Below are 144,179 nucleotides of genomic sequence, written 5' to 3'. Positions count from 1 at the left end.
TAACTTGAGATGATTGTAAAGCAGTACATGTTGTGTTGATGCCTTTTACTTTACATGCATATTTGTTTCGTAGGAATTAAACTTGCAACTAAAAAAACGACGTGGTACCTAAGAACCAATGAAGTCAAACTTTGCTTCCTATGTATGGATATGCATGCCATAAGAAACATTCATTTGTAGATTGTATTGTGTCATCAATAATATAGTTTCAATTAATTAGTCTACTACATGAAGGAAAAACACAGAAAAGATAGAGTAGAAAAGTAGAAGGCATAATACCTCAGCACTTGGCAGGAATAGTAAGTTTCTGAAAAAATTGCTAAATAGTCTTACAAATTTAGTCGTTAAACGTTGTACTACAACCCAAGACAAAGATATAGTTTGTTTACAATTCAAAACAAAGTGCTGCTATAATTTGCAACAGCCATGAATCATTTTCGCATAAAGATATTCAAATTTGACGGCACATCGAATAACTAGAAAGCAAAGCAAAATATGCCATGTGCTAACACGGAACTAAATCAAAAGAAGGATTAAATATCGAAAATTTTCCGTAAGGCATCAATTGACAAAATGCTTCTTCTTAATGTGGTCTTCCAAGAAATGAATGCAGATCCAAAACAACTCAAAAAACATCTTAGAATTAATAAATAGAAGCATAAATGGACATGATAGCTCCCTAATTTTGTAAACAAACTATATCTTTGTCTTGGGTTATAGTATAATGTTTAACGACTAAATTTGTAAGACGGTTTAGCAATTTTTTCAAAAACTTACTATTCCTACTAGATGCTCAGGTATTATGCCTTCTACTTTTCTACTTATTATGCCTTCTACTTTTCTACTTTCTCTTTTCTGTGTTTTTCCTCTATGTAGTAGGCTAATTAATTGAAACTATGTTATTGATGACACAATACGATCTACAAATAAATGTTTCTTATGTCATGCATATCCATATATAGGAAGCAAAGTTTGACTTTATTGGTTCTTATGTACCATGTTTTTTTTAGTTGCTTTGTGTGAAAACTATTTATGCCTGTTGCAACTAATACATTTGCGTGGGCACATTTTCTATTATATGGTATAAAAACAAGGATGCTTTTAGACATTTTTCATTCTAGCCCTGTCGTTCGTGTCTTTCGATTTTAGCAACCATAGTTTGAAAAAATTTCTATCCGTAGTTTGAAAATTTTTCCATCCGTAGTTTCAAAAATTTTCTATCGTAGTCAATTTTTTTTTTTATAAACAGTATCTATTGTTATTTTTTCATTTCAACAACCAAATAATTTTAGGTAGATGTCAACTTCAGCGACTAACTCCATCATGATTCATGTTGATTATTCATCGCTCGGGACGTATGTCCATCACACTTTCTCGATAGCAAATAATAAGAAGAAGATATACATCCAATATGAGTGGCAGGAAAAAGAATGGAAACTGCTCTAGTGATGCATCAACGCAAGTCCCTTTCATTTCTTTGTTAACTTTTGTTTTTTTCCACGACGACTTTGAACAGACAAATCGAAATACTTCACGATTTGCATGCAACAAAACAATCACAATTATTGTACTCATGCAACAAAACAAAGCCAATTGTATTTGCCAAACCCTCTCTAGCCACAGTTGCCTCCACGAACAAAGGAGAAAAAGCGTTCACCACCCCAGAAATAGAAGCAGCCACAAATTCTCCGTTTCCGTCTCAAATTATTATTCCATTACCTCTAAAAAAATTGCTTACATGGACATAATACATGTCACTAATGTACATTTTTCTTTTTGAGGACACTAATGTACATTTGGCAAATAAATTGAACCTATATTCACTTCTATCCTACCTTATCTAACTTGAGTTGAAATCTTCTGCAACCAAAAGCCTCTGTGACATCCCTGTCAACTACTAACTCTAGTTTAACACTGTTAACTCAGAAAAAGATTAAAAATAAATAAATAAATGGATCCATCTCTCAGCTCACTCGGATCTGATTTGGTAGTGAGGTAATTCTAGAAAAAACTGGTATTAAAAAAAAAAACTAAGAAGCTGCAAAACCCAACTTTAAAAAATCAATTTTTTTCATATCTGTTTTACATAAAAGTTTACCAAACACTATAATACTATTTTTTTTTTCTTCAAAAACATTTTTACAAAAAATTTATCAAACACTCTGCAACTTTATTTCACGGTCATTTATTCTCGCAACAAACATTTTTTTTTCAAAGAGCACGGTAATACCACACACCAGCCCTCAATCTCACCCTCTTCTACCTCTCAACCCACAGAAACCATAGCGCCTCATCCTTCCTCCCTTCCCTGACATCTTCACCCCTACAACCTATCTACCACAGCTTTCCTTTCAAATTCCAAATTTATAGCACATGGCTTCCAAGCATCGGACGGTCATCGCCACCGTCCTCATTATCCTCCCAACACCAAAAGTCTTCTTCTTCGAAGTGGTGGTTTTGTAATTGTACAAAGATTAAAGCGCGAAAGGCTATACTGGGAAAAGCCCCATCAATGGCGGCGGAGGGCTTCGATTTCTCGTAACGCCGACTGGTAGCCGCGGCCGTCACGGATATGGCGGGTCTCTGTGAAGTAGGTTTGTAGTATAGGGGATCTGGAAACATACAGCGAGATTCTTAATCAAGAGGCCGAGAGGGATGGTTGTGGGATGCTTTGGTGGTGGTCGGCGTTCGGTGGGAGAGATCCTGAGAGAGGCCACAGGGGAGCCACAGAGGCTTTTGGGTGCAGAAGATTTCAACCCATCCAACTCAAGGTAATTAATATTATATTAAATTACAGCAGTGGTCCTAGTATCGTATCGCAAGTTTTGTTTCGGTTCCCGAACGCTAATTATAATTTCTCATGTCTTTGAATTAAGTTTAATGTTTTGTTTCACTAAAAGTTCGTTTCATTATCTCTGTCAACTTTTCCATTAACTTAGTGTAAAACAGAAATTTCATTTAAAAATAATCAATAATTGGAAATAATACTATGTTTGTCAAAAATCTTGACTTATCGGTACTGGCCCGCGTCGTTATCAGAGGAAGAAAAATGTTAAATAAAAGATAAGAAAATTATTTAGATTAATTTCCAGGAAGTTTCTTCAAACCTTTTTATTTTTTTTTTAGTTTCTTCAAATTTAATTATGACAAAAGAGAAACAAGTATATTTCTCATGTTCACACACAGTTCATAACGAAAAACAGGACAAGAACCCAACCAGCTTACGTATTATAACCAATTTTCGAGCTTCATCCTCCATCGCCATTAGTTCAACCCCTCACCCTCACCCTCATCCATTTCATCTCTCTCTCTCTCTCTCTCTCTATATATATATATATATATATCATGAAGAACGTTATTACAAGCAGCAAACACGTTTATACAACCTTAAAACAGTGTTCGCCTCGTCTTCACCTCTCACCACTGTTTCTACTCATGATCCCTACCTTGCTCGTGGCCCAAGACGACTTGCCGCCTGTATACACTCCAGTCGACTTTATCACTGTTGCATGCGGCTATACGGGCCCCCTAATGCAAGATAAGCAATATTGGACTGGAGATATGTACTCGATATACTCCCCCTTAGAAGACCACCAAGCTGCTAGCAAATCCACTGTTAGAGAAGCCCCTCCATCGTCCACCTCCTCCTTCATCAAAGTACCTTATACCTGGGCACGGCTTTCTCACTCTGAATTTACTTACAGATTTTCCTTCAAAACTGCCGGCCAAAAGTTCGTCCGGTTGTATTTCCGCTCGGTTTCTTATGGCCCTAACTTCGAACGCTCCAAAGCACTATTCTCTGTCAAAGCCGGTGGCTTTACCCTTCTCCACGACTTCAATGCTTCAGTCACAGATGCTAATGGGGTTGACACTTTGTACAGAGAGTTCTGTTTGAACGTTGAAGACACAAAGAGCCTGAACATCACATTTGCTCCAAGCATGGCAGCAAGTCCAGATGCGTATGCCTTTATCAACGGAATCGAAATTGTATCCATGCCGACCAATCTTTACTACACTCCTGCCCCAAGCTCCAATAGGCACAACAAGAAAGTATGCACCGAAGAAAACAAGTTTCGCATAGAGAACAACACTGCCCTAGAGATGCTCTACCGAATAAACATCGGTGGACCACAAATCTTATTCACTCAAGACACTGGCATGTACCGCCGCTGGGATGGTTTGGAAGTGGAGATAAATTACTTACAGCCGCTAAGAAGTGTAAGCAGTCACCTACAAGAATTCGGTAGTCAACCTGACTTTGCCGTAATACCAGCATATGCGGCGCCAGAACAAGTTTACCAAACAGGCCTGTCGATTAGCGCGGAATCGGCACCAACCTGGAACATTGGGTACAACCTCACCTGGGACTTCCCTGTAGATTCCAAGTTTTCTTACCTTATTAGATTGCATTTTTGTAGTTGGCAAGAACCCGGAGAAGAGTTTCAAATTTACATAGACAAGCAAACAGTTGAAGAAAGAGCAGACATCTTCTTCTGGACCTGTGATCGAGGCCATGGCCGTGGGATTCCTGTGTACAAAGATTACGTTGTGTCAATGGTTGGCCCTGAAAGCATGGGGAAGAAAACAAATCTTTCTATCGCACTGAAGGACAAGTACAACAAAGGAATATTATTGAATGGGCTCGAAATCTTCAAACTGAATGATTCAAATGGTAATCTCGGCGGACCGAACCATGTCCCAGCTCCATCCAAACCAGTGGAGTCGCAAAGCCCCCCAAATAATTCGTCAAAGAAGACGGTGTTTGAAATCGTTGCTGGTGAAGTTGCCGGCATACTTGTCCTGATCTTTATCCTCGGATTCTTGATTTTCCGACTACTATGGAAAGCCAAGTCCTCGGGCGCCAATTGCAGGACGACCAGGTCAACTATGGCCTGCAGGTCAACTTTACCATCTGATTTATGTCTGTATCTGTCTCTGAAAGAGATCAAATCCGCCACCAAAAACTTCAACGATATGTGTATTATCGGAGTTGGAGGATTTGGAAACGTATACAAAGGATGCATCAGTGATGGCGAGACCACAACCGTTGCAATCAAACGGTTGAAACCCGAATCATCACAAGGGGCACACGAGTTCAAGACAGAAATCGAGCTGCTCTCCCAACTCCGCCACCGCCATTTGGTGTCTCTGATTGGATATTGTACGGATGAAGATGAGATGATCTTAGTATACGATTACATGGCACGTGGGACCCTCGCCAGCCATCTCTACCACACTAACAACCCACCTCTTTCCTGGGCGCAACGACTTCTGATTTGTATTGGAACGGCTCGTGGTCTGCACTACCTTCACTGTGGAACCAAGAGCACTATCATCCACCGTGACGTGAAGAGCACCAACATCTTGTTGGATGAGAAATGGGTGGCAAAGGTTTCGGATTTCGGCTTGTCAAAAATGGGAATGACTACCGCATCTAAGACCCACATGAGTACGATGGTCAAAGGCAGTTTCGGGTATCTGGACCCGGAATATTTCCGACTTCAGCAGCTAACTGTGAAGTCAGATGTGTACTCATTCGGTGTTGTGTTGTTTGAGGTTTTGTGTGGGAGACCCGCTCTAATGCATACGGTGGAGACAAGGCAAATGAGCTTAGCTGAGTGGGCTAGGACTTGTCATGGAGACGGAACACTTGACCAAATCATTGATCCAAATTTGAAGGGTGAGATTGAAGTCAAGTGCTTGAATGTGTTCGTTGATATTGCTATGAGTTGCATACATGATAAAGGAATTGAACGGCCGTCAATGAACGACGTTGTGAATACCCTTGAGTTTGTGTTGCAGCTTCATCAGAGTTGCCTTGAAAGGAATAGTCACAAATGACAATCAGGTGGCCTTCTTCAATGACACTACCGCCTAAACTAGTAGTAGTGAGCAAAGTTCTTCGGAAAGGGAGCCCATCCAATGCATATCTGAGACATCTTTTGCGTCAAATCTCAAGCATTGTGCTGTCATAAATTGAATATCTTACGGTTGTATATGGGGGCATCATTGAGCTCACTATGGTTCATACTTAATAGAATCTTTGTTTATATTTTTGTATTGACACTATTTGTGGCGAGAGATTTTTCAGTGTGACCGTCATACGAAGTGGTACATCACGTGTCGTTATATAAATGATGGGATATGTGCGTTAAAAAGTTAATAACTTAAAAAATAAAATTTCTCACCACTTACATAAAAACATATGGTGTACTATCCGTGTTCCCGTCACAACTAAAAATTTCTCCATTGTGGCAATAAAATCACAATAAAATCAAAGTGCATCCAACACTTGTCCTCTAACAAGTGGCGTCACCATCTTAGTTTTAAGTTTCTATGCGAGTAACAAACTGTAAACAAACGCATCCCTCCCATCGAAATCCACAACAACTTGTCGTCAATTTTCAATGTGAGAGATTTGGTTAGATGAAGAATCATTCTCTTTTCATCATCTCGACATATGGGTAACGACGTTGATGAACTTCCATAAGTTCGTCTCAAGATCACCTATTGCAAGTCATAAAATTTGACTCCACGAGAATCCCACCATACAGTAAGATCTGATAATAACTGATGCAGATCTGATAGTAACTGATGCAAATTCGGAAGCACTCATGAAACTATGCTATCTTTCAAACTTAATTCCCCACACGGTGGCGCGGGGCTAAGGATAGCTAATAGTAGCGGCCAAATTTCCGACCACCCACAACCGCCCTTCTCAGGCCAACATCCAAAACCCACCATTCAATTTTCAAAGTAATCTTTTACCCTCACCATGTGCATATCTGTAAAAATAACTCAACGAAACACTCATAAAAAACTCCATCCCTCCAAACTCCTCTAAACCAAACATAAAAACCAAACACTCATAAAGATATTACTAAAAAAGATCAGTATAATACATCTTCTCAATTGGGTGTATTATTATTTATTTAATAAATATATTAAATAAATTTTATAGGAGTAATTGACGAGATCAAATCTTTTGTACTCAAAATGAAAAGAATACTTAGCTACTCAAAGATGAGTAGGAACCCCTATTCAAAACTTTCAGTGTTTTAATCATAGAGCTTTGTGCTTATGATAAGAACCATTCATATCATGAATTACACTGTAAAGATCTTCTCTGAAAAAAAAAAATTAAAACTAAGATCGTCGGTTTAGTCAATCTATTGTAGCAAATATATAAACAATTCGGAATACTTTTACCAATACAGTTCATTTGTTTTTAAACAGTTTGATGAGGTGACCTTAGTAACAGTTTGATGAGGTGACCTTAGTTTTAATTGATTTTCGGCAAAGTCGATCTTTATAGGGTGATTTATAATATGAACGGTTTTTATTATAAACACGAGTTCTATAAATTGATAACAAATAATTTTGAGAAATTTTGAGTAGAAGTTTATGTTCATCTTTGAATAGTCAAATATTGTTCCAAAATGAATGTGGCCTCTTTATAGCCCCAATTATTATTTGACACATATTAAATTTATGATAACAAAATTTAAAAATGTTAAATTTATAAATACTAGCATATGGGAACACACAAAGTGTGAATTTTTTTTTTATTTTTGTTTTTGAAATAGAAGGAGAGAGGAAGAGAGTGATAGAGAATGCCAGGGTAGGAAATTTTATTTTTTTATATTTTTTTATTTTTTATAATTAAAGATATATTAGGATTACGTGTAAGTGACGTTTTGAAAGAAAAAAAAAGCAAAATTTGATTATAATTAATGATTGGAGCCACGTACAAGCCACATTTATTTTGAGTACTCACGTAATTGACCGGTGTCTTGCAAGAAGGCAAGTCAATGAGTTCAAATATCCCGCAAGTCCACACTGCCGACTCAAAAGCGATCGAATATAATTATTACAACCATCATATTTGTCAAAAATCTTGACGTATATCAATAGGAAATTTGACACGTAATATCAGAAAAAAAAATGAAGATAAAATATTTATATTTTTAAACTCAAAATCTCATGTTCACACAGGTTGTTCACACAGTTTCATTTCATACAAAGAAAAACAAGAACCTCAGCAGCTTCAATATTCTAAGCAATTTTTGAGCTTCATCCTCTCTCTCTCTCTCTCTCTCTCTCTCTCTCTCTCTCTCATGAAGAACATCCCTTACTTGTCATCCATGTTTCTACACATGATCCTCACGGTACTTGTGGCCACGGTACTTGTGGCCGGAGACGACTCGCCGCCTGCCTACCCTCCTGGCGATGTGATCACCATTGCATGTGGGTCTATGATCGCCATTGCATGTGGGCATACCGGCCCCCAAATTCTTGACGATCGATCTTGGACTGGAGATAGGCACTCAATATATTCAGAAGAACGTCAAGCTGGTAACACATCCATCACCAGAGAAGCCCCTTTGTCGTCCTCCTCCTCCGCCAGTCAAGTTCCTTACACCAGGGCACGTCTTTCTCGCTTTGAATTTACTTACAGATTTTCCTTTAATACCACAGGCCAAAAGTTCATCCGCTTGTATTTCTATCCAGCTTCGTATCCCGACTTCAACCGCTCCCAAGCGCTCTTTTCTGTCAAAGCTGGTGGCTTTACCCTTCTCCACAATTTCAATGCTTCGGCCATCGCAGATGTGTATGGGGAAGAGACGTTGTACAGAGAGTTCTGTTTGAACATTGACGATCAAGAGCAAAGCTTGAACATCACATTTACTCCAACCAGAGCGGCAAGCCCAGATGCATACGCATTTATCAACGGAATTGAGATTGTAGACATGCCAAGCAATCTCTACTACACCGAATCCCAGAGCCCCAGTGGGGTTTCTTATGTTGGTACTCGAGGAAAGAAGTTTCTTCGAATAGAAAACAACACTGCTCTAGAGATGGTCTACCGCTTGAACATCGGTGGAGACCCAATTTCGGACACTGGATTGTTCTTCAGATTGTACCGCAACTGGGATGGTGTGGCAGAGGAGGAAAATTATTTAGATGCATTAAGTTTACGTTTAAGCGGTCGACTACAAAGCCCTTCTGTTAGTCTCCACTTTTCCATAATACCAGAGTACACTGCACCATTGGAAGTTTACCAAACAGGCCGGTCAGGGAGCAGACCGGAAGCAAGTGCACGGCCGTACAACCTCACCTGGGAATTCCCTGTAGATTCCAAGTTTTCTTACCTGGTTAGGATGCATTTTTGTGAGTTCCAATCTGACAGAGGCAACCGGAACGGATCTGGAGACTTTCAAATTTACATAGCCAACCAAACAGCTGAAGAAAGAGTCAACATCTTCTTATGGAGTGGTGGATATGGGATTCCAGTGTACAGAGACTACGTTGTGTCAATGGTTGGCCCTGAAAGCATGCATGGCAAAACAAATCTTTCTATCGCACTATATGACTTACACAGTTATGCAACCTTAAATGGGCTTGAAGTCTTCAAACTGAATGACTCAAATGGCAATCTCGGCGGACTGAACCCCTCCCCACCTCCATCAGAACCAGTGGAGCCACAAAGCCCCTCAACTGCTCGTGTGCTAGGCATCGCTGCTGGTCTAGTTTCCGGCATACTTGTCACGATCTCTGTCCTCGGATTCTTCATTTTCATGCAACGACGGAAGGCCAAGTCCTCGAGCGCCAATAACGGGACGACCAAATTAACAAAGATCCAGGGGCCCCCTGTACCGCTTTATTTGTGTCCATACTTTTCACTTGCAGATATAAAAGAAGCCACTGAAAACTTCAATGTCACGTTCATTATAGGAGTGGGAGGCTTTGGAACCGTGTACAGAGGATGCATCGGTGACGGTGTGGCGACCTCCGATGTCGCCATCAAACGCCTGAAACCTAACTCATCACAGGGAGGGAGTCCACGAGTTCAAGACAGAAATCGAGCTGCTCTCCCAACTCCGCCACCGCCATCTGGTGTCTCTGATCGGATATTGTACGGATGAATACGAGATGATCTTGGTATACGATTACATGCCACGTGGGACCCTCGCCAGCCATCTCTACCACACTAACAAGCCACCTCTTTCCTGGGAGCAGCGGCTTCTGATCTGTATTGGCACGGCTCGTGGGTTGCAGTACCTTCACAGTGAGGCCAAGAGCACCATCATCCACCGTGACGTAAAGAGCACCAACATCTTGTTGGATGAGAAATGGGTGGCCAAGGTTTCGGATTTTGGATTGTCGAAAATGGGCATGACAACCATGTCCAAGACCCACATCAGCACGGCTGTGAAAGGCAGTTTCGGTTATTTGGACCCTGAATACTACAGACGACGGCAGCTGACTGAGAAGTCCGATGTGTACTCATTCGGTGTTGTGTTGTGGGAGGTATTGTGTGGGAGGCCCTCTCTGATGCATACGGTGGAGACGAGGCGAAAGAACTTAGCTGAGTGGGCAAAGAGTTGTCATGGAGATGGGACGCTTGATCAAATCATTGACCGCAATTTGAAGGGTAAGATTGAACCCGAGTGCTTAAATAAGTTCATTGAGATTGCTATGAGTTGCATTCATGATAAAGGAATCGAACGACCCTCGATGAATGAGGTTGTGAGGGGGCTTGAGCTTGCATTGCAGCTTCATCGAAAAAGCATTGGAAGTAATGCTGACAATGAGGTTACCTTCTTAAATGACGGTGGCGTTAGTACCGAGCAAGGTTTTGCTAGCAATGAATCCGTCCAATGTATATCCGCGACAATCTTCTCTGAGATTAACGATCCGATTGGAAGATGACGCAAGCAACATCTTCAATGAAATGGGAGCAGTGCAGCCAGAAAGCAATAGAATTTGAATTGGATATTAGTAAATATGTTGCGTCAAATTTCATATCAGTTGTAGTTGAATCCAAATGAACACCAACTAATTCAAGAGAAAATAATGTTCCAATTGCATTCTTAATCACTGTACTCATTACTAAATAGTCCGCATCCGATATGATTAGTTCGGACTTTGTACAAAAATTCCTAGTTAAGTAAAATTTTCACCAAGCAGCATGTGAAAAATGAAGAAGCTGCAGACATGTAAATGTGAAGAAGATGAAGCAAAATATCTAAAGGGGCCACCTGCCTGCTCAAACAACTCAAGTCTATCTCTTCATCAAGAACAAAAGTAGTCAAGTCTTCGATCGGTATAATCCTCCAACCTCTGAATTGACGGGGTGCCTTACGAGAAGCACTATATATCGTATTTTATTTTTCCACTTATTATATGTTGTATTTGATTCACTAAGTTTCGACGTGAAACTTGACGTCCTTTAAACACATCCCATTACATAAGGACGCCAACACTTATAAAAGGAGAACTCGCTCAATTTGTTATCTTATATTGAAGTCAGTGTTCACAATATCTACATTTTAAAATATTTACGAAATTGTTGATATTTCCATCGAAATATTTGAAAAATCCAGGATCAATATGGAAAGGGGTGAAATGTAAAATTCACCCTGTATCAACTAGATATAGGAAAAAATCAATGAATAACGACAATATTTACTAATTCACTACCTATTGCAGATTTAGAGCTTTTGAATTTATTTTTTATTTTTTATTTTTGAGAATTTGTTTTCTAATTTTGATGAATGAGTTGATTTACCCACCCATTGCAAATTTCCATTGAAGACTACCGATATTGATATATTCATCGATATTTCCTAAAATTGCATATTCATATTTTCATTTATATCGTTATTTTAAACACTGGTTAAAGTACACGCATAAAGATTTGAGGAAATGACTTATGCACACCTTTTTTTCTTTCTTACACAATTATTTTTTTTCTAATCATTCATTTAAACAAATAAAAAAATCAATGGCAATAAGTCAGAGAAAGTGTGCAAAAATAAAAAAGAATGTACAAAAATCATTTTTCGAATCCCAATTGAATTGCATGCATGTCAATGACTTAATCAGTGGTTATCCGAGAAAAGTCTGATAAACTTAATTCTCGAGAACTTGCAATGAGAGACACACACACACAACCACACATGACATATCTACTCATAAAAAAGAGCTAAGTGTATTCATGCATACAACCAAATCAACAAATAAACACCTTCATAAAATTTACCATGACGAAACCAATTTTCTTCATCTTGTTGGATTTGTTGCCAAATTCTATTGGGCCTTTAGTTGATCTCACCTGCCCACCAATGGGCCTTTTATCTAGCCCTTTTGAAAAGCCACGGGGTGGCTAGGGTTCTTTAATAAGGCAGGCAGCTGCTGCCCTTTGGTTTAAGCAGCAGCAAAGAAGATTAAAAAGAGTGCCGCAGCCCCATTTTGAAAGCAAAGTGCTCATTTCTTTGGTTAGCAATCACTCTATCAAAGTTGTAGTTGATGTATTAGGTTTGAGCTTTGTATAGAGAGGAAATTATTCTCTATATTTCTTCTCTATTTGTTTATGTGGTGTGTGAGAGCTATTGGGTGTGTTGAGTTTTGGATTGTGAGATTGTCAACACTTTGTAAACACTCCTATTTGATTGATAGTGGATTACTGGTGGGCTCCTATTGTTCTGAGGACATACTCCAGTTACACTAACTGTCAAGAAACCTCGTTAAATCTTAGCGTTTTTTCTTTTTTTGTTCTTGCATTTCATTTGATATATTCCTTATAGGTTAGCTTGAGTTGGTTTTCAATTGGTTTGGTGTTATCCTAGCACAACAATTGGTATCAGAGCACTAGTTGCTCTTGGGTACCGTCTAGTAGCTAAAGATGACAGGCGGGCAAGATGAGAATAGTTTTGGAAGCAGCTCAGGATTTGCAAAAACTACGGTGCAAAATGCAAAGTTTGAAGTCGAACAACTTCGAGATGTGGCAATGTGAGGTCAAGGATGTGTTGGCTCAACAAAATCTACTTGCAGCTTTGGGAGATAAGCTGGAAACTATGTCGAAATTAGATTGGGAGAAATTGAATTTGTGGGCTTGCTCCACAATTTGGTTGTGCCTTACAAAAACTCAGAAGTATTTTGTGATGCGGGAGACGTTGGCAAAGTCGTTGTGGCAAAAATTAGAAGACAAGTATATAGCGAAGAGTTCTGAGAACTGACTATACTTGAAGAAAAAACTCTACCTCTTCCAATATAAAGAAGGTACAAAAACGATTAGACACATTGATGCTTTTAATAAGTTGATTGTCGATTTGATGAATTTAGATAAGGATATTAAGGATGAAGATAAGGCCTTAATATTGTTGAATTCTTTGTCGGATTTTTATGAGCATTTTGTTACTACTACTGTACATGGTAAAGAAACTGTGAAATTTGAAGATATGTCCAATGCCTTGATGAATTATGAAATGAGGCATAGAGATAAAAATCATGATAGTATCTTTGAGGCTTTATTTGGTAAAGGTAGATCGTTGGAGAGGAAATTTTTCTCTAGTAAGAAAAATCAGAGTCTCGACCTAGAGGAAATTCTAAAAGTAGAAAAAGTATGGAAATGGATGAATGTGCTTTTTGTCATACTAAGGGGCACTGGAAGAAAGATTGCCCTAGGTTGAAGACCAAAGATAAAGGCAAAGTGAGTTCTGAAGCTAATGTTACTAAGCTTGAGAATGATTTTTCTGATTTTGCTTTAACCGCTTCATCATCTTTTGATTGTTCTACCAAGTGGGTGTTGGATAAGGGTTATTCATCATTTGACTCCTCACAAGGATTGGTTTTTAAGCTTTAAAGAGTTTGACGGTGGTGTCGTTTTTATGGGATATGATAATCCTTGTACAACGAAAGGGATTGGTACAGTTCGTTTGAAGTTGCATGATGGTATGGCTAAAGAGTCGACAGGTGTTCGTTATGTACGAATTTGAAGAAAAAAAATCTTATTTTTTTGGGTACTTTAGAATCAAATGGCTTCAGGTTTTATTTAGATAGGCAGACATTGAAAGTTACTTATGGCGCACTTGTTGTGATGAAAGCTCCTCGATGTGGTCATTTGTATCTATTGCAAGGAAGCACTATGACAGGTGAAGCAACGGTAGTCTTAGAAAATATGGTCACATTTGATTCAGATACTACTAGACTATGGCATATGAGATTAGGCCATGCCGATGAGAAAGCTCTATAAAGTCTAGTGAAACAAGGTCTTCTAAAAGGTGCCATGACTTGTAAGCTTGATTTCTGCGAGCATTGTGTCTTAGGGAAGCAAACTAGAATGAAGTTTGGTACTGCAGTACATCAAACGAAGGGCATATGAGTGAGGTGTTGAGTATTTTCTTAGGTTGGTGACATTTGTTGATGATTATTCTAAAAGGTTTTAGGTCTACGCTATAAAGCATATGAGTGAGGTGTTGAGTATTTTCTTAGGTTGGAAGAAAATAGTTGAGAACCAGATTAGGAGGAAGATTATGATTTTGGGATCGGATAATGGTGGTGAATACACATTTGACCATTTCTTTAAAGTTTGCAAGAGGAATGAATTGTGAGGCATTTCAATGTCAAGGGAACTCCCCAGCAAAATGGAATTGCAGAAAGATTGAATCGAATATTGCTTGAGAAAGTTAGATGTATGTTGTCTCAGTCGGGTTTGAGCAAGTCATATTGGACAAAGGCAATTACTTATGCATGTCACATCATCAACCAATTACCTTCGGCTGTTGTTCTGGGTAAGATACCAATGGAGGTTTGGATTGGAAAAACTTCTTTTGATTATGACTATATCCGTATTTTTGGTTCACCTGCTTATTTTCATATAACTGAAAATAAACTTAATCTTAGAGCAAAAAAAAAAGGCTATCTTTCTTGGTTTTAAAGTGGTGCCAAACGTTAGAGGTTGTGGTGCCCAGAGATGTGACATTCGATGAAGAAAGTATGTGAATAGACTCTGAGAAGAATGTGAAAGATGTCCAAAGGTAGAGCTTGAGAAAGTTGCATCTAGTACTTCAAATCCTATTTCAGCTGATGTCGAAGCCAATACAAGTGAAGAAGTGGGAGATCATGAGGATGTTGAAGATGTTGAAGTTGAAGACTCTTTTCAAGACGAAGGGCAAGTTTCACCTCAAAAGTCTATTGCCAAGAACAGAGGAAAGAGACATATTACTTAGCCAACTCGGTATAGTGACTACGTTGTTTTTGCTCTTCCTATTATCACCGATGAGATTCCATCCAATTTTGAGGAAGCCATTGAGAGTGAAGAAAATGAGAAGTGGTGCAATGCCATGGATGATGATGAGATGAATTCTCTCTTGAAGAATAAGACTTGAGAGTCAGCTAAATTGCCTAAGGGCAAGAAAGCTATCAGATACAAATGGGTGTATGCCAAGAAAGAAGGTGTTAATGAGAAAAGCAATGTGAGATTTAATGCTAGATTAGTTGCTAAAAGGTATGCACCAAAAAAAAGGCATTGACTACAACGAACGACCATCAATGAATGACGTTGTGAATTCCCTTGAGTTTGTGTTGCGGCTTCATCAGAGTTGCATTGAAAGGAATAGTCACAATTGACAATCAGGTTGCCTTCTTCAATGACACTACCACCTAAACTAGTAGCAGTGAGCAAAGTCCTTAGGAAAAGGAACTCATCCAATGCATATCTGAGACATCTTTAGCGTCAAATCTCAAGCATTATGCTTTCATAAATTGAATATCTTATGGTTGTATGGGGGAGCTCACTATGGTTCATAGAATCTTTGTTTATATTTTTGTATTGACACCATTTAGCCCATTGTGGCAATAAAATCAAAATGCATCCATCACTTGTCCTCTAACGAGTGGCGTCACCATCTTAGTTTAGAGTTTTTATGCGAGTAACACGCTATAAACAAACGCCTCCCTTCCATCGAAATCCCAACAACTTGTCGTAGATTTTCAAAGTGAGAGATTTGGTTAGATGAAGAATCATTCTCTTTTCATCATGTCGTCATATGGGCAAAGCCGTTGATGAACTTCTATTTGTTCGTCTCGAGATCACCGATTATAAGTCATAAAATTTGACTCCACGAATCCCACATACAGATCTGGTACTAACTGATGCAGATTCGGACGCACTCCCACCAACAACAACCGTAATAGACGAAAACATGAAAAATTGAATACAACACAAGAAACCCTTGCGTTCCAAAAGTCTTCCCTACCCCCTAAATTACCTAGCTTATATTCAGAAAATAAACCAGAGCCTTAACAAAAAAATGTTGGATAATAGCAGCTATTGGGTTTAACGGCTATGTAGAAAAAGATGGAATGAAGGATGCTTCAAGGCACATATGAAACTATGCTATCTTTCAAACTTAATTCTCCAGAGAGTGGCGGAGCTAAGAAGAATAGCTAATATTAGCGGCCAAATTTCCGACCACCCACTCCAGCGGCCACTCAAATTCCAACCGCCCTTCTCCAGCCAACATCGAAAACCCACCATTTAATTTTCGAAGTAATCTTGTACCCTCACCATATGCACATCTCTTAAAAAAGCTCAACCAAACACTCATAAAAAACTCCATCCCTGCAAACTCCTCTAAACTAAACACACATAAAGATATTACTAAAAAGATTAGCATAATACATCTTCTCAATTGGGTGGATTATTATTTATTTAATAAAACATTGAATAAATCTAACAGGAATAATTGATTAGATCAAATCTTCTGCATCTAATATGGGTGTGTAGGGCTGGGCAAACGGGTCCTAGATCCGCGGGTCGGGGCGGGTAATGCAGGTACGGGCCGGTTCTTAATTTTGTAAAAACAGATCGGGGCGGGGCGGGGCGGGTAATTGAAGTTTTCGATTAGGGCCGGTTCCAAAAGTATAGGAACCGCGGGTACCCGGACCGGCCCGTTTGTGTTACAATGGACGGACGAGATTTAAGATATCATCCCTAGCCAATCTCAACCGTCGGTTTCAACCCTAGCCAATTCCACCTCCCGAGTTCCAGAAGCTCCTTCAGACTTTCAGTCTCTCGGATTCTCAGACTCTCATTCGACTCGCAGTGCTCACCGCCGTCGGGACCAACACAACAGCACCACCAACTCCGCTGTCGCGACCACCATCACTCACCCCATCACCACCGTCGAGCTCCAACTCTCAGACTTTCACAGCGCTGTCGCGACCAACACAACGACACCACATCCGCCATTGCAACCACCATCATCACCCAAACAGACTGGTTTTTGCCACAAAAAACACCAACAAAATGGGACCTTCTTCCACAACTCAATCCCTCACTCTCTTCACCTCCATCCCCAAAACCCTAATCCTCTCCCCAGAGTCCTACTCTTCATCCCTGCAACTCTCAAATCCCAAGAGACTAAAATCCACCATTACAATGAAAGACAGAAGCAACAACCCACGGCCGTTGCAGAAGGGGAGGTTCCTCAGCATCGAAGCCATCCAGACCGTGCAGGCGTTGAAGAGGGCGCAGAAAGATCAGAGCATTTTGGGCCAAGTTTTCGATTCCAAGTTCCGGCGGTTGTTGAAGCTCGATATGATGGCTGTCCTCCACGACCTCCTCCGCCAGAACGAGTGCATCTTGGCCCTCAAGGTTTGCTCTTGCAGTCTTACTTTCAGTTCATGTTTGTTTTCGATTCGTTTTTCCATGAATTTACCTTGAATGTCGAATTGGGTAGTCTTCAATTTCAACCAGTTGCATAATTTTGATGCAAAAAAGCTATCTTTCTGTTTTTGTTTTCTTTAATTTTGATCATATTTACATAGAATCCCAATAAACCAGTCCGACTTTGTGTTCCAAAACTCATTTTCTCCCTACTTTCCAGCTTTGTGATCGGTATAATGGATTGCATTAACACTTCTTGGTAAATGGTTTGCATGCTAGAAATGGAGTGATTGCTTTAGTTCCCTATGTCGGGGTATTCCCAAATTAAAGTACTTTCCCGAGCAAGAACATAAGATTTATGCTGCATAGTTTGGTTAGCTGGACGGATTTGATAACAGTAGCAGAGCAAGTGCTAGACAAACTAAAAGTAAGGGTGCAACAGTCGGATGCTCGAACTGAGAATTAGAGAACTGGAAGATCGTTCAAGCGTATTGAAGACCATGGCTAAGGCAAAGGAAGTGCCTGCTATTACTAATGTCTGTAAGTGTTTGCATTGTGTAGATCAGTCTACGAAAAATATTCCTCTTTTGATTTTTTTTCAGATGGAGTGTTTTCTTTAAGAAATTATATAAGATGGCACATAAAAGCTTAACTGCTAAGAACCCTCTTACGATTTTTAGATGGAGTGTTTTCTTTAAGAAATTATTTCAGATGGAGTGTTTTTTTTCAGATGGATTTTTAGGCCTTTTTTTTTTTTGAAGTATCTATGTGTTTTTAAGTTTATTTGGTTTTGTGTGTAAGAATGTTTACGACTCTCTTACGATTACAGAGCTAAGATGAAATAAGTCTATACTGAAATTGAATAAGAAGAGAAGAATAGGAAGCCTTGCAATTGTTGCTGTAATTTGAGTTTGAGATGATTCATTTTTGTGTAGAATTTTGAATAACATGGTTAGAAATTGGAATTATGTAAATTTCATTGTTTATGAATTACGACTTAGTTTTTTAATAACACGGGTGGTTTTTGAGTTTGAGATGATTTCTTTATGTAATTTGAGATGATTTTTCTTACGATTTCATTGTTGCTGTAATTTGAGTTTGAGATGATTCATTTCTGTATTACGACTTAGTTTTTTAATAACACGGGTGGTTTTTGAATAACAGTTTTACAACTTGGTTTTCTGAAATGCCAATTACAGCTCTAGGTTTTACAACTTGGTTTTCTGAAATGGCAATTTCAATCTGTGATTTTTTCCATACTGGAATCTGTGTAAACTGGAATCTGTGCAGCAAACATTTTTAAACAGCAAAAAAAAAAAAAAAAAAGGCCCGTGTACCCGGACCGAACCGACCCGTTTCAACAGGGCCGGGTAAGGTCCGGTTCCTATTTTCAGAATTGTAATGCCCGGCCAGGGCCGTCCCGTCTCCTTTAATTTCGGGTCCGGTCCGGTCCCTTCAAAAATGGGCCCGGCCCGGCCCATGCCCAGCCCTAGATGTGGTCTCTTTATGGTTCTAATTATTTTGTAACACGTATTAAATTTATAAAAATAAAGTTAAATTTATAAACATATGTCATTTAATGACTGGGGCCATAGAAATGCCGCATTAATTTTGGGCGGTGATCTCATAATTGACGGGTGTCTTGCAAGAACGCAAGTCAATGAGTTCAAATATCCCGCAAGTCCACAGTGCCGACTCAAATGCATCGATCAAATTATTACTACCAATAGGAAATTTGACGCGTATTATCAGAAAAAAAAAAAAAGAATATAAATATTTTTTTTTTCAAACTCAAGATCTCATGTTCACACAGGTTGTTCACACAGGTTCATACAAAGAAAAACAAGAACCCAAGCAGCTTGCATATTCAAAAGCAATTTTTGAGCTTGCATTGCAGCTTCATCGAAAGAGCATTGGAAGTAATGGTGACAACGAGGTTACCTTCTTAAATGACGGTGGCATTAGTACTGAGAATGTATATCTGCGACAATCTTCTCTGAGATCAATGATCCAATTGGAAGATGACGCAAGCAACATCTTCAATGAAATGGGAGCAGTGTGGCCAGAAAGCAATAGAATTTGAATAGGATATTAGTAAATATTATTTTGCTTCAAATTTCATATCAATTGTATTTAAATCCAATTGAACACAAACTAAATCAAGAGAATCGTGTTCCAATTGCATTCTTAATCACTGTACTCGGTACTAAATAGTCCGCATCCGATGTGATTAGTTCGGACTTTGTACAAAAATTCCTAGTTAAGTAAATTTTCACCAGGCAGCATGTGAAAAATGAAGAAGCTGCAGACATGTAAATGTGAAGAAGATGAAGCAAAATATCTAAAGGGGCCACCTGCCTGCTCAAATAACTTAAGTCTGTCTATTCATCAAGAACAAAAGTAGTCAAGTCTTCGTTCGGTATTATTTCTCCAATCACATCCTCTGAATTGATGGGGTGCCTCAGGAGAACCACTATATATGCGAAGAAGATACATCGAGTGAGTGATGCAGGAAAAAGTATGGAAACTACTCTGCTCCAAGTGATTCTTTAGCACAAGTCTTCTATCATTTCTACACAAGACTTTGAACAAACGATGCAATAGGCAGTTGAAACAGGCAACTTTTGTTACCGCGTTATCTCCCGTGATCAATCCAAAAGACCGTGATGTCAAATTATGGGCCAAAAACTAAATGACTTTGAAGTCTTTGATGATCATAAGGTACTCACAAGGCACAACCATACATATATCTATCACTATAAACAGTGTAAGTGTATCAGACCATAAATCAAAAATAAACCCAATCAACAAACAGTATTACCATGCAGACGAAACCAATTATCATCACTCGGCTTTACCTTTCCTTGTTTCTCCACATGATCATCGTCCCCATATTTGTGGCCGGCGATTCACCGCCTGCCTACGCAGTGGTGGAGCCAGAAAACCAGATCAGGAGAGGTCTTTAAGCCATAGAAAGATTAGCCTTTGAACTATAATTAGTGGGAGAAAAATTAAAGGTTTTGTTTTTCGTATTGACATGAAATTTTTTAATCAAACAAGAATGGCGGAGCTTTAAATTTTGTATGAAAAACCTAGTATTGAAATGAATATATCATAAAAACAAAACTTGTTTACCAGCTTTGATTAAAACAAAATTAACACATTAGAGTTGTACAAAAATTTAAAATTACGACTTAAAATTAGATTTTGCCCTAGATTGTATATGCCTTTTTTTTATATCGACTAGCCAAAAAAGAGAGTATGATTTTTATATGTTAAAAAACAAATTCTCATTGTTATATAATATTCCTTTCATAGTATCCTTGATTAGTTGTATGCTCTGAACAGATTCTCGCATTCGCATATTTCATTATATTTAAATTTACTTATTTTATTTACGTTCATCCATTCTTCATAACTTGCATTCATGTTAAAATGGCTTCGTCACCCTCGAATGTTGGCCAGCATATGCCCATCCTTGTGTTTGAAGGATATCGGAATTGAAACGTGTCAATACCAGACTGAGATGAGAAAAACTTGATGTATGAAAAGTTAAGAGCCAAAAAACTTCAAAATATTAAACTGAGAATTACCAATAAATTAACATTGAGTTGTTGTAATGTTTTACTTTTGACTTTGTGTAAAGCTATGCGAAAGCCACTTTGGTTTTGTGGTAGAAGTTGGATGTAGACAAACCTTTTGCCTTGGAAGTCAATATCGCTTAGACAAATAGGTGGTGGGGTGTAGGGAGCTTTATGCTTTCTCCAATGTGTGAAACCTCTTTTGGGAAGGGATAGGCAACGGTTACGACGGACGGGTAATCGTGGTTATTTACTCATAACCACTTAAGCTTTTATCCGTATAACTGTTTACCTATTGGGTAATTGCATAAACAGTTATATCCATACTTATAACCGTTTATAAACAGTTAACCAAACTCTTAACCGCATACTCATTTAATCGTAACCGTTTACTCATTTTTAACCCGTTTACCCATTTTTTACCCATTTACCCATTTTTTACCTATTTACCCCTTGTTTTACCCATCAACATATTTTTTTAACAACTTGAAACGTAAAATAAATTTTTTTTAACATGTTTTACCCATCAACATGTTTTTTTAACAACTTGAAAAATATTACAATTGTTGTATGCTTATGTCATGCAAGTAGTTCTCGTTACGAAACTTATGTGGTAGGTGTTAGAATAAACATATACCAAAAACATGTAATTATGAATCACAGTGATCAAAATACAAACCCTATTCATAAACCTGTAGCACAGAGAAGAAACTTACCTGTATACGAACTTGAAGAAGCAACCATTCCAGGTTCTGCAGCAAACAAGCACTGCACCTTCTCCTCTCTCCAGTAATCAGTTTGCTCTAACTAATAATTGGTCTTAGTTCGATGATAGAGAATATAAACTGTGAGAGCAGAGGCCACTATATATACACAACATAATCCTCGCCAAATCCCATAAGGATTCCCCTATTAGAAGACAACCAACATAGTGTTTCAGCATAACATGGATTACAAATCCATTCTCAATAAGACTTCCTATCCAAACTTGAAACAAATAACTTAATCCACGAATACTCATGCTCATATTCTAACAGTAGGCAATTGATTAATATCATGATAAGAAAAAGAGAAAATAAAACAAATATTGAGCATCAAAATAGGAACTCAGTGCGTCCATGAAATAAATTAAGAAGCAGTATGGAACTCTGGCCTGGAGATTAGTCCACAGCAAAAAACAATTGCTTCCCTTCCTCAATTATTTACCACATGACAGACCAATCCAAACCTCCATTCTAATAAATCCTGTTTGGATTAAAACTTGAACTTTGGGCTCAAGAAGGAGTTGGCCCAAAGGGAGGCCTAGAAGGAGAGATGGCCGAAGCCTAGCCGAAGCCCAGAAAACAGAAAAGGCCATTTCCGACTTGGTGCAGCTCATTTGAACCACTTACTCACCTACTTAGAGACCAAGTGGTGTAGACCAGCCAGCTAATCAGCCCAAAAGCACTTTACAGTGGCAGTACAAGTAAATAATTGCTGAGTCATTGCCCTTCAAGCTGCATTCGGGCAAGGTTATTGCTACAGGAGGCCAAGCCGAAGTGTCTATAAAAGAAGAAAGATAGATCAGAGATAAGGACACTCAATCAAACAAACAAATACAAGCCCAAACTCTACTCAAAGCCAGATTTGCCTTCAAACGAAGCTGTAGTCAGCCCAAGCCTTCATCCCTCTCGGGATAAACCCTCACCAAAAACCTTTGTAATAGCTCTACTACCTTGTCAAAAACCTGCTGTAGTATCGATTTCTTTCTATAAACTCATCTCCCTACCCCTCTTTCTCAGCTATCAAACCCCTTTGATAAAACCACAAAGATAGGAAGTTGCAAGACGATCGGCCTTGCCCGACAAGGTGAAACCTTGCCCGACCCTCTTTGTTTTTGTCTTTTCATTCATTAATCTAGCAGTATGTTGTACACTTCCAGTTCTATCCAAGTTATTTCTAGTAAGTTGATGATTAAAAAGACTTCTCAGCTCTTGAATCCGATTTGAATATGTCTTCACTGTTTTAATCAGATCTAAGTTCTAAGCCCTTGGGCATGTAAGATTGATCATTCAAAAGTCCTTGGTCTCAAGGCATAAAAAAGAACCTTATGTGGACTTAACTCATCCACGACAGTCTTTGATAAACAAGAAGTCCGAAGTTACTTAGGGTGCAAGTAATCGACCTATCTTTTAGTTTTATTTCTATTATATTATGATTATCGTAGAACGTTTGAGTATAGAAGGAATTCTGATGGGAAGCCTCAAGGCCTATACCTAAGGCCCTATAAAGACACATATTTGGATTCATTCTGCTCTTCGGGCTCAGGTAATCAGAAGTATAATGGTTATAAGACTCTTGCAATCAGTGGATTAAACATTATATGTTCGAGTACTGGGTTAGTTATTGACTGGAAGCCTCAAGGCCTACACCTAAGGCCCCACAAAGGCACCTGTCATAACTAACACGGTCTCTCGGGCATATATACAACTAAAACTCAACATTCGTTTTACATCTGCCATGCTGAAGATGGCAGTGGCACGCCTGAGCACTTAAAAGTTAATCTTGATTGTGAGCCTCAAGGCCTACACATAAGGCCCCATAAAGGCACCTTTCAAAGTTAACTTTGTCCTTCTCTTTCAGCCTTGCCCGAAAAGCCTGCCAGTGAAGCAGAAGCCCGACAAAGCATCAACCGGCGTCAACCTCTCGGGGAGCTGTGTGCTCGTCGGCTAGGAAACATCCCCAGCGGAAATTCTAGCCACGAACATAGTTTTGGCACGCCCGGTGGGATTACATTTTTTTAATCACGCATGTCCAAAAAGAAAAGCCATAAACCTTGCAGAAAGAATACAAAGGACGATTCCTCTCAACCTTTGCTACAAATGGCAGATCAATCAGGAAATCCTTCTTCCCCATCAGGACAGGTGGTCCTGGAAAGCCCAACTTCATCCGGAAAGTCTGAAGTTAAAGGAACTAATGAAGAATTACAGGCTACTATGATACAAGTATTAAAGAGCATGGAAAAAAACTCTTTGGAAACTAAGGTGGAAGTAAGTAGACTGTGTACCTTAACAGGGAATCTACAGAGAAGATTGGATCTGGAGTTTTCCACTCCAAAAGGTGCTCAGGGAAGTGGGATGAATCAGGTTACCATCAGAAGTGAACCAGTCATTCCCTTATTTCCCTTATTAGAAGAAGAAAAGGATAGGGGAAAGAAAAAGGTAGTTCTTGAAGGAAGTCAACCTGTGATAGAACCAGTTCTGGAGAAAGAGTTTCCTAGCTTCCCATTATTATCATTTAATAATAGGAGGCAGAGCGAGCAAGAAAGAACGAAGTATGAGATGCCTATAACAACAGGAGAGTCCAGCGGAAAAGAAAGCTCCACAACTTCAGATAAACCTCTTCCTTATAGGCCACCCATGTTGGCCAATAAGGGAGGAGGAGCCAACTGGAGGAAGCCCAAGTCAAAGAAAGAAGCAGGCGCGAGCAATGACGGAAGCCTGAAGAACGAGTCTGCATTTCTCTTCCAAAATAATAATACAGCTACTTAACAACTGAGGGAGGAGTTGGCTGAATTAAGAAGGACGGTGGCTCAAAATGCTCAACCACTGGCTCGCCCAGTGTTCAGGGTTACTTATCAAAAGCTTTATGCCGAGTACGTTGATGAGCAAAATCCATTTCCCCTCAACTTCAAGATGCCTGCATTTCTAAAGTTCACAGGTGAATATAGCAGCGTGTCCTCCAGAGACCACATTTTCAAAATCTCCAATCATTGTGTGGCATATGAGGACAACCCAAACTACAAGTTGAGGTTGTTTGGGAATTCATTGGCAGGGTTAGCATCTCAGTGGTACTCTCTATTACCCCCTAACTCTATTGCCAACTAGGGGTAGATGGAGATGGCCTTCCATGAACAATTTTACAGAATAGAGCCAGAATTGACTATCAATGATCTTGTTGAAGTCAAAGAATACGATCATGAGTCCACAGAGGATTTCATGATGAGGTTCAGAAAAACAAGGATGAGATGCCAATTCCCTGTTAACCAAGCTCAGCTCATATCAATTGCTCAAAGGGCTCTGAGATTACCTTTGAGGAAAAAAATTTATGATACACAATTCAACGAGCTGCAGGAATTGGTAATTGCTGCTACAAAGTAGGAAAGGCTGTTGCTAGAAGAGCAACAAGTGAAGCATACTTCCAAAGCTCCTTCTTTCTACAAAAACAAAGCTGCGATTCATCGTGTGGAAGTAGGAGAAACCGGGCCAAAGCATGAAGATGGCCATGATAGAGAGGAAGTTGATGTGTGTGCTGCTGAGATGACCACGCCTTTCAAACCACTGATGGTGAAAGGGTTAGTTCAACCCATCAAAGACCAGAAAATTGTGATGAACGATGGAGGCTTCGTTCCTATGAAACCTCCCAAGTACCAGAGTTATTCATTCGATCTGGCCAAGGCACCTGAGATCTATGAAGAACTGGTGCGGGCAAGAGTAATTTTGCCCGACAGTACTAAAAAGATGCCCAAGCTAGAAGAGCTGAGGGGAAAGAAGTATTGTAAGTTACACTATACCTTCAACCATTCTATAGCCAATTGTGTCCAGTTCAGAGATTGGATACAAGACTTTATAGTGAAGGGAAAGCTATTGCTTGACAAGCCCCAAGCTAGTATGATGGTTGATACAAACCCTTTCCCGGAGGCTCCTATCAATATGATCAACCTGATTTGGGTAGAGAAGCCAGGGTCATCAGTTGTTACAGTAGAGGAGGGGGATATATCCCAGGTTATCCCAACACCCCCGCTTAAATAAAAATACCATAAAGGGGACCAAGAGATCATGATCAGGTCCCAAAATTGGTATTAGTAAGGGAAGCAGAAGAAAGAAGAAAATAAACAAGGGGGCAAAGAGTTGCCCGAAATAAGTCCAGACAAGAACCAGAAGTAAAGTAAGCAGAGGCAAAATACATGTTCATTCTACCAAAAGGAGGGTTACAAATGATTCTAGTATAACAGATTTAGATCTTCACTCATCGCAATTATTCGAGAGTGATAAGTTTGCATAATCGCAAAAATCCTACCAGGTTCGGTCAGAACAGTGTGACTATTAACAAGTTGGGACCTAGTGTATTCTAGTTCTGAGTTTGACTTCTTTACTTCTTCAAATTGATGTTCAAGGGTGCCAAGGAGAGTTATTTGCTCAACTTTAAGAGCAACAAGTTATTCTTCCAGCTTCTGGATTTCAGAAGTGACCACTCCGATTCTTTCATTTGTCAGCAAGCCCGCATCCATCAACTGTTCAACCCGTGTAGAAGTACTTAATTCTTTCTCATGGAAACATCTTACACGATTAGCTTGTCTCTCAGCTCTCTGATGTTGATCCCGGAGAGCCCTCAGGTTCTCAAAGAAAGAAAGAAAAGAATCATGTTGAGCTTTGGATAGCTGTCTGGCTTTGAAAAGCTCTATTGTAACCTTCTCTATATCATGGAGAGCCTTAAGGCTGAACGAAGCTGAGAAATCCTTCTTCACCCATTCTTGGAAAGCTCGACATAGCTCTTGAAAGCCGGAAGGCTCAGAAGAACGCTTTGAAGATTTCAGCCTTGTTTCAAGTTGCCCGAATGCTTAAAAAAATGCGGGCAAATTAGCAGTTTTTGGAAATGAAGAAGAAGGAGGAGGATTTCGTACTCTAGTTTCCTCCAATGGGGTAGTACCCACTGATGGGGCAATTTCTGTCTTCCCGGTCTTCTCAATTCCAGGACGGGGGAGCTCTGTCTTACGAACCAAGCGAGGAGGAGAAACTTCTTTAGAACTTGCTGCAAAAACCAAAGAAGACCAGATTAAGACAAGAATACAGTTTGAAGTAAAGGGAAGCTTTGGGAAGAAGAAATATACCTGACTGAGCCCTGGGGCTTTACTAGGAAGAGTACCAACTCCTAGTTGAGGGGAAGACTCCTTATCACCGATAGGGGAAGAAAAGGTTGCGCCTGAACCTTCGCCAATCCCCTAGAAGTATCCAGGGAAATCAGCAATTGTTAGTAAGCAGATTATAAGAGGAAAACAGGGAGAAAATACTCCCATACCTGAGTTTGACCCTGAGGAGAAGGAGGAGGAGGTTCATAGATGGTAACTGTCGGGCAAGCCAACACCTGCAAAACCGCTGCCCTAAAGGTCATAGGAATTTCAGGAGCTATGGGTTCATTACATGTTACCACTGACGAACGGGGTGGCTCATATATTGGAGAAAGCTGCAGAAAATATGAATATAAGTTAATATGAAAGCAATGTACAGGAACTCAATGCAAGAACAGTTGCTCACCAAGTTACTGCCTTCATCCACAAAGTGCAACATAACTCCTGTGGATGGATCAAACTGAGAAGATGGAGTTGCCTCTAGGGCAGAAGGAGAAATCAGAGACTTCAAAGGAGAACCTTGACTAGGCAAGGAGGCAGATACCCCGACCTGGATGAAGATAGAAAAAGAGAAAGGTTCAGGCATTAGTTCTAGAAACTATAGAGTTACCCAATGTTCGAGAAGGAAGAAGATGCACCTCTAAAGGATTAACTCGGGGAGGAGAGAGACTTGTTTCTCGGGCAAGTGGCGAAGAGGCATCGGGCGGAAGGAGCTTTTCCTCTCTTGCGGCCTGACTCAAGTAATCATGCTTAGAGTTTTGTGAAAGTAGGAAAGATTATGCAGACAAAAACATAAACCATACCTCAAGTTCTTTGAGGGTGATATTTCGTAATTCTTCAGCCTTTTTGTGCATTTCAGCTCCTAATGGTTCCTCCTTAGAAGCAATGGTCGGTTTCTTAGATGCTTGAGGTCCTGTTTTCAAGGAAAACAAGGGCAATTAGATAACGAAGAAGGATGGCAATCTGGTGAAGAAGAACAGGAACTCATTTAAAGATTTTTGCTTCTTTCTGCCTGCCTCAGAGGCTGGAGCAGATGAGGCTGAAGACTTGGGAGTTGGGACAGTTCTTGCTCCCTTACTCTTTCTAGTAAGAATTGGTTGTTTAGTCTTGGGTAGAGATGCAGGATCAGAATCTGAGGTCTTGATCACAACTACCTTCTTTCGTTTAGGTGCTTTGACAATCGCCTCAGGTACTTTTTCAGCTTCTGAATCTCCAAAAGATTCCGAAACATCTTCTCCTTCTCCAGCTTCTCGTCTTTCAGCCTCTGCTGCAGCTCCATGAAGAACTATTGCATCAGCTGAGTCATCCTCGGACTCAATGAGTCAATGAGTGCCGATTCAACATCCACTTGGGCTGCAGGATCAAGCAAAGTAAGATTTAAAGGACTTCAGAAGGGAGACATAGTCAAGTTAAGAAGAAGAGATACCTATCAAAAGTAACCGATTCTTTTCTTGGATCATCTCCTTCCAATTTTCAAGTTTGCCCAAACTGGGGTATGATTTGAGAGAAAGTTGACTGAAGAGGCGATCATGAGTCTCTCTCAAGTCTCCTCCATATTTCTTGGTCCATTTATCTTCCCACCAAGAAGAGAAGAGTGAAGTGCATTCAAAATTAAGAATGATGGACTTTCGGGCAGCCTGACTCATGACTTCAAGACTACGTCGGGCAGCTCGAAAGGTCACCTCGGAAGGAGATGGTAATCGAAAGGAAGTGCCACAATGGACAGAGTCAAAGAACGGGATGGGAATGGCTTGCCTAAAACCTAACTGCCTGTTGCAAAAGTTAGGGTGATACACCTCCAACCCTCGATCATATCGATTGCCCCGAACTCCCCAGGCCATGTCTCTCGATTGAATACAACTAATAAATTTCTCCCTGCAAAAGGAGGTGGCATCTTCCCCAGGAGCATCTTGAAAGGCTTGGTCAGAAAACCAAGGATATCTTCTCAAGACCGACGCGCCCCATTCCAAGTCTGATCGAGTCTTACAAACTTTGAAGAAGTAAAAGCAGGCGAAGGTGGAGTGATCTGTAGGAGCAGCTTCAGCTAGGATTCGGGCAGAGGTCACACCCTCTGGGAATTCTAAGTTGGCAGCCCGAAACTCTGGAAAGTACCATTGAAGCCATGTTTGTATCATCCATATGGGCCCATTCAGGTTAGTCTCAAATGGTTCGCCTTGAGTCATTTCAAAAAGAAGATGGTAAAGATGAGAAAGAAGGAATGGACCCGTAGCTACATCATCAAAGTTATGAAGAGCCTCCACTAGGGGGATCCATTCAACCTTCACTCCTTTAGACTTATTGGGGAAGACATGTTTGTTGAGCCAGTATAAGAGGAAATACATGTGCTCTTGATCTTTATCAACATGAGAAGAACCTGCTCCAAAATTTTCCTTTACGAAAGGGATGAATCCCTTGAAGGAGATCCCATAACTCTTGAAGGTTGCAGAATTATATTCCAAGGAAAGGAAAGAGGCGGATGAACCTGAGCTTTCAGCAATAGAAGGGGGAGCCCAATCTTGAGTAATGTCCACTATCCTGCCTGATGGCCTTAGCCCGAACACCTGGGCCATGTCAAGAACAGTTGGAGACATGGGACCCATACGGAAGTCAAAAGTGTTTGTGCCCGAATTCCAGAAAAGAAGAGAAGAAGCAAGCAGTTCGGGCTTGGGAATAATGGAAGTTTTTTAGAGCATGATCAATTCATAAATACCATTATTCATCCATTTCTTCTTAAAAGTTGGCTCTAGTTCATCGATCCACTGAGCCCAAGCCGGACGATATGACGACCACTTGGATGAAGAAATGCCCGACTTAGCCAAAAAGGGATTTGGGGAAAACCAGTTATCCCTGGGCATATTGGTCTCTATCACTGAAGGGACCCGGGAAATCCATGTGGGACCCAACGATTGTGCCCCATGCACTTCAAAGAAAAGCTCAGAATACAAACCTGCCCGAGGGCGATGCAGCCCGTTGAGTAGACGGCGCAAAGTGGCGATGCCTTCGCCAGATTCATAGGATAGTTGGATTTGGCTGGATCCTGAAGCCATTTGATGAAGTTTGGAAAGGGAATGGCAAAGAAGACGACAAAGGTAAAAGATATCGGGCAAAGAGCAATAGAGAATCTGAAAGATTTAGAAAAGTAAAACGTCTGGGAAGTTACGAAATTTTCAATTGCAGAGGGATTTCATGCTAAGAACGCAGAGGATTCGTGGGTTAGTGAAATGATCGCAGGAAAATGATGATTATCTTTAGAAAGTGTGCAAATCCGGAGAAAGAGATGTGGGTTTTAATGGGGAGCTTTTCAATCAATATTGGCGCCTGGAGTTCCAGCCTGAATATCAATTGAAGGGGGCACTGTTTGGATTAAAACTTGAACTTTGGGCTCAAGAAAGAGCTGGCCCAAAGGGAGGCCTAGAATGAGAGATGGCCGAAGCCCAGCCGAAGCCCAGAAAGCAGAAAAGGCCCTTTCCGACTTGGTGCAGCTCATTTGAACCACTTGCTTACCTACTTAGAGACCAAGTGGTGTAGACCAGCCAGCTAATCAGCCCAAAAACACTTTACAGTGGCAGTACAAGTAAATAATTACTGAGTCATTGCCCTTCAAGCTGCATTCGGGCAAGGTTACTGCTACAGGAGGCCAAGCCGAAGTGTCTATAAAAGAAGAAAGAGAGATCAGAGATAAGGACACTCAATCAAACAAACAAATACAAGCCCAAACTCTGCTCAAAGCCAGATTTTCCTTCAAACGAAGCTGTAGTCAGCCCAAGCCTTCATCCCTCTCAGGATAAACCCTCACAAAAAACCTTTGTAATAGCTCTGCTACCTTGTCAAAAACCTGCTGTAGTATCGATTTCTTTCTGTAAACTCATCTCCCTACCCCTCTTTCTCAGCTATCAAACCTCTTTGATAAAATCACAAAGATAGGAAGTTGCAAGACGATCGGCCTTGCCCGACAAGGTGAAACCTTGCCCGACCCTCTTTGTTTTTATCTTTTCATTCATTAATCTAGCAGTATGTTGTATACTTCCAGTTGTATCCAAGTTATTTCTAGTAAGTTGATGATTAAAAAGACTTCTCAGCTCTTGAATCCGATTTGAATATGTCTTCACTATTTTAATCAGATCTAAGTTCTAAGCCCTTGGGCATGTAAGATTGATCATTCAAAAGTCCTTGGTCTCAAGGCATAAAAAAGAACCTTATGTGGACTTAACTCATCCACGACAGTCTTTGATAAACAAGAAGTCCGAAGTTACTTAGGGTGCAAGTAATCGACCTATCTTTTAGTTTTATTTTTATTATATTATGATTATCGTAGAACGTTTGAGTATAGAAGGAATTCTGATGGGAAGCCTCAAGGCCTATACCTAAGGCCCTATAAAGGCACATATTTGGATTCATTCTGCTCTTCGGGCTCAGGTAATCAGAAGTATAATGGTTATAAGACTCTTGCAATCAGTGGAACAAACATTATATGTTCGAGTACTGGGTTAGTTATTGACTGGAAGCCTCAAGGCCTACACCTAAGGCCCCACAAAGGCACCTGTCATAACTAACACGGTCTCTCGGGCATATATACAACTAAAACTCAACATTCGTTTTACATCTGCCATGCTGAAGATGGCAGTGGCACGCTTGAGCACTTAAAAGTTAATCTTGATTGTGAGCCTCAGGGCCTACACCTAAGGCCCCACAAAGGCACCTTTCAAAGTTAACTCTGTCTTTCTCTTTTAGCCTTGCCCGACAAGCCTTGCCCGATAAGCCCGCCAGTGAAGCAGAAGCCCGACAGAAAGCATCAACCGGCGCCAACCTCTCGAGGAGCCGTGTGCTCGTCGGCTAGGAAACATCCCAAGCGGAAATTCTAGCCACGAACAAATCCAAAATATAAACACTGAGTTAATTTGCAGTTGATGGAAGTTAGAACAAGGTGCCGTCATCATCGACGACTAAAAATGGCAACGAATCCACTGTTTTGCCGGAGATGAGAGAGAGACGGCGGCGAGGAGAGAGATGAGCAGCGGGAGTGAAGAGGTCGAACAATTTTAGAGTTTTTAGTTTTTTTATTTTAATATACGGATAACCGCAATTACCCATACCCGTAGATATTTTACCCATTCATACTCTTGGGTGGAACTCTCAGTCTTGTAATCAAACTTTCGGTTCTTGCGAAAAAAACTCATTTTCACAGAAAGTAAACTTGGTCTTTCCCTTCATCTTTCATCCAAAATCTAGCATATATTCTTTCGGTGGGCTCCTCCTACAAACTCTGATCCGCACGACACGAGAGAGGTTTGGTTTCATCGGATAAGAAACCAAACTGTTAAACGGTTATGCAGATAAAAAATGGTAAATGGGACAAAAACGAGTAAACGGTACGCGGTTATAGTTAAATGAAGAAAGAAAGAAAAAAGGAAGTCGACTTCCAAACTAAAATAAAATGTGTATAAATATAGAAAATTATTATTAGCACTTCAAAAATCTCATTTGGCATTCCAAACTTTTTATAATTAGAAAGAAAAATACACTTGTGCGAAGTGTAGAATGAGATTTTTGAAGTGATAATAACAGTTCCCTAAATATGTCTTAACAAATATTGTACGTGCCATTGACTTGGACTTTCGCGATAAGATTTTTGAAGTGCTAATAACAGTTCCCTAAATATGTCTTAACAAATATTGTACGTGACATTGACTTAGACTTTCGCGAATAGGCTTATAATTTCTAGTATCTAATAAATATCCAGATTGAAAATATTCATCGATCTACAAAATTTTCTCATGAAGGTACCCATTTTTTGCCACAGATACCAATATAGAGGCTAAAAGACAATACGATATTCAATACCAGACTGAGATGAGAAAAACTTGATGTATAAAAAGTTAAGAGCCAAAAGACTTCAAAATATTAAACTGAGAATTACCAATAAATTAACATTGAGTTGTTGTAATGTTTCACTTTTGACTTTGTGTAATGCTTTGCGAAAGCCACATTGGTTTTGCGAAAGCTAATTTTTTACCCATTTACCCCTTGTTTTACCTGCACATGTTTTTTTAACAACTTGAAACGTAAAATAAAAAAAAATTCATAATTTTTTTTTATGACAACTAAACATCATTATAGGTATATTTAACATGCATTTCCGTATTTTAATCTTTAAGTTCTTAAAAAAAATTCCTTATTATTGTATTATGATGATAAATGTTACGATTGTTGCATGCTCATGTCATGCAAGTCGTTCTCGTTATGAAACTTATGTGGTAGGCAATTGATTACTATCATCATAAAAAAAAAGGAAGAGAAAATAAAACAAATGCTAAGCATCAAAATAGGAACTCAGTGTGTCCATGAAATAAATTAAGAAGCAGTCTAGGACTCTGGCCTGGAGATTAGTCAGCAGCCAAAAACAATTGCTTCCCTTCCTCAATTATTTACCACATGTCAGACCAATCCAAACCTCCATTCTAATTAATCCGAAATATAAACACTAAATTAATTTGTGGTTGATGGAAGTTGGAATGAGGTGCCGTCATCATCGACGACTAAAAATGGGCAACGAATCCACTGTTTTGCCGGAGATGAGAGAGACGGCGGCGAGGAGAGAGATGAGCAGCGGGAGTGAAGAGGTCGAACAATTTTAGGGTTTTTAGTTTTTTTTTTTTTTTACATTTTACATATATTAATATAAATGTTTAAATGAGTATCCGTGATCCCCGCGAATAATAACCATAACCATTTATTTGTTGTGGTCTATTTTTATCTGACAGAAAGACTAGGGCCGGCGGCAGAGAGAGAGAGAAGAGAGATGTGTGTTTGTAGAATTGTAGGGGAATGTATGTGTTGTTATCCCTCCTACATTGTGCCTTTATTTATAGTAGTAAAGGTAGATAAGATATTTCTTCTCCTCCAAGTAATACAAGTTGTAATAGGAAAGGATAACTAGAATCAATTCTTATCTAGGATTTACACAATCATACTTAAACTAGGAATGTTTACAACACTCCCCCTTGAGTGGGCAATTCTCAAGGTAGATTCAGCATCATGCAGAAGTTGAGGAAGTCGACTCGTCAGCATTGATTCCAAGGAACAACGCTTATTCTCAATAAGGTAGGAACTTGCATAAGTAGTAAGTCTCACTAAAAAACCCTAAGGCTATGGCAAAAACCCGAGTAGGGACAAAATCCATAGTTTAAGGAAAAATGCGTGAGAAATGCAAAGTCAAAAGAAACGTCTACAGGACGTCATAAGGGATATGACCAGCCCAAGATGGGTGCCTCGTTAAAACCTAGTTAGGTAGCAAAAACCCAGTGGGAAAAATGCTCCTAATCGTAGGGAAAAAGAGTACATTAAGATCAAGCAAGTATCCAGAAGATACTCCCCCTAAGTTTGACATAATTCCAAAGAGAAATAGCAAAGTTACAACTCAGAAAGTTTACGCATACCAATTCCATGAACAAGCTTCTGAAACGTCGCCTTCGGTAGTGATTTGGTGAAGAGGTCGGCCAGATTGTCTTGTGATCGGATTTGCGTGACTTCAATCTTCTGATGCTCTTGTTGTTGATGTGTAAAGAATAACTTCGGCGCAATATGCTTGGTGTTGTCTCCTTTGATGTAACCCTTCTTGAGCTGTTCGATGCAAGCTGCGTTGTCTTCAAAAATCGTTGTCGGGGCATTGATGGCGGGATAAAGATCACAGGAGCTTCGAATATGGCCCATTACTGCTCTCAACCAAAAGCATTCCCGAGTTGCTTCATGTAAGGCGAGAATTTTAGCATGGTTAGACGAAGTGGCAACTAAGGTCTGTTTAGTTGACCTCCAAGATATTGCGGTGCCTTCAACGGTAAAGACATAACCCGTTTGAGAACGCGCCTTGTGCGGATCAGATAAGTATCCAGCGTCGGCATAACCAACAAGGTGAGAATCAACCCGATGAGCATAGGGTGCGGCATCACTCGAGGATTCGTAGGGATAGAATAAGCCCAAATCCGTAGTACCCTTAAGGTAACGGAAGATGTCTTTCACGCCAGTCCAATGTCTGCGTGTTGGCGCATTGTTGTATCTTGCCAAAAGATTAACAGCGAAGGAGATGTCGGGTCTAGTGCATTGAGCTAAGTACAATAAAGCGCCTATCGCACTTAGATAAGGAACTTCAGGCTCCAAAATCTCTTCATCATCCTCCTTCGGACGGAAGGGATCTCGCTTTGCATCTAGCGTACGAACGACCATAGGAGTACTCGAAGACTTCGCTTTATCCTCATTAAAACGGCGCAACACCTTCTGGGTGTAGTTCGATTGATGTACTAAGATTCCATCCGAACAATGCTCTATCTCGAGACCGAGACAGTATCGAGTCTTACCTAGATCTTTCATCTCAAATTCCGACTTCAGGTGCGAAGCAGTTCTCGCGAGCTCTTCAGGAGTTCCGATGAGATTCATGTCATCGACATATACTGTAACAATCGCAAATCCGGAATGTGACTTCTTAATGAACACACAAGGGCATAGTTCGTTATTCACATATCCCTGACTAGTCAAATACTCACTCAAACGGTTATACCACATTCTTCCGGATTGTTTCAAACCGTATAGTGAACGCCTCAGCCGAATTGAGAGCGTGTTCCGGGGTTTGGAAATATTTGAACCAGTCAATGTAAGTCCTTCGGGAACTTTCATATAAATTTCCGTATCAAGATCCCCATAGAGATACGCGGTTACTACGTCCATCAGCTGCATATCCAGTTTTTCGGAAACTACCAAACTGATAATGTATCGAAAAGTAATCACATCCATAACGGGTGAGTAAGTTTCGTCATAGTCAATCCCAGGGCGTTGTGAGAAACCTTGTGCTATAAGACGAGCTTTGTAACGCACAATTTCGTTCTTCTCATTACGCTTCCGAACGAAAACCCACTTGTAGCCAACGGGCTTTACATGTGGAGGGGTAGGGACTACAGGTCCAAACACCTTACGTTTCGCAAGTGAATCAAGTTCGACTTGGATTGCTTGTTTCCAGTTTGACCAATCAGCTCTACGTCGACATTCATCAACGGAACGCGGTTCAATGCACTGTTCTAAAAATCCCCGCCTAGCGCCGCCTAGGCCCCGCCTAGGCGCTAGGCCCCAACCCACCGCCCCGATTAATGCCTAGGCCCCAGCCCACCGCCTAGACCACCTAGGCACCCGCCTAGCCCGCCTAGCCCGCCTAGGTTGCAACTCACTTAGACAGAAAATACATAACTTTCATTTTGCATTTTGTTTTTTTCCAATAAATTGTAAAAGACTTGTTGCATACTTGAATGAACAAACATTATATCCTTATTTCACATGTTTTCATTATGTTCCAATACTTCATGATATATATGCATTCTATTTTGTAGTTTATGATGAAATTATATATATTTCAAGTAGAAGCAGACACTTATTTACCTGAAATATGATAGATTTACTTAAATCCGCCTAGTCCGCCTAGGCTCCCGCCTAGGCCCCGCCTAGCCGCCTAGGCGCTAGGCCCCAGCCCGCCGCCCGACTAGCGCCTAGCGATTTTTAGAACCTTGGTTCAATGTCATCGCTCAACATGATCTCAGTAGTTACTCCAAATGCTAATGCATCGTCGACAATCATCTCATTTCTACGCCACACATCATCTAAGCTAGCATAATAGACCGAAATCTCACGATTCTCGGGATGAGGATTCGTCTCTTCAAGGACGCTTCCATAATCTAGAATTTCCTCATGAGTTGGGTAAAATGAGTAAGCGATAGTCGGATTCACGGTAGGCTCTTCAGGACCTTGTGCCGTGGTTTTCCTCTTCCGGGGGTGTGAATCCTTTGAACCAAGGGGTCTGCCATGCTTTTGTGTAGGGGCAGATGATTGGCTAGCCGCTAATGTACGTGGATCACCAGAATTGGCGTCCCGGGCTTCCAAGAGGGTAGTCCGTCGTACATTTGGTACATCTATCTTTGCAGGCGTATTCGCAGCTAGAATATGTGATCTTGTCATGCGCGCTAGATCGGTGAAAGCATCTGGCATGCTCTGAGCTATGCTCTGGAGATCTAATATGCGCTGCACTTCAGCTTCAGACTGAGCGGTGCGGGGATCTAAATGAGACAAAGTGGGAGTCGTCCACGATGATTCACGTCGTTCATTAGGAACGTTGACGTTCTTATCTCCCCCTAACGACGGGAAGACTGTCTCATAGAAGTGACAATCCGCGAAACGAGCGGTAAACAGATCGCCTGTCAAAGGGTCTAAGTAACGAATAATCGAAGGAGAATCATATCCGACATAGATTCCCATCCTTCGCTGAGGCCCCATTTTTGTACGTAAGGGCGGCGAGATCGGCACATAGACCGCACAACCAAAAACGCGCAGATGTGATATGTCGGGTTCGCATCCGGTGACCAACTGAAGGGCACTAAATGGTTGTGTCGCAACAGGCCTCAGGTGGACCAACTTTGCTGCGTGCAATATTGCATGGCCCCAAACAGCGATCGGGAACTTGGTACGTATGACCAACGATCAAGCAATCATTTGTAAACGCTTAATGAAAGCCTCTGCCAGGCCGTTCTGGGTGTGAACATGGGGTACAGGATGTTCAACTTCAACCCCAACCGACATGCAATAGTCATCAAAAAGTTTTAGATTTGAATTCTCCAGCATTATCCAATCGAATAGATTTGATCGGATAATCAGGGTGGTGAGCCCTGAGCTTGATAACCTGAGCCAACAGTTTGGAGAATGCAGCGTTCCTTGTGGACAACAAGCACACGTGTGACCAACGTGTAGAAGCGTCAACCAAAACCATAAAATATCTAAATGGTCCGCAGGGAGGTTGAATCGGTCCACAAATGTCCCCCTGAATCCGTTGTAGAAAAATAGGAGGATTCGAACGAATCTTGTCATAAGAAGGCTTAGTAATAAGCTTTCCCATAGAACATGTTTGACATGCAATTTCATGGATCGAACCTAAGCTTCGGGTTAATGGATGCCCGTGTGAAGTTTTGAGGATACGGCGCATCGCTATTCGTCGAGGATGTCCCAAACGATCATGCCAAAGTGTAATTTCATGCGCGGTCCCTGTGGTAGGGCCAGCCACATAGTGGCATTCTATGGGGCGTATGGTCGTAGTATACAGATCACTCGGGTTGCGCTTCATCTTCTCTAGAATACGCTTCTGGCCATATTCGTAGGAAGTTACGCACAGAAATTCAACTCCGTTTTCTACGTGGGTTTCAGCGTGGTAATTGTTATCTCTAATGTCCTTGAAACTTAGTAACGTTCTTCCGGAACATGGAGAATAGAGTGCCTCAGCAATGGTCAAGATTATACCATTGGACAACATTATACGTGCCTTACCGTATCCTTCGATCAGGTTGGATGGGCCTGAGAGGGTTGTCAGAGGTGCATTCTTAGGTACGAAGTTAATGAAATAGATGCGTTCACGCAAAACAGTATGCGTGGTTGCACTATCTGCCAGACAACTAACTTTCCCACTAGTCATACCTAGAATGAAAAATTAATTTGAATCGGTCACATGCATAAAAGTTTATAAAAACAAGTATCAATTCAAAATAATTTCATTTATTCAAGGATTAAAAACTTAATATCCAAAATAAATCGCCAACTAATAATCCAAAACTAGAAGGAAAATTGTTCAAAATTAACCAAAAAATAAGGTGGGGTTCGGCCACTAGGTGGAATTCGGCCCCAATTGTCTTATTTTAACTGAAAAATAAGTCTATGTCTAATATTCTAATCTTCCATAGGAGAGGTATCCTCCTGAAAGTCAGAAACCTTCATCTTTGTAGTCTCCGGTTCGTCCACTTGCAGGAAGTTTGATTCAAACTTCGTACGACGAAAATGATATGCATCCGCAACCTTCTTGGGAGCACGGCAAATACGGGACCAATGGTCCTTGGAACCACAACGATAGCACATATCGTCATTCATTGTGGCAGGTGCTTTGCCCTTATTCTTGAAGTTCGGGGCCTTGGGAGCGAGGTTTGGGCGCTTCTGGGCTTTGTTTCCTCCTTTGGATGGGCCTTGGCTCTGTTGACCTTGGTGGGATGGCTTCTGGCCGCCCTTACCACGCCTCTTTTGGCGTTTTGGGTGCTGATTAGTGCTATAATGTGCTTCAGGCACAGCAGTAGCCCCAGTAGGTCGAGCTTAATGATTCTTCATCAACAGCTGGTTCTGCTTTTCAGCAAGAAGTAAAACAGAGATCAAATCCGAGAACTTAGTGAACTTCTAAGCTCTATATTGTTGCTGCAGGACAATATTAGAAGCAGAGAAGGTCGAGTAGGTCTTCTCCAGGAGATCCTCTTCAGTCAAAGTTTCATTGTAAAACTTGAGAAGTGATCGGATTCGACAAACTTCAGAATTATATTCATTCACAGACTTAAAGTCTTGGAAGCATAAGTGCTGCCAGTCGTGTCTTGCTTCAGGCAAGAATATGTCCTTTTGGTGATCGAAACGATCAGCCAAAGCGACCCATAATGCACGTGGATCCTCCTCAGCAAGGTACTCAGTTTGCAGAGCGTCATGGATATGTCTTCGGATGAAGATCATAGCAGTGGCTTTTTCAGCTTCGCCAACAGGTGCATCCGTTGCTTCTTCAATAGCAAGACGCAAGTTCTTTGCAATGAGGTGGAGCTTCACATCTTGAACCCACTTGAGGTAGTTCCTTCCAGAAACCTCCAAAGCGGTGAAGTCGAGTTTGTTCAAATTCGACATGTTCCTATCACAAAATGGATGAACAAGATGTGGTTAGTGTAATGGAGAAAAATCAATCCATTCACATAGGAGTAGAACATACAGGTTCTAATAGACATGTATTGGTTTAATTTCGCATGAAAAACTTCGGGTTTCATGGGTGATATGTTTAAGTGAAAACTTCAGGTTTTCAAACAAGGCATGTTTAGAAGAAACTTCGGGTTTCAAAGTAATTATGAACTTCAGGTTCATATATTCCTGCAGGCAAACACAAATATATATGCAAACAAATATGCAAATAATATATGCAAAAATATTGTATAATGATAATTGAATTTATTTATTTATTTTTTTTCGCGGGCGGGCCACTTCAGGTTGGCCCAAAGAAACAAAATTTTTTTTTTTTCGGTATGGGCCGCTGCAGGCGAGCCCAGGAAATAAACAAAAAAAATTTGTTTTCTTTGCGGGCTGGGCCGCTGCAAGCGAGCCCAGCAAAAAAAGTTGTTTTTTTTTGTTACACGGGCCGAGAGACAGAGCCCGAGTAGGGCTCGGGAAAGAGGTCCAAAGAAACCCCAGCCGTGCTGGGTGTGCGATGCCGAAGAAGAAAGCCAAAAAATTTTGACTGCGTCGGGGTTGTTGGGACTTGGGGTGAGTCACGGTTGTCGTGGACAACCACGAAGATAAGAAAATCTCAACGTTTCAACAACTATAAAACCCTAAAAAAAAAATTGAAATCGAATTTTTTTTGAAAAATTCCGACGAGATTCCGGTGAATCTCGGTTCAATTACCGACATGGGACGACTTTAGGTCGTTTATAGCAAGAACCAATAGGTTCGTGGTTGTGGCTGTAGGCCACTCCATGATCGGGGGACACCATGAAGGGTGTCGGGATTTTGGGTTTTTGGGGCTTGGCTCCGTGGGTTTCTAGGAACAAGGAGAGCTGAATGCTCTCTGATTTGCGTGTGATACCCCATTTGCAGGATGGTGGTCACGGGTTCGAAAGAACTCATATCCCAATCGCAAAAAAAAAAATGTTTTTTGTTTTTGTTTTTTTTTCAATTCAATTATATTATTGTTTGGACCCAATTTTACATCATCGGCCCAAGCGATTCAGGCCGTTGAGTGGGCATGATTCTCAACCACCGGATGAGAAAGTGGAGATAATTTGATAATATTATAATTATCTTTTAATCCGAATTATCTGCATCTTCTTAAACCAGATAAACAAGACAAAATTATATCCCAACGGAGAGACAGGTGGAACAGTCCAATGTAATTTGGATTTGTTAGCAGTGTACCGTGTGTGTTAGAACAATTCGGTTTGGATGCCTATTATATAATTATATATATATATATATATGATTATATATATGTATATGCCGTAACCTGCATATGACAAGAAAAGAAAGCCTAGCTAGGCTAGGCTTTTAAATATGATGGGATTATATTTTATTATGCATGCATGGGATAAAGGCTATGTTGAAGTTATCAAGACAAGAAGCCTAGGTGGGCTAGACTTCTAGTGTGATGTGATAAGACTAGATGGGTTTTTATCCTATTTGAAAAGTCACAAACAACAATCTGAAGGATAAGCCTCTGACACGGATCAAATTTTGCTCTGCAAGTTTGAGTTACAGCTGGACTCTACAATATTATCAGGTTGTGCCAAGCAGATATCCAAGTCCTATAAATACAAGAGGTCGTGCAACATTTTAAAGGACCCTGCAAATCAATACAAAATTGCCCTGCGCAAACTCTCAACAATTTGAGATCTTTTTCCTTTTTCTTTTTCGCTGACACATCTTCCGTTGGCATCAACAGCACTGTGGAAGCAACCGGTGATATCTTAAGTCGGCATAGATAGCTCTGTCACCGTAGAGTCAGTCGGTCTCGCAGTATCTTCCGTTGGCATCAACAGCACTGCGGCGAGAACGGTTGATTACCTATCCCAGTCTCGGTCGAAAAGGGTTTCTAAATCCTTATTGGTCGAGGTCACCTCATCAGCCTTCTCGGCAAAGTGAGGTGTTACAGTTATTACATTCGGCACATTGAGAGCCGAATTTGATATTGAACTTCGTAAGATTAGCAACCTTGTCTTCAGGTTCGAGAGCCCAAGAGGCCGAGACGTGTTCCTTTCTCGGCCGCAATCGCAAGACGCAGAAGTCAGTAGCGCGACCTAACGCAACATCAACAAATTTACTCCTCGGCCGACGAGTTGGCACGCCCCGCACACAACCGAAGGACGTAGTTAGCTCAGTAATTACTCGGCCTGCGCGCCACGTAGGCTTGGTAGTTTCTAGGGTCAACAATTATATGCATGTATAATTTTAATGAATCACATATTTACTTTGATGCATATGCAAATAATAGTTTCAATGCATGTACATATGTAAGATTCAATTCATGGCAAATATCAAATTCACATAATTGTAGCAATTTTGGTTATGAAGCATACACAATTTATGTAGAATCTAAAATACGTTAAACGTAAAGTTGGGTCATGCATCATGGTGAATGTTCATGCTATCAGGGCTTGCAAAATATCGAGTTAAAAGCCGTTGTTTGGAAAGAACCTGATTGCGTGATGATATGGATGAACTGGTTTGATGCAGAAAAAATCTCCAACGTCAGATTACTAAGCGCAGCGGTAGGAGCGTGCTGATAATGTGTTGTGGTCTATTTTTATCTGACAGAAAGACTAGGGCCGGCGGCAGAGAGAGAGGAGAGAGATGTGTGTTTGTAGAATTGTAGGGGAATGTATGTGTTGTTATCCCTCCTACATTGTGCCTTTATTTATAGTAGTAAAGGTAGAGAAGATATTTCTTCTCCTCCAAGTAATACAAGTTGTAATAGGAAAGGATAACTAGAATCAATTCTTATCTAGGATTTACACAATCATACTTAAACTAGGAATGTTTACAACATTATTTAAATTTTACAGATAAATAGTTATATCTATAACCGTTTATTTGTTTAAACGGTTATTCATAATCGTAATCGTTAATTTTAAATAGACCGGTAACCGTAACTATACCTGTAGATATTTTGTTCATTCCTACTCTTGGGTGGAACTCTCAGTCTTGTAATCAAACTTTTGGTTCTTGTGGAAAAAACTCATTTTCACAGAAAGTAAACTTGGTCTTTCCCTTCTCGATCTTTCATCCAAAATCTAGCATATCTTCTTTCGGTGGGCCCCTTCTACAAACTGTGCTCCGCACGACACGAGAGAGGTTTGGTTTCATTGGATAAGCAACCAAACTGCTAAACGGTTATGCGAATAAAAAATGGTAAATAGGACAAAAACGAGTCAACGGTACGCAGTTATAGTTAAATGAGTATCTTGTTATGAGTATGGTTAACGGTTTATAGACGGTTATAGATATTGGTATAACTGTTTATGCAATTACTTAACTAGTAAACGATTATGGGGGTATGAGATTAAACGGTTATGATAAAAATTGCAGTTACTCGCCCACCATAACCGTTGTCTATCCCTAATTGTGGTTTATAAAAAAATTTAAAATTATTTAATTGTTAATTTATTAATATTTAATTAATTTTTTAATCCAATTAAGCGGTGGACTCTGCGCACGACATGTAAAACAAATTGATGAAAAATTTAATAGAAGTTTGACATTGCAGCGAATTGATAACTTGATATATAACACTTTTTTTAAAAGGACAACGAGTGGCAAGTCACAGTTATCTATTCATTCTGGGAGTTGGAAAGTGATATATAACATTTCAATGATTAAAAAAAATTAGATATGCAGCACAGTGATTTAAATTTGAGATAGTAAAATATAATGGGGTTTTTGAACATTAGTCCTTGCAAAAGATTAAAATTTTAAAAAAAAAATATGGTGCTAAATTACATATTCAATTTAATCCCTTAAAGTGTACTTTTATCAAAATTTATATTCAATTTTTGTTATTTAATGTGTATTTTTATTTAATCTCTCCACATTGAATTTTAATTTTATTAATATGCACATATTTAGTTCTTTAATTATAAATGAACATAAATGAGAAAATATTAAAAGAAATTTGTGATACAAAAATATATAAATATATAAGTGTACAGAAATGACTGTGCGGAAATATATAAAATTGACTTTTTAGTACCGAAATATTTGTACCTACATGATTGTACCGAAATATATTATAATGAACCTAAATATATGTACTGAAATGTATTATATTGAATTAATGTACCTAAATGTTAATACCAAAATGTATGTACCAAAATGTACGTACTGAAATGCATTATATTAAATTAATGTACCTAAATGTTAATACCAAAATGTATGTACCAAAATGTACGTACTGAAATGCATTATATTAAATTAATGTACCTATATGTTTGTATCAATGGATATACAGAAATATTCAAATGTATTAATGTACCTAAATGAAGAACATACAAAATTGTTATCGGAATATATATTATAAAAAAAAATAAGTTACCTAAATGTAGACATTAAAATATATTATGCTGAATGAAATAAAAATGAAATTTAAATGTAATTAATACATTAAAATAAAAATAAAAGATAAATAAAACATCAAAATATAACTAATAAATGAGATGATTAAATGTACTAGGGACTAAAATTGGATTTTAATCTTACACAAGATTATAATCTAAAACCCATCTTTTTTAAGAATTAAAATGAAGTTCTCTAAAATATAATTTATTCATAATATAATGTAGCTAGAACTTTCTAGCTCATTTACTCCACCAACATAATGTGCTATAATTCGCAGCGTATGCATAAATCTTTCTTTGTGCTTTCATCATGGGCTGGACCTATAACAACAATACGTCGGGTGCGTGGAGGAAAAATTATGGAAACGGCTCCCAGTCATTCTTCAGGGCACGGATTTTTTTTTTTTTTTTTCACACAAAGACTTTGTATAGACTTGTAGCTAAGCAAGATATTTAAATTGATCATTCACAGACATACAATGCGAATAGCAGTGCAAACGGCCTCGTCAAGAGCCTCCAAATTCCAGTGAGAAAATTAGTTAAATAGGCAGCACCTCACCCTTTCTATGTTTTTCTTACAATCATGAACAACCACATCAGCAAACACCCTATTAAAACTCTCACTCCTCTTCTCCTTCCCCTTTTTCTCCGCATGATAGCCATACACATGGCCGGGGCCTTACCGCCCTACGTTCCGTCTGAACAAATCAGCCTTCAATGTGGCTCTGCCGGTCCCAAATTCGACCTAGACTCCCGATATTGGGGTGGAGATATCCGCTCAATTTTTTTTCCATTCGAGCACCAAGCAGCTCGTAACAATTCCGTAGTCAAAGATTCACCTCTCTCTGCTTATTCCGGACAACCGCCTTACAGCTCAGCGAGGCTTTCCCGCTTTAAATTTACCTACACATTTCCACTCTCTGCCGGCCCAGTGTTCATCCGCTTGTATTTCTACCCAGCTACTTACGCCCCCAACTTCAACCGATCCCAAGCCCTCTTCTCAGTCCAAGCCGGTGGCTTTACCCTTCTCCACGACTTCAACACTTCAGCCACGGCTGATGCTTCTGGCTCGGGTACTATATACAGAGAGTTCTGCCTCCACACCGAGTCAGGACATAATTTGAATATCACGTTCACTCCAAGCAACGCAAGCCCAGATGCCTACGCGTTTATCAATGGGATTGAAATTCTCTCCATGCCCCCATATCTTTACTACACTTCACCCCAGAGCCCGGATGGGGTTGCTCATGTAGGCAGTGAAAACACTACTCACATCGACAACAACACTGCTCTGGAGATGGTGTACCGAATCAATATCGGTGGCCAAGTGTAGATCTATTCTAATCACGACACTGGTATGTACCGCAATTGGGAAGGTATGGGAGACGAGTCCAAGTACCTAGACGATTTAAGTAGGAAGTATAGTATTTTACAGCAAAACAGTAGCATTCAGCTTAACTTTTCTAAAATACCAGAGTACTCTGCTCCGAAAGAAGTTTACCAAACCGGCCGCTCAAGGGACAGGAGCGCCGGCCTCTCAATGGACACGAACGGGACCATACGCAACAGCTACAATCTCACCTGGAAATTCCCTGCGGATTCAATGTTTGCTTACTTGGTTAGGCTTCATTTTTGTGAGTTTCTAAGTTACGTTACAATGCCCGGAGACCGGGTATTTCACATCTACATCGACAATCAATCCGCTGAGAAAATGGCGGATATAATCGAGTGGAGTGGTGGAAATGGAAGACCAGTGTACAGAGACTACGTTGTGTTCATGTCGGGGAACCCTGCAATCCCGAAGAAAGTTAATCTCTTTCTTGAACTGGAAGCGGATTCCTGGGATGGGGAAATCTTGAACGGACTCGAAATGTTCAAACTCAGTGAAAATCGGAGTCTCGCCATACCAAGCCCGAACCCACCTCCTATAGCCCCAGCAAAGGGGACACCATCAAAACCTACCAGATCAAGAACTCCTTTGCTTGCCCCGGTTGTCGGTGTAGCTTGCGGAATACTTGGACTCTCTGTCCTTGGGTTCTTGGTTTTTAGGCGGCGGAGGAAAGTCAAGGGCACTGCCTCAGATGGGTCATCATCTTTACCAACACATTTGTGTCATTACTTTTCACTGGCGGAGATCAAAGCCGCCACCCAAAACTTCAGCGAGAGTTTCATTGTTGGTGTAGGCGGCTTCGGTCACGTGTACAAAGGGCATATCGACGGCGGGGCCACTCCCGTTGCTATCAAACGGCTGAAACCCGAGTCATCGCAAGGAGCCCGCGAGTTCAAGACGGAAATCGAGCTGCTTTCACAACTTAGACACCGTTATTTGGTGTCTCTTATTGGGTATTGTACTGATAAAAATGAGATGATTTTGGTGTACGATTACATGGCACGTGGGACCCTCGCTGATCACCTCTACCACACTGACAACCCACCTCTCTCCTGGGGACAACGGCTCCAAATTTGCATTGGCGCTGCGCGAGGCTTGAGCTACCTTCACAGCGATGCGCAGGGCACTATCATCCACCGTGATGTGAAGAGCACAAACATTTTATTGGATGAGAAATGGATGGCCAAGGTTTCGGATTTCGGATTGTCGAAAGTGGGCACGGCCACCATGTCCAAGACCCACATCAGCACGACCGTGAAAGGTAGCTTCGGGTATCTAGACCCAGAATATTACCGACGTCAACAACTGACGGTGAAGTCCGATGTGTACTCATTCGGTGTAGTGTTGTGTGAAGTGTTGTGCGCAAGACCAGCTGTGGTGCATGCAACGGAGACGAGGCAAATGAACTTGGCTGAGTGGACCAAGAGCTGTCATCGCGACGGGGAACTTGATCAAATCATCGATCCGAACATGAAGGGTAAGATTGAAACCGAGTGTTTGAACAAGTATGTGGAAATTGCTATGAGTTGCATCAATGACAGTGGGATGGAAAGGCCGTCAATGAACGACGTTGTGAGGGGGCTTGAGTTTGCATTGCAACTACATCAGAACTGCGGTGAAAGGAACAACGAGGATGCCTTTGCTAGCGTTCCAGGTTGCGCTACTAATGAATCCGTTCAACACATATCTGAGACGATTTTCTCAGAGATCAACGATCCGAATGGAAGCTGATGAGCAACATTAGGAGTAATCTAGCTAGACCTAAGACTTAAGGGCTATGGGTAAGCCTGACCATGATATGAGTATGTTTTTTTCTTATCTATTGTGTTTGAACCCAATTGAATGCTGAATCACTTGCAGTGCCTGCCATTGCTTTATATTGCAGAACTATTTCTACAAACAAACTGCACTTACGCCTACACAATTGCGGGAGAAACTTAAAAGTGCTTCTAGATAGAAGCGTTTTCTAAACAAGCACATGCCCAGTGCTTCTCCAAAAAGCACTCCCAAGCCTTTTCCAAGAAACACACTGATTTTAGTAAAACCTTGTGTATTTTTAATAAAAGCACCTGTCAACAAAAGTGCTTACAAAAACAGTTTCATACGATCCCCAATTTGGCTGGAATATGCTCCATTACAATTTCCGGACAAGAGAATTTTCCTGTTATACGCAACAGAAGTTACTACTGATATAAGCAGTAGATCAGCATTTCGCAAGAGTACAATGTTATACCATTTGTAACCAACACGAGACTATTTTCCTGTCAAAGTTTTCAAAACATTTGATCCAATTCCAAAATAACGGGGAATCAATAACACTTGTTCGTTCAAACTCTCGTAAGTCAATCAAGCACCTACATGAAGATCCGTAAGTTTCTAACGAATAACTAAGCCTTGCACTGCCTGTGATCCATCGTCAGCTATCCTGTTAGCTCGAATGGTGCTGATAACGTTTGCAATATTACCCTGACAATGAGAAACTCTGTCAATATATGATTACATAATGAATGGATAATGCAATACAAAGTGTTTGGGATAAAATCTGAACTTTGGGCCAGAGAGAAAGTCGGCCCAAACCCAAGGCCCAGAGGAAAACTTAGGAGGCAGGAAAGAGGCTTTCGGCTGGGCACAAGTTACAAAGGCCACCTGCTTACCTGCTCAAAGACCACAGGGGGTAGGCTATTCAGTCACTACACAGCCCAATAAAGTACTTTATTGGTGGCATTTATGTAAAAAAGCTAGTGAGTCATCACCAAACCGCATTCGGGCACCGCTATTGCTACAGGAACCCAAGCTGAAGTCGTCTATAAAAGGAGGAAGAGAAGACAGAATTAAGGACACTCAAACAAACAAACAAAAGCCAAAACTCTGCTCAAGCCAGATTTGCCTTCAACGAAGCTGTAGTCAGCACAAGCCTTCATCCCATTCGGGATAAACCTTCCCAAACCCCTGTAATAGCTCTGCTACCTTGTTCATGGTGGTATCGATTCATTTTGTATCCTCTTCTCCCCCGTCAACCCCTCTAAAAGCTTTCAGACCTCTGACAGAGCCACAAAGATAGATTTTGTAAGAAGTTCAGCCTTGGCCGATAAGGTTCAAACTTACCCGACTATCTTTGCTCTGTCTTTGTCTTTTCTTTCTTTTAAAAGCACAATAACATGTTATATATTCCTAGTTATATACAAGTTATTTCTAGCAAAGTCATAATGAAAATGAGTCTTCAGCACTTGAATCCGATCTGAATCGCGTCAGAGTTCAAATCAGATCTAAGTCTTAAGCCCGCGGGCATGTAATTTAAAGATCAGTTTAAAAGTCCTTGGCCTCAAGGCATAAAAAAGAACTCTATGTGGACTCAACCCATCCACGACAATCCTTGATAAGCGAGAAGTCCGAAGTTACTTGGGGCGCAAGTAATCAATCTATTTCTCCGTTTTGTTGTTATTATATCTTGATTCGTAGAAAAGGCTTAAGCATGGAGTGAATTCTGATAGAAAGCCTCAAGGCCTACACCTAAGGCCCCACGAAGGCATCTATTTAGCTTCATTTCATGTTGCGGTCTAGTTGGTCCGAGTATAAGGATTAACTCTGATGGGAAGCCTCAAGGCCTATACCTAAGGCCCTACAAAGGCACTCATTTGGGTTCGTCCTACCTCTTGGATTCAGATAATCAAAGGTATAATAGTGATAAGACTCTGGCAACCATAAAAGACCAAATATGATACATCCAAGCGCTGGTTTAGTTTGACAGGAAGCCTCAAGGCCTATACCTAAGGCCCCACAAAGGCACCTGTTATATCTAACTTGGTTTCTCGGGCGTATACATATTCAATCAAAGCTTAAACACCCATTCAACATCTGCCATACTGAAGATGGCAGCGGCACGCCTGAGCACGACAAAGTTAATCTTGATTGTGAGCCTTAAGGCCTACACCTAAGGCCCCACAAAGGCACCCTTTCAAATTAACTCTGTCCTTCTCTTTCAGAACTGCCCGACGAGCCTTGCCCGAAGTGTGTCTTGCCCGACCAAGATCTGCCCGACAAAGGCTTGCCCGAGCGAGCCCGAGAAGAAAGCAGAAGTACGACAGATACCCTCAACCGACGCCATTCTCCCAAGGGAGCTGTGTGCTCGTCCGCCAGGAGATTCCTGCGACGAACATAGTTTTGGCACGCTCGGTGGGACCCTCTGATCTGAAGATAAAGATAAACATGCCAGAAGATTTACAGAATACATTGTTTCAAATGCTACAGAGACTGAATGAAGCCTCCCTAGGCTCTAGAGATGAGACAGGTTTGGCTCCTCCCAAAGGAGAAAGACACAGGACTACCCAACCAGATGAGGTAGTCATAGTCAACCCTATGTTGCCCTTTTCTGAAGCCCCAGTAAACATGCTCAACATGACCTGGGCAGAGAAAGGAAAAGGGAAAATTATAAGGGAAGAAGAAGAAGGGAAACTAGCCAAACGACCTACGGAAGGAATAGGCAAACCATCCGAGTACCCAAAGGCTGCCATAATCAAAGGGCTGGTTATGTGTAGTAAATGCCAGTGTGAATGTGAACTCGAGATTCCCCCAGCTGGAGTCCTTATTGATCACGAGTTAATTAAAAGAGAAGCCCGCGAAAGGCTTAAGCAGGCAACAAGAAAAAATACTTCCCAAAGCGTTTTTCAACGTTTAGGAGGTGATTCCCAACCCAAGGCGTTGTCAGAAGTATTTCAAAACTATGAAGTTTCTGACGAGTTTCGAAACTATGAAGTTTCTGACGAGGCAGAGGACATGGAAGCCAAACTCCCAAGAAGTACAGAGCAGCTTCAAAATGGCCAAAAGGGGAAGGAAGTCAGAAGAACTGATGGGATAGCTAATCCTGTTAAGAAAGCAACTCCTGCATATCGTGGGCGGAAATGGTATGTAGTTGGAAAAGATGGACAGCCCACCAGACCAATGGGAGCATCCATGGTCAGAAGGGTTCAAAGGCAGCACATAGCCTACATGAATTCCCTGATGACCCCCATCACCTCTGAAGCCTCAAAAAATCAAAAGCCAGAGAGGGCAACATCTGGAAGTAGTAGTCAGCTTCGTTGGCGAAGTAAGAAGGAAGTAGAAAGGGCCAACGGCAAGACGGAGGGTATGGGGAATCATGTGCCACAAAGCCAACATCCTGGCAAATATAGGATCTTAAGAAGGGCTCAGGAAGATCTGACTATGATGCCAACACCTGGTTGGAGGCCAGGGCCCACCCATGAGGAAACTGTTGCATCTGAGAGGAGACCAACCTTTCTGCCTTTGGATCCATTTGGTGAAGTTCCAAAGCAAGCGCTGTACGGAGACATGAATCAACCACAACAGGAAGGGATACCAGAGCCCTTACTACCAGCCGATGCAATGGCCTGGTTAGACGAGTTCATGGATCACATTGGGAGCAAGAAGGAGGACTTGCTCGAACCCAGCAACTTCCACATCAACATGACGTATGTATTATCCGCCATGTTTGGCGCCAGGCCTGACCAGCCCGCTACCATGGAAGGTGATTATTTAACAACTGAGCCGATGATGGCTCACGTCAATGTGGAGGTAGTTACAGAGGAAGACTCAGGCAAGGTTGAATCCTCAAAAGTACCTAAAGGTGGTCCCCTACGGATTTACACAGATAAAATGGTGTTCAGCCGCCCAAGTATTTCGTTGGCCAACCACCTGAAGCCTATATACGTTTCAGCTCATCTGGAAGGTGTACCTTTCAAAAGAATTTTGATTGATGGATGAGCGGCTGTTAACATATTGCCAGCCAAGCAGATGAAGAGGATGGGGAGAAGCACTGAAGATCTTATTCCCACAAACCTTACAGTCTCGAGCTTTTCAGGTGCCATCACCAGGACTCATGGGATATTACCTTTGGAGGTAGATCTGGGGTCCAAGAAAATAATGTTGGCGTTCTTTGTAGTAGACTGCACTTCCACTTACGGGGCCCTACTTGGAAGAGATTGGATTCATCAAAGTTTAGCCATACCTTCTACTCTTCATCAACAAGTGGCTGTATACCACGAGGCAAGTACTGAAGGATCAAGCTTTTGGGAGTTGGTAGAGGCCGAATCACGGCCGTTCCTCCCCTCAGCTAATGTTGCATAAGCAAATTTCTACAATCCCAACGTGGGAATTTTGAAATGTTTAGGAGCTGATGAGAACGGCCGCCCTACCAAGGTGACGGCCCGAAAGCTTCTAGAACAAGGGATGATCCTTACCAAGGAGGAGTGGGAGAGACCCTGTCTTATACCAAACTCCCTATACCATCAATGATCGAACAAAAGAAGAAAGATCAGGTCATGGCAGTCAGATCCCTGATTAAAAGACTGTTGGTGTATGGAAAGGGAAGAAGACAGGAAGAAAAGCTCTTGAACAAAGAAGAGCAGGAGTGGCAGGGGAAAGTTTCTACCAGCCAGCAGGAAAATGAGGAAGAATCTTGCACAGAGGAGTTAGATAAGGCCATTCAAATGGCCGAATGCGTCTACGATATAGACGAGCCAGACGGTCTGCCCGAGAACCCGGAGTTAGTTGAATTTTTGTGTGCAGAACCTGATAAGCCACCTCCAGAAGTCCAGGATCCATTGGAAGTTATTGATCTAGGCACAGAAGAGGATCCGAGACCAATTCAAATCAGCGGTTTATTAAGGATTGAGGATCGGGCCAAGATTATCTCTCTTTTGCAAGAATTCAAAGATTGTTTTGCTTGGCATTACACCGAGATGCCAGGATTAGACCCAGCCTTGGTGGAACATAGAATGCCCATCAAGGAAGGATATAAACCTGTCAAGCAGGCACCACGAAGGATGTCAAATGAGATAGAAGAAAAAGTCAAAGAAGAAATTGAAAGTCTGGTGAAAGCTGGCTTTATTAGACCAGCCAAATATGTAGAGTGGCTAGCCAACATTGTACCCGTTTTAAAAGCTATAACAAAAGCAGTACGGTGTTGTGTTGATTATAGGAATATTAATAGCGCCACACCAAAGGATGAATATCCCATGCCCATGGCTGACTTATCCATAGATGCTGTAGCAAAGCATAAAGTTTTATCGTTTATGGATGGAAATGCCGGTTACAATCAAATAAAGATGGCGCCAGAGGATATTCATAAGACAGCTTTTAGATGTCCTGGTCATGTGGGGGCATATGAATATCTGGTCATGCCATTCGGGCTCAAAAATGCAGGCGCCACGTATCAAAGGGCAATGAATGCCATTTTTCATGATTTAATTGGCCAAAGCATGGAGGTGTATATCGATGACATTGTGGTGAAATCTAAGACAGAAGAGCAGCATCTCGTGGACCTCAAGCAAGCATTGATGAGGATGCAGATCCACAAGTTGAAGATGAATCCAAAGAAATGCGCTTTTGGAGTAAGAGCGGGCAATTTTTTGGGATTCTTGGTGCATCAGAGAGGTGTGGAGGTGGACAAAAATAAGTCTCGGGCAATAGTAGAGTCACTTCCACCTACCAACAAAGTACAGCTTCAGAGATTGCTAGGTAAAATCAACTTCTTAAGGAGATTCATTGCCAATTTGGCGGGCAAAATCCAGCTGCTAACTCGCTACTGAGATTGAAGGATAGGGAGAATTTTGAGTGGGGGCCAACCCACCAGCAGGCATTTGATAGCATCAAGGCTTACTTAACTTCCCCACCAGTGCTGGTGCCACCTCAAAGGGGAAAGCCATTGAAACTATATATTTCTGCATCGGAAAGATCAATTGGGAGTCTACTAGCCCAGAATAATGAAGGAGGAAAAGAGCAGGCTGTGTATTACCTCAGCAGAATTCTGACCGAGGTAGAAACAAGATATTCTCCGGTGGAAAAACTGTGTTTGGCTCTATATTTTACTGCCAGCAAGCTAAGGCATTACATGCTACCTTGTCATGTGCACATTATCGCCAAAACAGATGTGATAAAGTATATGTTGTCAAGACCTATGCTAGCAGGGAGGATTGGGAAGTGGATTCTAGCATTATCAGAATTCAGTTTTCAATACATACCCCAGAGGGCAGTCAAAGGCCAGGCAATTGCTGATTTCCTGACCGAACATCAGGAGTCTCAAAGCGAGGAAATCAATATCCCGGGAAGTTTAGAAGTTGCTAATGTATGGATCCCACCAAGAAGTGATGTTTCAGGCAAAGAAGATTGGATCCAGCAAGAGATAAGGAGAGTAGCAGGTCTTTGGATTACACATTGGAAGCTATATTTCGATGGATCCTACACTCAGAAGGCAGCAGGAGCTGGAATTATGATTATAAACCCTCAAGGGGTTTATCATTACTATTCCTTCCTACTTGATTATCAAGAAAATACCAATAATCGGGCGGAGTATGAGGCATTGATTATCGGCCTGGAAATCCTGATGGACTTGGGGGCAACTGAAGTAGAGATCTTTGGTGATTCAGAGTTAGTGATAAATCAACTAAATGGCGAGTTCAAATGTAGACATATCACTATGGCAGGGTACTATATGGCAGCAACACAACTGCTGAGTTTGTGGGAGTCTGAGATATCAGTCAATCACATTCCTAGGGGATCTAACTTGGCAGCCAATGAAATGGCGCAACTAGCTTCAGGAGTGCCAATGCAAGAAAGGAAGTATGGTGTTGATGTTGAGATCCAAACAAGAAACCTTCCCTCTATCTTGGATCGGAGGTTCAGTCTGGATGTAATGGTTCTAGAGACCGAGGTGGAGGATTGGAGGACACCTATTACTCAGTATCTGAAAGATCCTTCTTCACCCACAAGTAAGAAGAACAGGCAGCAAGCAACCAAGTATGTCTTGTGGACAAAAAATCTGTTGAGAAAGACCCCAGATGGGTTGCTATTAAAATGCTTAGGCCTAGAGGAATCCATGAGAGTAATGGCCGAAGTACATGAGGGAATATGTGGAGCACATCAAGCGGGAACAAAGATGAGATGGCTACTCAGAAGGTATGGTTATTTCTGGCCCGACATGGAAAAAGATTGTAAGTCCTATGCCCGCGGATGTGAAGAATGTCAGAGACATGGACCTCTCCAGCACGTACCATCAGTACCTCTCAATCCAGTGGTCAAGCCTTGGCCGTTCCGAGGATGGGCAATGGACTTCATCGGGCAGATTTATCCGGCCTCTAGTAAGGGACATACTTTCATAATTGTGGCAACGGATTACTTCACCAAATGGGTAGAAGCATCGGCAGTAAAATCCATAACTTCAGCCGTGGTCAAGAATTTTATTGAGACCAAGATCCTGCACAGGTATGGGGTGCCTGAAACTATAGTAACGGATCGTGGGCCATCTTTTATTTCAAATGAGGTTGAAGAGTTTGCAAGCAAGTACAAAATAAAGATGATCCAATCCAGTCCATACTACCCTCAGTCAAATGGGCAAGCAGAAGCTAGCAACAAGATCTTGGTCAACATTATTAAAAGGATGGTGATTGATAGTCCAGAAAGGTGGCATGAGATGCTAGGGAACACGTTGTGGGCATACCGGACTTCTAAAAGAGCGGGGACATGCACGACTCCTTATGCCTTGACTTTTAGGTAAGATGCAGTGCTTCCTATGGAAATCAACGTCAGTTCCGTAAGAATTCAAAACCAATTTGGGTTGCATAGTGCAGAATATATCGAAGCCATGTGTCAAGGTATTGAAGATCTGGATGCAGCCCGAATTGAAGCCTTGAACCAGATTCAAGAAGGAAAGATTGTTGTTGCCCGAGCTTATAACAAAAGGGTGAAGTTAAAGTCTTTCAAGGAAGGAGATTTAGCGTGGAAAACGGTCCTCCCGCTGGGCGCTTAGCTGCGTGGCTTCGGGAAATGGAGCCCGACATGGGAAGGTCCTTTTATTATTAGTCGGGTTTTGAACAAAGGAGGATATTATCTAGCAGACCTCGAAGGCAATGAGCAGAAACACCCTATTAATGCAAAATTCTTGAAGAAATATTGTCTTACATTATGGGATGTTAGGGATTGCTATATCGAAGAGGGAGCAGAGTGAGACGGACCTTAGAAATTCACATGCGGTATTTTGTTCATCCAAACATTTAAAGAAGGCAGAGATGCAGAAATAGATAAAAATACTTATTTCATGTCGACAAATTGATGAGATTACAAGATACCAAATCTTATGTATTACATTTGATCCTCTCTGAAAGTGTTGGTGTCTTCAACTGGTTTCCCGCTATCTTCTTGGTTGAAACCCAATCAGGTGATCGGGTTGTGCGGCCAACATGAGCTTGGTAGAGGACCCTCCCACAAGATCTTCACCATGTATGATGATGAAGCCCGACTTATCACCACAAGTTGTGGGAAGATCAGTCATCAAGAGGAGACCGCCTGACCAAGGGTGTTGGAGGTAGAAGGGTGATCGACCAAAGGTGTTGGAGGTAGCAATCATCAGGTGAAAACTTTCTTTTTTCTCACGAAAGGGGAGTTTCAGGAAACTCCACTCAAAACCTGAGGAACCCATTTCTCAGTGGGGAGACGGACGGATTCAAGGTGGATGAAGGGTGAAGACCAAAATGAAGAAGAGGTGATGATTTGAAAAGGGTTTCCAAAGCCAGAATTTATAGAGAACCAGAAGGCAGTTTAAAGGTCGCAAGAAGCTCAAAGGGCACGCATGCTGTTATTCATTTAATGTTGGCGCTTGGGATCCCAACCTTAACATCAATTGAAGGGGGCACTGTTTGGGATAAAATTTGAACTTTGGGCCAGAGAGAAAGTCGGCCCAAACCCAAGGCCCAGAGGAAAACTTAGGAGGCAGGAAAGAGGCTTTCGGCTGGGCACAAGTTACAAAGGCCACCTGCTTACCTGCTCAAAGACCACAGGGGGTAGGCTATTCAGTCACTACACAGCCCAATAAAGTACTTTATTGGTGGCATTTATGTAAAAAAGCTAGTGAGTCATCACCAAACCGCATTCGGGCACCGCTATTGCTACAGGAACCCAAGCTGAAGTCGTCTATAAAAGGAGGAAGAGAAGACAGAATTAAGGACACTCAAACAAACAAACAAAAGCCAAAACTCTGCTCAAGCCAGATTTGCCTTCAACGAAGCTGTAGTCAGCACAAGCCTTCATCCCATTCGGGATAAACCTTCCCAAACCCCTGTAATAGCTCTGCTACCTTGTTCATGGTGGTATCGATTCATTTTGTATCCTCTTCTCCCCCGTCAACCCCTCTAAAAGCTTTCAGACCTCTGACAGAGCCACAAAGATAGATTTTGTAAGAAGTTCAGCCTTGGCTGATAAGGTTCAAACTTACCCGACTATCTTTGCTCTGTCTTTGTCTTTTCTTTCTTTTAAAAGCACAATAACATGTTATATATTCCTAGTTATATACAAGTTATTTCTAGCAAAGTCATAATGAAAATGAGTCTTCAGCACTTGAATCCGATCTGAATCACGTCAGAGTTCAAATCAGATCTAAGTCTTAAGCCCGCGGGCATGTAATTTAAAGATCAGTTTAAAAGTCCTTGGCCTCAAGGCATAAAAAAGAACTCTATGTGGACTCAACCCATCCACGACAATCCTTGATAAGCGAGAAGTCCGAAGTTACTTGGGGCGCAAGTAATCAATCTATTTCTCCGTTTTGTTGTTATTATATCTTGATTCGTAGAAAAGGCTTAAGCATGGAGTGAATTCTGATAGAAAGCCTCAAGGCCTACACCTAAGGCCCCACGAAGGCATCTATTTAGCTTCATTTCATGTTGCGGTCTAGTTGGTCCGAGTATAAGGATTAACTCTGATGGGAAGCCTCAAGGCCTATACCTAAGGCCCTACAAAGGCACTCATTTGGGTTCGTCCTACCTCTTGGATTCAGATAATCAAAGGTATAATAGTGATAAGACTCTGGCAACCATAAAAGACCAAATATGATACATCCAAGCGCTGGTTTAGTTTGACAGGAAGCCTCAAGGCCTATACCTAAGGCCCCACAAAGGCACCTGTTATATCTAACTTGGTTTCTCGGGCGTATACATATTCAATCAAAGCTTAAACACCCATTCAACATCTGCCATACTGAAGATGGCAGTGGCACGCCTGAGCACGACAAAGTTAATCTTGATTGTGAGCCTTAAGGCCTACACCTAAGGCCCCACAAAGGCACCCTTTCAAATTAACTCTGTCCTTCTCTTTCAGAACTGCCCGACGAGCCTTGCCCGAAGTGTGTCTTGCCCGACCAAGATCTGCCCGACAAAGGCTTGCCCGAGCGAGCCCGAGAAGAAAGCAGAAGTACGACAGATACCCTCAATCGACGCCATTCTCCCAGGGGAGCTGTGTGCTCGTCCGCCAGGAGATTCCTGCGACGAACACAAAGAGTGGTTTGTTATACGGTAGCAATGAATCGGTTCTTAGTGGGCAGTTAATAATGAAAAAGCGGCTGAAGTTACTTACCCTCCAAGTTGCTAACTTTGTTCTTAGTGTAAGCCATTGTGCTTCCCCAAAAACCCTCTCAGTACAGCGGCTGCAGATGAAAGGCCAATTCAGTTGAAGAACAAAGAAGCCTAAAAGAATGAATAAACAACTACATGCATCTTTGTGCGTACGCAGAAGGTACGAAACACAAACTAACCTCACAATCTCCACTTGATTCATCTGGTCCATATTACAGTCCATCAAGTTGGCAGTTATTGCCTTTACCACCCAAAGTTCAACTGCGTCATCATTAATCTGCCAAAAAGAAGTGCATAAGCATAATTAACCATGATGTCAGATTTAAACTTCTAGAACCAGAAAGGTAAGCCAACCTAACCTGAAGCGTATCTCTGATAGCACCGTAAGGAATCCGTCCAGATTCATCAGAACCAAGATCCATCAAGGAAATCAACCGCATCTTAGTTATGCAGTCTTCATGGACAAGACCTATAACATTTCAGAAAGCATAATTTAGACGAACAGAAAAATGTATATAATCCGAAGAAAACCCAGTCAGATGAAACTAAACTTTACCGTAGCTTTTCAGTAAATCAGAATTTGCAGCCTGAAACTCCAAGCAAGCATCCAGCCTATGAGTCAGCAAGATCTTCAAAAGCTGATATGCCAATGCATGCTTAGCATCCTTCTCCAGTTGCCTTACAGCAGGCATATTTAGCAAATCACACTGCAGCGTAACAAACCAACACATCAGTTATCTTAATGCCTAATGGAAGGGGGGAATATGATCATCAGAGCCAACTGCCAAAAACCCAGTTGTTTTGAAGTGATGAAATTAAGTCAGCACTCCGTCCCGTTTATACAGATATTATATGTAACTGCAGAGGAAGCATAGTAGCTTCTTCAAAATGCCAGAAAAACAATAATGTCCGTAAAGAGTCGATTCTAAACTCCACCACATAAAAATAGAATGTTTTTTTTAACAAGAAAAAGAAACATATTTTGTAAAGGATCTAACACGAGTAAATAAGGATGAACAGTCACCAAAGAGAAACATGGACTAAAGAATTAGTTCAAAAAAAATCTTTGAAATTCCACAAGGTCCTACAAAAATACCTGAAACATGTCTGGGGCCTTCACAAATTCCACGATTGTGCGAACAGCTTCCTCTTTGGCTTCACTCAATGTATGCACATCTTCACCAGAAAAAGTTGCCAAGTACTTGGTCAGGAATTTGAAAGACTCCTGTGCCAAGCTGAAAATACAACAGAAAATATAATTAATTGTTCTTAAAACAAAACGTATATAATCCGAAGAAAACCCAGTCAGATTAGTCAAATCTTTGCCACTCGCTTTTGCTTTATTTACACCACTGCCATCAAAGAGGAGACTGGGTTGGTGGGTTATTATGAAAAGTTATGAGGGTAATTTTGTCTTTGAACAGATCTCGATATATTTATGATTTTGCCAGTCTATTCATGTTTGTTTTGAAATGGGCCATCATTTTGCATTATTTACATTCCTGCCATTGCTATATTGCTTGGCTGGAAAAAAATCCCAAAACTCCCAAACCGAACCGAAAAATTCCCGAAACCAAACCAAAAAAATCCCAAACCGAAATTCCCGAAAAAATCCCAAACCGATCCCGAAATTTCGGTACGGGAATCGGTCTCAAGTTTTTGGGATTTCGGTATTCCCAAACCGAACCGAAAAAAAAATATATATATTATTTAATTTTTAAATATATATTTAGATCGACAGAGTCCATAGAAAATGAAGGCTTCAATAGTTGCACATATTCCTGTATGAATGATTTAAATCGACAAAGTCTTGCAATTGTAGCATCTACATTTGAATCCAGATTGGCAAAGTCTTGCAATTGTAGCATCTACATTTAAATTGACATAGTCTTGCAATTGGCACATATTGCAACGGGCTTCTTAGCAGATTGCAGCCCAAAAGTGTTAAAATGTTCAATTTTAGCCCAAAAACATAATATTTTAGCCCAAAAGCCCAAAAGCCCAAAATCATTTCGGGATTCCCGATTTGTCCCGAAATCCCGAAACTATTTCAGGATTCCCGAAAATTGGGATTTCCGAAATTTTGGTTTGGGATCGGTATTGAAATTGGGATTCCCGAAATTTTTGGTTTGGAAATCGGGACAAGGGTTTCGGTATGGGATCCCATACCCAACCACCCCTAGCTTGGGCTGCAGAGACAGAGAGGGTGATAGGCGTGGGATGGCATAGGGGAAGGGAGAGGGAAGAGTGAGGTTGCAGTAAAGGGAGTTAGGGTTGATTTTTTCTCCTCAAATCAAGGGTTGGTGTCGGGATTGAGGGATGGGTCGAAATTGCCACTAGAAGCGATGGGAGAGAGACAGAAACACACCCATTTGGCCTTCATTTCCCCTTTCTCAATAGCATCGGCTCCTGCCTCCATTTTTGTAACTCGGAGCTTCGTCTCTCTGGGTTTTCAAAATTATGGGCTTCGATCATCTCCCCAACAATCCCAGAGCCTCCATTTCTCCCGCTAAGCAAAAGAAAATCAAGGAGGTCTGCAACTACGACCCAAGGTGTAAATTTATTGTTTTTATGGGATTTATTTTCCATGTGGTTTTAGTCCTTGCGGTACCTGCCTCTGGTTATTTTTGCTCACTCATTCACTCTTGGGAATCTGAAATGTTTAATTTGTAGTCACGAACATTACTTAGAACCTCGAACGGATTCATGGGTTGTGAAATTTGAGGAGGAGTAGGATTTGAGAGGATCTTAGATTTTAAAATTCTAATGTAGTGAATTAAAAGGTTTTAAAGGAATTTAGAATTTATTTAAATTTACGTGCAATCAATTAAAAGATTTTAAAATCCATCCAAATATAAGTGTATTAAAAAAATTAAAATTTTGAAGAATTTCAATAAATTGTGGATTTTGTAGCATTTGAGAACAAAAAATACATATAACCATGACTAAAAAGAATTCAACATCATCCCGATTTCAAATCCTTCCACCACAATCCATCACAATCCATTCAAATTTTTTAAAATCCATATGAATTTTGTAGGAATCTTTAATCTCCTTAAATTCTATAAAATCTACCACTTTTAAAATTCTTTAAAATCTTAGTTGACTACGGCCTGTGGTTTTGTTTCAGCTTTTAGGATACGATGGTTGTTTTCTCAACTGCCAAACAGAAAATTGGCGGGATCTGAGAAAAACCATTGTTTAAATTTTGATTTAAGTTTTCTGGATGTGGGTTACTTAGATTTGGAAGAAATGGAAGTGGGTTTGTGTTTTTGGTAAATAATAAAATGGTTGTTGGATTCTGATTTTCTGTATGATTGATATGATATTTGCATATTTTCGGCCTCCATATTCAAGGTGAGCGATTTCAATTTATTGGGTTATTGAATAATTTATGTGAATGATGTGGAGTTGGTTTCAAGAATTCTGTGCATTTACATTTTGAATTTCTGGAATTTGGGTTTTAATTTCAGTAATTCCAAATTTTTTCATGGTCTGTACCCCATCTCTCTCTTCTTCCTGAAGCTCTTTACTTTCAGTGATTATTATTTAGTTTTGACACAACCCTGTTAAAATCCACTGCTCTTCTTTAACGAGGTAGGACTCCAAAAATAAGGCACTTCAACATATCTGCAAACAAACAATTCGGTAGGCACAAACGTTGCTCAAATATAGAACCAAACGAGGCCCAAGAACAGAAAACCAAATCAGAGGCAAGAAAGCACTTGAACCCCCAACTAAAACCAGCGCATTCTCCGTCAAAAGGTGAGATCCCATAAACAAACAACAAATATCATCTCCGAAAAAATCATTGCTCAAACAATGGTGCTAGATCTTAAAAGAAAAGGAAGATAATAACACATAAGCAAAGAAACAGCAAACCCTCCTTTACAATCATGCAGCATATTATGTTGTTCTCGGACCATCTGTTCTATCAATGCTAATTTCCTGCCTTCTTTTGTCCAGGCTGAAGCAATTATGTTGCTGACCTTCTCCCACATTCCCCCACCACCCAGGTAGACTTTTCCAAACACGTGAATTACCATTTGTCTCGAACTGTGTTGTATTTTTTAGAATCTTGAATCGGTATTCCTATAGCTCCATTCTATTTCCTTTGAAAAATTAGTTAATCATTTGTTGTTTTTAGGATTTTTTTTTAAAATGGATTTTTTGTATAATCACTTTATTGTTTTAACTCGACAGGCGTAACTCATGCCCTTGCAACCTTTCCTATATTGGATTCAAGTTTAATTTTCATTTATGTGTTGCAGCTTCAGATTATTTTAGAGCCATATGTATGGAAATAAAAAAGGAGTTTCCGACTATGACACCCAAGAAAGTTAGTAGTCTTCTCTTTCTTTGTTAATTTATTAAGAAATAATTTCCTAAGCATTCTTCTTGTCAACTTACTTATTTGCAGTGTGGGAAGGTTGTTGATTATCTCATTGCCCTTGGCCTTTGTTGCCGGCACAAGTGGTGGAAATCCGCAATCACTTTCTGTGAGTAATATCTCAGTCTCTGTGCATAGTTCACCCTGATTTGTTAATGAGATTGTTCCTTAACTGGACAATTGGTACCCGAAATCTGTATTTATGTCGTTGTCATGCATCAATCTATCTCATGAATCTTCTTATGTTTTCAGTAATTCTTTTGTGTTGCCATGTGATCGTTCAAACAGGTGCACCTGCATTCTTTTCCGGATTTATGGAAGATAGAGAAAAGGTATCCAAGGTTTTCTTTTTCTTTGTTAACAAAAGATCATTGTTGCTTATTGTTTTCTTTTGCTATCCTACTTTTAGAGTGGGTTGTGGGAAAATTCCCAAATTATTGCTTAGGAGTACTAGAATAGGCATTGTGATTCTATTTTTTTATTTCATAAATATCTATTCATATGGAAAATAGGCCAGTGTTTTAAAATGAAAATTTTCTGTTTGAACTATAATATTGGTTTTTTGTGATAAAATTTGGATTTGCCCATTTGGGGATTTTCCTGTTCAGAAGCCAAGGGAATAAGTGGAAGATGCAGAGGCACTGTTGTAAATAACTAACACGTTGTGGAGTTTGTGCTGTGTGTGCCCTTTGTGTCAGATAAGGTTTTTGTCGTTCAGTTATTGCAATCTTTCTGGGTCTTTTGACAGAGAAGATAGGAGACTTTTAAAATTTAAGCAATCTTTATCTTTCTGGTAATTGAATGTCAGGTCCCGTTTGTTAGACCAAGTCCGAGTCTGGTGGTGGGTTCCTCAAATTCAGGAGGTTGTGATCAACCTAAACTCTTATCCAAGAAGAGTTAGATTAGTTCAAACTTCTTTTCGAATGTTAGTTGTTTTCTGTAATACACTTTGTAGTTTCTGTTGTACTTTTGAATTTCAAATAGCCTTGTAAATAGGGATTTCAATCCCTAATGTAATCTGAACGTCAATATAAATACATGCAGCCTTTCTCTGAAAGGGCATGCAAATTGAAGTAAAACCTTGAGAGTTCTTAAGTTTTACATGGTATACGAGCCCTAGCAGTCTAACGACTTAGATCCTGAATTTTTTTTTCCATGGCTGATACCACAAACGGCGCTGCAACTTCCACCAACTCTCTTTCAAACCCTACCATGAATCCTTTCTCCTCCATGACTACGGTTGTCAACATCAAACTGGATCGAACCAACTATCCTCTATGGTTGGCTCAGATCCTACCAATCCTCAAGAGTCGTAATCTGATGGGATATGTTGATGGGTCCATCGTATGTCCACCCAAACATCTTCTTGGTTCTGCTGCTATCAACCCCGCATACACAACCTAGGTGCAGCATGATCAACTGATACTAAGCTGGATCAATGGCTCTCTCATGCCCTATGTGTTGTCCGTCGTCGCCAGCAAGAGGTCATCTCATGACACCTGGGAGGCTCTCGAGCAACGGTATGCTTCTACGTCCCAAAATCGTATCTTGTTTCTTCGCAATGAACTGATGCAAACTAAGAAAGGTGACATGTCTATTGCTGATTATCTTGATCGAATGAACTCGATTGCTGATAACCTTGCCTTAGTTGGCAACCCCGTGAATGATGATGAACTTCTCTAGATTATTTTGAACAATTTGGGCCCTGCCTATGAAATGACAGTGAGTGCTGCTCAAGCACGTGATACTCCAATCGCGTACCCTACACTTGAGGCCCTCCTACTGACTACCGAGAGACGTATGGCTGCACAGAATGCTCAGCATGTGGAGGCTGCTCCGGTGAATGCTTTTGTCACTACCAGAGGTCGTGGTGGAAGACTTCGTGGAAATGGACGTGGTGCTTTTCAGTCCGCACGTGGTGGTGGTGCGGTCAACCCGCGGGGGTCCTTTCCTCGCAACAATAATCAAAGGCGAAACTCGGCCTGCAATGGTGAGAAAATTACTAACACAGGAGAACGACTCACATGCCAAATATGTGGAAAACAAGGGCATCCTGCCCTAGATTGCTATCAAAGAATGAATGCAGCCTATGAAGGGAGAATTCCAGCAAAACAGCTTACTGCCATGGCAACATCTTCGGTTCCTCTCAATAGGCAGAATAATGGACAGTGGCTTTTGGACATCGGTGCTAATGCCCATGTGACTCTAGACATCCAGAATCTGGTAAACCCACAAGAGTATAATGGTAATCAGAATGTAGGTGGTGTAGGTAATGATATTGGCCTTTCTATCTCTTATATGGGTTCGAATCAACTACAAACACAATCTTGCTCATTTAAATTGCAAAATATTTTAAGATGCCCCACTGCCTCAACCAACATTATTTCTGCACACCGATTTACCCTAGACAATAATTGCTATTTACTCATCTTTCCTCATTTTTTTCTTGTTAAGGACCTCAAGACCCGGAAGACGCTTTTCCGCGGGCGATGTGAGAATGGCTTATACCCATTTTTTGGTGGCGGTGGACAGTTCCATAACCCTATTTCAGTGTGTCTAGGCGTTCGAGTCTCGGCTCAAAAATGGCATTCCCGTCTTGGTCATCCTGTGTCTTCTATTATCAAGTTTTTAATTTCCAATAAACAAGTACCAATTCATGGTACTGCTGATGTAACGTTTTGTCAGTTGTGTCCTTTAGGAAAAAGTACTAAGTTACCGTTTAGTACTTCAGAGTCTGTTTCCCAATTTCCCTTACAACTTTTACATTCCGATGTTTGGTGTTCTCCAGTTATTTCAATTGAAGGTTTTCGATATTATGTTTTGTTTGTGGATGATTATTCTAGGTACTCTTGGATTTTTCCCATGAAAAATAAGTCTGAAGTGTTTGAAATATTTGTTCAATTTAAAGCTAAGGTCGAAAATCAGTTTAATACTTCAATAAAAACCCTTCAATGTGATGAAGGAGGTGAGTACAAAAGTAGAGGTTTTCAACAATTTCTTGCAACAAGTGGAATTTCTCAAAGGTTTTCGTGTCCAAAACACCCCGAGCAAAATGGCGTAGCAGAAAGAAAACATCGACATATTGTTGAAACGAGTATTGTCATGCTTTCGCACTCTCACCTTCCAAACAAATATTGGTTTGATGCATGTTCAACAACAACTTATTTAATTAATCGATTGCCAACTCGAGTTTTGTCCCAAAAATCGCCCTATGAGACATTATTTGAAAAACCTCCAAACTATGAGACCTTAAAGGTGTTTGGTTGTAAGTGTTTTCCTTGGCTTGTTCCTTATGCACAAAATAAACTTCAACCCAAGTCAAAACCGTGTGTATTTTTAGGATACTCACTGAATCATCAAGGGTATAAATGTTTGGACCTGTCCACGAGACGAATTTATTTGTCTCGCCATGTTCTATTCGATGAGGACTCATTTCCATTTAAGGAACTCACATCCTTACGGAAAAACGTTGATAACACAGGTAGTTTTGCTTCTCCTGATCTTTTGTTCACATTTCCTATACGTTTGTCAGATACTTCCACCACTTTGCTGAACCCTACCCATCTTTTAGAGTCCTAATCCCAGCCAAACATAACCACGACCAACCCGCCAAATCCTGCCCACCATACCATTTCCCAAAATCCCATGTTATCCGATCCCTCCAACCCGCAAACCACCTTATCTCTCCCTGACCCTAGATCCATGAACCAAAATTTAAATGAGCAAGCCCCAGTTGTTGCGTCACCCACGCCTCAGTCTCTGCCACCTTCAGACCATGATCTTGCTTCCATAAGGCCGCGCATGACGACTCGATCACAGTCGGGAATACAAAAACCTAACCCTAAATATTCTATGGTGAGGAGAAGGATAAATATTATGTGCCTACAAGAAACTAAGTGGGTTGGTAGTAAGGCAAAGGATCTAGAAAACTCAGGGTTTAAACTTTGGTATTCGGGCACAAATAGAACGAGAAACGGTGTTAGCATCATCGTGGACAAGACCTTGGTACAAGATGTTGTAGATGTCAAGAGGGTAGGAGATAGAATCATGGCAATCAAGATTGTAATAGGACAAGAACTTATCAATGTGATTAGTGCGTACGCACCTCAAGTAGGGTTGGATACGAGTTCGAAGGAGAAATTTTGGGAAGATCTTGGAGACTTGGTGCAAGGAATTGCTCAAACGGAGAAGTTATTTATAGGAGGAGATTTAAATGGACACGTGGGCAGGGAGACAGGCAACTATGAAGGTTTTCATGGTGGCCATGGTTTTGGGGAGAGAAACGAGGATGGGGAAGCTATCTTGGATTTTGCAATGGCATATGATCTCTTCTTAGCCAACACTTTCTTTAAGAAGAGAGAAGAACATGTGATCACCTACAAGAGTGGGTCGTCAAAAACACAAATAGATTTTCTTCTAATGAGGAAAGGGGATCGTATAACTTGTAAGGATTGCAAAGTTATACCAGGAGAGAGCGTGGCTAATCAACATCGCTTGTTGGTGATGGATGTACATATCAAAAGAGTAAGACAAAAGAACAAGACTTGGAAGTGCCCAAGGACTAGATGGTGGAATCTAGAAAAACAAGCCATTTTCAAAGAGAAGGTAATCACCCAATGTGTGTGGGATAGAGAGGGGGAAGCTAGCCAAATGTGGGATTCCATGGCTAGTTGTATCCGAAAAGTAGCAAAACAGGTATTAGGAGAGTCCAAGGGCTTTGCCCCACACCAAAAGAAATCTTGGTGGTGGAATGAGGAGGTACAAACAAAGGTGAAGGCTAAGAAGGAATGTTGTAAAGCCTTATACAAGGAGAGGACCGATGAAAATGGTGAAAAGTATAGAAAAGCGAAGCAAGAGGCGAAGAAAGCTGTCAGAGAAGCTAAGTTAGCGGCTTACGACGATATGTATAAACGACTAGATACCAAAGAAGGAGAGTTGGATATCTATAAACTATCTAGAGCAAGGGAAAAGAAGACAAGGGACCTAAACCAAGTGAGGTGCATCAAGGATGAGGATGGAAAGGTTCTTGCTACAGAGAACGCGGTTAAAGACAGATGGAGAGGTTATTTTTATAATCTTTTCAATGAAGGACATGAAATGAGTGCTTCTTTAGGGGAGTTGAGTAACTCAGAAGAGTGTAGAAACTACTTTTTTTATCGTCGAATCCGGAAGGAAGAAGTGGTTGTAGCTTTGAAGAAGATGAAGCATAAAAAAGCAATAGGCCCAGACGATATACCAATCGAAGTGTGGAAACTTTTGGGAGAGACAGGTATAACATGGCTCACTGACCTTTTCAATAGGATTTTGAAAACGAAGAAGATGCCAAATGAGTGGCGAACGAGCACTTTGGTGCCTATTTACAAGAATAAGGGCGACGTACAAAATTGCATGAACTATAGGGGTATTAAGCTAATGAGTCATACAATGAAGCTCTGTGAGAGAGTCATTGAGCATAGATTGAGGCAAGAGACACGGGTTTCGGACAACCAATTCGGGTTCATGCCAGGGCGCTCAACCATGGAGGCAATCTATCTCTTACGAAGATTGATGGAAAGATATAGAGATGGGAAAAAGGATTTACACATGGTCTTTATAGATTTGGAAAAAGCGTATGATAGGGTCCCAAGAGACATTCTTTGGAGGATTTTAGAGAAGAAAGGAGTACGAGTAGCATATATCCAAGCTATAAAGGATATGTATGAAGGAGCAAAGACTGCCGTAAGAACTCATGAAGGACAAACCGAAAGCTTTCCCATAACTGTAGGATTACATCAAGGCTCATCCTTAAGTCCTTACCTTTTTGCGTTGGTAATGGATGAGTTAACAGGACATATTCAAGATGATATTCCTTGGTGTATGCTTTTCGCAGACGATATAGTGTTAATATATGAAACTCAGGAAGGGGTAAATGCAAAGCTTAACCTTTGGAGAGAAGTGTTGGAATCTAAAGGTCTTCGCCTAAGCCGATCAAAGACAGAATATATGGAGTGCAAGTTCAGTGCAAATGGAGGCCAAAACGAGTTAGGGGTGAGAATTGGAGATCAAGAAATACCAAAGAGCGACCGTTTTCGTTACCTAGGATCTATCTTGCAAAAGAACGGAGAATTAGATGGAGATCTCAACCATAGAATACAAGCTGGATGGATGAAGTGGAAGAGTGCATCCGGCGTGTTGTGTGACCGCCGTATGCCACTGAAGCTCAAGGGAAAATTTTATAGGATGGCAATAAGGCCAGCGATGCTGTATGGCACAGAATGTTGGGCGGTGAAACATCAACACGTACACAAAATGGGTGTAGCGGAGATGAGGATGCTTCGTTGGATGTGTGGGCACACGAGAAAGGATAAGATTAGGAATGAGGATATCCGGGGTAAAGTAGGAGTAGCCGAAATTGAAGGAAAGATGAGAGAAAATCGGTTACGGTGGTTTGGACATGTGCAAAGAAGGCCTACTGACGCTCCGATTAGAAGATGCGACTATGGGACAGAGGTTCAGGGCCGAATGGGTAGAGGAAGACCTAGGAAAACTTTGGAAGAGACTCTAAGAAAAGACTTAGAGTACTTGGATCTAACGAAGGACATGACACAGGATCGAGCACAATGGCGTTCTAAGATTCATATAGCCGATCCCACTCAGTGACTTGGATTTTCCAAGTCTCCAACCGAGAAGTTTTCCTCACTCGGGAAATTAAGGGAACACTACCCCAACCTACATGCTCCACTCAGAAAGCTTCAACATACAAGCTTCAACAAAAGAAAATTCAAAGAACTTAGCGAAGAAGGCTTTGGTGTATTTAACACAATACGTTGAAATGAAGGAAAGCTTATTTATTGATATCCCCGATAAGCTACAAATATGTACATATACATGAGTCAAAATAAACGCACAAGAGGGGGCCTTCACAAAGGTTGCTTAGGAGAAGTCTCAGCAGTCGGTAGAGCCCCAGAAAGAGAAGGCACCAGAGGGGGATCATTTGGAGCCTCAGTACTGGACAGAACCCTAGAAGGAGGAGGCATCAGAGGTTGATCATTTGGAGCTTCATTACGCGGTACAGCCCCAGAAGACGAAGGCAATAAATGCCTTTGGAACAAACCCACAAATCTCTGATGATCAAGTAAAACCTGACCATCAGTATCCTTCATCTGGTCAAGCTTCCTCTTCATGTTTGTAGCATAGTCATGTGCGAGCCGGTGCAACTGTTTATTCTCATGCTTGAGCCCTCTAATCTCCTGTTTGAGACTCATCACTTCAGCCGCCAATGATTCAACTTGGCGGGTTCGAGCAAATAGGCGTTGGGCCATATTAGACACAGAACCTGCACACTGAACACTGAGAGCCAGCGAATCCTTAACAGCTAACTCATCAGACCGTTTGGAAAGTAGTCTGTTATCTTTGGGAGTGAGAAGGTTCCTGGCCACCACAGCAGCGGTCATATCATTCTTCATCACGGAATCTCCAACGGTAAGAGGACCAGTAGAGGAGACGAAGGATGGGCGCCATATGTTGTCTGGAGAAGGCGGGGTTGCCTCTTCAACAAAGTTCAAGTCAAAACGACGGTCGGAGGGGCCAGACATTTTCAAAGGTGTTGAAGAGAGAAGAGGTCGGACAAATCAAGATCTTAGAAGTGCAAGAATGAAGCTTCTACTGGTGGAGATTCAAGTGTGCTTTGGAACTTAATGCCAGCCCCTTTAAAAATCTGCACTCGACGGAGCTTCAGAAATCGAAGAGGCGCCTGCTCAGAAATCGAAGAGGCGTTTGCTTTCTCAAAAGCTGGGCTGCTTAGAGATCACGAGGGTTGATCTCAGAAATCGAAGAGGCGTTTGCTTTCTCAAAAGTTGGGCTGCTCAAAGATCACGAAGGCCGATCTCAGAAATCGAAGAGGCGCTCGCTTTCTCAAAAGCTGGGCTCCCTAGAGACCACGAGGGCCGATCTCAGAAATCGAAGAGGCACCTACTTTTCCAGCCTTGTCAGCACCTGTCACACGCACACTCAGCTTTGCGGAAATTATGGGCATTCTGTCAAAGACTTCTGGGGAGGTAGAAAACACATGAATCTTACTGCTCAATCACCCACTTCCCACACGCAACAATAGCTCATGGGTACCACAGATAACTTTGCCAAAGTTCTCTGCCAAAGTTGAGCACGTGAAGCTTGCAGCTCCCACTACATCGCTCTGACCAAGAAGGGTAAAAGAATAGCAAAGAAACAGCACTAACAAAGTTTAGACCCATAAATTTTGAAGGTCTAGCTACCATATTATTACCCACAAGGGTAAAGGAACAGTACCACTGCTGGATAATTGGAAAGTCTATGTGTGTCAACCTCTGTGCTTCGTGGCAAGGTAGACTAGCAAACATGCCCAACCTTTACTCACATTCGAGAAAACACTCCCAATAAGATTGCTTGCTCCAAAATCGAAGAGGCACCGTCATCCGAATCTCGAGAGCCAGACTCCCAACATGACTACTTTCTTAAAAATCGAAGAGAGGGTAAAGGAACAGTACCATTGCTGGATAATTGGAAAGTCCCTGTGTGTCAACGTCTGTGCTTCGTGGCAAGGTAGACTAGCAAACATGCCCAACCTTTACTCACATTCGAGAAAACACTCCCAACAAGATTGCTTGCTCCAAAATCGAAGATGCACCGCCCTCCGAATCTCGAGAGCCAGACTCCCAACATGATTACTTTCTCAAAAATCGAAGAGAGACTGCTCCCCGAATCTCGAGAGCCAGACCCCCAGCATGATTGCTTTCTCAAAAATCGATGAGGCATCGTTCTCCGAATCAATCGAAGAGGCGCTCGCTTTCTCAAAAGCTGGGCTGCTCAGAGACCACGAGGGCCGATCCCAGAAACCGAAGAAGCACCTACTTTTCTAGCCTTGTCAGCACCTGTCACACGCACACTCAGCTTTGCAGAAATTATGGGCATTCTGTCGAAGACTTCTGGGGAAGTAGAAAGCACATGAATCTTACTGTTCAATCACCCATTTCCCACACGCAACAATAGCTCATGGGTACCACAGATAACTTTGCCAAAGTTCTCTGCCAAAGTTGAGCACGTGAAGCTTGCAGCTTCCACTACATCGCTCTGACCAAGAAAGGTAAAAGAATAGCAAAGAAACAGCACTAACAAAGTTTAGACACATAAATTTTGAAGGTCTAGCTACCATATTATTACCCACAAGGGTAAAGGAACAGTACCACTGCTGGATAATTGGAAAGTCCTTGTGTGTCAACCTCTGTGCTTCGTGGCAAGGTAGACTAGCAAACATGCCCAACCTTTACTCACATTCGAGAAAACACTCCCAACAAGATTGCTTGCTCCAAAATCGAAGAGGCACCGTCCTCCGAATCTCGAGAGCCAGACTCCCAACATGACTACTTTCTCAAAATCGAAGAGAGGGTAAAGGAACAGTACCATTGCTGGATAATTGGAAAGTCCCTGTGTGTCAACCTTTGTGCTTCGTGGCAAGGTAGACTAGCAAACATGCCCAACCTTTACTCACATTCGAGACAACACTCCCAACAAGATTGCTTGCTCCAAAATCGAAGAGGCACCGCCCTCCGAATCTCGAGAGCCAGACTCCCAACATGATTACTTCCTCAAAAATCGAAGAGACACTGCTCTCCGAATCTCGAGAGTCAGACCCCCAGCATGATTGCTTTCTAAAAAATCGAAGAGGCATCGTTCTCCGAATCTCGAGAGCCAGATACCACAGACCACTTTTTCAAAGTGCTTTGACAGAGTTAAAACATGTGAAACTGGCAGCTCCCACTACCGTGCTATGACCAAGCAGGGTAAAGGAATAGCATTACTACTTGTTGTTAGGGAGGCTCCTATATATGCCGACCTCCATCCCCAATGAACAGGCAGACCTGCAAAAATGCTCAACCCATCATCATATCTGAGAGGGCACTCCCAACGAAGCCTTTCGAAATATTCAGCTTTCTTTCCCCCCGATAATACCTCTGCAAACAAGCTATACTAGAGCAAGAATATCTCATATCATCAGGGTTAAAAGCAAGAGTATCCCATATCATGCTTTTTCCCTGTCTTTTCTTTTGGCCTTGTTTTTACCTGCAAGACAAGGAGAAAGAGAGCAATCAGTCAGCACTTGGAATCAAGCTCCCAGCCAGGAACTGACTGCTTGGAACCCCTTACCTGATTACTTACCTGGCATTGCTCTCGAGTACTCATCTTCAACATCTTATGTTTCCAGGGAAGATTCCGCATCTGCTTGAGGAACCGATAGGGCAAGTGCGAAGGATACAAGGAAGCATATGGAGACAAGCGTAACAGCACACGTGCCGATACATCCATTACTCTGTCAAAAGCAAAAGTATCCCATATCAGCAGGGTGGAACGTACTCTAGATTTGATGGACTTGTTTTGACCCTCAAATTCTTCAGTCGGCCTTATACTCTGGAGGAAACCAGAAAACCCTCCAGCTCAGTTCAAGAATAAGCCTGTGGAAAGTTACTTCTTCAAAAGCAAAAGTATCTCATATCATCTCTTCTCAGTTTTCTTCTCTTTATCCTTCATGCTGCTGCAAGATGGGGAGAAGGTGAACAATCAGTCGGAGCTCTGATTGCTTACCTTGTCTGTCACCTCTTTCAGCAGACTCTCTAGCTCGGCGACTTGGGGGACTCCTACTACATGGTTTGTATCGCGCTTGACCAAGCCTGAAACTACAAGTAAGGTTCAAGTGAAATTGATACATTACCTTGTGCATCTCCACCAGTTAAAGATACCACTCCTGGATGGAGGAAGAGTACTTCCAGAGAAGATGCCACATCTACCTATGAGACAGATAAGGCAAGTCAAGACGACACCACACTCCGATACTTAGAAGTTTCGTGATTACGAGATCATTCTCCCACAATATTTCCTAATGTCATTTGTACTAAATCATTCACTTGTACTCACTAAAGGAGAGCTTGAACCTATGTACTTGTGTAAACCCTTCACAATTAATGAGAACTCTTCTATTCCGTGGACGTAGCCAATCTGGGTGAACCACGTACATCTTGTGTTTGCTTTCCTATCTCTATCCATTTATATACTTATCCACACTAATGACCGGAGCAATCTAGCGAAGATCACAAAAAGCGACCGTTTTCGCTACCTAGGATCTATCTTGCAAGAGAACGGAGAATTAGATGGAGATTTCAACCATAGAATACGAGCTGGATGGAAAGAGTGCATCCGGTGTGTTGTGTGACCGTCGTAGGCCACTGAAGCTCAAGGGAAAATTTTATAGGACGGCAATAAGGCCAGCGATGTTGTATGGCACAGAATGTTGGGTGGTGAAGCATCAACACGTACACAAAATGGGTGTAGCGGAGATGAGGATGCTTCGTGGGATGTGTGGGCACACGAGAAAGGATAAGATTGGGAATGAGGATATCCGAGGTAAAGTAGGAGTAGCCGAAATTGTAGGAAAGATGAGAGAAAATCGGTTCCGGTGATTTGGACATGTGCAAAGAAGGCCGACTGACGCTCCGGTTCGAAGATTGTGACTACGGGACAGAGGTTCAGGGCCGAAGGGGTAGAGGAAGACCTAGGAAAACTTTGGAAGAGACTTTAAGAAAAGACTTAGAGTACTTGGATCTAACGGAGGACATGACACAAAACCGAGCGCAATGGCGTTCTAGGATTCATATAGCCGACCCCACTTAGTGGGAAAAGGCTTTGTTGTTGTTGTTGTTGATGATGTCTCTACTGATCTCTCTTTAGTTGAACCAACCTGTTTCAGTCAGGCAGTCAAGCTCCACAACTGGAGGGAGGCCATGGTTCAAGAATTTAATGCACTACAGCGATGTGGCACGTGGAAGCTTGTTCCTTATCATTCACACATGAATGTGCTGCCAAACAAATGGGTTTTTAAGATCAAACGACAGGCGGATGGCTCTGTAGAGAGGCATAAGGCGAGGTTAGTCACCAATGGGTTTCATCAACAACCTGGGCTTGATTACACCGAGACCTTTAGTCCTGTGGTCAAGCACATCACCATACGACTGGTTCTTAGTTTGGCAGTTTCAAAAAAATGGCATGTCAGGCAATTGGACGTACAAAATGCTTTCTTGCATGACTTTCTGAATGAGGAAGTATATATGCGACAACCTGCAGGTTTCATTGATGAGCAGCATCCAACCCATGTCTGCAAATTGCAAAGGAGTATATACGGATTGAAACAAGCTCCGAGAGCTTGGTTTCAACACTTTTCAGAGTTTTTGCTTCAATTAGGGTTTCAATCATCCACGTGTGATTACAGTTTATTTGTGTTCAATCACTCTGGTGTCTACTTGATTTTATTGATCTATGTAGATGATATATTGTTGACAGGGAACAGTACTCGCCACATGTCTAGCTTAATACGTAAACTGGGCACTTTGTTTTCCATGAAGGACTTGGGGCCTCTTCATTACTTTCTGGGTGTCGAAGTAACCTATAGTGGTGCTCAAATGCATTTGAATCAGGCTAAGTATGTTGTGGACTTGCTTAAGCGTACAAAGTTTTTGGATGCTAAACCAATTTCCACTCCAGTTTCTTGCGGACAGAAACTCAGTGCTTACAATGGTGAGCCACATGACAATTCTGAGATGTATCGAAATGTTGTCGGAGCCCTTCAGTATTTAACTATCACGAGACCAGACCTCTCTTATGCAGTAAACCAGGTATGTCAGTTCATGCACTCTCCAAAGAATCCTCACTGGATGGCAGTTAAGCGGATTTTTTGATATGTTAAAGCCACATACAATCATGGTCTTGTGTATAAACCTGGTACTGCACACCTTACAGCGTATTCTGATGCTGATTACGCTGGGAATCCTGATACACGGCATTCCACAGGTGGCTTTTGCATTTACTTAGGGTCCAATCTCGTGTCTTGGAGTTCTAAAAATAAGAAAACTGTCAGTAGGTCAAGTTCAGAAGCTGAATATCGGTAGCTTGCTTATACTGCTGCAGAAGTATCATGGTTCCGGTCTTTATTTCGTGACCTACACTTGCATCTTGATCGACCAACAATCTGGTGTGAAAATGTTTCCTCCATTGCCCTCGCTTCAAATCCAGTTTTTCACTCCTGTACAAAGCACTTGGAGGTGGATTATCATTATGTTCGTGAGAAAGTGGTTCGTCAAGAGTTATTTGTGAATTTCATATGTTCTCAAGACCAGATTGCTGATTTTTTACAAAAGGATTGTCCTCTTCACGGTTCAAGCATCTTGTTTCCAAGCTTCCAGTTGTTCCTCCTCCTGTCAGCTTGCGGGGGGCTGTTAGACCAAGTCCGAGTCTGGTGGTGGGTTCCTCAAATTCAGGAGGTTGTGATCAACCTAAACTCTTATCCAAGAAAAGTTAGATTAGGTCAAACTTCTTTTCGAATGTTAGTTGTTTTCTGTAATACACTTTGTAGTTTCTGTTGTACTTTTGAATTTGAAATAGCCTTGTAAATAGGGATTTCAATCCCTGATGTAATCTGAACGTCAATATAAATACATGCAGCCTCTCTCTGGAAGGGCATGCAAATTGAAGTAAAACCTTGAGAGTTCTTAAGTTTTACACCATTAAGTTTCTCTGACTCGCTGTACGTCGGCTTTTGCCATTGACCTATCCCTTGCGACCTCGCCATCAAGTATTCAAGATTTAACTCTAATTCTCCTTTGCGAACTCTCTTCAATTTTTCCTATATGTATTATGAATTACATAAAGTTTGCTCTTCCCAATGTTTAATTGTTGTTAATTTTATAGTTTAATTGTTTCCCCTAATCTGGATTGTTAAGTTTTGAACGTTTCTTTTTCCAAAATCCACATGAACTGAGCTTTAGTGCTGAACAGACCTAGGTTTTATTTCGTGCTGGAATTTATGATGTATTTAGATTGGGAACATAATCTTTGTTGAATTCTAAGTTTTTATCCACTTTCGTTTTTTTTTTCTTCCCTTCAATGGTTTCAATTAATTGTTGTTTTAGTATAATATTGCCTATATGTTTTGGATGAGGTATTTTTCTTACCTTTTTTTTCTTTCTTTTTTATGTTTAAATTTATATGTAATTCATCTTTTGTGAGCATTCATTCCAAGATTTGTTTTGAAAATGATTTCAAAACAAAGAAAAATTATTCTGCTGGTATTCCATCCATAGTTAATAAAAGTTGGTTGTAATTGTTTTCACCATTGTATGTGTTCTAATGTTATGTTTTTCATTGCACAACTGATTAATCGTTATCTTATCACTAAGAATTTTCAATTTGAATATCAGATGAGTTCGAAAGCTTCTTTTCACAATTTGGTAAGGTCGTGGAGCGTAAGATCATATGCGATCAAGTCACAGAGTCCTACAAAACACGTATTATATTCCAAATATGATAAGAAAACTAATTAAACTGAAAACAATAAAATTACAATACCCCATGTAATTTTAATAATGTAGGAGGAAGAGGTGGCAGCAAGGGAACAAGTACAGGGAGCTATTTTCAATGTGTAATTTTAATTATATTTGGCATTGGCTTCCACCTTCTGATTCTATTCTTTCATTATATTTTGTGTTATTGTTCTTCTTTACCATTACAGGCAGTTATTTTTCATAGGGATGCAGCATTTCTTGGTGTTGTACGTGGGCTAGAAGAAGCAGAGAAGGATAAATATTATGTGCCAACAAGAAACTAAGTGGGTTGGTCGTAAGGCAAAGGATCTAGAAAACTCAGGGTTTAAACTTTGGTATTCGGGCACAAATAGAACGAGAAACGGTGTTGGCATCATCGTGGACAAGACCTTGACACAAGATGTTGTAGATGTCAAGAGGGTAGGATATAGAATCATGGCAATCAAGATTGTAATAGGACAAGAACTTATCAATGTGATTAGTGCGTACGCACCTCAAGTAGGGTTGGATACGAGTTCGAAGGAGAAATTTTGGGAAGACCTTGGAGACTTGGTGCAAGGAATTGCTCAGACGGAGAAGTTATTTATAGGAGGAGATTTAAATGGACACGTGGGCAGGGAGACAGGCAACTATGGAGGTTTTCATGGTGGCCATGGTTTTGGGGAGAGAAACGAGAATGGGGAATCTATCTTGGATTTTGCAATGGCATATGATCTCTTCTTAGCCAACACTTTCTTTAAGAAGAGAGAAGAACATGTGATCACCTACAAGAGTGGGTCATCAAAAACACAAATAGATTTTCTTCTAATGAGGAAAGAGGATCGTATAACTTGTAAGGATTGCAAAGTTATACCAGGAGAGAGCGTGGCTAATCAACATCGCTTGTTGGTGATGGATGTACATATCAAAAGAGTGAGACAAAAGAACAAGACTTGGAAGTGCCCAAGGACTAGATGGTGGAATCTAAAAGAAGAAAAACAAGCCATTTTCAAAGAGAAAGTAATCACCCAGTGTGTGTGGGATAGAGAGGGGGAAGCTAGCCAAATGTGGGATTCCATGGCTAGTTGTATCCGAAAAGTAGCAAAAGAGGTATTAGGAGAGTCCAAGGGCTTTGCCCCACACCAAAAGGAATCTTGGTGGTGGAATGAGGAGGTACAAACAAAGGTGAAGGCTAAGAAGGAATGTTGTAAAGCCTTATACAAGGATAGGACCGATGAAAATGGTGAAAGGTATAGAAAAGCGAAGCAAGAGGCGAAGAAAGCTGTGAGAGAAGCTAAGTTAGCGGCTTACGACGATATGTATAAACGACTAGATACCAAAGAAGGAGAGTTGGATATCTATAAACTAGCTAGAGCAAGGGAAAAGAAGACAAGGGACCTAAACCAAGTGAGGTGCATCAAGGATGAGGATGGAAAGGTTCTTGCTACAGAGAACGCGGTTAAAGACAGATGGAGAGGTTATTTTCATAATCTTTTCAATGAAGGACATGAAAGGAGTGCTTCTTTAGGGGAGTTGAGTAACTCAGAAGAGTGTAGAAACTACTCTTTTTATCGTCGAATCCGGAAGGAAGAAGTGGTTGTAGCTTTGAAGAATATGAAGCATAGAAAAGCAATAGGCCCAGACGATATACCAATCGAAGTGTGGAAAGTTTTGGGAGAGACAGGTATAACATGGCTCACTGACCTTTTCAATAGGATTTTGAAAACGAAGAAGATGCCAAATGAGTGGCGAACGAGCACTTTGGTGCCTATCTACAAGAATAAGGGCGACGTACAAAATTGCATGAACTATAAGGGTATTAAGCTAATGAGTCATACAATGAAGCTCTGGGAGAGAGTCATTGAGCATAGATTGAGGCAAGAGACACGGGTTTCAGACAACCAATTCAGGTTCATGCCAGGGCGCTCAACCATGGAGGCAATCTATCTCTTACGAAGATTGATTGAAAGATATACATATGGGAAAAAGGATTTACACATTGTCTTTATAGATTTGGAAAAAGCGTATGATAGGGTCCCAAGAGACATTCTTTGGAGGATTTTAGAGAAAAAAGGAGTACGAGTAACATATATCCAAGCTATAAATGATATGTATGAAGGAGCAAAGACTGCCGTAAGAACTCATGAAGGAAAAACCGAAAGCTTTCCCATAACTGTAGTATTTACATCAAGGCTCATCCTTAAGTCCTTACCTTTTTGCGTTGGTAATGGATGAGTTAACAGGACATATTCAAGATGATATTCCTTGGTGTATGCTTTTCGCAGACGATATAGTATTGATAGATGAAACTCAGGAAGGGGTAAATGCAAAGCTTAATCTTTGGAGAGAAGTGTTGGAATCTAAAGGTCTTCGCCTAAGCCGATCAAAAACAGAATATATGGAGTGCAAGTTCAGTGCAAATGGAGGCCAAAACGAGTTAGGGGTGAGGATCGGAGATCAAGAAATACCAAAGAGCGACCGTTTTCGTTACCTAGGATCTATCTTGCAAAAGAACGGAGAATTAGATGGAGATCTCAACCATAGAATACAAGCTGGATGGATGAAGTGGAAGAGTGCATCCGGCGTGTTGTGTGGCTGCCGTATGCCACTGAAGCTCAAGGGAAAATTTTATAGGACGGCAATAAGGCCGGCGATGCTGTATGGCACAGAATGTTGGGCGGTGAAGCATCAACACGTACACAAAATGGGTGTAGCGGAGATGAGGATGCTTCGTTGGATGTGTGGGCACAAGAGAAAGGATAAGATTAGGAATGAGGATATCCGGGGTAAAGTAGGAGTAGCCGAAATTGAAGGAAAGATGAGAGAAAATCGGTTACGGTGGTTTGGACATCTGCAAAGAAGGCCTACTGACGCTCCGATTAGAAGATGCGACTATGGGACAGAGGTTCAGGGCCGAAGGGGTAGAGGAAGACCTAGGAAAACTTTGGAAGAGACTCTAAGAAAAGACTTAGAGTACTTGGATCTAACGAAGAACATGACACAGGACCGAGCACAATGGCGTTCTAAGATTCATATAGCCGATCCCACTCAGTGACTTGGATTTTCCAAGTCTCCAACCGAGAAGTTTTCCTCACTCAAGAAATTAAGGGAACACTACCTCAACCTACATGCTCCACTCACAAAGCTTCAACATACAAGCTTCAACAAAAGAAAATTCAAAGAACTTAGCGAAGAAGGCTTTGGTGTATTTAACACAATGCGTTAAAATGAAGGAAAGCTTATTTATTGATATCCCCGATAAGTTACAAATATGTACATATACATGAGTCAAAATAAACAAACAAGAGGGAGCCTTCACAAAGGTTGCTTAGGAGAAGTCTCAACAGTCGGTAGAGCCCCAGAAAAAGAAGGCACCGGAGGGGGATCATTCGGAGCCTCAATACTGGACAGAACCCTAGAAGGAGGAGGCATCAGAGGTTGATCATTTGGAGCTTCATTACGCGGTACAGCCCCAGAAGACGAAGGCAATAAATGCCTTTGGAACAAACCCATAAATCTCTGATGATCAAGTAAAACCTGACCATCAGATTCCTTCATCTGGTCAAGCTTCCTCTTCATGTCTGTAGCATAGTCATGTGCGAGCCGGTGCAACTGTTTATTCTCATGCTTGAGCCCTCTAATCTCCTGTTTGAGACTCATCATTTCAGCCGCCAATGATTCAACTTGGCGGATTCGAGCAAATATGCGTTGGGCCATATTAGACACAGAACCTGCACACTGAACACTGAGAGTCAGAGAATCCTTAACAGCTAACTCATCAGACCGTTTGGAAAGTAGTCTGTTATCTTTGGGAGTGAGAAGGTTCCTGGCCACCACTGCAGCGATCATATCATTCTCCATCACGGAATCCCCAACGGTAAGAGGACCAGTAGGGAAGACGAAGGATGGGCGCCATATGTTGTCTGGAGAAGGCGGGGCTGCCTCTTCAACAAGGTTCAAGTCAAAACGACGGTCGGAGGGGCCAGACATTTTTCAAAGGTGTTGAAGAGAGAAGAGGTCGGACAAATTAAGATCTTAGAAGTGCAAGAATTGAGCTTCTACTGGTGGAGATTCAAGTGTACTTTGGAACTTAATGCCAGCCCCTATAAAAATCTGCACTCGACGGAGCTTCAGAAATCGAAGAGGCGCCTGCTCAGAAATCGAAGAGGCGTTTGCTTTCTCAAAAGCTGGGCTACTCAGAGACCACGAGGGTCGATTTCAGAAATCGAAGAGGCGTTTGCTTTCTCAAAAAATAGGCTGCTCAAAGACCACGAAGGCCGATCTCAGAAATCGAATAGGCGCTTGCTTTCTCAAAGCTGGGCTGCTCAGAGACCACGAGGGCCGGATCTCAGAAATCGAAGAGGCACCTACTTTTCCAGCCTTGTCAGCACCTATCACACGCATACTCAGCTTTGCGGAAATTATGGGCATTCTGTCGAAGACTTCTGGTGAAGTAGAAAGCACATGAATCTTACTGTTCAATCACCCACTTCCCACACGCAACAGTAGCTCATGGGTACCACAGATAACTTTGCCAAAGTTCTCTGCCAAAGTTGAGATACGTGAAGCTTGCAGCTCCCACTACATCGCTCTGACCAAGAAGGGTAAAAGAATAGCAAAGAAACAGCACTAACAAAGTTTAGACACATAAATTTTGAAGGTCTAGCTACCACATTATTATCCACAAGGGTAAAGGAACAGTACCACTGTTGGATAATTGGAAAGTCCCTGTGTGTCAACCTCTGTGCTTCGTGGCAAGGTAGACTAGCAAACATGCCCAACCTTTACTCACATTCGAGAAAACACTCCCAACAAGATTGCTTGCTCCAAAATCGAAGAGGCACCGTCCTCCGAATCTCGAGAGCCAGACTCCCAACATGACTACTTTCTCAAAAATCGAAGAGAGGGTAAAGAACAGTACCATTGCTGGATAATTGGAAAGTCCCTATGTGTCAACCTCTGTGCTTCGTGGCAAGGTAGACTAGCAAACATGCCCAACCTTTACTCACATTCGAGAAAACACTCCCAACAAGATTACTTGCTCCAAAATCGAAGAGGCACCGCCCTCCGAATCTCGAGAGCCAGACTCCCAACATGATTACTTTCTCAAAAATTGAAGAGACACCGTTCTCCGAATCTTGAGAGCCAGACCCCCAGCATGATTGCTTTCTCAAAAATCGAAGAGGCATCGTTCTCCGAATCTCGAGAGCCAGATCCCCGATAGGATTGCTTGTTCAAAAACCGAAGAGGCACCACTTTCCCAACTTCAAGAGCCGGATCTCCTTGGATAAAGCTTGTCTGTAATCTTCACACGCCACATCAGCTTTCCAGATACCACAGACCACTTTTTCAAAATGTTGTGACAGAGTTAAAACATGTGAAGCTGGCAGCTCCCACTACCATGCTATGACCAAGCAGGGTAAAGCAATAGCATTACTACTTGTTGTTAGGGAGACTCCTATATATGTCGACCTCCATCCCCAACGGACAGGCAGACCTGCAAAAATGCTCAACCCTTCCTCATATCTGAGAGGGCACTCCCAACAAAGCCTTTCGAAATATTCAGCTTTCTTTCCCCCCGATAATACCTCTGCAAACAAGCTATACTAGAGCAAGAATATCTCATATCATCAGGGTTAAAAGCAAGAGTATCCCATATCATGCTTTTTCCCTGTCTTTTCCTTTGGCCTTGTTCTTACCTGCAAGACAAGGAGAAAGAGAGCAATCAGTCAGCACTTGGAATCAAGCTTCCAGCCAGGAACTGACTGCCTGGAACCTCTTACCTGATTACTTACCTGGCATTGCTCTCGAGTACTCATCTTCAACATCTTATGCTTCCAGGGAAGATACCGCATCTGCCTGAGGAACAGATAGGGCAAGTGAGAAGGATACAAGGAAGCATGTGGAGACAAGCGTAACAGCACACGTGCCGATACATCCACTACTCTGTCAAAAGCAAAAATATCTCATATCAGCAGGGTCGAACGTACTCTAGATTTGATGGACTTGTTTTGACCCTCAAATTCTTCAGTCGGCCTTATACTCTGGAGGAAATCAGAAAACCCTCCAGCTCAGTTCAAGAATAAGCACGTGGAAAGTTACTTCTTCAAAAGCAAAAGTATCCCATATCATCTCTTCTCATTTTTCTTCTCTTTATCCTTCATGCTGCCTGCAAGATAGGGAGAATGTGAACAATCAGCCGGAGCTCTAATTGCTTACCTTGTCTGTCACCTCTTTCAGCAGATCCCCTAGCTCGGCGACTTGGGGGGCTCCTACTACATGGTTTGTATCGCGTTTGACCAAGCCTGAAACTACAAGTAAGCTTTAAGTGAAATTGATACATTACCTTGTGCATCTCCACCAGTTAAAGATACCACCCCTGGATGGAGGAAGAGTACTTCCAGAAAAGATAACACATCTACCTATGAGACAGATAAGGCAAGTCAAGACGATACCACACTCCGATACTTAGAAGTTTCGTGATTACGAGATCATTCTCCCACAATATTTCCTAATGTCATTTGTACTAAATCATTCACTTGTACTCACTAAAGGAGAGCTTGAACCTATGTACTTGTGTAAACCCTTCACAATTAATGAGAACTCCTCTATTCCGTGGACGTAGCCAATCTGGGTGAACCACGTACATCTTGTGTTTGCTTTCCTATCTCTATCCATTTATATACTTATCCACTAATGACCGGAGCAATCTAGCGAAGATCACAAAAAGCGACCGTTTTCGCTACCTACGATCTATCTTGCAAGAGAACGGAGAATTAGATGGAGATCTCAACCATAGAATACAAGCTGGATGGATGAAGTGTAAGAGTGCATCCGGCGTGTTATGTGACCGTCGTAGGCCACTGAAGCTCAAGGGAAAATTTTATAGGACGGCAATAAGGCCAGCGATGTTGTATGGCACAGAATGTTGGGCGGTAAAGCATCAACACGTACACAAAATGGGTGTAGCGGAGATGAGGATGCTTCGTGGGATGTGTGGGCACACGAGAAAGGATAAGATTGGGAATGAGGATATCCGAGGTAAAGTAGGAGTAGCCGAAATTGAAGGAAAGACGAGAGAAAATAGGTTCCGATGATTTGGACATGTGCAAAGAAGGCCTACTGACGCTCTGGTTCGAAGATGTGACTACGGGACAGAGGTTGAGGGCCGAAGGGGTAGAGGAAGACCTAGGAAAACTTTGGAAGAGACTCTAAGAAAAGACTTAGAGTACTTGGATCTAACGGAGGACATGACACAAAACCGAGCGCAATGGCGTTCTAGGATTCATATAGCTGACCCCACTTAGTGGGAAAAGGCTTTGTTGTTGTTGTTGTTGTTGTATTGTTGGTGTAAGTATTTATGTTAAGTACTAGCAAACATAGTGTTGTTGCTCTTGCAAGGGAATTGTCTTTTTTCCCCAGTAAATTACAAGGATTTAGGATGGGAGTAAGTGTATTGCAAATTGCTCTGTTCAATAGAAATATAGACATGCAGGATGGAACCGATCACATATTTGGACCTTATTCTTGGAAGATTATTGCATTATTAAATAAACTGCATATAATTTGGGTTGGGTTGGGTTAGAAGATATGGCTACAAGAGGAATTAAATATGTGGATTGCTATGGAGTTGACAATGCACTGATGAGATTTCTTCCTTTCTGAATGGCGTGTGTTGTCTACAAGGAGGGGAAAAAGAAGGGGAGAAATTCCTTCTCTTCCATTATTTGGTTGGTCAAGGAAGAAAATACTAATCTATATTTCCTCAGTCCTGCCTAAATTAACTGGAGTCTGAAATGTTCTTTAATAAGGCAGGGCAGCTGCTGCCCTTTGGTTTAAGCAGCAGCAAAGAAGAGAAAAAAGGGTGACGCAGCCCCATTTTTAAAGAAAAGAAAAGTGCTTCTCTCTTTGGTTAGCAATCACTCCATCAAAGTTGAGTCTCAAATAGTCTTGGTGAGACAATTCCTGAGTCTCAAATAGTCAAAAAGGTATTAAGATCCTTACCTCATAGATTTCAACCAAAGAAAACTGCCATCACAGAGGTAAGAAATCTAAAAACCTTAAAGCTTTCTGAATTGGTTGGTGCTTTAAAGACTTATGAAATGGAATTGCCACCTCAACCTAAGAAAAGCAAAAGCATTGCTTTACATGCGGTGAAGGAATATTATGATCAGGATGAGGGGGTTAGTGAGGAAGAATTTGCCTTATTGACTAAGCAATTTCAAAAGTTTTTAAAGAACAAAAATTTTAGAGGAAAATCTGGTTCGACATCGAAAAATGTTAAACCTAACTTTTCATTTGGAAAAAGTTCTAAGGTTGATAAAATTGAATATCCTACTGACAAGAGAAAATGTTATGAATGTTCAGGATATAGTCATGAAGCTAAGGAGTGTGCAAACACTCTAAAGAGGATGAAGACTGAAAAAAACAAAGCAATGCTAGCTTCTTGGAGTGAGTCTGAAAGTGAATCTGATGAAGAGTTTAATATTATTGCTTTTGTTGCTCATGTTGATGCAGGACTAGATGAAACCAAGGACTGGGATGACGAAACAGTTATTGAAAAGTACCAGGAGTTGTACCAAGCCTCTCTGAAGATCAAGAAGCAAAATGATGTGCTAAAAGAGAAGGCGAAAATTCTAGAATCTGAGAAGACAAAGACTGAAAACGAGTTTAAGTCTCAGGTAAATGAATTGGAAAAACAACTTGATGGTATGGTTCAAAAACTGCAACAACTAAGGGATAGAATAAGCGATCAGAACAAGTTAATCACTTCACTATCTACTGAACGTGACACACTTAAATATCAGCTTCATGAGTCACAAAGCAAAATTCACAGATTAACCATTGGTGCAGAGAAAATAGACAAAATGCTTAATATGTGTAAACCAAGTGGTGATAAATCTGGTTTAGGATATGTATCTAATCCTAATTCTTCTTCTTCAGTAACAAAGTTTGTGAAGGGTACTAACACGAATATCGCAGGTTCCAAAGCTTATCTAACTTGTCATGCATGTGGTGAGAAAGGTCACATAAGACCTTTGTGTGACAAAAGGAATATGAGTTATGGTAAGTCGACATTAGGTAACATGCAATCTCAATTTGCAAATCTCTTGAAAGAAGTTGGCAGACTTTCTAAGTTAGTTAAAATTCCTCATACTTACATGCCTAAAATGAAACGTATTTGGAGAGCTAAATCAACTTCAACTAATCAAATTTGGAGAAGAAAAGAAAATCATTGTTGTTTGCTTACTCGAGTCATTGAGTCTGACGAATCAAACATCAAGTGTTTAGTTGCCTTTACTGCTTTATCTTCATGTGATTCTGACACTTGGTATTTTGATAGTGGATGTTCCAGGCATATGATAGGTAATCGTAAATGGTTTGATACTCTTATAGAAGAAAAGGTAAGTGGCTCTGTAACCTTTGGTGATGGTAAGAAAGCAACGATAATTGGTAAGGGTACTGTCAAAACCATTGGACTACCTGAATTGCATAATGTGTTGTTGGTTGATAAGCTTACTGCTAACTTGATGAGCATTAGTCAACTATGTGATGACATTGGGAATGTAAATTTTGATTCAGCTAAATGTGTTGTTAGCAAAGAAACTGGTGAAAAAGTGTTGTGTGGACCTAGATCTGAAAACAATTGCTATTGTGCTAATGCTAATCAAATTAATGTGTGTTTCAGGGCAAGCAACAATCTCTTGGATTTGTGGCATCAACGGCTAGGACATATGAATTACAGGGATTTGTTGAAAATATCCAAAAAGCAATATGTACGAGGTCTACCATCTCTAGAAGGTAAACAAGAAGGTGTGTGTGGCGCATGTCAGATTGGTAAGCAAACCAAAAGTGCACATAGCCCAAAGAATTTCATTTCGACCTCACAGCCACTTCAATTGATGCACATGGATTTGGTAGGTCCTGTGCAAACAGAGAGTTTGGGAGGTAAAAAGTACATACTTGTTTTAGTCGATGATTTCTCTCGTTACACATGGGTTGCATTTTTGCATGATAAGTCTGAAGCATTCAAATCATTCCATATTTTGTGCATTAAGATTCAAACTGAAAGAAATGATGTTGTCATTAGAATTAGAACAGACCACGGAACTGAGTTTGACAATGCATCATTCTCTAATTTTTGTGAAAAACATGGAATTCAGCATGAATACTCTGCCCCTATCACCCCTCAACAAAATGGGGTGGTTGAAAGGAAGAATAGAGTGTTATTAGACATGGCACGAGTTATGATTAACGCATCAAATATGGCTAAGTATTTCTGGGCTGAGGCAATCAGCACAGCATGCTATACAGCCAACAGAGTTTTTCTTCGACCTGGAACTAAATGTACACCATATGAGCTGTGGAAAGGTAAGAAACCAAATGTGAGTCACTTACGTGTGTTTGGTAGCACTTGTTACATCTATAAGGATAGGGAGAATTTGGCAAAATTTGATGCACGAAGTGATATTGGAATTTTCCTTGGTTATTCTCTGACAAGTAAGGCATATAGAGTTTACAATTCACGTACAAAGGGTGTTATGGAATCCATAAATGTTGTGATTGATGACTCTAGTGTGCAGGACACAAGGGTGAATGATGGTTTGCAGGTTGATGAAGATGATGGGCATAATCATGATTCAACTTATACAAGAGAATCAGTTGATGCAGCTCTTAATGATGTTCATCACACTTCATCTCAATCACTCCAAACTGGTGCAAAACAAGTTCAAAGAGATCACAAGTCCACTGACATTATTGGTTCTTCGGATGACAAGATGAAGACTAGGCGACAAGTGGCTGAAGAGATCAGTTTTGTGTGCTATGTGTCTTTAATTGAACCCAAAAATGTCAAGGAAGCAGTTGTGGATAATGATTGGATAAATGCCATGCAAGAGGAACTTAATCAGTTCACTCGTAACGATGTTTGGTACCTTGTTCCTCGTCCAAAAGACACCAATATCATTGGTACCAAATGGATCTTTAGAAATAAGACAGATGAGAAAGGAAATGTAGTCAGAAACAAAGCAAGGCTCGTTGCACAAGGCTACACTCAAGTTGAAGGGCTTGATTTTGATGAAACATTTGCTCCGGTGGCGCGTTTGGAATCAGTGAGATTACTGCTAGCTGTGGCATGTCACCTTAAGTTCAAGTTGTATCAAATGGATGTCAAGAGTGCATTTCTTAATGGCTTCCTTAGAGAGGAAGTATATGTTGAACAGCCCGCAGGCTTCAAAGATCCTTTCCACCCTGACCACGTGTATAGACTAAAAAAGGCTATGTACGGACTTAAACAGGCTCCTCGGACTTGGTATGAGCGTTTGTCAAGTCATCTTCTGCAGAAAGGATACATCAGGGGTGCAATTGACAAAACCTTGTTTGTCAAAAAGGTTAACAGTGATTTAATTGTTGCACAAGTTTATGTAGATGATATTGTTTTTGGTTCTACTTCTGAAAGTTTGGTTGTTGAGTTCACTCATGTTATGCAAAATGAGTTTGAAATGAGTATGTGTGGTGAATTGAATTATTTTCTTGGTTTGCAGGTACAACAAATGAAGAATGGCATGTTTCTTTCACAAACCAAGTATGCAAAAGATTTAGTCAAAAAGTTTGGACTTGAAACGACCAAACCTGTGCGAAATCCAATGAGTACCACCGACAAACTTCACAAAGATGAATCATGACCAGATGTTGATCATACTCTGTATCGAAGCATGATAGGGAGTTTACTTTATCTTACTGCAAGTCGTCCTGATATTTCATTTAGTGTTGGTGTTTGTGCTCGTTTTCAATCATGTCCAAAACAATCTCATTTGACTGCTGCTAAACGTATAATACGATATGTGAATGGAACATTGAATTATGGGATTTACTACTCATTTGAGTCAAATGTTGAAATTGCAGGATATTCAGACGCAGATTGGGCAGGTAACATCGATGATCGGAAGAGCACATCTGGTGGGTGTTTCTATCTCGGCAACAATTTGGTTGCTTGGCATAGCAAGAAGCAGAATTGTGTATCTCTCTCCACAGTAGAAGCTGAGTACATTGCTACTGGAAGTTGTTGCACACAAGTATTGTGGATGAAACAAATGCTTTGTGACTACGGTTTTGTACAAGGGAAGTTAATCATTTTCTGTGATAATCAAAGTGCCATAAACATCTCAAAAAATCCAGTTGAACACTCACGCACTAAGCACATAGATATCTGTCATCATTTCATTCGTGACTTAATTGAAGATGATATACTTGCACTTGAATACATACCCACTGATAAGCAACTAGCCGATATCTTTACCAAGGCCCTTGATTGTAATAGGTTTGAACAACTTAGGAACTCAATTGGTGTATGTTCTGTTGAGCATTAATTCCTTTTACTTAGAGTTTTCTTTTTGCATATTCATAGTGTGCTTGCATGTCGACTAGAACTGTGTGTTTTGCATTATTGGTTGTTTTAAGTTTTAATATCACATAGGACTGTGTGTTCTGCATAACCATCATTTGCTTGCGTGTAGAATAGGTTTGCTTGTAACATTCCATCCCTGATCTAATCTGGTGAAATTTTCTTGAACTGAGATTGGCTTCCAAGTTTAAATAAATGTCGACATGAAATACTATCGTTCTTGGTTCTTATTACCTCAGCTCTCACAGTTTTTTGTAACTCAGCTAATGTTGTGAGACCCATTCGCTCTTGCTAATTTCCATTATGAAAAGTGTGCAGATTTGGGACGAAATGGAAAAAGCTACCTGTGTATGGGTGTGAAAGCTCCATAAAGAAGATGCCTGTGTAAAATTTGACAGTCATCTAAACTATATGGGAAGGGCTACCCCTCACACTAGAGTGAAAGCTACCATTAAAATAGTTGATGCACTGTGTGGGTTGGTCCTCTCTCATTTTTGAGGGAGTTGATAGATGCTTGCATCTTGTAGACCTTCAACGATAGGGCTCCTCTCGCCCCTTCCCCGTTAATGGTCCTTATTCGTCAAATTCATTTTGTGCAAATAATCTATACTTTTCTCTAGCTTGATGTGGAGTCTCACATATTTTGAGTGCCACCATTATACAATAACACTTCAAAAGTTTCTGTAATTCATGTCCACATTTATTTCTCCTTTTCCAGCTAGAAAGGCTCTGCTTGAAACTCACTTTTTGAGGATCAGGGGGTAGGATTTGCATTTCATATTGTATGATTGATCACTCATATCATGTTTAGGTTTTTTGGAATTATGCTCAACACTTCTTTCACTGGTTGAATTCCTAGTCTGTTCTCAAAACCAAGTTCCTTTCTCTATCACTTTCTTTCCGCTGCCTCTGACCATTGCACCACCTGAACCTACTACTTCTATTCCTTAGCTTTTTATTTTCTTTTATACTTTGACGTTTTCTGGACAAACAAAAAGGGGGAGTTGGTTTAGGGGGAGTCATTTGTTCTAATGCATATTACTCTGATCTAATATTTAGAGCATATTACTCTGATCTAATATTTCTCTTAATATGCAGATGTTGCACTACAGTGGCTGAGCAAAATCACATGACAATATTTTTTTTTGGGCTTGGTTTACCATGGTTTTGTTTTGTCTAGAAAATACCAAAGGGGGAGATTGTAAATGTGATTTAATTTGGCTTATTTTCTAGACAAATTGTAATGGATATTTAATCAAGTATGTAATTGATCTTTTAATTATCATACAAGATCTCATGTCAATTAGTTTTATTAGTCCAATCCTTGTGGATTAGATTGGCCGGTCAAAGATAATGGCAACATCAACTGATTTCTGGAGAAAATGAAGGGATTGCTAGTCCGAGAAAAGGGGGTAAGGTCACCTATTTAATAGGTCCTTCACACTCAGAGGAGGACACGCTTTCGCAACGCAAATTATTCATATTACATTTGAGTGAGCAAAGGAAGCTATTCTGCACTGCGTTCAAATCCAGCTGTGTGCAATCATGCTGTGTGCATCAGACGTTCAAGATTGAGAGGACAAGGCTTAATAGGTTGTGTACCTGGGTCTCGTATGAATCTTGTAAAGTCTTCACCTTTATCTTAGTGGATTATTTGTTGGCAATCTTGCCCAAGGGTTTTTCCTCTCTGAGGTTTTTCCCCTTGTAAAGCTAATTCTTGTGTGTTTGGTATTTTCTTGTGATTTTGCTTTGTCTTTATAAGTTCTTTACATAGACTGGGTTTAAAATTGACATTCAATCTTCTAGTTTGAATTCTTGGTTTTACTTTACACTTTCATATTCCAAATATGATAAGAAAACTAATTAAACTGAAAACAATAAAATTACAATACCCCATGTAATTTTAACGTGTATAATGTAGGAGGAAGAGGTGGCAGCAAGGGAACAAGTACAGGGAGCTATTTTCAATGTGTAATTTTAATTATATTTGGTATTGGCTTCCACCTTCTGATTCTGTTCTTTCATTATATTCTGTGTTATTGTTCTTCTTGACCATTACAGAGGGAGCTATTTTTCATAGGGATGCTGCATTTCTTGGTGCTGTACGTGGGCTAGAAGAAGCATCAGCTTCTGAGGGTGTCATTCATTGCATGTGGCAAGTACTTTGTGTTTTACAGATCTATGCTTTCTGTGCCAATTTTTTATTGTTTTTTTGCTCTTGCAAGGGAATTGTCTTTTTTCCCCAGTAAATTACAAGGATTTAGGATGGGAGTAAGTGTATTGCAAATTGCTCTGTTCAATAGAAATATAGACATGCAGGATGGAACCGATCACATATTTGGACCTTATTCTTGGAAGATTATTGCATTATTAAATAAACTGCATATAATTTGGGTTGGGTTGGGTTAGAAGATATGGCTACAAGAGGAATTAAATATGTGGATTGCTATGGAGTTGACAATGCACTGATGAGATTTCTTCCTTTCTGAATGGCGTGTGTTGTCTGCAAGGAGGGGAAAAAGAAGGGGAGAAATTCCTTCTCTTCCATTATTTGGTTGGTCAAGGAAGAAAATACTAATCTATATTTCCTCAGTCCTGCCTAAATTAACTGGAGTCTGAAATGTTCTTTAATAAGGCAGGGCAGCTGCTGCCCTTTGGTTTAAGCAGCAGCAAAGAAGAGAAAAAAGGGTGACGCAGCCCCATTTTTAAAGAAAAGAAAAGTGCTTCTCTCTTTGGTTAGCAATCACTCCATCAAAGTTGTAGTTGGTGTATTAGGTTTGAGCTTTGTATAGAGAGGAAATTATTCTCTTTATTTTCTTCTCTATTTGTTTTTTTTTTTGTGTGTGAAAGCTACTAGGTGTATTGGGATTTTGGATTGTGAGATTGCCAACACTTTGTAAACACTCCCATTTTATTGATAGTGGGTTATTGGTGAGCTCCTACTGCTCTGAAGACATACTTCAATTATACTGATTGTCAAGGAACCTCGTTAAATCTTAGTGTCTTTTCTATTTTTGTTCTTGCATTTCGTTTGATATATTTCCTATGGGTTAGCTTGAGTTGGTTTTCAATTGGTTTGGTGTTATCCTAGCACAACAATTGGTATCAGTGCACTGGTTGCTCTTGGGTACTGTCTAGTAGCTAAAGACGTTAGACGGGCAAGATGAGAATCTTTTTTAAAGCAGCTCAGGATTTGCAAAAACTACGGTGCAAAATGCAAAGTTTGAAGTGGAAAAGTTTGATGGTACAAATAACTTCGGGATGTGGCAATGTGAGGTCAAGGATGTGTTGGCTTAACAAGATCTACTAGTAGCTTTGGGAGATAAGCTGGAAACTATGTCGAAGTTAGATGGGAGAAATTGAATTTATGCGCTTGCTCCACAATTCGGTTGTCCTTACAAAAACTCAAAAATATTTTGTGCTGTGGGAGACGTTGGCAAAGGTATTGTGGCAAAAATTAGAATACAAGTATATGGCAAAGAGTGCGAAGAACCGGCTACACTTGAAGAAAACACTCTACTGCTTCCAATAAAAAGAAGGTAAAAAAATGTCGATTTGATGAATTTAGATGAGGATATTAAGGGTGAAGATAAGGCCTTAATATTGTTGAATTCTTTGTCAGATTTTTATAAGCATTTTGTTACTACTATTATGCATGGTAAAGAAACTGTAAAATTTGAAGATGTGTCGAATGCATTGATGAATTATGAATAGAGACAAGAATCATGATAGTATCTCTGAGGCTTTGTTTGTTAGAGGTAGATCACTAGAGAGGAAATTTTTCTCTAGTAAGAAAAAAATCAGAGTCTCAACCTAGAGGAAATTCTAAAGGTAGAAAAAGTATGGAAATAGATGAATGTGTTTTCTGTCATACTAAGGGGCACTAGAAGAAAGATTGCCCTAGGTTGAAGACCAAAGACAAAGGCAAAGTGAGTTTTGAAGCTAATGTTGCTGAGCTTGAGAATGATTTTTCTGATTTTGCTTTAACCGCTTCATCATCATTTGATTTTTCTACCAAGTGGGTGTTGTATACGGGTTGTACTTATCATTTGACTCCTCGCAAGGATTGGTTTTTAAGCTTGAAAGAGTTTGACAGTGGTGTCGTTTTCATAGGACATGACAATCATTGTACAACGAAAGTGATTGGTACAGTTTGTTTGAAGTTGCATGATGGTATGGTTAAAGAGTTGACAGGTGTTCGGTATGTACGAATTTGAAGAAAAAAAAATATTTCTTTGGATACTTCAGAATCTAAGGATTTCATGTTTTATTTAGATGGGCAGACATTGAAAGTTACTTAAGGCGCACTTGTTGTGATGAAAGCTCCTCGATGTGATCATTTGTATCTTTTGCAAGGAAGCATTGTGACAGGTGAAAGAGCGGTAGTTTCAGAAAATATGGTCACATTTGATTCAGATACTACTAGACTATGACATATAAGATTAGGTCATCCTGGTGAGAAAACTCTACAAGGGCTAGTGAAACAAGGTCTTCTAAAAGGTATCATGACTTCTAAGCTTGATTTCTATGAGCATTGTGTCTTGGGAAAGCAAACCAGAATGAAGTTTGGTATTGCAGTACATCAAACGAATAACATTCTTTATTATGTGCATTCAAATGTTTAGGGTTCCACAAAGACTCCCTCTTTCAGTGGTAAATATTGGTTCGTGATCTTTGTTGATGATTATTCTAGAAGGTCTTGGGTCTACGCTATGAAGCATAAGAGTGAGGTGTTGAGTATTTTCTTTGGTTGGAAGAAAATAGTTGAGAACCAGATTAGGAGGAAGACTAAGATTTTGAGATCGGATAATGGTGGTGAATACACATTTGACCATTTCTTTAAAGTTTGCAAAGATGAAGGAATTGTGCGGCATTTCAGTGTCAGGAGAACTCCACAACAAAATGGAGTTACAAAAAGATTGAATCGAATATTGCTTGAGAAAGTTAGATGTATGTTGTCTCATTCGGGTTTGAGCAAGCCGTTTTGGATAGAAGTAGTTACTTATGCATGTCACATTATCAATCGGTTACCTTCAACTATTGTTTTGGGTAAGATACCAATGGAGGTATGGATTAGAAAAACTTCTTCTGATTATGACTATATTCGTATTTTTGGTTACCTGTTTATTTTCATGTAACTGAAAATAAACTTAATCCTAGAGCAAAAAAAAAGGTTATCTTTCTTGGTTGTAGAAGTGGTGTCAAACGTTACAAGTTGTGGTGCCCATAGATGTGACATTTGATGAAGAAAGTATATTAAGAGACTCTGAGACGATTGTGAAAGATGTCCAACAAGTAGAGCTTGAGAAAGTTGCCTCTAGTACTTCAAATCTTATTTTTGCTAATGTCGAAGCCACTACAAGTGAAAAAGTGGGAGACCATGAGGATGTTGAAGAAGTTGAAGTTGAAGACTCTTTTCAAGACGAAGAGTAAGTTTCTCCTCAAGAGTCTATTGCCAAAAACAAAGGAAAGAGACATATTATCAAGCCAGCTCGGTATAGTGACTACGTTGCTTTTGCTCTTCCTATTATCACCGATGAGATTTCATCCAATTTTGAGGAAGCCATTGATAGTGAAGAAAATGAGAAGTAGTGCAATGCCATGGGTGATGAGATGAATTCTCTCTTAAAGAACAAGACTTGAGAGTTAGCTAAACTGCCCAAGGGCAAGAAAGCTATCGGTTGCAAATGGATGTATGCCAAAAAAGAAAGTGTTGATGAGAAAAGCAATGTGAGATTTAAAACTAGATTATTTGCTAAAGGGTATGCACAAAAAGAGGGCATTGACTACAACGAACGGTCATCAATCAATGACGTTGTGAATGCCCTTGAGTTTGTGTTGCAGCTTCATCAGAGTTGCATTGAAAGGAATAGTCATAAATGACAATCGGTTGCCTTCTTCATTGACACTACCACCTAAACTAGTAGTAGTGAGCAAAGTCCTTAGGAAAAGGAACTCATCCAATGCATATCTGAGACATCTTTAGCGTCAAATCTCAAGCATTATGCTTTCATAAATTGAATATCTTATGGTTGTATGGGGGAGCTCACTATGGTTCATAGAATCTTTGTTTATATTTTTGTATTAACACCATTAAGCCCATTGTGGCAATAAAATCATAATAAAATCAAAATGCATTCAGCACTTTTCCTCAAACAAGTGGCGTCACCATCTTAATTTAGAGTTTTTATGCAAGTAACATGCCGAAAATGTTGGATAATAGCAGCTATTGGGTTTAGGCTATGTAGAAAAAGATGGAATGAAGGATGCTTCAAGGCACATATGATACTATGCTATCTTTCAAACTTAATTCTCCAGAGAGTGGCGGAGCTAAGAAGAATAGCTCATATTAGCGGCCAAATTTCCGACCACCCACTCCAGCGGCCACTCAAATTCCGACCGCCCTTCTCCCTTCTCCAGCCAACATCCAAAACCTACCATTTAATTTTCAAAGTAATCTTTTACCCTCACCATATGCACATCTCTAAAAAAAACTCAACCAAACACTCAAAAAAAACTCCATCCCTGCAAACTCCTCTAAACCAACAAAAAAAACCAAACACTCGTAAAGATATTACTAAAAAACCAAACATCTTCTTAGTTGGGTGGATTATTATTTATTTAATAAAACATTAAATAAATCCAACAGGAATAATTGATTGGATCAAATCTTCTACACTTGAAATGGATGTGGCCTCTCTATAGTCTTAATTATTGTTTGATACATATTTGATAATTTGGGCCACAGAGAGACCCTACTAATTTTCGACGGTGATCTCGTAATTGACGGGTGTCTTGCAAGAACGCAAGTCAATGAGTTCAAATATCCCGCAAGTCCACACTGCCGACTCAAATGCATCGAATCAAATTATTACTACCAATAGGGAATTTGACGCGTAATATCAGAAAAAAAAATGAAAAAAAGAAGAGATATTTATTTTTTCAAACTCAAGATCTCATGTTCACACAGGTTCATACAAAGAAAAGCAAGAACCCAAGCAGCTTGCATATTCAAAAGCAATTTTTGAGCTTGCATTGCAGCTTCATCGAAAGAGCATTGGAAGTAATGGTGACAACGAGGTTACCTTCTTAAATGATGGTGGCGTTAGTACTAAGCAAGGTTTTGCTAGCAATAAATCCGTCCAATGTATATCTGCGACAATCTTCTCTAAGATGAACGATCCAATTGGAAATGACGCGGGCAACATCTTCAACGAAATGGGAGCAATGCAGCCAGAAAGCAATAGAATTTGAATAGAATATTCGTAAATATTTTGCGTCAAATTTCATATCAATTGTATTTAAATCCAATTGAACACAAACTAAATCAAGAGAATCATGTTCCAATTGCATTCTTAATCACTGTACTCAGTACTAAATAGTCCGCATCCGATGTGATTAGTTCGGACTTTGTACAAAAATTCCTAGTTAAGTAAACTTTTCACCAGGCAGCATGTGAAAAATGAAGAAGCTGCAGACATGTGAATGTGAAGAAGATGAAGCAAAATATCTAAAGGGGCCACCTGCCTGCTCAAATAACCCAAGTCTGTCTTCATCAAGAACAAAAGTAGTCAAGTCTTTGATCGGTATTATTTCTCCAACCACATCCTCTGAATTGACGGGGTGCCTCAGGAGAACCATATGCGAAGAAGATGCATGGAGTGAGTAAAGATTGTACCCAGTGCACAAGGCTCCCGCTTTAAGCAGGGTCTGGGAGAGGTGAATGTCGGCTAGCCTTACCCCCATTTATGGAGAGGTTGCTCCCAAGTCTCGAACCCGAGACCTACCGCTCATGGACGAAGTCACTTGCCATCGCACCAAGTGCGACCTCTTAAGATACATGGAGTGAGTGATGGAGGAAAAAGTATGGAAACTGCTCCGCTCCTACTGATTCTCTAGCGCAAGTCTTCTATCATTTCTACGCAAGACTTTGAACAAACGATGCAATAGGCAGTTGAAACAGGCAACTTTTGTTACCGCGTTATCTCCCGTGATCAATCCAAAAGACCGTGATGTCAAATTATGGGCCAAAAATTAAATGACTTTGAAGTCTTTGATGATCATAAGGTACGCACATGGCACAACCATACATATATCTATCACTATAAACAAGTGTAAGCGTATCACACCATAAATAAAAAATAAACCCAAGTAACAAACAGTATTGCCATGCAGATGAAAATTATCATCACTCGGCTCTACCTTTCCTTTCTCCACATGATCATCGTCCCCATATTTGTGGCCGGTGATTCTCCGCCTGCCTATGCAGTGGCGGAGCCAGAAAACAAGATCAGGAGGGGCCTTTAAGTCATAGAAAGATTAGCCTTTGAAATATAATTAATGAGAGAAAAATTAAAGGTTTTGTTCTTTGTATTGACATGAAAAATTTTAATCAAACAAGAATGGTAGAGATTTAAATTTTGTATGAAAAACCTAGTATTGAAATGAATATATCATAAAAACAGAACTTGTTTACTAGGTTTGATTTAAACAAAATTAACACACTAGAGTTGTACAAAAATTTAAAATTACAACTTAAAATTAGATTTTGCCCTAGATTGTATATCCTTTTTTTTTATATCGACTAGCCAAAAAAGAGAGTATGATTTGTATATGTTATAAAACAAGGCTTAGTTTTAATATGGTAATAAGTAAGGCAAATTATAAGAACTTTTTTTTTTCTCAGTTTAAAAAAAAATGCTGGAACGCCAAGAAGTCTCGAACCCAGCCATTTGGAGTTGCAAAATCCCAGTAAACCATGAGCCACAAGCTCATGTTTGTAAAATCTTGCAGAGAGTACCTACATACGCTAAATTTTCAGGGTAGGCCTGGGCTATCTTCTATGTAGCTCCGCCACTGCCCACGGGCCTCCAGTTGAAGATATCACGGTTAAATGTTGTTATTCCGGAACGGTGTTCAATGAATATGATAAACGATTTTGGAGTGGAGATGTCAACTCAAAATGAAACCACTAACTATATATCGTATGTTATTTTTCCACGCATTATATGTTGTATGTGATTCACTGAGATTCGACGTGAAACTTTACATCTTTTAAACACATCCCGTTACATAAGGACGTCAACTCTTAGAAAATGAGAACTTGCTCAATTTTTTTCTTATATTGAAGTCAATGTTTAAAATATTTACGAAATTGTTAAGTCGTAAGTTTCAAACTCTCATTGTTATATAATATTCTTTTCATAGTATCTTTGATTAGTTGTATGCTCTGAACAAGTTCCCGCATTCACATATTTCATTATATTCAAATTTACTTATTTATTTACGTTCGTCATTTCTTCATAACTTGCATTCATGTTAAAATGGCTTCATCACCCTCGAAAGTCGGTCAGCACATCTCCATCCTGATGTTTGGAGGATATCGGAATCGAAACGTATCAATACTAGATTGAGATGAGAAAAACTTGATGTATGAAAAGTTAAGAGCCAAAAAACTTCAAAATATTAAACTGAGAATTACCAATAAATTAACATTGAGTTGTTGTAATGTTTTACTTTTGACTTTGTGTAATGCTATGCGAAAGCCACATTGGTTTTGTGGTAGAAGTTGGATGTAGACAAACCTTTTGCTTTGGCAGTCAATATCGCTTAGACAAATAGGTGGTGGGGTGTAAGGATGGGCAACGGTTATGACAGGCGGGTAATCGTGGTTAGTTACTCATAACCATTTAAACTTTTACCCGCATAACCGTTTACCCGTTGGGTAATTGCATAAATAGTTATACTCATACCTATAACTGTTTATACACAGTTAACCAAACTTATAACCGTATACTCATTTAACTCTAACATTTTACTCATTTTTAACCTTTTTACCCATTTTTTACCCACTCACCCCTTGTTTTACCCATCCACATGTTTTTTTAACAACTTGAAACATAAAATAAAAAATTGTCATAATTTTCCTTTTATGACAATTAAACATTGTTATAGGTATATTTAACATGCATTTCCGTATTTTAATCTTTTAAGTCCTCAAAAAATTCCATATTATTGTATCATGATGAAAAATGTTATGATTGTTGCACGCTCATGTCATGCAAGTCGTTACGAAACCTATGCGGTAGGCAATTGATTAATATCATCATAAGAAAAAGAGAATAAAACAAATACTGAGCATCAAAATAGGAACTCAGTGCATCCATGAAATAAATTAAGAAGCAGTCTGGGACTCTGGCCTGGAGATTAGTCAGCAGCCAAAAACAATTGCTTCCCTTCCTCAATTATTTACCACATGTCAGACCAATCCAAACCTCCATTCTAATTAATCCGAAATATAAACACTGAATTAATTTGCGGTTGATGGAAGTTGGAACGAGGTGCCATCATCATCGACGACTCAAAAGGATATGAGAGAGACGGCGGCGAGGAGAGAGATGAGCGGCGGGAGTGAAGAGGTCGAACAATTTTAGGGTTTTTAGTTTTTTATTTTATTTTAATAGACGGATAACCAATACCCGTATATATTTTGCCCATTCATACTCTTGGGTGGAACTCTCAGTCTTGTAATCAAACTTTCGGTTTTTGTGGAACAAACTCATTTTCACAGAAAGTAAACTTGGTCTTTCCCTTCATCTTTCTTCCAAAATCTAGCATATATTCTTTCGGTGGGCTCCTCCTACAAACTCTGCTCCGCACGACACGAGAGAGGTTTGGTTTCTTCGGATAAGAAACCATACTGTTAAACGGTTATGCACATAAAAAATGGTAAATGGGACAAAAACGAGTAAACGACACGCGGTTATAGTTAAATAATTATCATGTTGTGAATATGGTTAATAGTTTATAAACGGTTATGGATATTGGTATAATAGTTTATGTAATTACTTAACTGGTAAATGGTTATGCAGTATGAGATTAAATGATTATGTTAAAAACTGGTTTTTACTCATCCATCATAACCATTGCATATCCCTAATTGTGGTTTATAAAAAATTTAAAATTATTTTATTCTTAATTTATTAATATTTAATTAATTTTTTAATCCAATTAGGCTAGGAGGTGGACTTTGTGCACGGTATGGCAGCAGTTAACAGACAAATTGATGAAAATTTTAATGAAAGTTTGACATTGCAACCAATTGATAACTTGATATATAACTTTTGTTTTTAAAAGTGAGACAATGAGTGGCAAGTCACGGTTATCCAGCTCTTCCGGGTGACGAAAAGTGATATATAACATTTCAGTGATTAAAAGATTTGCCGAAAGAAGTAACAAACAAGGTAAGCAATCAGAGTTCCAAGCAATCAATCCCAAATCAGAAGTTTGATTTCGAGTTCCGGCTGATTGTTCTCATTCTCTCTATCTTGCAGGTAGCAAGAAGGATAAAGAGAAGAAAAATGAGAAGAGATGATATGAGATACTTTTGCTTTTGAAGAAGTAACTTTCCACAGGCTTATTCTTGAACTGGTCTGAAGGGTTTTCTGGTTTCCTCTAGAGTATAAGGCCGACTCAAGAATTTGAGGGTCAAAACAAGTCCATCAAATCAAGAGTGCGTTCGACCTTGATGATATGTGATACTTTTGTTGTTGACAAAGTAATAGATGAATCGGCACGTGTTCTGTTGCGCTTGTCTCCACATGCTTCTTTGTATCCTTCTCACTTGCCCTATCTGTTCCTCAGGCAGATGTGGTATCTTTTCTGGAAGCATAAGATGTTGAAGATGAGTACCCGAGAGCAATGTCAGGTAAGTAATCGGGCAAAGAGTTCCAGGTAGTCAGTTCATGACTGGAAGCTTGATTACAAATGCTGACTGATTGCTTTCTTTATCCTTTTCTTGCAGGTAAGAACAAGGGCAAAGGAAAAGACATGGAAAAAGCATGATATGGGATACTCTTGCTTTTGACCCTGATGATATGAAATACTCTTACTCTGGTGTGGCTGGTTTGCATAGGTATTATTGGGGGGAAGAAAGCTGAGTATTTCGAGAGGATTCGTTGGGAGTGTCCTCTCAGATATGAGGAAGGGTTGAGCATTTTTACAGGTCTGCCTGTCCGTGAAGGATGGAGGTCGACATATATAAGAGTCTCCCTAACAAGAAGTAGTAATGTTATTCCTTTACCCTTCTTGGTCATAGCAATGTAGTGGGAGCTACAAGCTTCACGTGTTTTAACTTTGTCAAAGCAATTTGAAAAAGTGGTCTGTGGTATCTGGAAAGCTGATGTTACGTGTGAAGATTGCAGACAAATTTTATCCAAGGAAATCTGGCTCTCGAAGTTCGGAGAGCGGTGCCTCTTCGGTTTTCAAACAAGCAATCATGTTGGGGATCTGGCTCTCGAGATTCAGATAGCGTTGCCTCTTCGATTTTTGAACAAGCAATCCTATTGGGGATCTGTCTCTAGAGATTCAGATAGCGGTGCTTCTTCGATTTTTGAGAAAGCTATCTTGGTAGAAGTCTGGCTCTCGAGATTCGGATAGCGATGCCTCTTCGATTTTTGAGAAAGTAATCATGGTGGGAGTCTGGCTCTTGAGATTCGGATAGCGGTGCCTCTTCGATTTTTGAGAAATCAATCCTGGTGAGAGTCTGGCTCTCGAGATTCGGGGAGCGGTGCCTTTTTTATTTTTAAGAAAGTAATCATGTTGGGAGTGTTTTCTCGATATGAGTAAAGGTTGGGCATTTTTGCCAGTCTGCCTTGCCACGAAGCACAGAGGTTGACACACATAAGGACTTTCCAGTTATCAAGCAGTGGTGTTGTTCCTTTACCATTGTGGGTAATGGTAGGGTAGCTGGACCTTCAAAATTTATATGTCTAAACTTTGTCAGAGATCTTTGGCAAAGTTATCTGTGGTACCCGAGGAGCTGATGTTGCGCGTAGGGATTGTCGACATATTTTACTCAGGAAAATCTGCTTTTCGAAATCCGGAAAGTGGTGCCTCTTGGATTTTTGAACAAACGGCCCCTTCTCGAAATCCGAAGAGTGGTGCCTCTTCTCTCTTTTTCCCTCTCTTTTCTATCATTTTTCTCCCCAGGTAAAGTCTCTATCTAGAACTCTCTCTCTTCTTGTCTCTCCCTATCACCTTTGCAACTCTCTTTGAGCTCGCACACAGCAAACAACAACGAAAATCCTCCCACCAAGACTCACGCCGGTGAACCACCACCCTCTGGACCTTCTTATAACGATCCTCAAACCTGGAATGATAGAAAAACCCCTTCAAAATCCCCTTCTATCGTGCTGCATTGTACACAGAGTTTTCCCAGCTAGTTCTCGCTGTCTCTAGCAAAGGTAAGGCTTAAACCATCCAAAAATTTGGTAAATCATGTATGTGGGTATGGTTAAGATGTTTTTAAGTTGTATGGTAATCATACAATAATGCACACAACTTGAGTATGTATATGTTTATGGTCATAGGACATAGTCGAGGAACGGTGAGATATTATTACATACTTCTAGCTTCATTGGCAAAACCAGTGTCAGACAGCTTCACTAGCCACGGCTAGTGTCAGTGTGTTATGTTATATTTATTCTCTGGCGTAACCCAGAGTCGTACAGCTTCACCTTCAGGTGATAGGACCTACCATATTGCTTCACTGGCACCCAGTGTAGTACAGCTTCACCTTCGAGTGATGGTTATGCCTTCGGACGACTATGATACCCCTAATTGAGTACTTTATTATTTTGTGTTTACGAGCTTTCTCGGATTTACCTTTGGGCGATTTCGGTACCACTTTTAAACATGGTTTTATTATCTACGAAGGTTTTCATGGCATGTTAGAGTTTTCAGAAAAACCTACTATGTAGTATTATATAATATTTTCAAAACAGAGGTTAGTATGTTTAGAAAGAAAATGGTTTTAGTATTATATAATGTTTTCAAAACAAAGGGTTAGTATGTTCGGTTTTAGTATTACCTAATGTTTTCAAAACAAATGGTTAGTATGTTAAAAAAGAAAACGGATTATTATTATTATTATTATTATAAACTTTGGTCCACTCACATTTTGTTTTGCGCTTTCTTCAGAACTTAGAATTGAGACGTACGATCCCGGCATCAAGGCAAACCCGTATCGATACCTTCGAGTCCTCTCGGTGTAGGACTCCCCTTTCTTTGTAATCTCATTGCTATATAATATTCCTTTTGTAGTATCATTGATTAGTTGTATACTCTAACACGATCCCGCATTCACCTATTTCATTATATTTAAATTTACTTATTTTATTTACATTCGTCCTTTCTTCATAACTTGCATTCATGTTAAAATAGCTTCATCACCCTTGGGTATCGGCCAACACGTGCCAATCCTAGTGTTTGGATGATATTGGGATCAGAGCATGTCAATACCAAACTGAGATGAGAAAAACTTGATGTATAAAAAGTTAAGAGCCAAAAAACTTCAAAATATTAAACTGAGAATTACCAATAAATTAACATTGAGTTGTTGTAATGTTTCACTTTTGACTTTGTGTAATGCTTTGCGAAAGCCACATTGGTTTTGCGAAAGCTAATTTTTTTACCCATTTACCCCTTGTTTTACCTGCCGCATGTTTTTTTAACAACGTGAAACGTAAAATAAAAAAATTTCATAATTTTCTTTTTATGACAACTAAACATCATTATAGGTATATTTAACATGCATTTCCGTATTTTAATCTTTAAGTTCTTAAAAAATTCCATATTATTGTTGTATGCTCATGCCATGCAAGTCGTTCTCGTTATGAAACTTATGTGGTAGGCAATTGATTACTATCATCATAAAAAAAAGGAAGAGAAAATAAAACAAATGCTGAGCATCAAAATAGGAACTCAGTGTGTCCATGAAATAAATTAAGAAGCAGTCTGGGACTCTGGCCTCGAGAATAGTCAGCAGCCAAAAACAATTGCTTCCCTTCCTCAATTATTTACCACATGTCAGACCAATCCAAACCTCCATTCTAATTAATCCGAAATATAAACACTAAATTAATTTGTGGTTGATGGAAGTTGGAATGAGGTGCCGTCATCATCGACGACTAAAAATGGGCAACAAATCCACTGTTTCGCCGGAGATGAGAGAGACGGCGGCGAGGAGAGAGATGAGCAGCAGGAGTGAAGAGGTCGAACAATTTTAGGGTTTTTAGCTTTTTTTTTTTTTACATTTTATATATATTAATATAAATAGGGCGTCAGGTAGTCGACAGCCGGCACTCCATGATCACGTTGAATCCTTATGAAAATGAATCCAGAACAAAATCGCGCTAAAGCTAGGGCGTCACCCGTAAGTGGCGCGCTGTGTGGCCCGAGCACAGTGATAAGTGAGCAAGGGTCGCTGTATCCCCATCGGCACCCGGATGCAGTGTTAAATGAGCAAGGGGGCCATAGAAACTTCTTTTCGAACGACTCCACTCAAAGTTGTTTGGGAGCATATGCTCCTATCAACTTTACCCGGGACACACAAAAGAAGTACTTTGATCCTATTAGACGGGGGAGGGTGAAGAAGCTAGGACAGAAGGGTAGAGTTCAAGAGAGCAAAATGCGTTTAGGAACGTGGAATATAGGAACCTTAACGGGAAAATCTATGGAAGTAGTGGAAGTTATGGTGAGGAGAAGGATAAATATTATGTGCCTACAAGAAACTAAGTGGGTTGGTAGTAAGGCAAAGGATCTAGAAAACTCAGGGTTTAAACTTTGGTATTCGGACACAAATAGAACGAGAAACGGTGTTGGCATCATCGTGGACAAGACCTTGGTACAAGATGTTGTAGATGTCAAGAGGGTAGGAGATAGAATCATGGCAATCAAGATTGTAATAGGACAAGAATTTATCAATGTGATTAGTGCGTACGCACCTCAAGTAGGGTTGGATACGAGTTCGAAGGAGAAATTTTGGGAAGATCTTGGAGACTTGGTGCAAGGAATTGCTCAGACGGAGAAGTTATTTATAGGAGGAGATTTAAATGGACACGTGGGTAGGGAGACAGGCAACTATGGAGGTTTTCATGGTGGCCATGGTTTTGGGGAGAGAAACGAGGATGGGGAAGCTATCTTGGATTTTGCAATGGCATATGATCTCTTCTTAGCCAACACCTTCTTTAAGAAGAGAGAAGAACATGTGATCACCTACAAGAGTGGGTCGTCAAAAACACAAATAGATTTTCTTCTAATGAGGAAAGGGGATCGTATAACTTGTAAGGATTGCAAAGTTATACCAGGAGAGAGCGTGGCTAATCAACATCGCTTGTTGGTGATGGATGTACATATCAAAAGAGTGAGACAAAAGAACAAGACTTGGAAGTGCCCAAGGACTAGATGGTGGAATCTAAAAGAAGAAAAACAAGCCATTTTCAAAGAGAAAGTAATCACCCAGTGTGTGTGGGATAGAGAGGGGGAAGCTAGCCAAATGTGGGATTCCATGGCTAGTTGTATCCGAAAAGTAGCAAAAGAGGTATTAGGAGAGTCCATGGGCTTTGCCCCACACCAAAAGGAATCTTGGTGGTGGAATGAGGAGGTACAAACAAAGGTGAAGGCTAAGAAGGAACGTTGTAAAGCCTTATACAAGGATAGGACCGATGAAAATGGTGAAAGGTATAGAAAAGCGAAGCAAGAGGCGAAGAAAGCTGTGAGAGAAGCGAAGTTAGCGGCTTACGACAATATGTATAAACGACTAGATACCAAAGAAGGAGAGTTGGATATCTATAAACTAGCTAGAGCTAGGGAAAAGAAGACAAGGGACCTAAACCAAGTGAGGTGCATCAAGGATGAGGATGGAAATGTTCTTGCTACAGAGAACGCAGTTAAAGACAGATGGAGATGTTATTTTCATAATCTTTTCAATGAAGGACATGAAAGGAGTGCTTCTTAAGGGGAGTTGAGTAACTCAGAAGAGTGTAGAAACTACTCTTTTTATCGTCGAATCCGGAAAGAAGAAGTGGTTGTAGCTTTGAAGAAGATGAAGCATAGAAAAGCAATAGGCCCATACGATATACCAATCGAAGTGTGGAAAGTTTTGGGAGAGACAGGTATAACATGGCTCACTGACCTTTTCAATAGGATTTTGAAAACGAAGAAGATGCCAAATGAGTGGCGAACGAGCACTTTGGTGCCTATCTACAAGAATAAGGGCGACATACAAAATTGCATGAACTATAGGGGTATTAAGCTAATGAGTCATACAATGAAGCTCTGGGAGAGAGTCATTGAGCATAGATTGAGGCAAGAGACACGGGTTTCGGACAACCAATTCGGGTTCATGCCAGGGCGCTCAACCATGGAGGCAATCTATCTCTTACGAAGATTGATGGAAAGATATAGAGATGGGAAAAAGGATTTACACATGGTCTTTATAGATTTGGAAAAAGCGTATGATAGGGTCCCAAGAGACATTCTTTGGAGGATTTTAGAGAAGAAAGGAGTACAAGTAGCATATATCCAAGCTATAAAGGATATGTATGAAGGAGCAAAGACTGCCGTAAGAACTCATGAAGGACAAACCGAAAGCTTTCCCATAACTGTAGGATTACATCAAGGCTCATCCTTAAGTCCTTACCTTTTTGCGTTGGTAATGGATGAGTTAACATGACATATTCAAGATGATATTCCTTGGTGTATGCTTTTCGCAGACGATATAGTGTTGATAGATGAAACTCAGGAAGGGGTAAATGCAAAGCTTAACCTTTGGAGAGAAGTGTTGGAATGTAAAGGTCTTCGTCTAAGCCGATCAAAGACAGAATATATGGAGTGCAAGTTCAGTGCAAATGGAGGCCAAAACGAGTTAGGGGTGAGGATCGGAGATCAAGAAATACCAAAGAGCGACCGTCTTCGTTACTTAGGATCTATCTTGCAAAAGAACGGAGAATTAGATGGAGATCTCAACCATAGAATACAAGCTGGATGGATGAAGTGGAAGAGTACATCCGGCGTGTTGTGTGACCGCCGTATGCCACTGAAGCTCAAGGGAAAATTTTATAGGACGGCAATAAGGCCGGCGATGCTGTATGGCACAGAATGTTGGGCGGTGAAGCATCAACACGTACACAAAATGGGTGTAGCGGAGATGAGGATGCTTCGTTGGATGTGTGGGCACACGAGAAAGGATAAGATTAGGAATGAGGATATCCGGGGTAAAGTAGGAGTAGCCGAAATTGAAGGAAAGATGAGAGAAAATCGGTTACAGTGGTTTGGACATGTGCAAAGAAGGCCTACTAACGCTCCGATTAGAAGATGCGACTATGGGACAGAGGTTCAGGGCCGAAGGGGTAGAGGAAGACCTAGGAAAACTTTGGAAGAGACTCTAAGAAAAGACTTAGAGTACTTGAATCTAACGAAGGACATGACACAGAACCGAGCACAATGGCGTTCTAAGATTCATATAGCCGATCCCACTCACTGACTTGGATTTTCCAAGTCTCCAACCGAGAAGTTTTCATCACTCGGGAAATTAAGGGAACACTACCTCAACCTACATGCTCCACTCACAAAGCTTCAACATACAAGCTTCAACAAAAGAAAATTCAAAGAACTTAGCGAAGAATGATTTGGTGTATTTAACACAAACGTTGAAATGAAGGAAAGCTTATTTATTGATATTCCCGATAAGCTACAAATATGTACATATACATAAGTCAAAATAAACAAACAAGAGGGAGCCTTCACAAAGGTTGCTTAGGAGAAGTCTCAGCAGTCGGTAGAGCCCCAGAAAGAGAAGGCACCGGAGGGGGATTATTCGGAGCCTCAGTACTGGACAGAACCCTAGAAGGAGGAGGCATCCGCGATTGATCATTTGGAGCTTCATTACGCGGTACAGCCCCAGAAGATGAAGGCAATAAATGCCTTTGGAACAAACCCACAAATCTCTGATGATCAAGTAAAACCTGACCATCAGACTCCTTCATCTGGTCAAGCTTCCTCTTCATGTTTGTAGCATAGTCATGAGCGAGCCGGTGCAACTGTTTATTCTCATGCTTCAGCCCTCTAATCTCCTGTTTGAGACTCATCACTTCAGCCGCCAATGATTCAACTTGGCGGGTTCGAGCAAATAGGCGTTGGGCCATATTAGACACAGAACCTGCACATTGAACACTGAGAGCCAGCGAATCCTTAACAACTAACTCATCAGACCGTTTGGAAAGTAGTCTGTTATCTTTGGGAGTGAGAAGGTTCCTGGCCACCACCGCAGCGGTCATATCATTCTTCATTAGGGAATCCCCAACAGTGAGAGGACCAGTAGGGGAGACGAAGGATGGGCGCCATATGTTGTCTGGAGAAGGCGGGGCTGCCTCTTCAACAAGGTTCAAGTCAAAACGACGGTCGGAGGGGCCAGACATTTTCAAAGGTGTTGAAGAGAGAAGAGGTCGGACAAATCAAGATCTTAGAAGTGCAAGAATGGACCTTCTACTGGTGGATTTCAAGTGTGCTTTAGAACTTAATGTCAGCCCCTATAAAAATCTGCACTCGACGGAGCTTCAGAAATCGAAGAGGCGTTTGCTTTCTCAAAAGCTGGGCTGCTCAGAGACCACGAGGGTTGATCTCAGAAATCGAAGAGGCGTTTGCTTTCTCAAAAGCTGGGCTGCTCAAAGACCACGAAGGCCAATCTCAGAAATCAAAGAGGCGCTCGCTTTCTCAAAAGTTGGGCTGCTCAGAGACCACGAGGGCCGATCTCAGAAATCGAAGAGGCACCTACTTTTCCAGCCTTGTCAGCACCTATCACACGCACACTCAGCTTTGCGGAAATTATGGGCATTCTGTCAAAGACTTCTGGTGAAGTAGAAAGCACATGAATCTTACTGCTCAATCACCCACTTCCCACACGCAACAATAGCTCATGGGTACCACAGATAACTTTGCCAAAGTTCTCTGCCAAAGTTGAGCACGTGAAACTTGCAGCTCCTACTACATCGCTCTAACCAAGAAGGGTAAAAGAATAGCAAACAAACAGCACTAACAAAGTTTAGACACATAAATTTTGAAGGCCTAGCTACCATATTATTACCCACAAGGGTAAAGGAACAGTACCACTGCTGGATAATTGGAAAGTCCCTGTGTGTCAACCTCTGTGCTTCGTGGCAAGGTAGACTAGCAAACATGCCCAACCTTTACTCACATTCGAGAAAACTCCCAACAAGATTGCTTGCTCCAAAATCGAAGAGGCACCGTCCTCTGAATCTCGAGAGCCAGACTCCCAACATGACTACTTTCTCAAAAATCGAAGAGAAGGTAAAGGAACAGTACCATTGCTGGATAATTGGAAAGTCCCTGTGTGTCAACCTCTGTGCTTCGTGGCAAGGTAAACTAGCAAACATGCCCAACCTTTACTCACATTCGAGAAAACACTCCCAACAAGATTGCTTGCTCCAAAATCGAAGAGGCACCGCCCTCCGAATCTCGAGAGCCAGACTCCCAACATGATTACTTTCTCAAAATTCGAAGAGACACCGCTCTCCGAATCTCGAGAGCCAGACCCCCAGCATGATGGCTTTCTTAAAAATCGAATAGGCGCTCGTTTTCTCAAAAGCTGGGCTGCTCAGAGACCACGAGGGCCAATCTCAGAAATCGAAGAGGCACCTACTTTTCCAGCCTTGTCAGCACCTGTCACACGCATACTCAGCTTTGCGGAAATTATGGGCATTCTGTCGAAGACTTCTGGTGAAGTAAAAAGCACATGAATCTTACTGTTCAATCACCCACTTCCCACACGCAACAATAGCTCATGGGTACCACAGATAACTTTGCCAAAGTTCTCTGCCAAAGTTGAGCACGTGAAGCTTGCAGCTCCCACTACATCGCTCTGACCAAGAAGGGTAAAAGAATAGCAAAGAAACAGCACTAACAAAGTTTAGACACAAACTTTGAAGGTCTAGCTACCATATTATTACCCACAAGGGTAAAGGAACAGTACCACTGCTGGATAATTGGAAAGTCCCTGTGTCAACCTCTGTGCTTCGTGGCAAGGTAGACTAGCAAACATGCCCAACCTTTACTCACATTTGAGAAAACACTCCCAACAAGATCGCTTGCTCCAAAATCCACCGTCCTCCGAATCTCGAGGGCCAGACTCCCAACATGACTACTTTCTCAAAAATCGAAGAGGGTAAAGGAACAGTACCATTGCTGGATAATTGGAAAGTCCTTGTGTGTCAACCTCTGTGCTTTGTGGCAAGGTAGACTAGCAAACATGCCCAACCTTTACTCACATTCGAGAAAACACTCCTAACAAGATTGCTTGCTCCAAAATCGAAGAGGCACCGCCCTCCGAATCTCGAGCGCCAGACTCCCAACATGATTACTTTCTCAAAAATCGAAGAGACACCGCTCTCCGAATCTCGAGAGCCAGACCCCCAGCATGATTGCTTTCTCAAAAATCGAAGAGGCATCATTCTCCGAATCTCGAGAGCCAGATCCTCGATAGGATTGCTTGTTCGAAAACCGAAGAGGCACCATTTTCCCAACTTCAAGAGCCGGATCTCCTTGGATAAAGCTTGTCTGTAATCCTCACACGCAACATCAACTTTCCAGATACCACAAACCACTTTTTCAAAGTGCTATGACCAAGCAGGGTAAAGGAATAGCATTACTACTTGTTGTTAGGGAGACTCCTATATATGTCGACCTCCATCCCCAACGGACAGGCAGACCTGCAAAAATGCTCAACCCTTCCTCATATCTGAGAGGGCACTCCCAACGAAGCCTTTCGAAATACTCAGCTTTCTTCCCCCTGATAATACCTCTGCAAACAAGCTATACTAGAGCAAGAATATCCCATATCATCAGGGTTAAAAGCAAGAGTATCCCATATCATGCTTTTTCCCTGTCTTTTCCTTTGGCCTTGTTCTTACCTGCAAGACAAGGAGAAAGAGAGCAATCAGTCAGCACTTGGAATCAAGCTTCTAGCCAGGAACTGACTGCCTGGAACCCCTTACCTGATTACTTACCTGGCATTGCTCTCGAGTACTCATCTTCAACATCTTATGCTCCCAGGGAAGATACCGCATCTGCCTGAGGAACAAATAGGGCAAGTGAGAATGATACAAGGAAGCATGTGGAGACAAACGTAACAGCACACGTGCCGATACATCCATTACTCTGTCAAAAGCAAAAGTATCCCATATCAGCAGGGTCGAACATACTCTAGATTTGATGGACTTGTTTTGACCCTCAAATTCTTCAGTCGGCCTTATACTCTGGAGGAAACCAGAAAACCCTCCAGCTCAGTTCAAGAATAAGCCTGTGGAAAGTTACTTCTTCAAAGGCAAAAGTATCCCATATCATCTCTTCTCATTTTTCTTCTCTTTATCCTTCATGCTGCCTGCAAGATAAGGAGAATGTGAACAATCAGCCGAAGCTCTGATTGCTTACCTTGTCTGTCACCTCTTTCAGCAGATCCCTTAGCTCGGCGACTTGGGGACTCCTACTACATGGTTTGTATCGCGCTTGACCAAGCCTGAAACTACAAGTAAGCCTCAAGTGAAATTGATACATTACCTTATGCATCTCCACCAGTTAAAAATACCACCCCTGGATGGAGGAATAGTACTTCCAGAGAAGATGTCACATCTACCTATGAGACAGATAAGGCAAGTCAAGACGATACCACACTCCGATACTTAGAAGCTTCGTGATTACGAGATCATTCTCCCACAATATTTCCTAATGTCATTTGTACTAGATCATTCACTTGTACTCACTAAAGGAGAGCTTGAACCTATGTACTTGTGTAAACCCTTCACGATTAATGAGAACTCCTCTATTCCGTGAACGTAGCCAATCTGGGTGAATCACGTACATCTTGTGTTTGCTTTCCTATCTCTATCCATTTATATACTTATCCACACTAATGACCGGAGCAATCTAGCGAAGATCACAAAAAGCGACCGTTTTCGCTACCTAGGATCTATCTTGCAAGAGAACGGAGAATTAGATTGGAGATCTCAACCATAGAATACAAGCTGGTTGGATGAAGTGTAAGAGTGCATCCGGAGTGTTGTGCGACCGTCGTAGGCCACGGAAGCTCAAGGGAAAATTTTATAGGACGGCAATAGGGCCAGCGATGTTGTATGGCACAGAATGTTGGGCGGTGAAGCATCAACACGTACACAAAATGGGTGTAGCGGGGATGAGGATGCTTCGTGGGATGTGTGGGCACACGAGAAAGGATAAGATTGGGAATGAGGATATCCGAGGTAAAGTAGGAGTAGCCGAAATTGAAGGAAAGATGAGAGAAAATCGGTTCCGGTGATTTGGACATGTGCAAAGAAGGCCTACTGACGCTCCGATTCGAAGATGTGACTACGGGACAGAGGTTCAGGGCCGAAGGGGTAGAGGAAGACCTAGGAAAACTTTGGAAGAGACTCTAAGAAAAGACTTAGAGTACTTGGATCTAACGGAGGACATGACACAAAACCGAGCGCAATGGCGTTCTAGGATTCATATAGCCGACCCCACTTAGTGGGAAAAGGCTTTGTTGTTGTTGTTGTTGTATATATATTAATATAAATGTTTAAATGAGTATCCGTGATTCCCGCAGATAATAACCATAACCATTTATTTAAATTTTACAAATAAATAGTTATATTCATAACCATTTATTTGTTTAAACGATTATTCATAATCGTAATCGTAAATTTTAAATAGACCGGTAACCATAACTATACCCGTAAATATTTTGTTCATTCCTACTCTTGGGTGGAACTCTCAGTCTTGTAATCAAACTTTTGGTTCTTGTGGAAAAAACTCATTTTCACAGAAAGTAAACTTGGTCTTTTCCTTCTCGATCTTTCATCCAAAATCTAGCATATCTTCTTCCGGTGGGCCCCTCCTTCAAACTGTGCTCCGCACGATACGAGAGGTTTGGTTTCATTGGATAAGCAACCAAACTGTTAAACGGTTATGCAAATAAAAAATGGTAAATAGGACAAAAATGAGTAAACGGTACGCAGTTATAGTTAAATGAGTACCTTGTTATGAGTATGGTTAACGGTATATAGACGGTTATAGATATTGGTATAACTGTTTATGCAATTACTTAACTAGTAAACGATTATGGGGGTATGAGATTAAACGGTTATGATAAAAATTGCGGTTACTCGCCCACTATAACAGTTGTCTATCCCTAATTGTGGTTTATAAAAAAATTTAAAATTATTTTATTGTTAATTTATTAATATTTAATTAATTTTTTAATCCAATTAAGCGGTGGACTCTGCGCACGACATGTCAAGCAAATTGATGAAAAATTTAATAGAAGTTTGACATTGCAACGAATTGATAACTTGATATATAACACTTTTTTTAAAAGGACAACGAGTGACAAGTCACAGTTATCCACTCATTCTGGGAGTTGGAAAGTGATATATAACATTTCAATGATTAAAAAAAATTAGATATGCAGCACAGTGATTTAAAATTGAGATAGTAAAATATAATGGGGTTTTTGAACATTAATCCTTGCAAAAGATTAAAATTTAAAAAAAAAATCTGGTGCTAAATTACTTATTCAATTTAATCCCTTAAAGTGTACTTTTATCAAAATTTATATTCAATTTTTGTTATTTAATGTGTATTTTTATTTAATCTCTCCACATTGAATTTTAATTTTATTAATATGCACATAGTTAGTTCTTTAATTATAAATGAACATAAATGAGAAAATATTAAAAGAAATTTGTGATACAAAAATATATAAATATATAAGTGTACAAAAATGACTGTGCGGAAATATATAAAATTGACTTTTTAGTACCGAAATATTTGTACCTACATGATTGTATCGAAATATATTATAATGAACCTAAATATATGTACCGAAATGTATTATATTGAATTAATGTACCTAAATGTTAATACCGAAATGTATGTACCGAAATATAGTATATTGAATGAATGTACCTAAAAGTCAGTACTCAAATGTGTGTACCAAAATGTACGTACTGAAATGCATTATATTAAATTAATGTACCTATATGTTTGTATCAATGGATATACAGAAATATTCAAATGTATTAATGTACCTAAATGAAGAACATACAAAATTGTTATCGGAATATATATTATAAAAAAATAAGTTGCCTAAATGTAGACAATAAAATATATTATGCTGAATGAAATAAAAATTAAATTTAAATGTAATTAATACATTAAAATAAAAATAAAAGATAAATAAAACATCAAAATATAACTAATAAATGAGATGATTAAATGTACTAGGGACTAAAATTGGATTTTAATTTTACACAAAATTATAATCTAAAACCCATCTTTTTTAAGAATTAAAATGAAGTTCTCTAAAATATAATTTATTCATAATATAATGTAGCTAGAACTTTCTAGCTCATTTACTCCACCAACATAATGTGCTATAATTCGCCAGCGTATGCATAAATCTTTCTTTGTGCCTTCATCATGGGCTGGACCTATAACAACAATACGTCGGGTGCGTGGAGGAAAAATTATGGAAACGCTCCCGGTCATTCTTCAGGGCACGGATTATTATTATTTTTTTTTTTCACACAAAGACTTTGTATAGACTTGTAGCTAAGCAAGATATTTAAACGGCCTCGTCAAGAGCCTCCAAATTCCAGTGAGAAAATTAGTTAAACAGGCAACACCTCACCCTTTCTATGTTTTTCTTACAATCATGAACAACCCCATCAGCAAACACCCTATTAAAACTCTCACTCCTCTTCTCCTTCCCCTTTTTCTCCGCATGATATCCATACACATGGCCGGGGCCTTACCGCCCTACGTTCCGTCTGACCAAATCAGCCTTCAATGTGGCTCTGCCGGTCCCAAATTCGACCAAGACTCCCGATATTGGGGTGGAGATATCCGCTCAATTTTTTTTCCATTCGAGCACCAAGCAGCTCGTAACAATTCCGTAGTCAAAGATTCACCTCTCTCTTCTTATTCCGCGCCTTACAGCTCAGCGAGGCTTTCCCGCTTTAAATTTACCTACACATTTCCACTCTCTGCCGGCCCAGTGTTCATCCGCTTGTATTTCTACCCAGCTACTTACGCCCCCAACTTCAACCGATCCCAAGCCCTCTTCTCAGTCCAAGCCGGTGGCTTTACCCTTCTCCACGACTTCAACGCTTCAGCCACGGCTGATGCTTCTGGCTTGGCTACTATATACAAAGAGTTCTGCCTCCACACTGAGTCAGGACATAATTTGAATATCACGTTCACTCCAAGCAACGCAAGCCCAGATGCCTACGCGTTTATCAATGGGATCGAAATTATCTCCATGCCCCCATATCTTTACTACACTTCACCCCAGAGCCCGGATGGGGTTGCTCATGTAGGCAGTGAAAACACTACTCGCATCGACAACAACACTGCTCTGGAGATGGTGTACCGAATCAATATCGGTGGCGAAAGGTGGATCTCTTCTGATCAGGACACTGGTATGTACCGCAATTGGGAAGACGAGTCCAACTACCTAGACGATTTAAGTAGGAAGTATAGTATTTTACAGCAAAACAGTAGCATTCAGCTTAACTTTTCTAAAATACCAGAGTACTCTGCTCCGAAAGAAGTTTACCAAACCGGCCGCTCAAAGGACACGAGCGCCGGCCTCTCAATGGACCCGAACGAGACCATACGCAACAGCTACAATCTCACCTGGAAATTCCCTGTGGATTCAATGTTTGCTTACTTGGTTAGGCTTCATTTTTGTGAGTTTCTAAGTTACGTTACGAATCTCGGAGACCGGGTATTTCACATCTACATCGACAATCAATCCGCTGAGAAAATGGCGGATATAATCAAGTGGAGTGGTGGAAATGGAAGACCAGTGTACAGAGACTACGTTGTGTTCATGTCGGGGAACCCTGCAATCCCGAAGAAAGTTAATCTCTTTCTTGAACTGCAAGATTCCTGGAATGGGGCAATCTTGAACGGACTCGAAATGTTCAAACTCAGTGAAAATCGGAGTCTCGCCAGACCAAGCCCGAACCCACCTTCTATAGCCCCAGCAAAGGGGACACCATCAAAACCTACCAGATCAAGAACTCCTTTGCTTGCCCCGGTTGTCGGTGTAGCTTGCGGAATACTTGGACTCTCTGTCCTTGGGTTCTTGGTTTTTAGGCGGCGGAGGAAAGTCAAGGGCACTGCCTCAGATGGGTCATCATCTTTACCAACACATTTGTGTCGTTACTTTTCACTGACGGAGATCAAAGCCGCCACCCAAAACTTCAGCCAGAGTTTCATTGTTGGTGTAGGCGGCTTCGGTCACGTGTACAAAGGGCATATCGACGGCGGGGCCACTCCCGTTGCTATCAAACGGCTGAAACCCGAGTCATCGCAAGGAGCCCGCGAGTTCAAGACGGAAATCGAGCTGCTCTCACAACTTAGACACCGTTATTTGGTGTCTCTCATTGGGTATTGTACTGATAAAAATGAGATGATTTTGGTGTACGATTACATGGCACGTGGGCCCCTCGCTGATCACCTCTACCACACTGACAACCCACCTCTCTCCTGGGGACAACGGCTCCAAATTTGCATTGGCGCCGCGCGAGGCTTGAGCTACCTTCACAGCGATGCGCAGGGCACTATCATCCACCGTGATGTGAAGAGCACAAACATTTTATTGGATGAGAAATGGGTGGCCAAGGTTTCGGATTTCGGATTGTCGAAAGTGGGCACGGCCACCATGTCCAAGACCCACATCAGCACGGCCGTGAAAGGTAGCTTCGGGTATCTAGACCCAGAATATTACCGACGTCAACAACTGACGGTGAAGTCCGATGTGTACTCATTCGGTGTAGTGTTGTGCGCAAGACCAGCTGTGGTGCATGCAACGGAGACGAGGCAAATGAACTTGGCTGAGTGGACCAAGAGCTGTCATCGTGACGGGGAACTTGATCAAATCATCGATCCGAACATGAAGGGTAAGATTGAAACCGAGTGTTTGAACAAGTATGTGGAAATTGCTATGAGTTGCATCAATGACTGTGGGATGGAAAGGCCGTCAATGAACGACGTTGTGAGGGGGCTTGAGTTTGCATTGCAACTACATCAGAACTGCGGTGAAAGGAACAACGAGGATGCCTTTGCTAGCGTTCCAGGTTGCGCTACTAATGAATCCGTTCAACACATATCTGAGACGATCTTCTCAGAGATCAACGATCCGAATGGAAGATGATGAGCAACATTAGGAGTAATCTAGCTAGACCTAAGACTTAAGGGCTATGGGTAAGCCTGACCATGATATGAGTATGTTTTTTTCTTATCTATTGTGTTTGAACCCAATTGAATGCTGAATCACTTGCAGTGCCTGCCATTGCTTTATATTGCAGAACTATTTCTACAAACAAACTGCACTTACGACTACACAATTGCGGGAGAAACTTAAAAGTGCTTCTAGATAGAAGCGTTTTCTAAACAAGCACATGCCCAGTGCTTCTCCAAAAAGCACTCCCAACCTTTTTTCCCAGAAACACACTGATTTTAGTAAAACCTTGTGCATTTTTAATAAAAGCACTTGTCAACAAAAGTGCTTACAAAAACAGTTTCATACGATCCCCAATTTGGCTGGAATATGCTCCATTACAATTTCCGGACAAGAGAATTTTCCTGTTAAACGCAACAGAAGTTACTACTGATATAAGCAGTAAATCAGCATTTCGCAAGAGTACAATGTTATACCATTTGTAACCAACACGAGACTATTTTCCTGTCAAAATTTTCAAAACATTTGATCCAATTCCAAAATAACGGGGAATCAATAACACTTGTTCGTTCAAACTCTCGTAAGTCAATCAAGCACCTACATGAAGATCCGTAAGTTTCTAACGAATAACTAAGCCTTGCACTGCCTGTGATCCATCGTCAGCTATCCTGTTAGCTCGAATGGTGCTGATAACGTTTGCAATATTACCCTGACAATGAGAAACTCTGTCAATATATGATTACATAATGAATGGATAATGCAATACAAAGAGTGGTTTGTTATACGGTAGCAATGAATCGGTTCTTAGTGGGCAGTTAATAATGAAAAAGCGGCTGAAGTTACTTACCCTCCAAGTTGCTAACTTTGTTCTTAGTGTAAGCCATTGTTCTTCCCCAAAAACCCTCTCAGTACAGCGGCTGCAGATGAAAGGCCAATTCAGTTGAAGAACAAAGAAGCCTAAAAGAATGAATAAACAACTACATGCATCTTTGTGCGCACGCAGAAGGTACGAAACACAAACTAACCTCACAATCACCACTTCATTCATCTGGTCCATTTTACAGTCCATCAACTTGGCAGTTATTGCCTTTACCACCCAAAGTTCAACTGCGTCATCATTAATCTGCCAAAAAGAAGTGCATAAGCATAATTAACCATGATGTCAGATTTAAACTTCTAGAACCGGAAAGGTAAGCCAACCTAACCTGAAGCGTATCTCTGATAGCACCGTAAGGATGTTGGATTATGTGGCCAAGTGGCCATATACTTTAGAATAAACAAACCAAAAGTGGACAACATCCTTCCTTGTTTTGGGGAGGAAAACATGGAACTTGTCTAAAGGTTTTTTGTTCTTTGGTCCATGTGAGAAGTCACGGAGGACTTAATGAATTTTAGCAGCAATTGCTGCTTTTGGTTGTAATGAGAAGAAAGACAGTCGGATAGAAGAATAGAAAACAGAGAGCAGAAAAAATTGGGGAGCCGAAGAGAAGAGAGGGAGAGAAAGAAGGTACTGCTGCAGTACCATTTTCAGAGAGGAGTTGTTGTTCCTTTCATTGGATAGTTCTCACTCCATCAAAGTGTTATTGTTGTAATAGCTTTGAGCTTTGTATAGAGAAGAAATTAATCACTATATTTCTTTCTCTATTTGTTTCTTTAGAGTGTGAGAGTTATTGGGTGTATTGGGTTATTTGGGTTGTGAGATTGCCAACACTTTGTAAACTCCCATTTGATTGATAGTGGATTATTGGGTGAGCTCCTACTGCTCCGAGGACGTACTCCAGTTACACTGACTGTTGAGGAACCTCGTTAAAATCTTGGTGTCTTTTATATTTTGTTCTTGCATTTTCATTTGATAAATTTCCTGTGGATTAGCTTGAGTTGGTTCCATAAAAGGTTTTGGTGCTATCCTAGCACAACAATTGGTATCAGAGCACTGGTTGCTCTTGGGTACTGTCTAGTTGCCAAAGATGTCAGACGGGCAAGATGAGAATCCTTTTGGAAGCACCTCCGGGTTTGCAAGAACTACGGTGCAAAATGCAAAGTTCGAAGTGGAAAAGTTTGATGGCACAAACAACTTCGGGATGTGGCAATGTGAGGTCAAAGATGTGTTGGCTCAACAAGATCTACTTGCCGCTTTGGGAGAGAAGCCGGAAGCTATGTCGAAGCCGGAATGGGAGAAATTAAATTTGTGGGCTTGCTCTTCAATTCGGTTGTGCCTTGCAAAAACTCAGAAGTATTTTGTGATGCGGGAGACGGTAGCAAGTGTGTTGTGGCAAAAATTGGAAGACAAGTATATGACGAAGAGTGCAGAGAACCGGCTACACTTGAAGAAAAAGCTCTACCGCTTCCAATTCAAAGAAGGTACAAAAATGATTAGACACCTTGATGCTTTTAATAAGTTGATTGCCGACTTGTTAAATTTAGATGAGGATATTAAGGATGAAGATAAGGCCTTAATATTGTTGAATTCCTTGCCGGACTCTTATGAGCATTTTGTTACCACTATTATGCATGGTAAAGAAACTGTGAAATTTGAAGATGTGTCAAATGCCTTGATGAATTATGAAATGAGGCATAGAGATAAAAATCATGATAGTACCTCTGAAGCTTTATTTGTTAGAGGTAGATCATCGGAGAGGAGGTCATCTTCTAGTAGGAAAAAATCACAGTCTCGACCTAGAGGAAACTCTAAAGGTAGAAAACCTTTGGAAAGGGATGAATGTGCCTTTTTTCGTAATAAGGGCCATTGGAAGAAAGATTGTCCTAAGTTGAAGGCCAAGGGTAAAGAAAGTTCTGAAGCTAATGTTGCTGAAGTTGAAACAGATTTTTCTGATTTTGCTTAACCACTACCTCATCATTTGATTGTGTCACTAAATGGGTGTTGGATACGGGTTGTACTCATCATATGACTCCTCACAAGGATTGGTTTTCAAGCTTGAAAGAGTTTGATGGTGGCGTTGTGTTCATGGGAGATGACAATCCTTGCACAACAAAAGGGATTGGTACAGTTCGTTTGAAGTTGCATGATGGCATGGTTAAAGAGTTGACAGGTGTTCGGTATGTACCGAATTTGAAGAAAAATCTTATTTCTTTGGGTACTTTGGAATCCAAGGGTTTCAGGTTTCATTCAGATGGACAGACATTGAAAGTTACTTATGGTGCACTTGTTGTGATGAAAGCTCCTAGATGTGGCCATTTGTATTTATTGCAGGGAAGCACTGTGACAGGTGAAGCATCTGTAGTCTCTGAAAATATTGGCACATCTGATTCAGATACTACTAGATTGTGGCATATGAGATTAGGCCATGCTGGTGAGAAAGCTCTACAAGGGCTTGTGAAACAAGGTCTTCTAAAAGGTGCCACGACTTGTAAGCTTGATTTCTGTGAGCATTGTGTCTTGGGAAAGCAAACTAGAGTGAAGTTTGGTACTGCTGTACATCAGACGAAGGGCATTCTTGATTATGTGCATTCGGATGTTTGGGGTCCTACAAAGACTCCCTCTTTGAGTGGTAGACATTGGTTCGTGACCTTTGTTGATGATTATTCAAGAAGGTCTTGGGTCTACACTATGAAGCACAAGAGTGAGGTGTTAAGCATTTTCTTGGGTTGGAAGAAAATGGTTGAGAACCAGACTGGGAGAAAGATTAAGATTTTGAGATCGGATAATGATGGTGAATACACATCCGATCCTTTCTTTAAAGTTTGCAAAGAATAAGGAATTGTGAGACATTTCAGTGTTCGGGGAACTCCACAACAAAATGGAGTTGCAGAAAGATTGAATCGAACCTTGCTTGAGAAGGTTAGATGTATGTTGTCTCAGTCGGGTTTAAGCAAGTCATTTTGGGCAGAAGCAGTTAATTATGCATGTCACATCATCAACCGGTTACCCTCAGCTGCTATTCAGGGTAAGACACCAATGGAGGTATGGACTGGAAAACCTTCTTCTGATTATGATCATATTCGTATTTTTGGTTCACCTGCTTATTTTCATGTAACTGAAAATAAACTTGATCCTAGAGCCAAAAAGGCTATCTTTCTTGGTTTTAGTAGTGGTGTAAAAGGTTACAGGTTGTGGTGTCCAGAGATGAAGAAACTTGTAATCAGTAGAGATGTGACATTTGATGAAGAAAGTATGTTCAAAGACTCTGAGAAGAATGTGAAAGATGTCCAACAGGTGGAGCTTGAGAAAGTTGCCTCTGGTACTTCAAATCCTATTTCCGCTGATGTCGAAGCCACTACAAGTGAAGAAGTTGGAGACCATGAGGATGTTGAAGAAGTTGAACTTGAAGATTCTATTCAAGTTGAAGATGAAGTTTCACCTCAAGAGTCTATTGCCAAGAATAGAGGAAAGAGACAAATTACCAAGCCAGCTCGGTATAGTGACTATGTTTCTTTTGCTCTTCCTATTATCACTGATGAGATTCCATCTAATTTTGAGGAAGCTATTGTGAGTGAAGAGAAGAATAGGTGGTGCAATGCCATGGGTGATGAGATGAATTCTCTCTTGAAGAACAAGACTTGGGAGTTAGCTAAATTGCCTAAGGGCAAGAAAGCTATCGGTTGCAAATGGGTGTATGCTAAGAAGGAAGATGCTGATGAGAAAAGCAATGTGAGATTTAAAGCAAGATTAGTTGCTAAAGGGTATGCACAAAAGGAGGGCATTGACTACAATGAAATCTTTTCTCCGGTTGTGAAACACTCCTCAATTCGCATTATGTTAGCTTTTGTTGCACAGTATGATCTTGAGTTTGTGCAACTTGATGTGAAGACGGCTTTCCTACATGGTGATTTGAATGAAGAGATTTATATGTGTCAACCGGATGGGTATGTAGTGAAAGGGAAGGAGAATTTGTTTTGCAAATTGAAGAAATCACTATATGGCTTGAAGCAATCTCCAAGAAAATGGTATTTGAGGTTTGATAAATTTATGAGAGGCCAAAATTATTCTAGAAGTCAATATGATCATTGTGTGTACTTCAAGAAGTTGCAAGATGGGTCTTTCATTTATTTATTGATATATGTTGATGATATGTTGATTGCTTCAAAGAATGTTGAAGAGATTGAGAAATTGAAGAAACAAATGAAGAATGAGTTTGAGATGAAGGATCTTGGTGAAGCAAAGAAGATCCTTGGCATGGAGATCACTAGAGATAGAGAGAAGGGTTTGGTCAGTTTGAATCAAAGACAATACCTTGAGAAGTTGATTCGGAAGTTTGGAGTTCATGATTCAACTAAACCGGTTAGTACCCCTTTGGCTCCTCATTTTAAATTGAGTTCTCTACAATGTCCTAAAACTGATAAAGAGAAGCTGCAAATGAAGAATATACCATATGCAAATTTGGTTGGTAGTTTGATGTATGCAATGGTATGTTCTAGACCGGATATTGCTCATGCAGTTGGCATGGTGAGTCGATATATGCATAATCCAGGTAAAGAGCATTGGCAAGCAGCTAAGTGGATATTGAGGTATCTCCATGGTACTCGAGACGTTGGTTTATGCTTTGAGAGAGATGACTCTGGTATTGGTCATTTTGCAGTTGGTTATGTTGATTCAGATTATGCAGGTGATCTGGATGGAAGGAAGTCTACTACAGGCTATGTGTTTACTATGGCTAAAGGGCCAGTTTGTTGGAGGTCCATTTTGCAGTCGTCTGTTGCCTTGTCTACTACAGAGGCTGAATATATGGCAGTTGCTGAAGCTATAAAGGAGGCCATTTGGATACATGGGCTGATTAGAGATTTGGGGGTTGATCAGAAGCAGGTTGAGGTACATTGTGATAGTCAGAGTGCCATTTATTTGGCTAAGTATCAGGTTCATCATGCAAGGACCAAGCACATAGATGTGCGTTATCACTTTGTTCGTGAAATTGTTGGTGAAGGGGAAATCATTCTCCAGAAGATTCCAACTAAAGACAACCCCGCTGATATGTTGACTAAGGTTGTTGGTGTAGCCAAGTTTGTTCACTGTTTGAACTTGGCTCACATTATGCCTATATAAAGAAGGCGTTGAGCAGTAGGAGTTTTGGAGCATTTGGCTCGGCATGAGTTGTTCTCTTGCTAGTGTTTGGGAGTGATGTTGTGTGCTAATTGTGTTGGTTGGCTTATCATGGCGTTTTCGGAACTTGGCCAAGGTGGAGATTGTTGGATTATGTGGCCAAGTGGCCATATACTTTAGAATAAACAAACCAAAAGTGGACAACATCCTTCCTTGTTTTGGGGAGGAAAACATGGAACTTGTCTAAAGGTTTTTTGTTCTTTGGTCCATGTGAGAAGTCACGGGGGACTTAATGAATTTTAGCAGCAATTGCTGCTTTTGGTTGTAATGAGAAGAAAGACAGTCGGATAGAAGAATAGAAAACAGAGAGCAGAAAAAATTGGGGAGCCGAAGAGAAGAGAGGGAGAGAAAGAAGGTACTGCTGCAGTACCATTTTCAGAGAGGAGTTGTTGTTCCTTTCATTGGATAGTTCTCACTCCATCAAAGTGTTATTGTTGTAATAGCTTTGAGCTTTGTATAGAGAAGAAATTAATCACTATATTTCTTTCTCTATTTGTTTCTTTAGAGTGTGAGAGTTATTGGGTGTATTGGGTTATTTGGGTTGTGAGATTGCCAACACTTTGTAAACTCCCATTTGATTGATAGTGGATTATTGGGTGAGCTCCTACTGCTCCGAGGACGTACTCCAGTTACACTGACTGTTGAGGAACCTCGTTAAAATCTTGGTGTCTTTTATATTTTGTTCTTGCATTTTCATTTGATAAATTTCCTGTGGATTAGCTTGAGTTGGTTCCATAAAAGGTTTTGGTGCTATCCTAGCACAACAATTGGTATCAGAGCACTGGTTGCTCTTGGGTACTGTCTAGTTGCCAAAGATGTCAGACGGGCAAGATGAGAATCCTTTTGGTTGCTCTTGTTGCTCTTGGGTGCTATCCTAGCACAACAAAGGAATCCGTCCAGATTCATCAGAACCAAGATCCATCAAGGAAATCAACCTCATCTTAGTTATGCAGTCTTCATGGACAAGACCTATAACATTTCAGAAAGCATAATTTAGACGAACAGAAAAATGTATATAATCCGAAGAAAACCCAGTCAGATGAAACTAAACTTTACCGTAGCTTTTCAGTAAATCAGAATTTGCAGCCTGAAACTCCAAGTAAGCATCCAGCCCATGAGTCAGCAAGATCTTCAAAAGCTGATATGCCAATGCATGCTTAGCATCTTTCTCCAGTTGCCTTACAGCAGGCATATTTAGCAAATCACACTGCAGCGTAACAAACCAACACATCAGTTATCTTAATGCCTAATGGAAGGGGGGAATATGATCATCAGAGCCAACTGCCAAAAACCCAGTTGTTTTGAAGTGATGAAATTAAGTCAGCACTCCGTCGCGTTTATACAGATATTATATGTAACTGCAGAGGAAGCATAGTAGCTTCTTCAAAATGCCAGAAAAACAATAATGTCCGTAAAGAGTCGATTCTAAACTCCACCACATAAAAATAGAATTTTTTTTAACAAGAAAAAGAAACATATTTTGTAAAGGATCTAACACGAGTAAATAAGGATGAACAGTCACCAAAGAGAAACATGGACTAAAGAATTAGTTCAAAAAAAATCTTTGAAATTCCACAAGGTCCTACAAAAATACCTGAAACATGTCTGGGGCCTTCACAAATTCCACGATTGTGCGAACAGCTTCCTCTTTGGCTTCACTCAATGTATGCACATCTTCACCAGAAAAAGTTGCCAAGTACTTGGTCAGGAATTTGAAAGACTCCTGTGCCAAGCTGAAAATACAACAGAAAATATAATTAATTGTTCTTAAAACAAAACGTATATAATCCGAAGAAAACCCAGTCAGATTAGTCAAATCTTTGCCACTCGCTTTTGCTTTATTTACACCACTACCATCAAATACGAGACTGGGTTGGTGGTAATTTTGTCTTTCAACAGATTTCGATATATTTACGATTTTGCCAGTCTATTCATGTTTATTTTGAAATGGGCCATCATTTTGCATTATTTACATTCCTGCCATTGCCATAGTGCTTGGGCTGCAGAGACAAAGAGGGAGATAGGCGTGGGATGGCAGAGGGGAAGGGAGAGGGAAGAGTGAGGTTGCAGTAAAGGCAGTTAGGGTTGATTTTTTCTCCTCAAATCAAGGGTTGGTGTCAGGATTGAGGGATGGGTTGAAATTGCCACTAGAAGCGATGGGAGAGAGAGACAGAAACACACCCATTTTGCCTTCATTTCCCCTTTCTCAATAGCATCGGCTCCTGCCTCCATTTCTGTAACTCGGAGCTTCGTCTCTCTGGGTTTTCAAAATTATGGGCTTCGATCATCTCCCCAACAATCCCAGAGCCTCCATTTCTCCCGCTAAGCAAAAGAAAATCAAGGAGGTCTGCAACTACGACCCTAGGTATAAATTTATTGTTTTTATGGGACTTATTTTCCCTGTGGTTTTAGTCATTGCGGTACCTGCCTCTGGTTATTTTTGCTCGGCTCACTCATCCACTCTTCGGAATCTGAAATTTTTAATTTGTAGTCACGATCATTACTTAGAACCTCGAACGGATTCATGGGTTGTGAAATTTGAGGAGGAGTAGTCAACTCGGATTTAAGAGGATCTTAGATTTTAAAGTTCTAGTGTAGTGAATTAAAAGGTTTTAACGGAATTTAGAATTTATTCAAATTTACGTGCAATTAATTAAAAGATTTTAAAATTTATCCAAATGTAAATGTATTAAAAAAATTAAAATTATGAAGAATTTCAATAAATTATGGATTTTGTGGGATTTGAGAACAAAAATTATATATAACCATGATTAAAAAGAATACAACCTCATCCCCTAAGATTACAAATCCTTCCACCACAATCCATCACAATCCATTCAAATTCTTTAAAATCTATATGAATTTTGTAGGAATCTTTAATCTCCTTAAATTCTATAAAATCTACCACTTTTAAAATTCTTTAAAATTCTTTAAAATCTTAGTTGACTACAGCCCTTTGGTTTTGTTTCAGCTTTTAGGATACAATGGTTGTTTTCTCAACTGCCAAACAGAAAATTTGGTGGATCTGAGAAAAACCATTGTTTAAATTTTGATCTAAGTTTTCTGGAAGTGAGTTACTTAGATTTGGAAGAAATGGAAGTGGGTGTTGGTATTCAAAGTTTACTAACTCAATACCAAAATATGTGGGTGATAAGTTTACAAACTCTATCACACCTCTCACTTTGCACTCTCAATAAAATTGGACAAACGAAAGAGAAGTAGCAAGCTTGGTGATAACAAAACCACTTTGAAATATTAGAAGAGTTTATAACTCTTAAAGCTTACAAGCTGAAAATGAGTATGAGAATTGGATTGATATACTAAAGCCTAGCAAGAAGGCCTATTTATACAAAACAGAAATTGATAAACAATACAACAACATGCAATGAATGATGGTGTTTACCATCTTTACACCCTTTCACACATGCACCAGCTGCTAGCTAGACACTTTCACACACATGCTTTGCATCCTTCTGGCTTGCAATCACCACATTTGGCCATCACATGGCAACAAGCATGTTTGTAGTTGCTGGAAATGTGAATACAACCTATAAAGCAACTAACAGTTGGCAGCAACAACCTTTTCTTATTTGAATTTCCAACACACCTCCTCAAATCAAAACGCCTTCATTCCTAGCATTTCACGTAGCAGCCGGAATGATTCAACTGGCAGGGGCTTTGTGAAGTTGTCAGCCACTTGTTCCTTGGTGTGACAATAGACAAGTTCGATTGTCTTTTGTTTCACATGGTCCCTCAGAAATGGAACCTGGTATCAATATGCTTGCTCCTTCCATGTTGGACTGGATTCCTAGCAAGCTTGATAGCTGAGATGTTATCCACATGAATCACAGTCGATTCCACTTGTGGATGACACATTGACTTCAACGTATTTCTTAACCAAATTGCCTCACACACAGGTGAGGCTACAACAACGTATTCAGCTTCACACCATGACAAAGCAACAATTGATTGTTTCTTTGAAGTCCATGAGAAAGTTGTTGATCCTAGAAAAAACACATAGCCAGTTGTGCTTTTCCTTTCATCTTGGTCACCTCCCCAATCACTATCTGAATAACCAAATAATTTTGCATCTTCACTAAAATTATAAAACAGACCATAGTTTAGAGTACCTCTTATGTACCTCAAAATTCTCTTGGCGGCCAGCCAATGAGACTCCCTTGGTGTTTCCATGTACCGACTCACGAGTCCAACACCATAAACTATATCAGGTCTTGTGATTGTAAGGTACCTTATGCTTCCAACCAAGCTTTCTGATAAGCTCATATTTATATATATTTTACATAAAATTCACTTGTCTTTTCTTAGTTAGTTCCTTATATTTTTGAGCTATTTACTATGTTTTTGTGTTTTGTGTGATTTATCAAGCAAAGAAAAGAAAAGTAGCACAAGTGAATTATTAAGTAACAAATTCGTCAAAACTGCCTGTGCAGATTATCTGACTTTGGAAGCATGTTACAAACAGCTCAGAATGAATGAGAGAATGAGCCTTATATGCGTGGAAAACTACGGATGTTTATTTTCTGGAGCAATTTGCGGATTGTTAATCTCATTTTTCTAGAAGAAGTTATGGGCATTGTAACACTGAAAGGTCAGAAAAGGGCTAAGAAGATTTGGCTAATAAAAAGAGAAAGGCAACACATGGGCAAAGGAAACACACACACATGGGCAGAAAATGGGTGGATTGTTGGCTGAAATAATGAAGAACATGTGTCTGCAAATGCAAAGGAAAAACACACACACATGGGCAAAGGAAACACACACACATGGGTAGGAATTATGTGTGTTTTGTGGTTGAAATGATGACGCATGTGTGTGTAAATGTAAAGGAAAACATGGCAGAAAATGTGTGTGTTTGGTGTTTGAAATGATGAAGCATGTGTGTGTAAATGTAAAGGGGAAACATGACAACACACACCCACACAAGCTGCACATGCAAAGGAAATGGAGTGGTCCTCTCTCAAGCCTATAAATACCACCTCCCATATTCATCAACAGAACATATTTTCTCCTTGCTTTGGCCGAAACTTCCCACCACCATTCTCTCTAATTTCAGCCAAAAACCACCCCTAGCCACACCACCCATCAATCCTAAACCTTTCCATACCATTCCTCATCCATTCTACACCATAAAAACCACCCAAAACCGTCCAAAACCTCTAGTGCCGCTGCTTGCAAGGAATGAAAGAGAATGAACATCTTGTGTCGTGCCTATGCCCAAGCCTTGGGAGTGTTGGAGCGTTTCTAGGTGTTTTCTATCTTTGTTTTTAATGTCTAAATTTATGCATCTTTGCTTTGTAAGTATGAGGAACTAAACCCTTCTTAGTTAGGGGGTGATTCGAAACTATGTTCATGCTTACAATATGATTTGATTACATCCAGTTGTGATTCATAAGTTGTGAATTCAATTTACTTATCCGTTCGTATAAAAACTGATTTGTGTATGTTGGTTGAGAGTGCACGCTTAATTTTCATGCATGAATTTGACGCTAGAATATAAGGGAGTTTCACCTAATCGTTATGAACTTATATTCACAAGTAGTGAAGGTTGCTAGTCACAATCACGTTAAGTAAATTCTTGGCATAAGTTTCATGCAAATCATAGTAACGAGTGCCTCGTCAATGCTTATGTTTTTCATAGAACTTAATGATTCTTGCTTGTATCTCTATTATGCAATTCATGTAGGGAACTTGTAGGGAATGTTTTGGGTTGTCGTATGCAATCATCCAACCCAATAACTTGTGGAAAAACTGAGGGTTAATTAGTGCAATTCACGGTTAATTTGGGGCGTTGAGTATTCATAGCTTATCGAAAAGCAACTGGAAATCGTTTTGTATGCAAGTGTGACATGTGTGGAGAAGAACCTCCTAGCTAGCCTTCCATCCATAAGTTTCATCCAAATTCATTTACAATCTGTTGTGTTTTACAAGTTTGTTTTGTTTTCAAATTCGTCAAGAACCAATCTCCCATTTATTTCAAAGTGTTAGATTAGTTAGTAATCACTTTAGTTTGTGTTTTTAAGTGTCTTGAGTCAAGTCATAACCCAATTTCGTCCAATTTAGTGTTAGGTGTTCAAAACTGCCCAGAAAGTGTTTTTAAGGCATTTTTGAGTGTTTATTTGCTGTTTTGAATCTTTTTGTTTATCTTAGTATTTTAAAGTATAGTTTTGCATTCTTTGAGTCTAGTTTAGTTTTTTAAACTTTGTTTTTACGTTTTCAAGTCAGTTTCCAAGTGATTTAGCAATCCCTCCTAATCCCCGGCCTAGAACAATCCCTACTTACATACTTTACTACATTTGATAAAAAGAGGGTTTAATTTGTGTGCTTATATATTTCGCATCACTTTTGTACACGGTTGAGTTTACAAACTCACCTTCTCCTTCCTTGGGCAGCTTTAATCCAGTTGCAACTAAAGTGTTGACAATATTGCACTTGTCCATATTGAATTTCTCCAATATATCTCTTATGTACTTTTGTTGAGAGATGTAGATACCGTCACTTTCTTGCTTCACCTCTATGCCAAGAAAGTATGCCATTAATCCATTGTCAGTCATCTCGAATTCACTGAACATGGATTGCTTGAACTCACAGAACATTGCTTCATTGTTTCCTGTAAACAACAAGTCATCTGCATAGAGACAAATAATTAAGAACTCCCCTTTTTCACCGTTCTTCATGTAAACTAAATGCTCGTATGGACATTTCTGAAATCCATTTTGGTGAAGGTAGTTATCAATCCTTGAGTTCCAAGTTCGTGGTGCTTGCTTGAGGCCATATAAAGCCTTCTTCAAACGATACACCTTATCTTCTTCTCCTTGTACTTGGAAGCCTTCTAGTTGTTCCACGTACACTTCTTCCTCAAGTACTCCATTAAGGAAGGCTGACTTGACATCTAGTTGATAAATTTTCTATTTATAATGAGCGGCAAGAGAGATTAGCAATCTTTTCGGCCTCCATAAAATGGTTGTTGGATTCTGATTTTCAACAGTGGGTTTGTGCTTTTGGTAAATAATAAAATGGTTGTTGGATTCTGATTTTCTGTATGATTGATATGATATTTGCATATTTTCGGCCTCCATATTCAAGGTGAGCGATTTCAATTTCTTGGGTTATTGAATAATTTATGTGAATGATGTGGAGTTGGTTTCAAGAATTCTGTGCATTTACATTTTGAATTTCTGGAATTTGGGTTTTAATTTCAGTAATTCCAATTTTTTTCATGGTCTGTACCCCATCTCTCTCTTCTTCCTGAAGCTCTTTACTTTCAGTGATTATTATTTAGTTTTGACACAACCCTGTTAAAATCCACTGCTCTTCTTTAACGAGGTAGGACTCCAAAAATAAGGCACTTCAACATATCTGCAAACAAACAATTCGGTAGGCACAAACGTTGCTCAAATATAGAACCAAACGAGGCCCAAGAACAGAAAACCAAATCAGAGGCAAGAAAGCACTTGAACCCCCAACTAAAACCAGCGCATTCTCCGTCAAAAGGTGAGATCCCATAAACAAACAACAAATACCATATCCGAAAAAATCATTGCTCAAACAATGGTGCTAGATCTTAAAAGAAAAGGAAGATAATAACACATAAGCAAAGAAACAGTAAACCCTCCTTTACAATCATGCAGCATATTATGTTGTTCTCGGACCATCTGTTCTATCAATGCTAATTTCCTGCCTTCTTTTGTCCAGGCTGAAGCAATTATGTTGCTGACCTTCTCCCACATTCCACCACCACCCAGGTAGACTTTTCCAAACACGTGAATTACCATTTGTCTCGAACTGTGTTGTATTTTTTAGAATCTTGAATCGGTATTCCTATAGCTCCATTCTATTTCCTTTGAAAAATTAGTTAATCATTTGTTGTTTTTAGGATTTTTTTTTTTTAAATGGATTTTTTGTATAATCACTTTATTGTTTTAACTCGACAGGCGTAACTCATGCCCTCGCAACCTTTCCTATATTGGATTCAAGTTTAATTTTCATTTATGTGTTGCAGCTTCAGATTATTTTAGAGCCATATGTATGGAAATAAAAAAGGAGTTTCCGACTATGACACCCAAGAAAGTTAGTAGTCTTCTCTTTCTTTGTTAATTTATTAAGAAATAATTTCCTAAGCATTCTTCTTGTCAACTTACTTATTTGCAGTGTGGGAAGGTTGTTGATTATCTCATTGACCTTGGCCTTTGTTGCCGGCACAAGTGGTGGAAATCCGCAATCACTTTCTGTGAGTAGTATCTCGGTCTCTGTGCATAGTTCACACTGATTTGTTAATGAGATTGTTCCTTAACTGGACAATTGGTACCCGAAATCTGTATTTATGTCGTTGTCATGCATCAATCTATCTCATGAATCTTCTTATGTTTTCAGTAATTCTTTTGTGTTGCCATGTGATCGTTCAAACAGATGCACCTGCATTCTTTTCCGGATTTATGGAAGATAGAGAAAAGGTATCCGAGGTTTTCTTTTTCTTTGTTAACAAAAGATCATTGTTGCTTATTGTTTTCTTTTGCTATCCTACTTTTAGAGTGGGTTGTGGGAAAATTCCCAAATTATTGCTTAGGAGTACTAGAATAGGCATTGTGATTCTATTTTTTTTTTCATAAATATCAATTCATATGGAAAATAGGCCAGTGTTTTAAAATGAAAATTTTCTGTTTGAACTATAATATTGGTTTTTTGTGATAAAATTTGGATTTGCCCATTTGGGGATTTTCCTGTTCAGAAGCCAAGGGAATAAGTGGAAGATGCAGAGGCACTGTTGTAAATAACTAACACGTTGTGGAGTTTGTGCGGTGTGTGCCCTTTGTGTCAGATAAGGTTTTTGTCGTTCAGTTATTGCAATGTTTCTGGGTCTTTTGACAGAGAAGATAGGAGATTTTTAAAATTTAAGCAATCTTGATCTTTCTGGTAATTGAATGTCAGGTCCCGTTAAGTTTCTCTGACTTGATGTACGTCGGCTTTTGCCATTGACCTATCCCTTGCGACCTCGCCATCAAGTATTCAAGGTATGGATTTAACTCTAATTCTCCTTTGCGAACTCTCTTCAATTTTTCCTATATGTATTATGAATTACAGAAAGTTTGCTCTTCCTAATGTTTAATTGTTGTTAACTTTATAGCTTAATTGTTTCCCCTAATCTGGATTGTTAAGTTTTGAACGTTTCTTTTCCCAAAATCCACATGAACTGAGCTTTAGTGCTGAACAGACCTGAGTTTTATTTCGCGCTGGAGTTTATAATGTATTTAGATTGGGAACACAATCTTTGTTGAATTCTAAGTTTTTATCCACTTTTGCTTTTTTTCCCCCTTCAATGGTTTCAACTTTCAATTAATTGTTGTTTTAGTATATAATATTGCCTATATGTTTTGGATGAGGTATTTTTCTTACGTTTTTTTTTCTTTCTTTTTTATGTTTAAATTTATATGTAATTCATCTTTTGTGAGCATTCATTCCAGGATTTGTTTTGAAAATGATTTCAAAACAAAGAAAAATTATTCTGCTGGCCTTCCATCCATAGTTAATAAAAGTTAGTTGTAATTGTTTTCACCATTGGATGTGTTCTAATGTTATGTTTTGCATTGCACAACTGATTAATCGTTATCTAATCACTATGAATTTTCAATTTGAATATCAGATGAGTTCGAAAGTGTTGGTATTGAAAAGTTTACTAACTCAACACCAAAATATGTGGGTGATAAGTTTACAAACTCTATCACACCTCTCACTTTGCACTCTCAATAAAATTGGACAAACAAAAAGAAAGAAGTAGCAAGCTTGGTGATAACAAACACTTTGAAATATTAGAAGAGTTTACAACTCTTAAAGCTTACAAGCTGAAAATGAGAATGGGAAATGGGATTCGGATGGGATGCAATAAGGCTTAGCAAGATAGCCTATTTATACAAAACTGAAATGAATAAACAATGCAACAACACATGCAATGAATGGGGTGTTTAACATCTTTACACCCTTTAAAACACATGCAGGAATTTTGGACAGTCTAGCACACATATGCAGCTGTCTTTCCAGCTTGCAATCAACACTCTTTCGGCTAACACATCACATGGCAGCACACAGCTGCCGTCTTTCAACAGCTTTCGGTTAACAGATGGAGGAATGTTTGCTGGATACAACCTGGAAAGAAACTAACAGCTAGCAGCTGCCATTTACAACCTGTTTTGATTTGAATTTCCAACACACCTCCTCAAATCAAAACGCCTTCATTCCTAGCATTTCACGTAGTAGCCGAAATGATTCAACTGGTAGTGGCTTAGTGAAGATGTCTGCCACTTGTTCCTTCGTGTGACAATAGACAAGTTCAATTGTCTTTTGCTTCACATGATCCCTCAAAAAATGGAACCTGGTATCAATGTGTTTGCTCCTTCCATGTTGGACTGGATTCCTAGCAAGCTTGATAGCTGAGATGTTATCCACATGAATCACAGTCGGTTCCACTTGTGGATGACATATTGACTTCAACAGATTTCTTAACCAAATTGCCTCACACACAGTTGAGGCTACAGCAACGTATTCGGCTTCACATGATGACAAAGCAACAATTGATTGCTTCTTTGAAGTCCATGAGAAAGCTGTTGATCCTAGAAAAAACACATAGCCAGTTGTGCTTTTCCTTTCATCTTGGTCACCTCCCCAATCACTATCTGAATAACCAAATAATTTTGTATCTTCACCAAAATTATAAAATAGACCATAGTTTAGAGTACCTCTTATGTACCTCAAAATTCTCTTGGCAGCCAGCCAATGAGACTCCCTTGGTGTTTCCATGTATCGACTCACGAGTCCAACTCCATAAACTATATCAGGTCTTGTGATTGTAAGGTACCTTAGACTTCCAACCAAGCTTTTGTACACGGTTGAGTTTACAAACTCACCTTCTCCTTCTTTAGACAGCTTCAATCCAGTTGCAACTGGAGTGTTGACAATATTGCACTTATCCATATTGAATTTCTCCAATATATCTATCATGTACTTTTGTTGAGAGATGTAGATACCGTCACTTTCTTGCTTCACCTCTATGCCAAGAAAGTATGACATTAATCCATTGTCAGTCATCTCAAATGCACTGAACATGGATTGCTTGAACTCACAGAACATTGCTTCATTGTTTCCTGTAAACAACAAGTCATCTACATAGAGACAAATAATTAAGAACTCCCCTTTTGCACCATTCTTCATGTAAACTGAATGCTCGTATGGACATTTCTGAAATCCATTTTGGTGAAGGTAGTTGTCAATCCTTGAGTTCCAAGCTCGTGGTGCTTGCTTGAGGCCATACAAGGCCTTCTTCAAACGATACACCTTTTCTTCTTCTCCTTGTACTTGGAAGCCTTCTGGTTGTTCCACGTACACTTCTTCCTCAAGTACTCCATTAAGGAAGGCTGACTTGACATCTAGTTGATAAATTTTCCATTTATGATGAGCGGCAAGAGAGATTAGTAATCTTACCGTGTCAAGTCTTGCAACTGGAGCATAGACTTCATCATAGTCCACTCCATACTTCTGTTTGTAGCCCTTTGCTACAAGCCTTGATTTGTACCGATCCACACTCCCATCTGCAGTGTGTTTGATCTTGTACACCCACTTGACACCAATTGCCTTCTGATTTGGTGGGAGCTTTGTCAACTCCCAAGTGTCATTCTTCTCGATGGCATGGATTTCTTCCTCCATGGCTATTCTCCAACGATCTTCTTCCACAACTTCATTGAATGAGAGAGGCTCGTGGTCTGATACAAGCAGAAAAGGTTGGTTTCTTCTTCTTCTTCTTGTCCATATATCTCGGTGAGACTTCTTAGTCTCACTGGAGTTGAAAAGCTGCTTTCTTCACTAGATGTAGGACCACTCCTTGCAGTTCTGTGCAATGGAGTTGTTGTGGTTGTTTGAGCAGGTTGTTGCTCAACAGGTGGTACAACTTCTGGTTCTTCAAAATTAGTGGAGACGATCTTCTCTTTACTGACTTCTTTGTTGTTCCACTTCCATGCCTCTTCCTCACTGAAGATGACATCTCTACTAACCACTAGCTTGCCAGTTAGTGGGTTGTAGAGCTTGTATGCCTTGGACTCTTCACTATAGCCCACAAACACACACTTCTCGCCTCGATCATCAAGCTTCCTTCTCTTGGCTTCTGGAACTTGAGCATATGCAACACACCCAAAAACTCTTAGGTGTGCAACACTCGGCTTGTATCCACTCCAAGCTTCTTGTGGTGTCATCCTCTTGACACTCTTTGTTGGACATCGATTCAACAAATAAATCGAACAAGCTACAGCTTCTGCCCACAATTCTTTTGGCAAATTCTTCTCCTTAAGCATGGACCTTGTCATGTCAAGGATGGTTCGATTCTTTCTTTCGGCTATCCCATTTTGCTGTGGGGTATAGGCAGCAGTCAGTTGATGCCTAATTCCTTGCTTCTTGCAGTATGCTTGGAAAGCATTGGAGGTGTACTCTCCACCTCTATCTGATCTCACAGCCACAAGCTTGTGGTTGCTTTCAGCCTCTGTGAGTGCCTTGAACTCCTTGAAGATTTTTAGGGCAGCCGACTTCTCTTTGAGAAAATAAACCCAAGTCTTCCTACTAAAATCATCAATGAAAGTAATAAAATACCTATTACCTCCATAAGACATGGGATCCAATGGACCACATATATCTGTGTGCACCAACTGCAGTGGTGCCTTTGCTCTCCATGTATCACCAACAGGGAACGATAGTCGTGCTTGCTTGCCAAGCACACAACCTTCACATACTTGGCTTGTGACTTCAATCTGGGGTAGACCACGAACCATTCCTCCACTTGACAGCAACTTTAGGCCATTGAAATGAAGATGGCCAAATCGAAGATGCCATTTCCATGACTCATCTTCCATTACACCGATGTTGCAACTCCCAATCTTTGTGTTCAACTTCAACGGGAACATTCGGTTCTTTGACATTTGAACACGTGCAATAAGTTTTCTCCTTGCATTCCTGAGAGTGAGAAACATATCCTCCATATGTATAATATACCTTTTCTGGAGCAGTTAACCAATGCTCAGAATGTTGCTCTTCATACCTGGTATGTAGTAGGTATCGGAGATGTATTCTTCTCTACCATCCTTCTGGATGATCTTGATCTTCCCTTTGCCTTCAACTGGCAATTTTGAGGAGTCACCAAGACTTACAGATCCATAGGCCCCATCTTTGAGTTCGGCAAAAAACTCCTTCTTTCCACACATGTGATTGCTTGCACCAGAGTCCAAATACCAAACATCTTGTTGGCTACTGGAATCATGGTGTGCTAGTAAGACTGTTAATTCCTCACCAGCATTTCCATTTGATTCTGCCATGTTGACATGCTCACCATTTTTATATGAACATTCATTTGCATAATGTCCATATTGCTTGCAAGTGTGACATTGGATATGCGTCTTTCCTCGGGTAGATCTCCACTCTTGAGATTGACCTCGGTTTTGTTCATAGCCTCGACCTCTTCCTCGGGCTCGTCCTCGGCTACGGTTGGATGAACTCCCACGACATGAGTTCCCCTGCCCACGACCTTTATTTGGTTTGTCAATTTTCAATTTTGACTCCAAAGCTTGCTCTAGTGTTGTGGGGCTTGCATTCTTCTGAATGCGTTGCTCGTGAACTAGGAGGGATCCTAGTAGCTCCTCTGCGCTCATCGCCTCCAAATTCTTGGATTCCTCAATGGCAGTCACCACATGCTCAAACTTAGATGTGAGTGACCGGAGTATCTTCTCCTCAACTCGTACTTCATCGAGTCTCTCGCCATTTCTCCTCATCTGATTTACTATCACAATGAGCCTTGAGTGATAGTCAGAGATGCTCTCCCCTTCATTCATGTGAGCAGTTTCAAAATCTGCTCGAAGTGATTGTAACCTCACTTTCTTGACTCGATCTACTCCTTTGTAGATTGTACTGAGTGTGTCCCATACTTGTTTGCTCGTTGTTGCTTCTGCAACCTTCTCGAACGTTGAATCTTCTAATCCTTGATAGAGAAGATACAACGCCTTCTGGTCCTTCTTTCGTAAATCCTTGAGAGTGTTCCTTTGATCTGCAGTATATGTGGCTTCTTGCTCGGTAGTGGGTACAACATACCCATTACTGACAACTTCCCATAGCTCTTGTGATCCAAACAATGCTTTGAATTGGATGCACCATCTTTCATAATTTTCTTTCCTCAATGTGGGAACTTGGAGCTGCACTAAGTTGGATGTCATAACTGCTGCACCTGCCAGAATGGTATTCTGGCTCTGATACCAACTGTTGGTATTGAGTAGTTTACTAACTCAACACCAAAATATGTGGGTGATAAGTTTACAAACTCTATCACACCTCTCACTTTGCACTCTCAATAAAATTGGACAAACAAAAAGAAAGAAGTAGCAAGCTTGGTGATAACAAACACTTTGAAATATTAGAAGAGTTTACAACTCTTAAAGCTTACAAGCTGAAAATGAGAATGGGAAATGGGATTCGGATGGGATGCAATAAGGCTTAGCAAGATAGCCTATTTATACAAAACTGAAATGAATAAACAATGCAACAACACATGCAATGAATGGGGTGTTTAACATCTTTACACCCTTTAAAACACATGCAGGAATTTTGGACAGTCTAGCACACATATGCAGCTGTCTTTCCAGCTTGCAATCAACACTCTTTCGGCTAACACATCACATGGCAGCACACAGCTGCTGTCTTTCAACAGCTTTCGGTTAACAGATGGAGGAATGTTTGCTGGATACAACCTGGAAAGAAACTAACAGCTAGCAGCTGCCATTTACAACCTGTTTTGATTTGAATTTCCAACAGAAAGCTTCTTTTCACAATTTGGTACGGTCGTGGAGCGTAAGATCATATGCGATCAAGTCACAGAGCCCTACAAAATACGTATTATATTCCAAATATGATAAGAAAACTAATTAAACTGAAAACAATAAAATTACAATACCCCATGTAATTTTAACGTGTATAATGTAGGAGGAAGAGGTGGCAGCAAGGGAACAAGTACAGGGAGCTATTTTCAATGTGTAATTTTAATTATATTTGGTATTGGCTTCCACCTTCTGATTCTGTTCTTTCATTATATTCTTTGTTATTGTTCTTCTTGACCATTACAGGGAGCTATTTTTCATAGGGATGCTGCATTTCTTGGTGCTGTACGTGGGCTAGAAGAAGCATCAGCTTCTGAGGGTGTCATTCATTGCATGTGGTAAGTACTTTGTGTTTTACAGACCTATGCTTTATGTGCCAATTTTTTATTGTTATTATTGTTGGTGGAAATATTTATGTTAAGTACTAGCAAACATAGTGTTTTTGCTCTTGTAAGGGAATTGTCTTTTTTCCCCAGTAAATTACAAGGATTTAGGATGGGAGTAAGTGTATTGCAAATTGCTGTTAGAGTAATTTGAATTAGCTGGGTTTCTATGCAAGTAATAAATCTGAGAGAATAGAGAAAGATGCAATATGAAGAAATGCTCTGCTCACCCTTAAAGTCTGAGAGGTGATATTTTCATATATCACACAAAACACACGCACTAAGGCATAAGTACATAACTGTTAGCCTTAGCTGGATACACACAACCAACAATACAATCTCAGCCTTACACTTGTCATAATCTAAGACTAAGTGAATACACAATTCAAAACAAGGCTTATTTACTTTAACTTTACTTAGCTCACAGCTTATACACTAATACTCCCCTTTAAGCTTTAAGCTGATACAACTCCAAGCTTATATCTGAGATAGTTGAATCTCTCTTTTGGTAAGGCCTTGGTAAAAATGTCTGCCACTTGTTCTTTGGTTAGACAGTATACCAAATCAACAATTCCCTGCTGTAAGACATCCTTTATGAAGTGATATCTTATGTCAATGTGCTTAGTCCTTTGGTGAAACACTGTATTTTTAGTTATTGAGATTGCAGACGTATTGTCACACTGCAAAAGAGTTGCTTCAGCTTGTAACTCTCCAAAATCTTCAAGAACAAACCTGATCCATATAGCTTGAGATGTTGTTTCGACAGCACTAATATATTCAGCCTCTGCTGTGGATAGTGCAACACAATTTTGTTTCACAGAAGCCCATGAGAACACTCCACTGCCAAAAGAAAAAGCATAGCCTGAGGTACTCTTGCTGTCATCTATTGATCCTCCCCAATCATTATCACAGAAACCAACTAAAACTGCCTTCTTGCCTTTCATATAATGCAAACCATAATCCAGTGTTCCTTTGATATATCTGAGCACTCTCTTAGCTATCCCATAGTGCTTGTTAGAAGGACCATGCATATATCTAGCTAACAAACTAGCTGCATACATCACATCTGGTCTTGTAGCAGTAAGATACAATAAACTGCCTACAAGCTTTCTGTATTTCTCTTCATCTACTGCACCACTTCCATCTTCTTTACTTAACTTTTCAGTAGCCACAAGAGGTATAGAGACAGATTTACATTCTTTCAATCCAAACTTATCCAACAGGGAAGAGGCATACTTCTTTTGATGAATGAAGATGCTAGATTCTGTTTGAATCACCCCCATCCCCAGGAAATGGTGAAGAAGGCCCAAGTCTGACATCTCATACTTCTCCTTCATATCTTCTTTGAACTCATCCAGCATATCTTGATTGTTTCTAGTATACACAATATCATCCACATATATGGAGACTATTAGTATATCCCTTTCTCCCCTTGTCTTAGTGTAGAGAGTTGTTTCACTTAAGCTTTTCTCAAACCCACACTTAGCAAAATAACTGTCAATCTCTCCATACCAGGCCCTAGGCGCCTATTTCAAGCCATAAAGAGCCTTGTGCAATTTGTAAACCTTATCTTCCTTGCCATTAATCACAAACCCTTCAGGTTGATCAACATATACTTCTTCCTGCAATATTCCATTTAAGAAAGCAGACTTAACATCTAATTGAAATAGCTTCCAGCTTCTGTGTGCAGCAAGTGCAATCAGTGTTCTGATGGTGTCCAATCTGGCAACTGGAGCAAAAGTCTCATTGTAATTGAGTCCTGGTTTCTGCACATATCCTTTAGCAACTAGCCTTGCCTTGTTCTTTTGTATTGAGCCATCCAAATTCAGTTTGGTTTTGAACACCCATTTCACACCAATAACCTGCTTATCACTTGGTCTGTTTACAAGCTTCCAAGTCTCATTTTTCTCAATCATGGATAATTCTTCTTTCATAGCTTTTATCCAAGCTTTATCTTGTGCAACTTCCTCATACTTCTCTGGCTCCACAATACAAAGATTGCATTGCGCTAGGATATCACTGATATTTCTCCATTTAACTGGTGTATGATCATAAGGACTAGTGATCTCAACAGTTTCAGAGACATCTCTATCTTGTTCTTCCATTTGATTACTATTTTCTACTTCTGTCACTTCTTGTAGACTGAAATCACTCACAGTCCTATACTGATCTTGAATGTCAGTTATTGCAATAGATTTCTCTGAATTTTGCTTCCAATTCCAAGATATAGTTTCATCGAATACCACATCCCTTGATAGGATTAAGTTCCTTGAACATGGATCAAATACTCTGTACCCTTTCTCACAAGTTGCATAACCCACAAACACACCTTTGACAGACTTTGCATCAAGCTTTTGTCTTCTTTCCGCTGGTACATGAACATAACAGAGTGATCCAAACACTTTTAAGTGACCAATCCCTGGTTTTCTCCCACTATAGGCTTCAAAAGGAGTTATATTATCAAGAGCTTTTGTAGGTGATCTGTTTAGAATATAAACAGCTGTATGTACAGCTTCTGCCCACAGAAAGTATGGCATGCTTTTATCATGAAGCATTGCCTTAGCCATCTCTACAACTGTTCTATTCTTTCTCTCCACTACTCCATTTTGCTGTGGAGTATAAGCAATGGATAACTGTCTTTGTATGCCTTCAGATTCCAACAACTTGCTGAATTCAGTTGAGAGAAATTCTCCCCCCTGTCACTCCTTAGGCATTTCACTTTAAATCCACATTGTAACTCCACCATTGCTTTGAACTTTTCTGAAACAGATTAGTGCCTCAGACTTATGTCATAGGAAATAAACCCATGACATTCTTGTGTGATCATTAATAAACAACATGAAATATTTATTCCCAGCAATTGATTCATTATTCATGGGACCACACAAATCTGTGTGTATCAATTCTAGAGGATTCTTAGCTCTCCAAGCTTGTCCTTTTGGAAACCAATCTCTGTGTTGTTTTCCCATTTGACATCCTACACACACACCATCAACATCTTCAAGGTGTGGAAGACCATGCACCATTTCTTTTTCTCTAAGCTGCTTGAGGCTTCTAAGATTTAGGTGTCATAGTCTCTTGTGCCAAGTCCAGGTACATTCAGTTACACTAGCCTTCAATGCAACTTGATCAGTTTGCATTAAAGACAAAGGGTAGCACCTATTACTTTTCATCTTAACCTTGATAACCAGACAATCAAGTGAAGGACCATCAAATATACAACACTCTCTTCCACCAAATAGCAAATAATATCCATGTTCGTCCATCTGTCCCACACTCAACAAATTTTCCTTCAAACCAGGTAGAAACATGACTTCCTTGATGCATTTACTACCAGAATTTGTATCAATCACAAGTGAACCTATTCCAGCAACATCTACCAGATTTCCAGTGGGCATTTGTACTTTTCCAGTGACATTTGCCCTTACATCCATAAGTAGCTCAGCATTTCCAGTCATGTAGTTACTACAACCACTATCAATGTATCAGTTTTCATTCACCTTGACTTCAGTAATTGCATTGTTAGCATAAAACAAATTGCCTGTCACTTCTGCTTGATTAGCACAGTTTGCCTTCTGAACAACCTTGCCTGCTGTGCATTCTCTAGCCCAATGCCCGAACCTATCACAGTTGTGACATTTGGATTGCCCCTTGTATCGACATTCTCCAAAGTGAAACTTAGAGCACACTTTACACTGTGGTTTAACTATATCTTGCTTCATGAATCCTAAAGAAGATGAATTCTGTGCAGAATTAGTAAATGATCTCTGTTGGAACTTAGGCTTAGACTCCCATTTCTTGCCTTTAGAATTCCAGTTTTTCTGAGATCTGGATGAACCAGAGTATGCACTACTCCTGTTTTGTTCCTTTAGATTCACAGAAAGTGAAGAGAATGCTTTCTCAGTTGCATCAACAGTATGTAAATCAAACCGTTGTTCTTGGCTTTTCAAAATTGCTACAACTTCCTGCAATTCTACAGTCTCCAAGCATTTTGTATTTTAAATGACTAGACATATGGGATCATATGGTTTACTAAGACTAATCAGAACTTTCTGTACAAGCCTTTCATTAGACAGAATCTCACCAAATGTTTTCATCTGATTAATCAATTCATTTAGCCTAGTAAGATATCCAAACAGAGTTTCATCATCACGCATCCTAGCATACTCAAATTCACGTCTCAGATTTTGTAGTTTCACAGATCTTACCTGATCACCACCATGGTACTCACCATATAACAGATCCCATGCCATCTTCGCAGAATCTGCATTAGCTATCCGAGGAAATATCTGATATGAGACTGCATTCTGAATAATACCCAGAGCTTTTGCATCTTGCATATATGTTGCGACCATTTTCTCATCGTCTTCTTCTTCCTCTGAGCTTCCTTCAGCCTTCTTCTTCTTCTTTGTTTCTGAGATCGTAATCCCTTTTTCAACTAATTTCCATAACCCATGAGATTTGAAGATCGTCACCATCTTGATTTTCCAGAACTCGTAGTTCTCACCGGAGAAGATCGGAGTACTCACCTCAGAACTTCCAGATCCAGCCATCTCTTAGCTTAGACGAGACGAACACAAACCGAAATCGGATTCTATGGTGTTTTGGCGTCTTCGCCTGAATCGGAACGAGCTCGAGTGTAGCTCGATTACTTCACAGTTTACTCCCATATCTCAAATGATCGAACCTGGCTCTGAGGCCATGTTAGAGTAATTTGAATTAGCTGGGTTTCTATGCAAGTAATAAATCTGAGAGAATAGAGAAAGATGCAATATGAAGAAATGCTCTGCTCACCCTCAAAGTCTGAGAGGTGATATTTTCATATATCACACAAAACACACACACTAAGGCATAAGTACATAACTGTTAGCCTTAGCTGGATACACACAACCAACAATACAATCTCAGCCTTACACTTGTCATAATCTAAGACTAAGTGAATACACAATTCAAAACAAGGCTTATTTACTTTAACTTTACTTAGCTCACAGCTTATACACTAATAATTGCTCTGTTCAATAGAAATATAGACATGCAGGATGGAACCGATCACATATTTGGACCTTATTCTTGGAAGATTATTGCATTATTAAATAAACTGCATATAATTTGGGTTGGGTTGGGTTAGAAGATATGGCTACAAGAGGAATTAAATATGTGGATTGCTATGGAGTTGACAATGCATTGATGAGATTTCTTCCTTTCTGAATGGCGTGTGTTGTCTGCAAGGAGGGGAAAAAGAAGGGGAGAAATTCCTTCTCTTCCATTATTTGGTTGGTCAAGGAAGAAAATACTAATCTTTATTTCCTCAGTCCTGCCTAAATTAACTGGAGTCTGAAATGTTCTTTAATAAGGCAGGGCAGCTGCTGCCCTTTGGTTTAAGCAGCAGCAAAGAAGAGAAAAAAGGGTGCCGCAGCCCCATTTTTAAAGAAAAGAAAAGTGCTCCTCTCTTTGGTTAGCAATCACTCCATCAAAGTTGTAGTTGGTGTATTAGGTTTGAGCTTTGTATAGAGAGGAAATTATTCTCTATATTTTCTTCTCTATATGTTTTTTTGGTGTGTGAGAGCTACTAGGTGTATTGGGATTTTGGGTTGTGAGATTGCCAACACTTTGTAAACACTTCCACTTTATTGATAGTGGGTTATTGGTGAGTTCCATCTTCTCTGAGGACATACTT

At 40.3% G+C, this 144,179-nt stretch overlaps 4 protein-coding genes, 2 long non-coding RNA genes and 2 pseudogenes across 7 annotated transcripts; 5 read left to right on the top strand and 3 right to left on the bottom strand.

Moving 5' to 3' along the window:
* The first annotated feature begins 3,171 nt into the window (after window positions 1–3,171).
* LOC103409759 (uncharacterized) lies at window positions 3,172–10,878 on the top strand (annotated as a pseudogene).
* Window positions 10,879–24,908: 14,030 nt separating this feature from the next.
* Window positions 24,909–25,826, top strand: LOC139193297 (uncharacterized). The gene is made up of 2 exons (XM_070816282.1): window positions 24,909–25,055; window positions 25,176–25,826. The coding sequence occupies exons 1-2, from the start codon at window positions 24,909–24,911 to the stop codon at window positions 25,824–25,826; spliced, it is 798 nt and encodes a 265-aa protein (XP_070672383.1).
* An 18,789-nt stretch (window positions 25,827–44,615) lies between these two features.
* On the top strand, window positions 44,616–47,385 carry LOC139193747 (receptor-like protein kinase FERONIA; annotated as a pseudogene). Its single transcript, XR_011578208.1, has one exon. The product of XR_011578208.1 is annotated as a receptor-like protein kinase FERONIA (transcript).
* A 156-nt stretch (window positions 47,386–47,541) lies between these two features.
* On the bottom strand, window positions 47,542–61,946 carry LOC139193296 (uncharacterized). The gene is made up of 8 exons (XM_070816281.1): window positions 61,783–61,946; window positions 58,997–59,168; window positions 58,457–58,607; window positions 58,260–58,369; window positions 58,080–58,177; window positions 57,902–57,971; window positions 47,863–47,974; window positions 47,542–47,769 (listed from the first exon to the last, which is right to left on the bottom strand). Exons 1-7 carry the CDS (start codon window positions 61,944–61,946, stop codon window positions 47,885–47,887), a joined length of 855 nt encoding a protein of 284 aa, XP_070672382.1. The 3' UTR covers window positions 47,542–47,769; window positions 47,863–47,884.
* Window positions 61,947–82,232: 20,286 nt separating this feature from the next.
* LOC139193748 (uncharacterized) lies at window positions 82,233–82,687 on the bottom strand. Its single transcript, XR_011578209.1, has 3 exons — window positions 82,641–82,687; window positions 82,434–82,509; window positions 82,233–82,349 (listed from the first exon to the last, which is right to left on the bottom strand). It is a non-coding gene; the product is annotated as an uncharacterized lncRNA (long non-coding RNA).
* A 31,847-nt stretch (window positions 82,688–114,534) lies between these two features.
* Window positions 114,535–117,281, top strand: LOC103404640 (receptor-like protein kinase FERONIA). The gene has a single exon (XM_008343568.4). It carries the CDS (start codon window positions 114,618–114,620, stop codon window positions 117,123–117,125), a length of 2,508 nt encoding a protein of 835 aa, XP_008341790.3. The 5' UTR covers window positions 114,535–114,617; the 3' UTR covers window positions 117,126–117,281.
* A 14,670-nt stretch (window positions 117,282–131,951) lies between these two features.
* Window positions 131,952–132,427, top strand: LOC139193824 (uncharacterized). Its single transcript, XR_011578320.1, has 2 exons — window positions 131,952–132,048; window positions 132,154–132,427. It is a non-coding gene; the product is annotated as an uncharacterized lncRNA (long non-coding RNA).
* Window positions 132,428–141,987: 9,560 nt separating this feature from the next.
* LOC139193295 (uncharacterized) lies at window positions 141,988–143,055 on the bottom strand. Its single transcript, XM_070816279.1, has 2 exons — window positions 142,561–143,055; window positions 141,988–142,467 (listed from the first exon to the last, which is right to left on the bottom strand). Exons 1-2 carry the CDS (start codon window positions 143,053–143,055, stop codon window positions 141,988–141,990), a joined length of 975 nt encoding a protein of 324 aa, XP_070672380.1.
* Window positions 143,056–144,179: the final 1,124 nt, after the last annotated feature.

Source organism: Malus domestica, chromosome 17, assembly GCF_042453785.1.
Source record: "Malus domestica chromosome 17, GDT2T_hap1".
Taxonomy (NCBI): domain Eukaryota; kingdom Viridiplantae; phylum Streptophyta; class Magnoliopsida; order Rosales; family Rosaceae; genus Malus; species Malus domestica.
The sequence above is the reverse complement of the archived record's forward strand: the minus strand, read 5'-3'. Positions and strand labels throughout refer to the sequence as shown.

What these genes read in the sequence shown, in the direction of transcription:
- LOC139193296 (XM_070816281.1), bottom strand. Translation starts at nt 61,946, where the DNA reads ATGGTAATTCACGTGTTTGGAAAAGTCTACCTGGGTGGTGGGGGAATG. An exon ending in CTGCATGATTGTAAAGGAGG is followed by an intron (nt 59,169 to 61,782) that starts GTTTGCTGTTTC and finishes TTTTGTTTTAAG; the next exon opens with AACAATTAATTATATTTTCT. An exon ending in AGGCCCCAGACATGTTTCAG is followed by an intron (nt 58,608 to 58,996) that starts GTATTTTTGTAG and finishes GTTACGCTGCAG; the next exon opens with TGTGATTTGCTAAATATGCC.
- LOC139193297 (XM_070816282.1), top strand. Translation starts at nt 24,909, where the DNA reads ATGGAGATGGCCTTCCATGAACAATTTTACAGAATAGAGCCAGAATTG. An exon ending in GGATGAGATGCCAATTCCCT is followed by an intron (nt 25,056 to 25,175) that starts GTTAACCAAGCT and finishes GCTACAAAGTAG; the next exon opens with GAAAGGCTGTTGCTAGAAGA.
- LOC139193295 (XM_070816279.1), bottom strand. Translation starts at nt 143,055, where the DNA reads ATGGCTGGATCTGGAAGTTCTGAGGTGAGTACTCCGATCTTCTCCGGT. An exon ending in TTCTGTCTAATGAAAGGCTT is followed by an intron (nt 142,468 to 142,560) that starts GTACAGAAAGTT and finishes GTAGAATTGCAG; the next exon opens with GAAGTTGTAGCAATTTTGAA.
- LOC103404640 (XM_008343568.4), top strand. Translation starts at nt 114,618, where the DNA reads ATGAACAACCCCATCAGCAAACACCCTATTAAAACTCTCACTCCTCTT.